The following is a 144,179-nucleotide window of genomic DNA, read 5'->3' as shown; positions in this document are numbered from 1 at the left end:
TGGCCTGGCCTGGCCCTGGCCTAATTCCTGGCCTTTAATTTTAATTTTATTCTGGCCTGGCCTTTAATGGCCTAATTCCTGGCCTGGCCCTGGCCTGGCCTATAATTTTAATGGCCTGGCCTGACCCCTGGCCCTGGCCTAATTTTTTTAATTTTAAATTTTAATTTGGCCTGAATTTTTGTAATTTTAATTTTGGCCTTAATTGGCCTGGGCCCTTTAAATTTTAATGGCCTGGCCTGGCCTAACCCTTAATTTTAATTTTAATTTTAAATTTTAATTTTAATTTGGCCCCTGGCCCTAATTTTTAACCCTTAATTTTTAATTTTAATTTTAACCCTAATTTTAAATTTTAAACCCTAACCCTAACCCTAACCCAACCCTAACCCTAACCCTAACCCTAACCCTAACCCTCACCTAAAGCCCATTCTGGTGGGAAGCTCCTATAGACCATAAGGTGCTAACAGTCAGTATCTGGATAATATGTGTGAAATGCATGATAATATACACTACCGTTCAAAAGTTCTGGGTCACTTAGACATTTCCTTGTTTTTGAAAGAAAAGCAAATTTTTGGTCCATTAAAATAACATCAAATTGATCAGAAATCCAGTGTAGACATTGTTAATGTTGTAAATGACTATTGTAGCTGGAAACGGCAGATTTTATTATGGAATATCTACATAGGCGTACAGAGGTGCATTATCAGCAACCATCACTCCTGTGTTCCAATGGCACGTTGTGTTAGCTAATCCAAGTTTATTATTTTAAAAGGCTAAGTGATCATTAGAAATTATGTTAGCAAAACTGAAAACTGTTGTGCTGATTAAAGAAGCAATAAAACTGGCCTTTAGACTGAATGCACCAATTTGTAAGTCGCTCTGGATAAGAGCGTCTGCTAAATGACTTAAATGTAAATGTAATGTAAATGTAGTTGAGTATCTGGAGCATCAGCATTTGTGGGTTCGATTACATCTCAAAATGTCCAGAAACAAAGTACTTTCTTCTGAAACTCCTTAGTCTATTCTTGTTCTGAGAAATGAAGGCTATTCCATGCGAGAAATTGCCAAGAAACTGAAGATCTTGTACAACGCTGTGTACTACTCCCTTCACAGAACAGTAGTAGGTCCTCCAGGAGGGGTTCAGTAAGGCCTGGGCCACTTCGCTTCCGCAGCAGCAACCAGTATCTAAGAATCTATCCCCCCCGCTCCAAGATCATTAGCCCCTCCGCTGTTCATCCTCTGTTGCCCCTTCCCACCTTTTCTGTGTCGAGTCAAAACCATTTCTGCCTGCCCCTTGTCTTCTGTTTCTAGGCCCATCCCTCCCCCCGTGTCATCGATGGCCAGCCAGTGTACATGGTGAGATTCCTCATGGTTCGACCACTGGGGAGGGGTTTCCAGTACCTGGTTGACAGGGAGGGTTATGGCCCGGTGGAGAGGAGCTGGGTTCTCGCTAAAGACATCCTGGACACGGCCCACATCGCTAACTTTCATTGCTGGCACCCCAGTCAACCAGGTATCCGCCCAGGTGGACATCCCTAAAAGGGTTAGGTTAGGTGGACATCCCTAAAAATCAGCTCCTGATTTTTCCAGTTTCTCTTTTCTCATCCTCCTGGGTTTTGAACGTTGCCTGTCCTGACCCTGTACCTGACCACTCTGCCGGTCCCTGACCCTGTACCTGACCACTCTGCCGGTCCCTGACCCTGTACCTGACCACTCTGCCTGTCCTGACCCTGTACCTGACCACTCTGCCTGTCCCTGACCCTGTACCTGACCACTCTGCCGGTCCCTGACCCTGTACCTGACCACTCTGCCTGTCCCTGACCCTGTACCTGACCACTCTGCCGGTCCCTGACCCTGTACCTGACCACTTGCCGTCCCTGACCCTGTACCTGACCACTCTGCCCGCCCTGACCCTGTACCCGACCACTCTGCCGGTCCCTGACCCTGTACCTGACCACTCTGCCGGTCCCTGACCCTGTACCTGACCACTCTGCCGGTCCCTGACCTTGTACCTGACCACTCTGCCGTCCTGACCCTGTATTTGACCACTCTGCCGGCCCCTGACCCTGTACCTGACCACTCTGCCGGCCCCTGACCCTGTACCTGACCACTCTGCCGGTCCCTGACCCTGTACCTGACCACTCTGCCGGTCCCTGGCCCTGTACCTGACCACTCTGCCGGTCCTGACCTGTGCCTGACCACTCTGCCGGTCCCTGACCCTGTACCTGACCACTCTGCTGGTCCCCTGACCCTGTACCTGACCACTCTGCCGGTCCTGACCTGAGCCTACCTGACCACTCTGCCGGTCCCTGACCTGTACCTGACCACTCTGCCGGTCCTGACCCTGTACCTGACCACTTGCTGCCCTGACCTGTACCTGACCACTCTGCCGGTCCTGACGCTGTACCTGACCACTCTGCCGGTCCCTGACCCTGTACCTGACCACTCTGCCGGTCCCTGACCCTGTACCTGACCACTCTGCCGGTCCTGACCCTGTACCTGACCACTTGCCGTCCCTGACCCTGTACCTGACCACTCTGCCGGGTCCCTGACCCTGTACCTGACCACTCTGCCGGTCCCTGACCCTGTACCTGACCACTCTGCCGGCCCCTGACCCTGTACCTGACCACTCTGCCGGTCCCTGACCCTGTACCTGACCACTCTGCCGGTCCCTGACCCTGTACCTGACCACTCTGCCGGTCCCTGACCCTGTACCTGACCACTCTGCCTGTCCCTGACCCTGTACCTGACCACTCTGCCGGTCCCTGACCCTGTACCTGACCACTCTGCTGGCTCCCTGACCCTGTACCTGACCACTCTGCCGGTCCCTGACCCTGTACCTGACCACTCTGCCGGTCCTGACCTGAGCCTACCTGACCACTCTGCCGGTCCCTGACCCTGTACCTGACCACTCTGCCGGCCCCTGACCACTCTGCCTGTCCCTGACCCTGTACCTGACCACTCTGCCGGTCCCTGACCCTGTACCTGACCACTCTGCCTGTCCATGACCCTGTACCTGACCACTCTGCCTGTCCCTGACCCTGTACCTGACCCTGTACCTGACCACTCTGCCTGTCCCTGACCCTGTACCTGACCACTCTGCCGGCCCCTGACCCTGTACCTGACCACTCTGCCGGTCCCTGACCCTGTACCTGACCACTCTGCCGGTCCCTGACCCTGTACCTGACCACTCTGCCGGCCCCTGACCCTGTACCTGACCACTCTGCCGGTCCCTGACGCTGTACCTGACCACTCTGCCGGTCCCTGACCCTGTACCTGACCACTCTGCCGGTCCCTGACCCTGTACCTGACCACTCTGCCGGTCCCTGACCCTGTACCTGACCACTCTGCCGGTCCCTGACCCTGTACCTGACCACTCTGCCGGTCCCTGACCCTGTACCTGACCACTCTGCCGGTCCCTGACCCTGTACCTGACCACTCTGCCGGCCCCTGACCCTGTACCTGACCACTCTGCCGGTCCCTGACCCTGTACCTGACCACTCTGCCGGTCCCTGACCCTGTACCTGACCACTCTGCCGTTCCCTGACCCTGTACCTGACCACTCTGCCTGTCCCTGACCCTGTACCTGACCACTCTGCCGGTCCCTGACCCTGTACCTGACCACTCTGCCGGCCCCTGACCCTGTACCTGACCACTCTGCCGGTCCCTGACCCTGTACCTGACCACTCTGCCGGTCCCTGACCCTGAGCCTACCTGACCACTCTGCCAGTCCCTGACCCTGTACCTGACCACTCTGCCGGCCCCTGACCACTCTGCCTGTCCCTGACCCTGTACCTGACCACTCTGCCGGTCCCTGACCCTGTACCTGACCACTCTGCCTGTCCATGACCCTGTACCTGACCACTCTGCCTGTCCCTGACCCTGTACCTGACCCTGTACCTGACCACTCTGCCTGTCCCTGACCCTGTACCTGACCACTCTGCCGGCCTCTGACCCTGTACCTGACCACTCTGCCTGTCCATGACCCTGTACCTGACCACTCTGCCTGTCCCTGACCCTGTACCTGACCACTCTGCCGGTCCCTGACCCTGTACCTGACCACTCTGCCTGTCCATGACCCTGTACCTGACCACTCTGCCGGCCCCTGACCCTGTACCTGACCACTCTGCCTGTCCCTGACCCTGTACCTGACCACTCTGCCGGTCCCTGACCCTGTACCTGACCACTCTGCCGGTCCCTGACCCTGTACCTGACCACTCTGCCGGTCCCTGACCCTGTACCTGACCACTCTGCCGGTCCCTGACCCTGTACCTGACCACTCTGCCGGTCCCTGACCCTGTACCTGACCACTCTGCCGGTCCCTGACCCTGTACCTGACCACTCTGCCGGTCCCTGACCCTGTACCTGACCACTCTGCCGGCCCCTGACCCTGTACCTGACCACTCTGCCGGTCCCTGACCCTGTACCTGACCACTCTGCCGGTCCCTGACCCTGTACCTGACCACTCTGCCGGTCCCTGACCCTGTACCTGACCACTCTGCCTGTCCCTGACCCTGTACCTGACCACTCTGCCGGTCCCTGACCCTGTACCTGACCACTCTGCCGGCCCCTGACCCTGTACCTGACCACTCTGCCGGTCCCTGACCCTGTACCTGACCACTCTGCCGGTCCCTGACCCTGAGCCTACCTGACCACTCTGCCGGTCCCTGACCCTGTACCTGACCACTCTGCCGGCCCTGACCCTGTACCTGACCACTCTGCCGGCCCCTGACCACTCTGCCTGTCCATGACCCTGTACCTGACCACTCTGCCTGTCCCTGACCCTGTACCTGACCACTCTGCCGGTCCCTGACCCTGTACCTGACCACTCTGCCTGTCCATGACCCTGTACCTGACCACTCTGCCGGGCCCTGACCCTGTACCTGACCACTCTGCCTGTCCCTGACCCTGTACCTGACCACTCTGCCGGTCCCTGACCCTGTACCTGACCACTCTGCCGGTCCCTGACCCTGTACCTGACCACTCTGCCGGTCCCTGACCCTGTACCTGACCACTCTGCCGGTCCCTGACCCTGTACCTGACCACTCTGCCGGTCCCTGACCCTGTACCTGACCACTCTGCCGGTCCCTGACCCTGTACCTGACCACTCTGCCGGTCCCTGACCCTGTACCTGACCACTCTGCCGGCCCCTGACCCTGTACCTGACCACTCTGCCGGTCCCTGACCCTGTACCTGACCACTCTGCCGGTCCCTGACCCTGTACCTGACCACTCTGCCGGTCCCTGACCCTGTACCTGACCACTCTGCCTGTCCCTGACCCTGTACCTGACCACTCTGCCGGTCCCTGACCCTGTACCTGACCACTCTGCCGGCCCCTGACCCTGTACCTGACCACTCTGCCGGTCCCTGACCCTGTACCTGACCACTCTGCCGGTCCCTGACCCTGAGCCTACCTGACCACTCTGCCGGCCCCTGACCACTCTGCCTGTCCCTGACCCTGTACCTGACCACTCTGCCTGTCCCTGACCCTGTACCTGACCCTGTACCTGACCACTCTGCCGGTCCCTGACCCTGTACCTGACCACTCTGCCTGTCCATGACCCTGTACCTGACCACTCTGCCTGTCCCTGACCCTGTACCTGACCCTGTACCTGACCACTCTGCCGGTCTCTGACCCTGAGCCTACCTGACTACTCTGCCTGTCCCTGACCCTGTACCTGACCACTCTGCCGGTCCCTGACCCTGAGCCTACCTGACCACTCTGCCGGTCCCTGACCCTGTACCTGACCACTCTGCCTGTCCTGACCCTGTACCTGACCACTCTGCCTGTCCATGACCCTGTACCTGACCACTCTGCCTGTCCCTGACCCTGTACCTGACCACTCTGCCGGTCCCTGACCCTGTACCTGACCACTCTGCCGGCCCCTGACCCTGTACCTGACCACTCTGCCGGTCCCTGACCCTGTACCTGACCACTCTGCCGGTCCCTGACCCTGTACCTGACCACTCTGCCGGTCCCTGACCCTGTACCTGACCACTCTGCCTGTCCCTGACCCTGTACCTGACCACTCTGCCGGTCCCTGACCCTGTACCTGACCACTCTGCCGGCCCCTGACCCTGTACCTGACCACTCTGCCTGTCCTGACCCTGTACCTGACCACTCTGCCGGTCCCTGACCCTGAGCCTACCTGACCACTCTGCCGGCCCCTGACCACTCTGCCTGTCCCCTGACCCTGTACCTGACCACTCTGCCTGTCCCTGACCCTGTACCTGACCCTGTACCTGACCACTCTGCCGGTCCCTGACCCTGTACCTGACCACTCTGCCTGTCCATGACCCTGTACCTGACCACTCTGCCTGTCCCTGACCCTGTACCTGACCCTGTACCTGACCACTCTGCCGGTCTCTGACCCTGAGCCTACCTGACTACTCTGCCTGTCCCTGACCCTGTACCTGACCACTCTGCCGGTCCCTGACCCTGAACCTACCTGACCACTCTGCCGGTCCCTGACCCTGTACCTGACCACTCTGCCTGTCCCTGACCCTGTACCTGACCACTCTGCCTGTCCATGACCCTGTACCTGACTACTCTGCCTGTCCCTGACCCTGTACCTGACCACTCTGCCTGTCCCTGACCCTGTACCTGACCCTGTACCTGACCACTCTGCCTGTCCATGACCCTGTACCTGACTACTCTGCCTGTCCCTGACCCTGTACCTGACCACTCTGCCTGTCCATGACCCTGTACCTGACCACTCTGCCGGCCCCTGACCCTGTACCTGACCACTCTGCCTGTCCCTGACCCTGTACCTGACCACTCTGCCTGTCCCTGACCCTGAGCCTACCTGACCACTCTGCCGGTCCCTGACCCTGTACCTGACCACTCTGCCTGTCCCTGACCCTGTACCTGACCACTCTGCCGGTCCCTGACCCTGTACCTGACCACTCTGCCGGTCCCTGACCCTGTACCTGACCACTCTGCCGGTCCCTGACCCTGTACCTGACCACTCTGCCGGTCCCTGACCCTGTACCTGACCACTCTGCCGGTCCCTGACCCTGTACCTGACCACTCTGCCGGTCCCTGACCCTGTATCTGACCACTCTGCCTGTCCCTGACCCTGTACCTGACCACTCTGCCGGTCCATGACCCTGTACCTGACCACTCTGCCTGTCCATGACCCTGTACCTGACCACTCTGCCGGTCCCTGACCCTGTACCTGACTACTCTGCCTGTCCTGACCCTGTACCTGACCACTCTGCCGGTCCCTGACCCTGTACCTGACCACTCTGCCGGTCCCTGACCCTGGGCCTACCTGACCACTCTGCCGGCCCCTGACCCTGTACCTGACTACTCTGCCTGTCCCTGACCCTGTACCTGACCACTCTGCCGGTCCCTGACCCTGTACCTGACCACTCTGCCGGCCCCTGACCACTCTGCCTGTCCATGACCCTGTACCTGACCACTCTGCCTGTCCCTGACCCTGTACCTGACCACTCTGCCGGTCCCTGACCCTGTACCTGACCACTCTGCCGGCCCCTGACCACTCTGCCTGTCCATGACCCTGTACCTGACCACTCTGCCTGTCCATGACCCTGTACCTGACCACTCTGCCGGTCCCTGACCCTGTACCTGACCACTCTGCCGGTCCCTGAGCCTACCTGACCACTCTGCCGGCCCCTGACCCTGTACCTGACCACTCTGCCTGTCCCTGACCCTGAGCCTACCTGACCACTCTGCCGGCCCCTGACCCTGTACCTGACCACTCTGCCGGTCCCTGACCCTGTACCTGACCACTCTGCCGGCCCCTGACCACTCTGCCTGTCCATGACCCTGTACCTGACCACTCTGCCTGTCCATGACCCTGTACCTGACCACTCTGCCGGTCCCTGACCCTGTACCTGACCACTCTGCCTGTCCATGACCCTGTACCTGACCACTCTGCCGGCCCCTGACCACTCTGCCTGTCCATGACCCTGTACCTGACCACTCTGCCTGTCCATGACCCTGTACCTGACCACTCTGCCGGCCCCTGACAACTCTGCCTGTCCATGACCCTGTACCTGACCACTCTGCCTGTCCATGACCCTGTACCTGACCACTCTGCCGGCCCCTGACCACTCTGCCTGTCCATGACCCTGTACCTGACCACTCTGCCTGTCCATGACCCTGTACCTGACCACTCTGCCGGTCCCTGACCCTGTACCTGACCACTCTGCCTGTCCATGACCCTGTACCTGACCACTCTGCCGGTCCCTGACCCTGTACTTGACCACTCTGCCGGTCCCTGACCCTGTACCTGACCACTCTGCCGGTCCCTGACCCTGTACCTGACTACTCTGCCGGTCCCTGACCCTGTACCTGACCACTCTGCCGGTCCCTGACCCTGTACCTGACCACTCTGCCGGTCCCTGACCCTGAGCCTACCTGACTACTCTGCCTGTCCCTGACCCTGTACCTGACCACTCTGCCGGTCCCTGACCCTGTACCTGACCACTCTGCCTGTCCATGACTCTGTACCTGACTACTCTGCCGGCCCCTGACCACTCTGCCTGTCCATGACCCTGTACCTGACCACTCTGCCGACCCCTGACCACTCTGCCTGTCCATGACCCTGTACCTGACCACTCTGCCTGTCCATGACCCTGTACCTGACCACTCTGCCGGTCCCTGACCCTGTACCTGACCACTCTGCCTGTCCATGACCCTGTACCTGACCACTCTGCCGGTCCCTGACCCTGTACCTGACCACTCTGCCGGTCCCTGACCCTGTACCTGACCACTCTGCCGGTCCCTGACCCTGTACCTGACTACTCTGCCGGTCCCTGACCCTGTACCTGACCACTCTGCCGGTCCCTGACCCTGTACCTGACCACTCTGCCGGTCCCTGACCCTGTACCTGACTACTCTGCCGGTCCCTGACCCTGTACCTGACCACTCTGCCTGTCCCTGACCCTGTACCTGACCACTCTGCCGGTCCCTGACCCTGTACCTGACCACTCTGCCGGCCCCTGACCCTGTACCTGACCACTCTGCCGGCCCCTGACCCTGTACCTGACCACTCTGCCTGTCCTGACCCTGTACCTGACCACTCTGCCGGCCCCTGACCACTCTGCCGGTCCCTGACCCTGTACCTGACCACTCTGCCTGTCCTGACCACTCTGCCTGTCCTGACCACTCTGCCGGTCCCTGACCCTGTACCTGACCACTCTGCCTGTCCCTGACCCTGTACCTGACCACTCTGCCTGTCCATGACCCTGTACCTGACCAATCTGCCTGTCCCTGACCCTGTACCTGACTACTCTGCCTGTCCCTGACCCTGTACCTGACCACTCTGCCTGTCCTGACCACTCTGCCTGTCCATGACCCTGTACCTGACCACTCTGCCTGTCCTGACCACTCTGCCTGTCCTGACCCTGTACCTGACCACTCTGCCGACCCCTGACCACTCTGCCTGTCCATGACCCTGTACCTGACCACTCTGCCTGTCCATGACCCTGTACCTGACCACTCTGCCGGTCCCTGACCCTGCACCTGACCACTCTGCCTGTCCATGACCCTGTACCTGACCACTCTGCCGGTCCCTGACCCTGTACCTGACCACTCTGCCGGTCCCTGACCCTGTACCTGACCACTCTGCCGGTCCCTGACCCTGTACCTGACTACTCTGCCGGTCCCTGACCCTGTACCTGACCACTCTGCCGGTCCCTGACCCTGTACCTGACCACTCTGCCGGTCCCTGACCCTGTACCTGACTACTCTGCCGGTCCCTGACCCTGTACCTGACCACTCTGCCTGTCCCTGACCCTGTACCTGACCACTCTGCCGGTCCCTGACCCTGTACCTGACCACTCTGCCGGTCCCTGACCCTGAGCCTACCTGACCACTCTGCCGGTCCCTGACCCTGTACCTGACCACTCTGCCGGTCCCTGACCCTGTACCTGACCACTCTGCCGGCCCCTGACCCTGTACCTGACCACTCTGCCTGTCCTGACCCTGTACCTGACCACTCTGCCGGCCCCTGACCACTCTGCCGGTCCCTGACCCTGTACCTGACCACTCTGCCTGTCCTGACCACTCTGCCTGTCCTGACCACTCTGCCGGTCCCTGACCCTGTACCTGACCACTCTGCCTGTCCCTGACCCTGTACCTGACCACTCTGCCTGTCCATGACCCTGTACCTGACCAATCTGCCTGTCCCTGACCCTGTACCTGACTACTCTGCCTGTCCTGACCACTCTGCCTGTCCCTGACCCTGTACCTGACCACTCTGCCTGTCCATGACCCTGTACCTGACCAATCTGCCTGTCCCTGACCCTGTACCTGACCACTCTGCCTGTCCATGACTCTGTACCTGACTACTCTGCCGGCCCCTGACCACTCTGCCGACCCCTGACCACTCTGCCTGTCCATGATCCTGTACCTGACCACTCTGCCTGTCCATGACCCTGTACCTGACCACTCTGCCGGTCCCTGACCCTGTACCTGACCACTCTGCCTGTCCATGACCCTGTACCTGACCACTCTGCCGGTCCCTGACCCTGTACCTGACCACTCTGCCGGTCCCTGACCCTGTACCTGACCACTCTGCCGGTCCCTGACCCTGTACCTGACTACTCTGCCGGTCCCTGACCCTGTACCTGACCACTCTGCCGGTCCCTGACCCTGTACCTGACCACTCTGCCGGTCCCTGACCCTGTACCTGACCACTCTGCCGGTCCCTGACCCTGTACCTGACCACTCTGCCGGTCCCTGACCCTGAGCCTACCTGACCACTCTGCCGGTCCCTGACCCTGTACCTGACCACTCTGCCGGCCCCTGACCCTGTACCTGACCACTCTGCCTGTCCATGACCCTGTACCTGACCACTCTGCCGGTCCCTGACCCTGTACCTGACCACTCTGCCGGTCCCTGACCCTGTACCTGACCACTCTGCCGGTCCCTGACCCTGTACCTGACTACTCTGCCGGTCCCTGACCCTGTACCTGACCACTCTGCCGGTCCCTGACCCTGTACCTGACCACTCTGCCGGTCCCTGACCCTGTACCTGACTACTCTGCCGGTCCCTAACCCTGTACCTGACCACTCTGCCTGTCCCTGACCCTGTACCTGACCACTCTGCCGGTCCCTGACCCTGTACCTGACCACTCTGCCGGTCCCTGACCCTGAGCATACCTGACCACTCTGCCGGTCCCTGACCCTGTACCTGACCACTCTGCCGGCCCCTGACCCTGTACCTGACAACTCTGCCGGCCCCTGACCCTGTACCTGACCACTCTGCCTGTCCTGACCCTGTACCTGACCACTCTGCCGGCCCCTGACCACTCTGCCGGTCCCTGACCCTGTACCTGACCACTCTGCCTGTCCTGACCACTCTGCCTGTCCTGACCACTCTGCCGGTCCCTGACCCTGTACCTGACCACTCTGCCTGTCCCTGACCCTGTGTACCTGACCACTCTGCCTGTCCATGACCCTGTACCTGACCAATCTGCCTGTCCCTGACCCTGTACCTGACTACTCTGCCTGTCCTGACCACTCTGCCTGTCCATGACCCTGTACCTGACCACTCTGCCTGTCCATGACTCTGTGCCTGACTACTCTGCCGGCTCCTGACCACTCTGCCTGTCCATGACCCTGTACCTGACCACTCTGCCGACCCCTGACCACTCTGCCTGTCCATGACCCTGTACCTGACCACTCTGCCTGTCCATGACCCTGTACCTGACCACTCTGCCGGTCCCTGACCCTGTACCTGACCACTCTACCTGTCCATGACCCTGTACCTGACCACTCTGCCGGTCCCTGACCCTGTACCTGACCACTCTGCCGGTCCCTGACCCTGTACCTGACCACTCTGCCGGTCCCTGACCCTGTACCTGACTACTCTGCCGGTCCCTGACCCTGTACCTGACCACTCTGCCGGTCCCTGACCCTGTACCTGACCACTCTGCCGGTCCCTGACCCTGTACCTGACTACTCTGCCGGTCCCTGACCCTGTACCTGACCACTCTGCCTGTCCCTGACCCTGTACCTGACCACTCTGCCGGTCCCTGACCCTGTACCTGACCACTCTGCCGGTCCCTGACCCTGAGCCTACCTGACCACTCTGCCTGTCCCTGACCCTGTACCTGACCACTCTGCCGGCCCCTGACCCTGTACCTGACCACTCTGCCGGCCCCTGACCCTGTACCTGACCACTCTGCCTGTCCTGACCCTGTACCTGACCACTCTGCCGGCCCCTGACCACTCTGCCGGTCCCTGACCCTGTACCTGACCACTCTGCCTGTCCTGACCACTCTGCCTGTCCTGACCACTCTGCCGGTCCCTGACCCTGTACCTGACCACTCTGCCTGTCCCTGACCCTGTACCTGACCACTCTGCCTGTCCATGACCCTGTACCTGACCAATCTGCCTGTCCCTGCCCCTGTACCTGACTACTCTGCCTGTCCTGACCACTCTGCCTGTCCATGACCCTGTACCACTCTGCCGGTCCCTGACCCTGTACCTGACTACTCTGCCTGTCCTGACCCTGTACCTGACCACTCTGCCTGTCCTGACCACTCTGCCTGTCCATGACCCTGTACCTGACTACTCTGCCTGTCCTGACCACTCTGCCTGTCCATGACCCTGTACCTGACCACTCTGCCTGTCCTGACCACTCTGCCTGTCCTGACCCTGTACCTGACCACTCTGCCCCTGACCCCCTGTCCATGACCCTCTGCCTGTCCATGACCCTGTACCTGACCACTCTGCCTGTCCCTGACCCTGTACCTGACCACTCTGCCTGTCCATGACCCTGTACCTGACCACTCTGCCGGTCCCTGACCCTGTACCTGACCACTCTGCCGGTCCCTGACCCTGTACCTGACCACTCTGCCGGTCCCTGACCCTGTACCTGACTACTCTGCCGGTCCCTGACCCTGTACCTGACCACTCTGCCGGTCCCTGACCCTGTACCTGACCACTCTGCCGGTCCCTGACCCTGTACCTGACTACTCTGCCGGTCCCTGACCCTGTACCTGACCACTCTGCCTGTCCCTGACCCTGTACCTGACCACTCTGCCGGTCCCTGACCCTGTACCTGACCACTCTGCCGGTCCCTGACCCTGAGCCTACCTGACCACTCTGCCGGTCCCTGACCCTGTACCTGACCACTCTGCCGGCCCCTGACCCTGTACCTGACCACTCTGCCGGCCCCTGACCCTGTACCTGACCACTCTGCCTGTCCTGACCCTGTACCTGACCACTCTGCCGGCCCCTGACCACTCTGCCGGTCCCTGACCCTGTACCTGACCACTCTGCCTGTCCTGACCACTCTGCCTGTCCTGACCACTCTGCCGGTCCCTGACCCTGTACCTGACCACTCTGCCTGTCCCTGACCCTGTACCTGACCACTCTGCCTGTCCATGACCCTGTACCTGACCACTCTGCCTGTCCCTGACCCTGTACCTGACTACTCTGCCTGTCCTGACCACTCTGCCTGTCCCTGACCCTGTACCTGACCACTCTGCCTGTCCATGACCCTGTACCTGACCACTCTGCCTGTCCCTGACCCTGTACCTGACCACTCTGCCTGTCCATGACTCTGTACCTGACTACTCTGCCGGCCCCTGACCACTCTGCCGACCCCTGACCACTCTGCCTGTCCATGATCCTGTACCTGACCACTCTGCCTGTCCATGACCCTGTACCTGACCACTCTGCCTGTCCATGACCCTGTACCTGACCACTCTGCCGGTCCCTGACCCTGTACCTGACCACTCTGCCGGTCCCTGACCCTGTACCTGACCACTCTGCCTGTCCATGACCCTGTACCTGACCACTCTGCCGGTCCCTGACCCTGTACTTGACCACTCTGCCGGTCCCTGACCCTGTACCTGACCACTCTGCCGGTCCCTGACCCTGTACCTGACTACTCTGCCGGTCCCTGACCCTGTACCTGACCACTCTGCCGGTCCCTGACCCTGTACCTGACCACTCTGCCGGTCCCTGACCCTGAGCCTACCTGACTACTCTGCCTGTCCCTGACCCTGTACCTGACCACTCTGCCGGTCCCTGACCCTGTACCTGACCACTCTGCCTGTCCATGACTCTGTACCTGACTACTCTGCCGGCCCCTGACCACTCTGCCTGTCCATGACCCTGTACCTGACCACTCTGCCGACCCCTGACCACTCTGCCTGTCCATGACCCTGTACCTGACCACTCTGCCTGTCCATGACCCTGTACCTGACCACTCTGCCGGTCCCTGACCCTGTACCTGACCACTCTGCCTGTCCATGACCCTGTACCTGACCACTCTGCCGGTCCCTGACCCTGTACCTGACCACTCTGCCGGTCCCTGACCCTGTACCTGACCACTCTGCCGGTCCCTGACCCTGTACCTGACCACTCTGCCGGTCCCTGACCCTGTACCTGACCACTCTGCCGGTCCCTGACCCTGTACCTGACTACTCTGCCGGTCCCTGACCCTGTACCTGACCACTCTGCCGGTCCCTGACCCTGTACCTGACCACTCTGCCGGTCCCTGACCCTGTACCTGACTACTCTGCCGGTCCCTGACCCTGTACCTGACCACTCTGCCTGTCCCTGACCCTGTACCTGACCACTCTGCCGGTCCCTGACCCTGTACCTGACCACTCTGCCGGTCCCTGACCCTGAGCCTACCTGACCACTCTGCCTGTCCTGACCCTGTACCTGACCACTCTGCCGGCCCCTGACCCTGTACCTGACCACTCTGCCGGCCCCTGACCCTGTACCTGACCACTCTGCCTGTCCTGACCCTGTACCTGACCCCTCTGCCGGCCCCTGACCACTCTGCCGGTCCCTGACCCTGTACCTGACCACTCTGCCTGTCCTTACCACTCTGCCTGTCCTGACCACTCTGCCGGTCCCTGACCCTGTACCTGACCACTCTGCCTGTCCCTGACCCTGTACCTGACCACTCTGCCTGTCCATGACCCTGTACCTGACCAATCTGCCTGTCCCTGACCCTGTACCTGACTACTCTGCCTGTCCTGACCACTCTGCCTGTCCATGACCCTGTACCACTCTGCCGGTCCCTGACCCTGTACCTGACTACTCTGCCTGTCCCTGACCCTGTACCTGACCACTCTGCCTGTCCTGACCACTCTGCCTGTCCATGACCCTGTACCTGACTACTCTGCCTGTCCTGACCACTCTGCCTGTCCATGACCCTGTACCTGACCACTCTGCCTGTCCTGACCACTCTGCCTGTCCTGACCCTGTACCTGACCACTCTGCCGACCCCTGACCACTCTGCCTGTCCATGACCCTGTACCTGACCACTCTGCCTGTCCATGACCCTGTACCTGACCACTCTGCCGGTCCCTGACCCTGTACCTGACCACTCTGCCTGTCCATGACCCTGTACCTGACCACTCTGCCGGTCCCTGACCCTGTACCTGACCACTCTGCCGGTCCCTGACCCTGTACCTGACCACTCTGCCGGTCCCTGACCCTGTACCTGACTACTCTGCCGGTCCCTGACCCTGTACCTGACCACTCTGCCGGTCCCTGACCCTGTACCTGACCACTCTGCCGGTCCCTGACCCTGTACCTGACTACTCTGCCGGTCCCTGACCCTGTACCTGACCACTCTGCCTGTCCCTGACCCTGTACCTGACCACTCTGCCGGTCCCTGACCCTGTACCTGACCACTCTGCCGGTCCCTGACCCTGAGCCTACCTGACCACTCTGCCGGTCCCTGACCCTGTACCTGACCACTCTGCCGGCCCCTGACCCTGTACCTGACCACTCTGCCGGCCCCTGACCCTGTACCTGACCACTCTGCCTGTCCTGACCCTGTACCTGACCACTCTGCCGGCCCCTGACCACTCTGCCGGTCCCTGACCCTGTACCTGACCACTCTGCCTGTCCTGACCACTCTGCCTGTCCTGACCACTCTGCCGGTCCCTGACCCTGTACCTGACCACTCTGCCTGTCCCTGACCCTGTACCTGACCACTCTGCCTGTCCATGACCCTGTACCTGACCAATCTGCCTGTCCCTGACCCTGTACCTGACTACTCTGCCTGTCCTGACCACTCTGCCTGTCCCTGACCCTGTACCTGACCACTCTGCCTGTCCATGACCCTGTACCTGACCAATCTGCCTGTCCCTGACCCTGTACCTGACCCCTCTGCCTGTCCATGACCCTGTACCTGACTACTCTGCCGGCCCCTGACCACTCTGCCGACCCTGACCACTCTGCCTGTCCATGATCCTGTTCCTGACCACTCTGCCCCATGACCCTGTACCTGACCACTCTGCCTGTCCATGACCCTGTACCTCACCACACAGCCAGTCCCTGACCCTGTACCTGACCACTCTGCCGGTCCCTGACCCTGTACCTGACCACTCTGCCTGTCCATGACCCTGTACCTGACCACTCTGCCGGTCCCTGACCCTGTACTTGACCACTCTGCCGGTCCCTGACCCTGTACCTGACCACTCTGCCGGTCCCTGACCCTGTACCTGACTACTCTGCCGGTCCCTGACCCTGTACCTGACCACTCTGCCGGTCCCTGACCCTGTACCTGACCACTCTGCCGGTCCCTGACCCTGAGCCTACCTGACTACTCTGCCTGTCCCTGACCCTGTACCTGACCACTCTGCCGGTCCCTGACCCTGTACCTGACCACTCTGCCTGTCCATGACTCTGTACCTGACTACTCTGCCGGCCCCTGACCACTCTGCCTGTCCATGACCCTGTACCTGACCACTCTGCCGACCCCTGACCACTCTGCCTGTCCATGACCCTGTACCTGACCACTCTGCCTGTCCATGACCCTGTACCTGACCACTCTGCCGGTCCCTGACCCTGTACCTGACCACTCTGCCTGTCCATGACCCTGTACCTGACCACTCTGCCGGTCCCTGACCCTGTACCTGACCACTCTGCCGGTCCCTGACCCTGTACCTGACCACTCTGCCGGTCCCTGACCCTGTACCTGACTACTCTGCCGGTCCCTGACCCTGTACCTGACCACTCTGCCGGTCCCTGACCCTGTACCTGACCACTCTGCCGGTCCCTGACCCTGTACCTGACCACTCTGCCGGTCCCTGACCCTGTACCTGACCACTCTGCCGGTCCCTGACCCTGTACCTGACTACTCTGCCGGTCCCTGACCCTGTACCTGACCACTCTGCCTGTCCCTGACCCTGTACCTGACCACTCTGCCGGTCCCTGACCCTGTACCTGACCACTCTGCCGGCCCCTGACCCTGTACCTGACCACTCTGCCGGCCCCTGACCCTGTACCTGACCACTCTGCCTGTCCTGACCCTGTACCTGACCACTCTGCCGGCCCCTGACCACTCTGCCGGTCCCTGACCCTGTACCTGACCACTCTGCCTGTCCTGACCACTCTGCCTGTCCTGACCACTCTGCCGGTCCTGACCCTGTACCTGACCACTCTGCCTGTCCCTGACCCTGTACCTGACCACTCTGCCTGTCCATGACCCTGTACCTGACCAATCTGCCTGTCCCTGACCCTGTACCTGACTACTCTGCCTGTCCCTGACCCTGTACCTGACCACTCTGCCTGTCCTGACCACTCTGCCTGTCCATGACCCTGTACCTGACCACTCTGCCTGTCCTGACCACTCTGCCTGTCCTGACCCTGTGCCTGACCACTCTGCCGACCCCTGACCGCTCTGCCTGTCCATGACCCTGTACCTGACCACTCTGCCTGTCCATGACCCTGTACCTGACCACTCTGCCGGTCCCTGACCCTGCACCTGACCACTCTGCCTGTCCATGACCCTGTACCTGACCACTCTGCCGTCCCTGACCCTGTACCTGACCACTCTGCCGGTCCCTGACCCTGTACCTGACCACTCTGCCGGTCCCTGACCCTGTACCTGACTACTCTGCCGGTCCCTGACCCTGTACCTGACCACTCTGCCGGTCCCTGACCCTGTACCTGACCACTCTGCCGGTCCCTGACCCTGTACCTGACTACTCTGCCGGTCCCTGACCCTGTACCTGACCACTCTGCCTGTCCCTGACCCTGTACCTGACCACTCTGCCGGTCCCTGACCCTGTACCTGACCACTCTGCCGGTCCCTGACCCTGAGCCTACCTGACCACTCTGCCGGTCCCTGACCCTGTACCTGACCACTCTGCCGGCCCCTGACCCTGTACCTGACCACTCTGCCGGCCCTGACCCTGTACCTGACCACTCTGCCTGTCCTGACCCTGTACCTGACCACTCTGCCGGCCCCTGACCACTCTGCCGGTCCCTGACCCTGTACCTGACCACTCTGCCTGTCCTGACCACTCTGCCTGTCCTGACCACTCTGCCGGTCCCTGACCCTGTACCTGACCACTCTGCCTGTCCCTGACCCTGTACCTGACCACTCTGCCTGTCCATGACCCTGTACCTGACCAATCTGCCTGTCCTGACCCTGTACCTGACTACTCTGCCTGTCCTGACCACTCTGCCTGTCCCTGACCCTGTACCTGACCACTCTGCCTGTCCATGACCCTGTACCTGACCAATCTGCCTGTCCCTGACCCTGTACCTGACCACTCTGCCTGTCCATGACTCTGTACCTGACTACTCTGCCGGCCCCTGACCACTCTGCCGACCCTGACCACTCTGCCTGTCCATGATCCTGTACCTGACCACTCTGCCTGTCCATGACCCTGTACCTGACCACTCTGCCGGTCCCTGACCCTGTACCTGACCACTCTGCCTGTCCATGACCCTGTACCTGACCACTCTGCCGGTCCCTGACCCTGTACCTGACCACTCTGCCGGTCCCTGACCCTGTACCTGACCACTCTGCCGGTCCCTGACCCTGTACCTGACTACTCTGCCGGTCCCTGACCCTGTACCTGACCACTCTGCCGGTCCCTGACCCTGCACCTGACCACTCTGCCTGTCCATGACCCTGTACCTGACCACTCTGCCGGTCCCTGACCCTGTACCTGACCACTCTGCCGGTCCCTGACCCTGTACCTGACCACTCTGCCGGTCCCTGACCCTGTACCTGACTACTCTGCCGGTCCCTGACCCTGTACCTGACCACTCTGCCGGTCCCTGACCCTGTACCTGACCACTCTGCCGGTCCCTGACCCTGTACCTGACTACTCTGCCGGTCCCTGACCCTGTACCTGACCACTCTGCCTGTCCCTGACCCTGTACCTGACCACTCTGCCGGTCCCTGACCCTGTACCTGACCACTCTGCCGGTCCCTGACCCTGAGCCTACCTGACCACTCTGCCGGTCCCTGACCCTGTACCTGACCACTCTGCCGGCCCCTGACCCTGTACCTGACCACTCTGCCGGCCCCTGACCCTGTACCTGACCACTCTGCCTGTCCTGACCCTGTACCTGACCACTCTGCCGGCCCCTGACCACTCTGCCGGTCCCTGACCCTGTACCTGACCACTCTGCCTGTCCTGACCACTCTGCCTGTCCTGACCACTCTGCCGGTCCCTGACCCTGTACCTGACCACTCTGCCTGTCCCTGACCCTGTACCTGACCACTCTGCCTGTCCATGACCCTGTACCTGACCAATCTGCCTGTCCCTGACCCTGTACCTGACTACTCTGCCTGTCCTGACCACTCTGCCTGTCCCTGACCCTGTACCTGACCACTCTGCCTGTCCATGACCCTGTACCTGACCAATCTGCCTGTCCCTGACCCTGTACCTGACCACTCTGCCTGTCCATGACTCTGTACCTGACTACTCTGCCGGCCCCTGACCACTCTGCCGACCGCTGACCACTCTGCCTGTCCATGATCCTGTACCTGACCACTCTGCCGGTCCCTGACCCTGTACCTGACTACTCTGCCGGTCCCTGACCCTGTACCTGACCACTCTGCCGGTCCCTGACCCTGTACCTGACCACTCTGCCGGTCCCTGACCCTGTACCTGACTACTCTGCCGGTCCCTAACCCTGTACCTGACCACTCTGCCTGTCCCTGACCCTGTACCTGACCACTCTGCCGGTCCCTGACCCTGTACCTGACCACTCTGCCGGTCCCTGACCCTGAGCATACCTGACCACTCTGCCGGTCCCTGACCCTGTACCTGACCACTCTGCCGGCCCTGACCCTGTACCTGACAACTCTGCCGGCCCCTGACCCTGTACCTGACCACTCTGCCTGTCCTGACCCTGTACCTGACCACTCTGCCGGCCCCTGACCACTCTGCCGGTCCCTGACCCTGTACCTGACCACTCTGCCTGTCCTGACCACTCTGCCTGTCCTGACCACTCTGCCGGTCCCTGACCCTGTACCTGACCACTCTGCCTGTCCCTGACCCTGTACCTGACCACTCTGCCTGTCCATGACCCTGTACCTGACCAATCTGCCTGTCCCTGACCCTGTACCTGACTACTCTGCCTGTCCTGACCACTCTGCCTGTCCATGACCCTGTACCTGACCACTCTGCCTGTCCATGACTCTGTACCTGACTACTCTGCCGGCCCCTGACCACTCTGCCTGTCCATGACCCTGTACCTGACCACTCTGCCGACCCCTGACCACTCTGCCTGTCCATGACCCTGTACCTGACCACTCTGCCTGTCCATGACCCTGTACCTGACCACTCTGCCGGTCCCTGACCCTGTACCTGACCACTCTACCTGTCCATGACCCTGTACCTGACCACTCTGCCGGTCCCTGACCCTGTACCTGACCACTCTGCCGGTCCCTGACCCTGTACCTGACCACTCTGCCGGTCCCTGACCCTGTACCTGACTACTCTGCCGGTCCCTGACCCTGTACCTGACCACTCTGCCGGTCCCTGACCCTGTACCTGACCACTCTGCCGGTCCCTGACCCTGTACCTGACTACTCTGCCGGTCCCTGACCCTGTACCTGACCACTCTGCCTGTCCCTGACCCTGTACCTGACCACTCTGCCGGTCCCTGACCCTGTACCTGACCACTCTGCCGGTCCCTGACCCTGAGCCTACCTGACCACTCTGCCTGTCCCTGACCCTGTACCTGACCACTCTGCCGGCCCCTGACCCTGTACCTGACCACTCTGCCGGCCCCTGACCCTGTACCTGACCACTCTGCCTGTCCTGACCCTGTACCTGACCACTCTGCCGGCCCCTGACCACTCTGCCGGTCCCTGACCCTGTACCTGACCACTCTGCCTGTCCTGACCACTCTGCCTGTCCTGACCACTCTGCCGGTCCCTGACCCTGTACCTGACCACTCTGCCTGTCCCTGACCCTGTACCTGACCACTCTGCCTGTCCATGACCCTGTACCTGACCAATCTGCCTGTCCCTGACCCTGTACCTGACTACTCTGCCTGTCCTGACCACTCTGCCTGTCCATGACCCTGTACCACTCTGCCGGTCCCTGACCCTGTACCTGACTACTCTGCCTGTCCCTGACCCTGTACCTGACCACTCTGCCTGTCCTGACCACTCTGCCTGTCCATGACCCTGTACCTGACTACTCTGCCTGTCCTGACCACTCTGCCTGTCCATGACCCTGTACCTGACCACTCTGCCGGCCCCTGACCACTCTGCCTGTCCATGACCCTGTACCTGACCACTCTGCCGACCCCTGACCACTCTGCCTGTCCATGACCCTGTACCTGACCACTCTGCCTGTCCATGACCCTGTACCTGACCACTCTGCCGGTCCCTGACCCTGTACCTGACCACTCTGCCTGTCCATGACCCTGTACCTGACCACTCTGCCGGTCCCTGACCCTGTACCTGACCACTCTGCCGGTCCCTGACCCTGTACCTGACCACTCTGCCGGTCCCTGACCCTGTACCTGACTACTCTGCCGGTCCCTGACCCTGTACCTGACCACTCTGCCGGTCCCTGACCCTGTACCTGACCACTCTGCCGGTCCCTGACCCTGTACCTGACTACTCTGCCGGTCCCTGACCCTGTACCTGACCACTCTGCCTGTCCCTGACCCTGTACCTGACCACTCTGCCGGTCCCTGACCCTGTACCTGACCACTCTGCCGGTCCCTGACCCTGAGCCTACCTGACCACTCTGCCGGTCCCTGACCCTGTACCTGACCACTCTGCCGGCCCCTGACCCTGTACCTGACCACTCTGCCGGCCCCTGACCCTGTACCTGACCACTCTGCCTGTCCTGACCCTCTACCTGACCACTCTGCCGGCCCCTGACCACTCTGCCTGTCCATGACCCTGTACCTGACCACTCTGCCTGTCCATGACCCTGTACCTGACCACTCTGTCGGTCCCTGACCCTGTACCTGACCACTCTGCCTGTCCATGACCCTGTACCTGACCACTCTGCCGGTCCCTGACCCTGTACCTGACCACTCTGCCGGTCCCTGACCCTGTACCTGACTACTCTGCCGGTCCCTGACCCTGTACCTGACCACTCTGCCGGTCCCTGACCCTGTACCTGACCACTCTGCCGGTCCCTGACCCTGTACCTGACTACTCTGCCGGTCCCTGACCCTGTACCTGACCACTCTGCCTATCCCTGACCCTGTACCTGACCACTCTGCCGGTCCCTGACCCTGTACCTGACCACTCTGCCGGTCCCTGACCCTGAGCCTACCTGACCACTCTGCCGGTCCCTGACCCTGTACCTGACCACTCTGCCGGCCCCTGACCCTGTACCTGACAACTCTGCCGGCCCCTGACCCTGTACCTGACCACTCTGCCTGTCCTGACCCTGTACCTGACCACTCTGCCGGCCCCTGACCACTCTGCCGGTCCCTGACCCTGTACCTGACCACTCTGCCTGTCCTGACCACTCTGCCGGTCCCTGACCCTGTACCTGACCACTCTGCCTGTCCCTGACCCTGTACCTGACCACTCTGCCTGTCCATGACCCTGTACCTGACCAATCTGCCTGTCCCTGACCCTGTACCTGACTACTCTGCCTGTCCTGACCACTCTGCCTGTCCATGACCCTGTACCTGACCACTCTGCCTGTCCATGACTCTGTACCTGACTACTCTGCCGGCCCCTGACCACTCTGCCTGTCCATGACCCTGTACCTGACCACTCTGCCTGTCCATGACCCTGTACCTGACCACTCTGCCGGTCCCTGACCCTGTACCTGACCACTCTGCCTGTCCATGACCCTGTACCTGACCACTCTGCCGGTCCCTGACCCTGTACCTGACCACTCTGCCGGTCCCTGACCCTGTACCTGACCACTCTGCCGGTCCCTGACCCTGTACCTGACTACTCTGCCGGTCCCTGACCCTGTACCTGACCACTCTGCCGGTCCCTGACCCTGTACCTGACCACTCTGCCGGTCCCTGACCCTGTACCTGACTACTCTGCCGGTCCCTGACCCTGTACCTGACCACTCTGCCTGTCCCTGACCCTGTACCTGACCACTCTGCTGGTCCCTGACCCTGTACCTGACCACTCTGCCGGTCCCTGACCCTGAGCCTACCTGACCACTCTGCCTGTCCCTGACCCTGTACCTGACCACTCTGCCGGCCCCTGACCCTGTACCTGACCACTCTGCCGGCCCCTGACCCTGTACCTGACCACTCTGCCTGTCCTGACCCTGTACCTGACCACTCTGCCGGCCCCTGACCACTCTGCCGGTCCCTGACCCTGTACCTGACCACTCTGCCTGTCCCTGACCCTGTACCTGACCACTCTGCCTGTCCATGACCCTGTACCTGACCAATCTGCCTGTCCCTGACCCTGTACCTGACTACTCTGCCTGTCCTGACCACTCTGCCTGTCCATGACCCTGTACCACTCTGCCGGTCCCTGACCCTGTACCTGACTACTCTGCCTGTCCCTGACCCTGTACCTGACCACTCTGCCTGTCCTGACCACTCTGCCTGTCCATGACCCTGTACCTGAGTACTCTGCCTGTCCTGACCACTCTGCCTGTCCATGACCCTGTACCTGACCACTCTGCCTGTCCTGACCCTGTACCTGACCACTCTGCCTGTCCCTGACCCTGTACCTGACCACTCTGCCTGTCCCTGACCCTGTACCTGACTACTATGCCTGTCCTGACCCTGTACCTGACCACTCTGCCGGCCCCTGACCACTCTGCCGGTCCCTGACCCTGTACCTGACCACTCTGCCTGTCCTGACCACTCTGCCTGTCCTGACCACTCTGCCGGTCCCTGACCCTGTACCTGACCACTCTGCCTGTCCTGACCCTGTACCTGACCACTCTGCCTGTCCATGACCCTGTACCTGACCAATCTGCCTGTCCCTGACCCTGTACCTGACTACTCTGCCTGTCCTGACCACTCTGCCTGTCCATGACCCTGTACCTGACCACTCTGCCTGTCCATGACTCTGTACCTGACTACTCTGCCGGCCCCTGACCACTCTGCCTGTCCATGACCCTGTACCTGACCACTCTGCCGACCCCTGACCACTCTGCCTGTCCATGACCCTGTACCTGACCACTCTGCCTGTCCATGACCCTGTACCTGACCACTCTGCCGGTCCCTGACCCTGTACCTGACCACTCTGCCTGTCCATGACCCTGTACCTGACCACTCTGCCGGTCCCTGACCCTGTACCTGACCACTCTGCCGGTCCCTGACCCTGTACCTGACCACTCTGCCGGTCCCTGACCCTGTACCTGACTACTCTGCCGGTCCCTGACCCTGTACCTGACCACTCTGCCGGTCCCTGACCCTGTACCTGACCACTCTGCCGGTCCCTGACCCTGTACCTGACTACTCTGCCGGTCCCTGACCCTGTACCTGACCACTCTGCCTGTCCCTGACCCTGTACCTGACCACTCTGCCGGTCCCTGACCCTGTACCTGACCACTCTGCCGGTCCCTGACCCTGAGCCTACCTGACCACTCTGCCGGTCCCTGACCCTGTACCTGACCACTCTGCCGGCCCCTGACCCTGTACCTGACCACTCTGCCGGCCCCTGACCCTGTACCTGACCACTCTGCCTGTCCTGACCCTCTACCTGACCACTCTGCCGGCCCCTGACCACTCTGCCTGTCCATGACCCTGTACCTGACCACTCTGCCTGTCCATGACCCTGTACCTGACCACTCTGTCGGTCCCTGACCCTGTACCTGACCACTCTGCCTGTCCATGACCCTGTACCTGACCACTCTGCCGGTCCCTGACCCTGTACCTGACCACTCTGCCGGTCCCTGACCCTGTACCTGACTACTCTGCCGGTCCCTGACCCTGTACCTGACCACTCTGCCGGTCCCTGACCCTGTACCTGACCACTCTGCCGGTCCCTGACCCTGTACCTGACTACTCTGCCGGTCCCTGACCCTGTACCTGACCACTCTGCCTATCCCTGACCCTGTACCTGACCACTCTGCCGGTCCCTGACCCTGTACCTGACCACTCTGCCGGTCCCTGACCCTGAGCCTACCTGACCACTCTGCCGGTCCCTGACCCTGTACCTGACCACTCTGCCGGCCCCTGACCCTGTACCTGACAACTCTGCCGGCCCCTGACCCTGTACCTGACCACTCTGCCTGTCCTGACCCTGTACCTGACCACTCTGCCGGCCCCTGACCACTCTGCCGGTCCCTGACCCTGTACCTGACCACTCTGCCTGTCCTGACCACTCTGCCGGTCCCTGACCCTGTACCTGACCACTCTGCCTGTCCCTGACCCTGTACCTGACCACTCTGCCTGTCCATGACCCTGTACCTGACCAATCTGCCTGTCCCTGACCCTGTACCTGACTACTCTGCCTGTCCTGACCACTCTGCCTGTCCATGACCCTGTACCTGACCACTCTGCCTGTCCATGACTCTGTACCTGACTACTCTGCCGGCCCCTGACCACTCTGCCTGTCCATGACCCTGTACCTGACCACTCTGCCGACCCCTGACCACTCTGCCTGTCCATGACCCTGTACCTGACCACTCTGCCTGTCCATGACCCTGTACCTGACCACTCTGCCGGTCCCTGACCCTGTACCTGACCACTCTGCCTGTCCATGACCCTGTACCTGACCACTCTGCCGGTCCCTGACCCTGTACCTGACCACTCTGCCGGTCCCTGACCCTGTACCTGACCACTCTGCCGGTCCCTGACCCTGTACCTGACTACTCTGCCGGTCCCTGACCCTGTACCTGACCACTCTGCCGGTCCCTGACCCTGTACCTGACCACTCTGCCGGTCCCTGACCCTGTACCTGACTACTCTGCCGGTCCCTGACCCTGTACCTGACCACTCTGCCTGTCCCTGACCCTGTACCTGACCACTCTGCTGGTCCCTGACCCTGTACCTGACCACTCTGCCGGTCCCTGACCCTGAGCCTACCTGACCACTCTGCCTGTCCCTGACCCTGTACCTGACCACTCTGCCGGCCCTGACCCTGTACCTGACCACTCTGCCGGCCCCTGACCCTGTACCTGACCACTCTGCCTGTCCTGACCCTGTACCTGACCACTCTGCCGGCCCCTGACCACTCTGCCGGTCCCTGACCCTGTACCTGACCACTCTGCCTGTCCTGACCACTCTGCCTGTCCTGACCACTCTGCCGGTCCCTGACCCTGTACCTGACCACTCTGCCTGTCCCTGACCCTGTACCTGACCACTCTGCCTGTCCATGACCCTGTACCTGACCAATCTGCCTGTCCCTGACCCTGTACCTGACTACTCTGCCTGTCCTGACCACTCTGCCTGTCCATGACCCTGTACCACTCTGCCGGTCCCTGACCCTGTACCTGACTACTCTGCCTGTCCCTGACCCTGTACCTGACCACTCTGCCTGTCCTGACCACTCTGCCTGTCCATGACCCTGTACCTGAGTACTCTGCCTGTCCTGACCACTCTGCCTGTCCATGACCCTGTACCTGACCACTCTGCCTGTCCTGACCCTGTACCTGACCACTCTGCCTGTCCCTGACCCTGTACCTGACCACTCTGCCTGTCCCTGACCCTGTACCTGACTACTATGCCTGTCCTGACCCTGTACCTGACCACTCTGCCGGCCCCTGACCACTCTGCCGGTCCCTGACCCTGTACCTGACCACTCTGCCTGTCCTGACCACTCTGCCTGTCCTGACCACTCTGCCGGTCCCTGACCCTGTACCTGACCACTCTGCCTGTCCTTGACCCTGTACCTGACCACTCTGCCTGTCCATGACCCTGTACCTGACCAATCTGCCTGTCCCTGACCCTGTACCTGACTACTCTGCCTGTCCTGACCACTCTGCCTGTCCATGACCCTGTACCTGACCACTCTGCCTGTCCATGACTCTGTACCTGACTACTCTGCCGGCCCCTGACCACTCTGCCTGTCCATGACCCTGTATCTGACCACTCTGCCGACCCCTGACCACTCTGCCTGTCCATGACCCTGTACCTGACCACTCTGCCTGTCCATGACCCTGTACCTGACCACTCTGCCGGTCCCTGACCCTGTACCTGACCACTCTGCCTGTCCATGACCCTGTACCTGACCACTCTGCCGGTCCCTGACCCTGTACCTGACCACTCTGCCGGTCCCTGACCCTGTACCTGACCACTCTGCCGGTCCCTGACCCTGTACCTGACTACTCTGCCGGTCCCTGACCCTGTACCTGACCACTCTGCCGGTCCCTGACCCTGTACCTGACCACTCTGCCGGTCCCTGACCCTGTACCTGACTACTCTGCCGGTCCCTGACCCTGTACCTGACCACTCTGCCTGTCCCTGACCCTGTACCTGACCACTCTGCCGGTCCCTGACCCTGTACCTGACCACTCTGCCGGTCCCTGACCCTGAGCCTACCTGACCACTCTGCCGGTCCCTGACCCTGTACCTGACCACTCTGCCGGCCCCTGACCCTGTACCTGACCACTCTGCCGGCCCCTGACCCTGTACCTGACCACTCTGCCTGTCCTGACCCTCTACCTGACCACTCTGCCGGCCCCTGACCACTCTGCCTGTCCATGACCCTGTACCTGACCACTCTGCCTGTCCATGACCCTGTACCTGACCACTCTGTCGGTCCCTGACCACTCTGCCTGTCCATGACCCTGTACCTGACCACTCTGCCTGTCCATGACCCTGTACCTGACCACTCTGCCGGTCCCTGACCCTGTACCTGACCACTCTGCCTGTCCATGACCCTGTACCTGACCACTCTGCCGGTCCCTGACCCTGTACCTGACCACTCTGCCGGTCCCTGACCCTGTACCTGACCACTCTGCCGGTCCCTGACCCTGTACCTGACTACTCTGCCGGTCCCTGACCCTGTACCTGACCACTCTGCCGGTCCCTGACCCTGTACCTGACCACTCTGCCGGTCCCTGACCCTGTACCTGACTACTCTGCCGGTCCCTGACCCTGTACCTGACCACTCTGCCTGTCCCTGACCCTGTACCTGACCACTCTGCCGGTCCCTGACCCTGTACCTGACTACTCTGCCGGTCCCTGACCCTGTACCTGACCACTCTGCCGGTCCCTGACCCTGTACCTGACCACTCTGCCGGTCCCTGACCCTGTACCTGACTACTCTGCCGGTCCCTGACCCTGTACCTGACCACTCTGCCGGTCCCTGACCCTGTACCTGACCACTCTGCCGGTCCCTGACCCTGAGCCTACCTGACCACTCTGCCGGTCCCTGACCCTGTACCTGACCACTCTGCCGGCCCCTGACCCTGTACCTGACAACTCTGCCGGCCCCTGACCCTGTACCTGACCACTCTGCCTGTCCTGACCCTGTACCTGACCACTCTGCCGGCCCCTGACCACTCTGCCGGTCCCTGACCCTGTACCTGACCACTCTGACTGTCCTGACCACTCTGCCTGTCCTGACCACTCTGCCGGTCCCTGACCCTGTACCTGACCACTCTGCCTGTCCCTGACCCTGTACCTGACCACTCTGCCTGTCCATGACCCTGTACCTGACCAATCTGCCTGTCCATGACCCTGTACCTGACTACTCTGCCTGTCCTGACCACTCTGCCTGTCCATGACCCTGTACCTGACCACTCTGCCTGTCCATGACTCTGTACCTGACTACTCTGCCGGCCCCTGACCACTCTGCCTGTCCATGACCCTGTACCTGACCACTCTGCCGACCCCTGACCACTCTGCCTGTCCATGACCCTGTACCTGACCACTCTGCCTGTCCATGACCCTGTACCTGACCACTCTGCCGACCCCTGACCACTCTGCCTGTCCATGACCCTGTACCTGACCACTCTGCCTGTCCATGACCCTGTACCTGACCACTCTGCCGGTCCCTGACCCTGTACCTGACCACTCTGCCTGTCCATGACCCTGTACCTGACCACTCTGCCGGTCCCTGACCCTGTACCTGACCACTCTGCCGGTCCCTGACCCTGTACCTGACCACTCTGCCGGTCCCTGACCCTGTACCTGACTACTCTGCCGGTCCCTGACCCTGTACCTGACCACTCTGCCGGTCCCTGACCCTGTACCTGACCACTCTGCCGGTCCCTGACCCTGTACCTGACTACTCTGCCGGTCCCTGACCCTGTACCTGACCACTCTGCCTGTCCCTGACCCTGTACCTGACCACTCTGCCGGTCCCTGATCCTGTACCTGACCACTCTGCCGGTCCCTGACCCTGAGCCTACCTGACCACTCTGCCGGTCCCTGACCCTGTACCTGACCACTCTGCCGGCCCCTGACCCTGTACCTGACCACTCTGCCGGCCCCTGACCCGGTACCTGACCACTCTGCCTGTCCTGACCCTGTACCTGACCACTCTGCCGGCCCCTGACCACTCTGCCGGTCCCTGACCCTGTACCTGACCACTCTGCCTGTCCCTGACCCTGTACCTGACCACTCTGCCTGTCCATGACCCTGTACCTGACCAATCTGCCTGTCCCTGACCCTGTACCTGACTACTCTGCCTGTCCTGACCACTCTGCCTGTCCATGACCCTGTACCACTCTGCCGGTCCATGACCCTGTACCTGACTACTCTGCCTGTCCCTGACCCTGTACCTGACCACTCTGCCTGTCCTGACCACTCTGCCTGTCCATGACCCTGTATCTGACTACTCAGCCTGTCCTGACCACTCTGCCTGTCCATGACCCTGTACCTGACCACTCTGCCTGTCCTGACCCTGTACCTGACCACTCTGCCTGTCCCTGACCCTGTACCTGACCACTCTGCCGGTCCCTGACCACTCTGCCGGTCCCTGACCACTCTGCCTGTCCCTGACCCTGTACCTGACCACTCTGCCGGTCCCTGACCCTGTACCTGACCACTCTGCCTGTCCCTGACCCTGTACCTGACCACTCTGCCGGTCCCTGACCACTCTGCCTGTCCCTGACCCTGTACCTGACCACTCTGCCGGTCCCTGACCCTGTACCTGACCACTCTGCCTGTCCCTGACCCTGTACCTGACCACTCTGCCGGCCCCTGACCACTCTGCCTGTCCCTGACCCTGTACCTGACTACTCTGCCGGTCCCTGACCCTGTACCTGACCACTCTGCCGGTCCCTGACCCTGTACCTGACCACTCTGCCTGTCCCTGACCCTGTACCTGACTACTCTGCCGGTCCATGACCCTGTACCTGACCACTCTGCCTGTCCCTGACCCTGTACCTGACCACTCTGCCTGTCCCTGACCCTGTACCTGACTACTCTGCCTGTCCCTGACCCTGTACCTGACCACTCTGCCGGTCCCTGACCCTGTACCTGACCACTCTGCCTGTCCTGACCCTGTACCTGACCACTCTGCCTGTACTGACCCTGTACCTGACCACTCTGCCGGTCCCTGACCCTGTACCTGACTACTCTGCCGGTCCCTGACCCTGTACCTGACTACTCTGCCTGTCCCTGACCCTGTACCTGACCACTCTGCCTGTACTGACCCTGTACCTGACCACCCTGCCGGCCCCTGACCCTGTACCTGACTACTCTGCCTGTCCCTGACCCTGTACCTGACCACTCTGCCTGTACTGACCCTGTACCTGACCACTCTGCCGGTCCCTGACCCCTGTACCTGACCACTCTGCCGGTCCATGACCCTGTACCTGACCAATCTGCCTGTCCCTGACACTGTACCTGACTACTCTGCCTGTCCTGACCACTCTGCCTGTCCATGACCCTGTACCTGACCACTCTGCCTGTACTGACCCTGTACCTGACTACTCTGCCTGTCCCTGACCCTGTACCTGACCACTCTGCCTGTACTGACCCTGTACCTGACCACTCTGCCGGTCCCTGACCCTGTACCTGACCACTCTGCCGGTCCCTGACCCTGTACCTGACCACTCTGCCGGCCCCTGACCCTGTACCTGACCACTCTGCCGGCCCCTGACCCGGTACCTGACCACTCTGCCTGTCCTGACCCTGTACCTGACCACTCTGCCGGCCCATGACCCTGTACCTGACCAATCTGCCTGTCCCTGACCCTGTACCTGACTACTCTGCCTGTCCTGACCACTCTGCCTGTCCATGACCCTGTACCACTCTGCCGGTCCATGACCCTGTACCTGACTACTCTGCCTGTCACTGACCCTGTACCTGACCACTCTGCCTGTCCTGACCACTCTGCCTGTCCATGACCCTGTACCTGACTACTCTGCCTGTCCTGACCACTCTGCCTGTCCATGACCCTGTACCTGACCACTCTGCCTGTCCTGACCCTGTACCTGACCACTCTGCCTGTCCCTGACCCTGTACCTGACCACTCTGCCTGTCCCTGACCCTGTACCTGACCACTCTGCCGGTCCCTGACCACTCTGCCTGTCCTGACCCCGTACCTGACCACTCTGCCGGCCCCTGACCACTCTGCCTGTCCCTGACCCTGTACCTGACCACTCTGCCGGTCCCTGACCCTGTACCTGACCACTCTGCCTGTCCCTGACCCTGTACCTGACTACTCTGCCGGTCCATGACCCTGTACCTGACCACTCTGCCTGTCCCTGACCCTGTACCTGACCACTCTGCCTGTCCCTGACCCTGTACCTGACTACTCTGCCTGTCCCTGACCCTGTACCTGACCACTCTGCCGGTCCCTGACCCTGTACCTGACCACTCTGCCTGTCCTGACCCTGTACCTGACCACTCTGCCTGTACTGACCCTGTACCTGACCACTCTGCCGGTCCCTGACCCTGTACCTGACCACTCTGCCGGTCCCTGACCCTGTACCTGACTACTCTGCCTGTCCCTGACCCTGTACCTGACCACTCTGCCTGTACTGACCCTGTACCTGACCACCCTGCCGGCCCCTGACCCTGTACCTGACTACTCTGCCTGTCCCTGACCCTGTACCTGACCACTCTGCCTGTACTGACCCTGTACCTGACCACTCTGCCGGTCCCTGACCCCTGTACCTGACCACTCTGCCGGTCCATGACCCTGTACCTGACCAATCTGCCTGTCCCTGACACTGTACCTGACTACTCTGCCTGTCCTGACCACTCTGCCTGTCCATGACCCTGTACCTGACCACTCTGCCTGTACTGACCCTGTACCTGACTACTCTGCCTGTCCCTGACCCTGTACCTGACCACTCTGCCTGTACTGACCCTGTACCTGACCACTCTGCCGGTCCCTGACCCTGTACCTGACCACTCTGCCGGTCCCTGACCCTGTACCTGACCACTCTGCCGGTCCCTGACCCTGTACCTGACCACTCTGCCGGTCCCTGACCCTGTACCTGACTACTCTGCCTGTCCCTGACCCTGTACCTGACCACTCTGCCGGTCCCTGACCCTGTACCTGACTACTCTGCCTGTCCCTGACCCTGTACCTGACCACTCTGCCGGTCCATTACCCTGTACCTGACCACTCTGCCGGCCCCTGACCCTGAGCCTACCTGACCACTCTGCCGGTCCCTGACCCTGTACCTGACCACTCTGCCGGCCCCTGACCCTGTACCTGACCACTCTGCCGGCCCCTGACCCTGGACCTGACTACTCTGCCGGTCCCTGACCCTGTACCTAACCACTCTGCCGGTCCCTGACCCTGTACCTGACCACTCTGCCGGTCCCTGACCCTGTACCTGACCACTCTGCCGGCCCCTGACCCTGTACCTGACCACTCTGCCTGTCCCTGACCCTGTACCTGACCACTCTGCCTGTCCCTGACCCTGTACCTGACTACTCTGCCTGTCCTGACCCTGTACCTGACCACTCTGCCGGTCCCTGACCCTGTACCTGACCACTCTGCCTGTCCCTGACCCTGTACCTGACCACTCTGCCTGTCCCTGACCCTGTACCTGACTACTCTGCCTGTCCCTGACCCTGTACCTGACCACTCTGCCGGTCCCTGACCCTGTACCTGACCACTCTGCCTGTCCATGACCCTGTACCTGACCACTCTGCCTGTTCTGACCCTGTACCTGACCACTCTGCCTGTACTGACCCTGTACCTGACTACTCTGCCTGTCCCTGACCCTGTACCTGACCACTCTGCCTGTACTGACCCTGTACCTGACCACTCTGCCGGTCCCTGACCCTGTACCTGACCACTCTGCCGGTCCCTGACCCTGTACCTGACCACTCTGCCGGTCCCTGACCCTGTACCTGACCACTCTGCCGGTCCCTGACCCTGTACCTGACCACTCTGCCGGTCCCTGACCCTGTACCTGACTACTCTGCCTGTCCCTGACCCTGTACCTGACCACTCTGCCGGTCCATGACCCTGTACCTGACCACTCTGCCGGCCCCTGACCCTGAGCCTACCTGACCACTCTGCCGGTCCCTGACCCTGTACCTGACCACTCTGCCTGTCCTGACCCTGTACCTGACCACTCTGCCGGCCCCTGACCCTGTACCTGACCACTCTGCCGGCCCCTGACCCTGTACCTGACCACTCTGCCGGCCCCTGACCCTGTACCTGACTACTCTGCCGGTCCCTGACCCTGTACCTAACCACTCTGCCGGTCCCTGACCCTGTACCTGACCACTCTGCCGGTCCCTGACCCTGAGCCTACCTGACTACTCTGCCTGTCCCTGACCCTGTACCTGACCACTCTGCCGGTCCCTGACCCTGTACCTGACCACTCTGCCGGCCCCTGACCCTGTACCTGACCACTCTGCCGGCCCCTGACCCTGTACCTGACCACTCTGCCGGCCCCTGACCCTGTACCTGACTACTCTGCCGGTCCCTGACCCTGTACCTGACCACTCTGCCGGTCCCTGACCCTGTACCTGACCACTCTGCCTGTACTGACCCTGTACCTGACCACTCTGCCTGTCCCTGACCCTGAGCCTACCTGACCACTCTGCCGGCCCCTGACCCTGTACCTGACCACTCTGCCTGTCCCTGACCCTGAGCCTACATGACCACTCTGCCGGCCCCTGACCCTGTACCTGACCACTCTGCCTGTCCTGATCCTGTACCTGACCACTCTGCCGGTCCCTGACCCTGTACCTGACTACTCTGCCTGTCCCTGACCCTGTACCTGACCACTCTGCCGGTCCCTGACCCTGTACCTGACTACTCTGCCTGTCCCTGACCCTGTACCTGACCACTCTGCCGGTCCATGACCCTGTACCTGACCACTCTGCCGGCCCCTGACCCTGTACCTGACCACTCTGCCTGTCCCTGACCCTGTACCTGACCACTCTGCCGGTCCCTGACCCTGAGCCTGACCACTCTGCCGGTCCCTGACCCTGAGCCTACCTGACCACTCTGCCGGTCCCTGACCCTGTACCTGACCACTCTGCCGGTCCCTGACCCTGTACCTGACCACTCTGCCTGTCCTGACCCTGTACCTGACCACTCTGCCGGCCCCTGACCCTGTACCTGACCACTCTGCCGGCCCCTGACCCTGTACCTGACCACTCTGCCGGCCCCTGACCCTGTACCTGACTACTCTGCCGGCCCCTGACCCTGTACCTGACCACTCTGCCGGCCCCTGACCCTGTACCTGACCACTCTGCCTGTCCTGACCCTGTACCTGACCACTCTGCCGGCCCCTGACCCTGTACCTGACCACTCTGCCGGCCCCTGACCCTGTACCTGACCACTCTGCCGGCCCCTGACCCTGTACCTGACTACTCTGCCGGTCCCTGACCCTGTACCTGACCACTCTGCCGGTCCCTGACCCTGTACCTGACCACTCTGCCTGTACTGACCCTGTACCTGACCACTCTGCCTGTCCCTGACCCTGAGCCTACCTGACCACTCTGCCGGCCCCTGACCCTGTACCTGACCACTCTGCCTGTCCCTGACCCTGAGCCTACCTGACCACTCTGCCGGCCCCTGACCCTGTACCTGACTACTCTGCCGGTCCCTGACCCTGTACCTGACCACTCTGCCGGTCCCTGACCCTGTACCTGACCACTCTGCCGGTCCCTGACCCTGTACCTGACCACTCTGCCGGTCCCTGACCCTGTACCTGACTACTCTGCCGGTCCCTGACCCTGTACCTGACCACTCTGCCGGTCCCTGACCCTGTACCTGACCACTCTGCCGGTCCCTGACCCTGTACTTGACTACTCTGCCGGTCCCTGACCCTGTACCTGACCACTCTGCCGGCCCCTGACCCTGTACCTGACCACTCTGCCTGTCCCTGACCCTGACCCTGTACCTGACCACTCTGCCTGTCCCTGACCCTGAGCCTACCTGACCACTCTGCCGGCCCCTGACCCTGTACCTGACTACTCTGCCGGTCCCTGACCCTGTACCTGACCACTCTGCCTGTCCCTGACCCTGAGCCTACCTGACCACTCTGCCGGTCCCTGACCCTGTACCTGACCACTCTGCCGGTCCCTGACCCTGTACCTGACCACTCTGCCGGTCCCTGACCCTGCCTGCCTGACCACTGCCTGTCCCTGAGCCTGCCTGCCTGACCACTGCCTGTCCCTGACCCTGCCTCCCTGACCACTGCCTGTCCCTGACCCTGACCCTGCCTGCCTGACCACTCTGCCTGTCCCTGACCCTGCCTGCCTGACCACTGCCTGTCCCTGAGCCTGCCTGCCTTACCACTGCCTGTCCCTGACCCTGCCTCCCTGACCACTGCCTGTCCCTGACCCTGACCCTGACCCTGCCTGCCTGACCACTCTGCCTGTCCCTGACCCTGCCTGCCTGACCACTCTGCCTGTCCCTGACCCTGACCCTGCCTGCTGTCCTGTACCTTTGCTCCACCTCTGGATTACCAACCTCTGCCTGACCTGAGCCTGCCTGCCGTCCTCCCCAACTAATAGAAACTAATAGCAACCCATAGAAACTCATATAAACCCATAGAAACTAATAGCAACCCATAGCAACCCATAGCAACACACCCATAGAAACTCATAGCAACCCATAGCAACCCATAGCAACACACCCATAGAAACTCATAGCAACTCATATCAACCTATAGAAACTCATATCAAACCATAGAAACTCATAGCAACCCATAGCAACCCATAGCAACCCATAGCAACTCATAGCAACACACCCATAGAAACTCATAGCAACCCATAGCAACCCATAGCAACACACCCATAGAAACTCATAGCAACACACCCATAGAAACTCATAGCAACTCATATCAACCTATAGAAACTCATATCAAACCATAGAAACTCATAGCAACCCATAGCAACCCATAGAAACCCATAGCAACCCATAGCAACTCATAGAAACACACCCATAGAAACTCATAGAAACCCATAGCAACCCATAGCAACCCATAGCAACCCATAGCAACCCATAGCAACCCATAGAAACCCATAGCAACCCATAGCAACTCATAGCAACCCATAGCAACCCATAGAAACTCCTAAAAAGTCATAGCACCTCTCTTTTTTTCCTCTCTCTGTATATGTGTTTCCCCTATGAGATTTAATTAGCATAATTAAAACATCCCCATAAAAATCTGTCAGTTTAGGCTAAAGATCTCTCTCTCTGTGTGTGTGTGTGTGTGTGTGTGTGTGTGTGTGTGTGTGTGTGTGTGTGTGTGTGTGTGTGTGTGTGTGTGTGTGTGTGTGTGTGTGTGTGTGTGTGTGTGTGTGTGTGTGTGTGTGTGTGTGTGTGTGTGTGTGTGTGTGTGTGTGTGTGTGTGTGTGTGTGTGTGTGTGCATAAGCAGGTCTTCTTTCAAATCTAATCCAAGTAAATAGTCAAATGACAATCAAACACTGACGTCATGCACACAGTTCATATCGGTCTATTGATAGTCAAGTTGTGTGCTTTAAGGCAGTTAAATGCCATCATGATCTCTGTGTGTTTTACATGACTGTAAAGCACTTCTCTAGAGAACACTAAAACACTAGAACACTAACCCCCGAGGAAATTGAATTAGCATAATAAAATATACCCATAAAAATCCATCAGTTTAAGCTAGAGATATCTACTTACAAACAGGTCTCACAAGACTCGTCTGAGACTCTGTTTTTTGCCAAAAATAAATGAATAAATGTTTAAAAAAAAAAACATTTGCAAAGGTTTCCTGATAATGATTAAATCCCTCAGATATAAGTCAGACACACGGGGAGGGGGGACTATCAGTTGTTCCACGTAACCAATCTGTTATTACATTTTCTTTTGTTGCTAATAGCAGTAAGGCTACTATTTTTATCAAAATATTTTTTCTATATATTTTTTGGATACTTCAAGGGCTAAATTCAAATTCAAATCGCTAAATTAACCTTTTTAAAGCCCCATCTTAGACAGAGCTTAGACTCGTTTTAAAGCCTCAGGGACCGGCAGAGTGGTCATCTTAGACAGAGCTTAGACTCGTTTTAAAGCCTCAGGGACCGGCAGAGTGGTCATCTTAGACAGAGCTTAGACTCGTTTTAAAGCCTCAGGGACCGGCAGAGTGGTCATCTTAGACAGAGCTTAGACTCATTTTAAAGCCTCAGGGACCGGCAGAGTGGTCATCTTAGACAGAGCTTAGACTCGTTTTAAAGCCTCAGGGACCGGCAGAGTGGTCATCTTAGACAGAGCTTAGACTCGTTTTAAAGCCTCAGGGACCGGCAGAGTGGTCATCTTAGACAGAGCTTAGACTCGTTTTAAAGCCTCAGGGACCGGCAGAGTGGTCATCTTAGACAGAGCTTAGACTCGTTTTAAAGCCTCAGGGACCGGCAGAGTGGTCATCTTAGACAGAGCTTAGACTCGTTTTAAAGCCCCAGGGACCGGCAGAGTGGTCATCTTAGACAGAGCTTAGACTCGTTTTAAAGCCTCAGGGACCGGCAGAGTGGTCATCTTAGACAGAGCTTAGACTCGTTTTAAAGCCCCAGGGACCGGCAGAGTGGTCATCTTAGACAGAGCTTAGACTCGTTTTAAAGCCTCAGGGACCGGCAGAGTGGTAATCTTAGACAGAGCTTAGACTCGTTTTAAAGCCTCAGGGACCGGCAGAGTGGTCATCTTAGACAGAGCTTAGACTCGTATTAGTTCAAGGATACTGACTCTCTTCCTGTAGCTTTCCCACTCATCTTTTCTGATGCAAATAGCCTTTGGTGTGTGTGTGTGTGTGTGTGTGTGTGTGTGTGTGTGTGTGTGTGTGTGTGTGTGTGTGTGTGTGTGTGTGTGTGTGTGTGTGTGTGTGTGTGTGTGTGTGTGTGTGTGTCTTGCTCTCTGTAGGCTTAAGGTTCGTGTTTGTGTCTGTGTGGTCCTTTGTTAGAAAAAGGAGGATGAGTGCTGACGAGTTACATAATCACACTGAAGACACACACACACGGTTGTAGGTAAGATTGTTATGAGTAAAGTCCAGTATACTTGTCTGTCTTTAGGTGAAGGTGTGGTCTTATACAGATCTGTAGAACAAACACACACGGTTGTAGGTAAGATTGCTATGAGTAAAGTCCAGTATACTTGTCTGTCTTTAGGTGAAGGTGTGGTCTTATACAGATCTGTAGAACACACACACACACACACACACACACACACACACACACACACACACACACACACACACACACACACACACACACACACACACACACACACACACACACACAGGCCTTTAGAACAAACAGTGACTCAGTCACACTGAATGACTCTGTACAGTTCAGCATTATTAAATACATCAAATATGTTCCTGACTGTACCTGGTCTTTGCCTTTTTCAGCTCACTAACAGTAGTATAGGTAACCCTATCACTAACAGTAGTATAGGTAACCCTATCACTAACAGTAGTATAGGTAACCCTATCACTAACAGTAGTATAGGTAACCCTATCACTAACAGTAGTATAGGTAACCCTATCACTAACAGTAGTATAGGTAACCCTATCACTAACAGTAGTATAGGTAACCCTATCACTAACAGTAGTATAGGTAACCCTATCACTAACAGTAGTATAGGTAACCCTATCCCTAACAGTAGGACAGGTAACCCTATCCCTAACAGTAGTATAGGTAACCCTATCCCTAACAGTAGGACAGGTAACCCTATCCCTAACAGTAGGACAGGTAACCCTATCCCTAACAGTAGGACAGGTAACCCTATCCCTAACAGTAGTATAGGTAACCCTATCCCTAACAGTAGTATAGGTAACCCTATCCCTAACAGTAGTATAGGTAACCCTATCCCTAACAGTAGGACAGGTAACCCTATCCCTAACAGTAGTATAGGTAACCCTATCCCTAACAGTAGGACAGGTAACCCTATCCCTAACAGTAGGACAGGTAACCCTATCCCTAACAGTAGGACAGGTAACCCTATCCCTAACAGTAGGACAGGTAACCCTATCCCTAACAGTAGGACAGGTAACCCTATCCCTAACCGTAGGACAGGTAACCCTATCCCTAACAGTAGGACAGGTAACCCTATCCCTAACAGTAGGACAGGTAACCCTATCCCTAACAGTAGGACAGGCTGCATGCAGGGCACAACTGGAGAAGTAGAAAGATGAAGTATATTAGACAAACTGAATGCCCTTATATCTCTCTGTTGAGTGTTCCTGTCTATATTCACCTGACCTCGTTAATCAAACTACAGCTATTAGAAGTGAACTGCCTTCATAACTATATATGGACAAGATCCAAAACATTACCACCCTCTCTCCCTCTGTCCCTCTCTCTCTCCCAGGTAGTTAGTTAGGTCATGTGATCTTGCAGGGTAAAGGTGGACTATAATTCCGTTCCAGCCACTCAGCGAAGTGCCTCAGACGCTTTACCCGACTAAATTTCCTCCCAGCGGGCCTCAACTTGACTGGGACCCCAGCTGCCATGTCCATCATCCGGAAGAACTGGTCGGCTCTGTCCCGGTAAGAGCTGGTTTACACCTGATGTTCACCAGATGTATATGCGTGTTGTTTTTGCCGGTTGTCTGGCCCACATTTTCCGTACTTTAAATATATGTGCTTTACTTTGTAACCAGCTGAAAGCTAGCTAGTTGGAGTCAATGTGTATCACCGCCTGGTAAAGAAATGTGAAAATATTGAACGCATGCAGTACACAGAACGCACCGCAGTACACAGAACGCACCGCAGTACACAGAACGCACCGCAGCCCAGTGCCCCCAATGTAGCGTGTTGGACTGCTCTATTGACAATGAATGACCACCAGAACGCAAAGAGTTTTATGTGTCTGGTGGGCATGAGGCTTTAGTTTGTGGTGACTTTCTGTCAGGATTGTAACGATAACCGATAGCCTACAATTCATTTATAGTAGAGCTGCGCTGCGCACTAATAGACACCTGTTTTCGCTGTGAATCATACATCAATGATGATTTAGATGGTTAGAACAGAATGTTGTTTTTGTAAATAGTGAATGGTCTTCCGAGGTTTGTGACTGCTGTCGTTGATCATGATATTGATAAGGAAAGTGAAAGCTGATCAGATGACGGATCGGATTGAGGTGGATCCTGTGATGTTGCTGTTGTTAACCCCCTAAAGTCAGTCGAAGCTGAAGATAAACAAACACTGTACATGGTGGTTGTTTTGCTCTAAGACGCCCACAGCCCCCACAAGACTTTAATTTATCTTTATTTAACCAGGCAAGTCAGTTAAGAACAAATTCTTATTTTCAATGACAGCCTAGGAACAGTGGGTTAACTGCCTGTTCAGGGGAAGGTACCTTGTCAGATCAGGGATTCAAACTTGCAACTTTCCGATTACTAGTCCAACGCTCTAACCACTAGGCTACCCTGCCGCCCCAGGGTAGCCTGTCTGAAGGTCCCCCAGTAGCAGTTGGAAAAATGAGTGGACGTACAGTATATATGGTGATTCGACATGTAAAAACAATTATAGTCTTGATGTGTCTTATATCTCTTAGATATAGGACAGACACTTCAGAACAATATTCCCTTCCATTGTACGACCCTGCCTCACACAGGAAGCGGTCGCAGGTCCTAATCCAGGCACTTGTCATCTCCCGTCTGGATTACTGCAACTCGCTGTTGGCTGGGCTCCCTGCCTGTGCCATTAAACCCCTACAACTCATCCAGAACGCTGCAGCCCGTCTGGTGTTCAACCTTCCCAAGTTCTCTCACGTCACCCCGCTCCTCCGCTCTCTCCACTGGCTTCCAGTTGAAGCTCGCATCCGCTACAAGACCATGGTGCTTGCCTACGGAGCTGTGAGGGGAACGGCACCTCAGTACCTCCAGGCTCTGATCAGGCCCTACACCCAAACAAGGGCACTGCGTTCATCCACCTCTGGCCTGCTCGCCTCCCTACCACTGAGGAAGTACAGTTCCCGCTCAGCCCAGTCAAAACTGTTCGCTGCTCTGGCCCCCAATGGTGGAACAAACTCCCTCACGACGCCAGGACAGCGGAGTCAATCACCACCTTCCGGAGACACCTGAAACCCCACCTCTTTAAGGAATACCTAGGATAGGATAAAGTAATCCTTCTCACCCCCCCCCCCTTAAAAGATTTAGATGCACTATTGTAAAGTGGCTGTTCCACTGGATGTCATAAGGTGAATGCACCAATTTGTAAGTCGCTCTGGATAAGAGCGTCTGCTAAATGACTTAAATGTAAATGTTTTGCTCTCTGATGTTCCATGTAGTGAATCTGTTATTCAATGCGTTTTGTATGGGCTAATAGTAGTAAGGCCAAATCATCAAATTGTTTTTCTTTGATACTTCAAGGGGTCTTAAAATTGTAAATCAAATAGCAAAATTATCCTTGGTATGACCTTCTTAAAACAATTCCATATAGTTTTTTTGGACCCTCCCCCACACCCCACCCCTCCCCCCCCCCACCCCCACCCCCTCCCCCACCCCACACCCCCACCCCACCCCACACCCCACCCCCCTCCCCTCACCCCACACCCCCACCCCCTCCCCTCACCCCACACCCCCACCCCTCCCCCCCACCCCACACCCCACACCCCCACCCCACACCCCCACCCCCCACCCCACCCCCCACCCCCTCCCCCCCCCCCCACACCCCCTCCCCACACCCCACACCCCCACCCCACACCCCACCCCTCCCCACACCCCACGCCCCACCCCCTCCCCACACCCCCACACCCCACCCCCTCCCCCACCCCCTCCCCCATGTATGTGTCACAGAGTACCATCTTAGACAGCATGTCACACAGAGTACCATCTCAGACAGCATGTCACAGAGTACCATCTCAGACAGCATGTCACACAGAGCACCATCTCAGACAGCATGTCACAGAGCACCATCTCAGACAGCATGTCACACAGAGAGCACCCTACAAAGAGACTTGTTGTCCCTAACCCTGTCATCAGCTGTTCATACTACTGCATCTTCATGCAGATGATTTATGAAGCATGTTGTGGTTATAAAGCCTTATTTAAATCTAATGAGAACCTCAAAAGTCCCTGCAGTAGCCTAGGTCACTAGTGTTAAACTGTGTGGGTCTGTGTAGGCTTGCCCGCCAGTGGACAGTGGAGGATGAAGAGGAAGTGGAAAGGGAGAGGAGGAGGAAGGAGAGGAGCTATAGCAGCACTGACCCCGACAATGACCTTTCACCTGGAAACGACCTTTCTCCCCGACACACCCCCGGAAACCAACCCACCAATGACAATGCTCCAAGCATCACCAGGTCAGAGATCAAACACCTGTTATCACACGCTCACACACACACACACACACACACACACACACACACACACACACACACACACACACACACACACACACACACACACACACACACACACACACACTTCAAAGTGCGTTTTTCTCTGTAAAGATACTAGGGAGAACAGCAATGAATTATTTGTGTGTATTACAGTGCGGAGATGCTCCAGCTGGACTTTGAGGAGATGCTCAGTGTTCGAGACGAGAGGAGGAGGAACAGACACATAGAGACTCTCAGACGACAGAAAGGAGAGGAGGAGGGGAGAGTGGAGCTATTGGGTGATATGGAGGAAGGGGGAGAGATGGAGGGGAGGAGGGGGGGGAGGAGGGGAGAGAGGGAGGGGAGGAGGGGAGAGTGGAGCTATTGGGTGATATGGAGGAAGGGGGGAGACAGACACCTCCAATAGACACCCCCATCAAACCTTCACCCTCAACCCCACCCTCATCCATATCTTCACCCATACCCTCAACCCCTACACCTACCAACCCCCTAGAAAGACAGGTGAGAGGGAAGGAGGGTTCTATTTTGATGTGTGTGTTTGTGTGCATGAGTGAGTGTGTCAGTAAGGACAGAGACTGTGTTTGTGTGTGTGCGTGCGTGCGCACGTGTGTTTGTGTGTGTTAGTAAGGACAGAGTGTGTGAGTGTGTGTGAGTAAGGACAGAGAGAGTGTGTGTGTGTGATGGTAAAGACAGTGTTAGTACTGTATGCAATGTATAACCTAGTGTTAACTCTAACCGTAACCCCTACCATACAGGGTGTGTACCTAGTGTTGACTCTAACCCCTACCATACAGGGTGTGTACCTAGTGTTAACCCTAACCCTAACCCCTACCATACAGGGTGTGTACCTAGTGTTGACTCTAACCCTAACCCCTACCATACAGGGTGTGTACCTAGTGTTAACCCTAACCCTAACCCCTACCATACAGGGTGTGTACCTAGTGTTAACTCTAACCCTAACCCCTACCATACAGGGTGTGTACCTAGTGTTAACTCTAACCCCTACCATACAGGGTGTGTACCTAGTGTTAACCCTAACCCCTACCATACAGGGTGTGTACCTAGTGTTAACTCTAACCCTAACCCCTACCATACAGGGTGTGTACCTAGTGTTAACCCTAACCCCTACCATACAGGGTGTGTACCTAGTGTTAACTCTAACCCCTACCATACAGGGTGTGTACCTAGTGTTAACCCTAACCCCTACCATACAGGGTGTGTACCTAGTGTTAACTCTAACCCTAACCCCTACCATACAGGGTGTGTACCTAGTGTTAACTCTAACCCTAACCCCTACCATACAGGGTGTGTACCTAGTGTTAACTCTAACCCTAACCCCTACCATACAGGGTGTGTACCTAGTGTTAACTCTAACCCCTACCATACAGGGTGTGTACCTAGTGTTAACCCTAACCCCTACCATACAGGGTGTGTACCTAGTGTTGACTCTAACCCTAACCCCTACCATACAGGGTGTGTACCTAGTGTTAACTCTAACCCTAACCCCTACCATACAGGGTGTGTACCTAGTGTTAACCCTAACCCTAACCCCTACCATACAGGGTGTGTACCTAGTGTTAACTCTAACCCTAACCCCTACCATACAGGGTGTGTACCTAGTGTTAACTCTAACCCCTACCATACAGGGTGTGTACCTAGTGTTGACTCTAACCCTAACCCCTACCATACAGGGTGTGTACCTAGTGTTAACTCTAACCCTAACCCCTACCATACAGGGTGTGTACCTAGTGTTGACTCTAACCCTATCCCCTACCATACAGGGTGTGTACCTAGTGTTGACTCTAACCCTAACCCCTACCATACAGGGTGTGTACCTAGTGTTGACTCTAACCCTAACCCCTACCATACAGGGTGTGTACCTAGTGTTAACTCTAACCCTAACCCCTACCATACAGGGTGTGTACCTAGTGTTAACTCTAACCCTAACCCCTACCATACAGGGTGTGTATCTAGTGTTGACTCTAACCCTAACCCCTACCATACAGAGTGTGTACCTAGTGTTGACCCTAACCCTAACCCCTACCATACAGGGTGTGTACCTAGTGTTAACCCTAACCCCTACCATACAGGGTGTGTACCTAGTGTTAACTCTAACCCCTACCATACAGGGTGTGTACCTAGTGTTAACCCTAACCCCTACCATACAGGGTGTGTACCTAGTGTTAACCCTAACCCTAACCCCTACCATACAGGGTGTGTACCTAGTGTTAACCCTAACTCTAACCCCTACCATACAGGGTGTGTACCTAGTGTTAACCCTAACCCCTACCATACAGGGTGTGTACCTAGTGTTAACTCTAACCCTAACCCCTACCATACAGGGTGTGTACCTAGTGTTGACTCTAACCCTAACCCCTACCATACAGGGTGTGTACCTAGTGTTAACCCTAACCCCTACCATACAGGGTGTGTACCTAGTGTTGACCCTAACCCTAACCCCTACCATACAGGGTGTGTACCTAGTGTTAACTCTAACCCCTACCATACAGGGTGTGTACCTAGTGTTAACTCTAACCCCTACCATACAGGGTGTGTACCTAGTGTTAACTCTAACCCTAACCCCTACCATACAGGGTGTGTACCTAGTGTTAACTCTAACCCTAACCCCTACCATACAGGGTGTGTACCTAGTGTTAACTCCTACCCATACAGGGTGTGTACCTAGTGTTAACTCTAACCCTAACCCCTACCATACAGGGTGTGTACCTAGTGTTAACCCTAACCCCTACCATACAGGGTGTGTACCTAGTGTTGACCCTAACCCTAACCCCTACCATACAGGGTGTGTACCTAGTGTTAACCCTAACTCTAACCCCTACCATACAGGGTGTGTACCTAGTGTTGACCCTAACCCTAACCCCTACCATACAGGGTGTGTACCTAGTGTTAACCCTAACTCTAACCCCTACCATACAGGGTGTGTACCTAGTGTTAACCCTAACCCCTACCATACAGGGTGTGTACCTAGTGTTAACCCTAACCCCTACCATACAGGGTGTGTACCTAGTGTTAACTCTAACCCCTACCATACAGGGTGTGTACCTAGTGTTAACCCTAACCCCTACCATACAGGGTGTGTACCTAGTGTTAACTCTAACCCTAACCCCTACCATACAGGGTGTGTACCTAGTGTTAACTCTAACCCTAACCCCTACCATACAGGGTGTGTACCTAGTGTTAACTCTAACCCTAACCCCTACCATACAGGGTGTGTACCTAGTGTTAACTCTAACCCCTACCATACAGGGTGTGTACCTAGTGTTAACCCTAACCCCTACCATACAGGGTGTGTACCTAGTGTTGACTCTAACCCTAACCCCTACCATACAGGGTGTGTACCTAGTGTTAACTCTAACCCTAACCCCTACCATACAGGGTGTGTACCTAGTGTTAACCCTAACCCTAACCCCTACCATACAGGGTGTGTACCTAGTGTTAACTCTAACCCTAACCCCTACCATACAGGGTGTGTACCTAGTGTTAACTCTAACCCTAACCCCTACCATACAGGGTGTGTACCTAGTGTTGACTCTAACCCTAACCCCTACCATACAGGGTGTGTACCTAGTGTTAACTCTAACCCTAACCCCTACCATACAGGGTGTGTACCTAGTGTTAACTCTAACCCCTACCATACAGGGTGTGTACCTAGTGTTGACTCTAACCCTAACCCCTACCATACAGGGTGTGTATCTAGTGTTGACTCTAACCCTAACCCCTACCATACAGAGTGTGTACCTAGTGTTGACCCTAACCCTAACCCCTACCATATAGGGTGTGTACCTAGTGTTAACCCTAACCCCTACCATACAGGGTGTGTACCTAGTGTTAACCCTAACCCCTACCATACAGGGTGTGTACCTAGTGTTAACTCTAACCCCTACCATACAGGGTGTGTACCTAGTGTTAACCCTAACCCCTACCATACAGGGTGTGTACCTAGTGTTAACCCTAACCCTAACCCCTACCATACAGGGTGTGTACCTAGTGTTAACCCTAACTCTAACCCCTACCATACAGGGTGTGTACCTAGTGTTAACCCTAACCCCTACCATACAGGGTGTGTACCTAGTGTTAACTCTAACCCTAACCCCTACCATACAGGGTGTGTACCTAGTGTTGACTCTAACCCTAACCCCTACCATACAGGGTGTGTACCTAGTGTTAACCCTAACCCCTACCATACAGGGTGTGTACCTAGTGTTGACCCTAACCCTAACCCCTACCATACAGGGTGTGTACCTAGTGTTAACTCTAACCCCTACCATACAGGGTGTGTACCTAGTGTTAACTCTAACCCCTACCATACAGGGTGTGTACCTAGTGTTAACTCTAACCCTAACCCCTACCATACAGGGTGTGTACCTAGTGTTAACTCTAACCCTAACCCCTACCATACAGGGTGTGTACCTAGTGTTAACTCTAACCCCTACCATACAGGGTGTGTACCTAGTGTTAACTCTAACCCTAACCCCTACCATACAGGGTGTGTACCTAGTGTTAACCCTAACCCCTACCATACAGGGTGTGTACCTAGTGTTAACTCTAACCCTAACCCCTACCATACAGGGTGTGTACCTAGTGTTAACCCTAACCCCTACCATACAGGGTGTGTACCTAGTGTTAACTCTAACCCTAACCCCTACCATACAGGGTGTGTACCTAGTGTTAACTCTAACCCCTACCATACAGGGTGTGTACCTAGTGTTAACCCTAACCCCTACCATACAGGGTGTGTACTTAGTGTTGACTCTAACCCTAACCCCTACCATACAGGGTGTGTACCTAGTGTTAACCCTAACCCCTACCATACAGGGTGTGTACCTAGTGTTAACTCTAACCCTAACCCCTACCATACAGGGTGTGTACCTAGTGTTAACTCTAACCCTAACCCCTACCATACAGGGTGTGTACCTAGTGTTAACTCTAACTCTAACCCCTACCATACAGGGTGTGTACCTAGTGTTAACTCTAACCCTAACCCCTACCATACAGGGTGTGTACCTAGTGTTAACCCTAACCCCTACCATACAGGGTGTGTACTTAGTGTTGACTCTAACCCTAACCCCTACCATACAGGGTGTGTACCTAGTGTTAACTCTAACCCTAACCCCTACCATACAGGGTGTGTACCTAGTGTTAACTCTAACCCCTACCATACAGGGTGTGTACCTAGTGTTAACTCTAACCCTAACCCCTACCATACAGGGTGTGTACCTAGTGTTGACCCTAACCCTAACCCCTACCATACAGGGTGTGTACCTAGTGTTAACTCTAACTCTAACCCATACCATACAGGGTGTGTACCTAGTGTTGACCCTAACTCTAACCCCTACCATACAGGGTGTGTACCTAGTGTTAACCCTAACCCTAACCCCTACCATACAGGGTGTGTACCTAGTGTTGACTCTAACCCTAACCCCTACCATACAGGGTGTGTACCTAGTGTTAACTCTAACCCTAACCCCTACCATACAGGGTGTGTACCTAGTGTTGACCCTAACCCTAACCCCTACCATACAGGGTGTGTACCTAGTGTTGACCCTAACCCTAACCCCTACCATACAGGGTGTGTACCTAGTGTTAACCCTAACTCTAACCCCTACCATACAGGGTGTGTACCTAGTGTTGACCCTAACCCTAACCCCTACCATACAGGGTGTGTACCTAGTGTTAACCCTAACTCTAACCCCTACCATACAGGGTGTGTACCTAGTGTTAACCCTAACCCCTACCATACAGGGTGTGTACCTAGTGTTGACTCTAACCCTAACCCCTACCATAAAGGGTGTGTACCTAGTGTTGACTCTAACCCTAACCCCTACCATACAGGGTGTGTACCTAGTGTTAACCCTAACCCCTACCATACAGGGTGTGTACCTAGTGTTAACCCTAACCCCTACAATACAGGGTGTGTACCTAGTGTTGACTCTAACCCTAACCCCTACCATACAGGGTGTGTACCTAGTGTTGACCCTAACCCTAACCCCTACCATACAGGGTGTGTACCTAGTGTTAACCCTAACTCTAACCCCTACCATACAGGGTGTGTACCTAGTGTTAACCCTAACCCCTACCATACAGGGTGTGTACCTAGTGTTGACTCTAACCCTAACCCCTACCATACAGGGTGTGTACCTAGTGTTGACCCTAACCCTAACCCCTACCATACAGGGTGTGTACCTAGTGTTAACTCTAACCCTAACCCCTACCATACAGGGTGTGTACCTAGTGTTAACTCTAACCCTAACCCCTACCATACAGGGTGTGTACCTAGTGTTAACCCTAACCCCTACCATACAGGGTGTGTACCTAGTGTTGACTCTAACCCCTACCATACAGGGTGTGTACCTAGTGTTAACCCTAACCCCTACCATACAGGGTGTGTACCTAGTGTTGACCCTAACCCCTACCATACAGGGTGTGTACCTAGTGTTAACCCTAACCCCTACCATACAGGGTGTGTACCTAGTGTTGACTCTAACCCCTACCATACAGGGTGTGTACCTAGTGTTAACCCTAACTCTAACCCCTACCATACAGGGTGTGTACCTAGTGTTGACCCTAACCCCTACCATACAGGGTGTGTACCTAGTGTTAACTCTAACCCCTACCATACAGGGTGTGTACCTAGTGTTAACCCTAACCCCTACCATACAGGGTGTGTATCTAGTGTTAACTCTAACCCTAACCCCTACCATACAGGGTGTGTACCTAGTGTTAACCCTAACCCCTACCATACAGGGTGTGTACCTAGTGTTAACTCTAACCCTAACCCCTACCATACAGGGTGTGTACCTAGTGTTGACCCTAACCCCTACCATACAGGGTGTGTACCTAGTGTTAACTCTAACCCTAACCCCTACCATACAGGGTGTGTACCTAGTGTTGACTCTAACCCCTACCATACAGGGTGTGTACCTAGTGTTAACCCTAACCCCTACCATATAGGGTGTGTACCTAGTGTTAACCCTAACTCTAACCCCTACCATACAGGGTGTGTACCTAGTGTTAACCCTAACCCCTACCATACAGGGTGTGTACCTAGTGTTGACTCTAACCCTAACCCCTACCATAAAGGGTGTGTACCTAGTGTTGACTCTAACCCTAACCCCTACCATACAGGGTGTGTACCTAGTGTTAACCCTAACTCTAACCCCTACCATACAGGGTGTGTACCTAGTGTTAACCCTAACCCCTACCATACAGGGTGTGTACCTAGTGTTGACTCTAACCCTAACCCCTACCATAAAGGGTGTGTACCTAGTGTTGACTCTAACCCTAACCCCTACCATACAGGGTGTGTACCTAGTGTTAACCCTAACCCTAACCCCTACCATACAGGGTGTGTACCTAGTGTTAACCCTAACCCCTACAATACAGGGTGTGTACCTAGTGTTGACCCTCTAACCCTAACCCCCTACCATACAGGGTGTGTACCTAGTGTTGACCCTAACCCTAACCCCTACCATACAGGGTGTGTACCTAGTGTTAACCCTAACTCTAACCCCTACCATACAGGGTGTGTACCTAGTGTTAACCCTAACCCCTACCATACAGGGTGTGTACCTAGTGTTGACTCTAACCCTAACCCCTACCATACAGGGTGTGTACCTAGTGTTGACCCTAACCCTAACCCCTACCATACAGGGTGTGTACCTAGTGTTAACTCTAACCCTAACCCCTACCATACAGGGTGTGTACCTAGTGTTAACTCTAACCCTAACCCCTACCATACAGGGTGTGTACCTAGTGTTAACCCTAACCCCTACCATACAGGGTGTGTACCTAGTGTTGACTCTAACCCCTACCATACAGGGTGTGTACCTAGTGTTAACCCTAACCCCTACCATACAGGGTGTGTACCTAGTGTTGACCCTAACCCCTACCATACAGGGTGTGTACCTAGTGTTAACCCTAACCCCTACCATACAGGGTGTGTACCTAGTGTTGACTCTAACCCCTACCATACAGGGTGTGTACCTAGTGTTAACCCTAACTCTAACCCCTACCATACAGGGTGTGTACCTAGTGTTGACCCTAACCCCTACCATACAGGGTGTGTACCTAGTGTTAACCCTAACCCCTACCATACAGGGTGTGTATCTAGTGTTAACTCTAACCCTAACCCCTACCATACAGGGTGTGTACCTAGTGTTAACCCTAACCCCTACCATACAGGGTGTGTACCTAGTGTTAACTCTAACCCTAACCCCTACCATACAGGGTGTGTACCTAGTGTTGACCCTAACCCCTACCATACAGGGTGTGTACCTAGTGTTAACTCTAACCCTAACCCCTACCATACAGGGTGTGTACCTAGTGTTGACTCTAACCCCTACCATACAGGGTGTGTACCTAGTGTTAACCCTAACCCCTACCATATAGGGTGTGTACCTAGTGTTGACTCTAACTCTAACCCATACCATACAGGGTGTGTACCTAGTGTTGACTCTAACTCTAACCCCTACCATACAGGGTGTGTACCTAGTGTTGACCCTAACCCCTACCATACAGGGTGTGTACCTAGTGTTGACCCTAACCCCTACCATACAGGGTGTGTACCTAGTGTTAACCCTAACCCCTACCATATAGGGTGTGTACCTAGTGTTAACCCTAACCCTAAACCCTACCATACAGGGTGTGTACCTAGTGTTAACTCTAACCCTAACCCCTACCATACAGGGTGTGTACCTAGTGTTAACCCTAACCCTAACCCCTACCATACAGGGTGTGTACCTAGTGTTAACTCTAACCCTAACCCCTACCATACAGGGTGTGTACCTAGTGTTAACCCTAACTCTAACCCCTACCATACAGGGTGTGTACCTAGTGTTAACTCTAACCCTAACCCCTACCATACAGGGTGTGTACCTAGTGTTAACTCTAACCCCTACCATACAGGGTGTGTACCTAGTGTTAACCCTAACCCCTACCATACAGGGTGTGTACCTAGTGTTAACCCTAACCCTAACCCCTACCATACAGGGTGTGTACCTAGTGTTAACCCTAACCCCTACCATACAGGGTGTGTACCTAGTGTTAACTCTAACCCTAACCCCTACCATACAGGGTGTGTACCTAGTGTTAACCCTAACCCCTACCATACAGGGTGTGTACCTAGTGTTAACTCTAACCCTAACCCCTACCATACAGGGTGTGTACCTAGTTTTAACCCTAACCCCTACCATACAGGGTGTGTACCTAGTGTTGACTCTAACCCCTACCATACAGAGTGTGTACCTAGTGTTAACCCTAACCCCTACCATACAGGGTGTGTACCTAGTGTTGACTCTAACCCCTACCATACAGGGTGTGTACCTAGTGTTAACCCTAACCCCTACCATACAGGGTGTGTACCTAGTGTTAACCCTAACCCTAACCCCTACCATACAGGGTGTGTACCTAGTGTTGACTCTAACCCTAACCCCTACCATACAGGGTGTGTACCTAGTGTTGACTCTAACCCTAACCCCTACCATACAGGGTGTGTACCTAGTGTTAACTCTAACCCCTACCATTTGTTAATAATCTACTCCATTAACAGACGGGACCTTTCTCCTTACCCCCTGGGGAACATTTTCAGCCTCGCACACGCCTACAGATTGACCAATGTACACACACACACACACACACACACACACACACACACACACACACACACACACACACACACACACACACACACACACACACACACACACACACACACACACACACACACACACACACACACACACACACACACACACACACCTGAGAGGGTAGAACTCTGCGAGGTCTCATTGTGCCAGACTACCTGGCTGTGGTTTGATTTGATCCTGTTGGTTGAGAACTCAGAGTGCTCTCTTCTTTAACCCTCTGTTCAGCATAACCTCACCCTCTGTTCAGCATAATGAACTTATCCTCAAAGAGCTGTTACTTTGTTTGTATTGTGTTGCTTGATAATGCCTTCATAATGGCTGTTCTGTCGGAATACAGCAGTTACTAACTACAACAGGCCTGGAATACAGCTACTGTAAGTTACTAACTAGAACAGGCCTGGAATACAGCTACTGTAAGTTACTAACTAGAACAGGCCTGGAATACAGCTACTGTAAGTTACTAACTAGAACAGGCCTGGAATACAGCTACTGTAAGTTACTAACTAGAACAGGCCTGGAATACAGCTACTGTAAGTTACTAACTACAACAGGCCTGGAATACAGCTACTGTAAGTTACTAACTACAACAGGCCTGGAATACAGCTACTGTAAGTTACTAACTAGAACAGGCCTGGAATACAGCTACTGTAAGTTACTAACTACAACAGGCCTGGAATACAGCTACTGTAAGTTACTAACGAGAACAGGCCTGGAATACAGCTACTGTAAGTTACTAACTACAACAGGCCTGGAATACAGCTACTGTAAGTTACTAACTAGAACAGGCCTGGAATACAGCTACTGTAAGTTACTAACTAGAACAGGCCTGGAATACAGCTACTGTAAGTTACTAACTACAACAGGCCTGGAATACAGCTACTGTAAGTTACTAACTAGAACAGGCCTGGAATACAGCTACTGTAAGTTACTAACTAGAACAGGCCTGGAATACAGCTACTGTAAGTTACTAACTAGAACAGGCCTGGAATACAGCTACTGTAAGTTACTAACTACAACAGGCCTGGAATACAGCTACTGTAAGTTACTAACTACAACAGGCCTGGAATACAGCTACTGTAAGTTACTAACTACAACAGGCCTGGAATACAGCTACTGTAAGTTACTAACTAGAACAGGCCTGGAATACAGCTACTGTAAGTTACTAACGAGAACAGGCCTGGAATACAGCTACTGTAAGTTACTAACTACAACAGGCCTGGAATACAGCTACTGTAAGTTACTAACTAGAACAGGCCTGGAATACAGCTACTGTAAGTTACTAACTAGAACAGGCCTGGAATACAGCTACTGTAAGTTACTAACTAGATAGGCCTGGAATACAGCTACTGTAAGTTACTAACTAGAACAGGCCTGGAATACAGCTACTGTAAGTTACTAACTACAACAGGCCTGGAATACAGCTACTGTAAGTTACTAACTAGAACAGGCCTGGAATACAGCTACTGTAAGTTACTAACTACAACAGGCCTGGAATGCAGCTACTGTAAGTTACTAACTAGAACAGGCCTGGAATACAGCTACTGTAAGTTACTAACTAGAACAGGCCTGGAATACAGCTACTGTAAGTTACTAACTAGAACAGGCCTGGAATACAGCTACTGTAAGTTACTAACTACAACAGGCCTGGAATACAGTTACTGTAAGTTACTAACTAGAACAGGCCTGGAATACAGCTACTGTAAGTTACTAACCAGAACAGGCCTGGAATACAGCTACTGTAAGTTACTAACTAGAACAGGCCTGGAATGCAGCTACTGTAAGTTACTAACTAGAACAGGCCTGGAATACAGCTACTGTAAGTTACTAACTAGAACAGGCCTGGAATACAGCTACTGTAAGTTACTAACTAGAACAGGCCTGGAATACAGCTACTGTAAGTTACTAACTACAACAGGCCTGGAATGCAGCTACTGTAAGTTACTAACTAGAACAGGCCTGGAATACAGCTACTGTAAGTTACTAACTAGAACAGGCCTGGAATACAGCTACTGTAAGTTACTAACTACAACAGGCCTGGAATACAGCTACTGTAAGTTACTAACTAGAACAGGCCTGGAATACAGCTACTGTAAGTTACTAACTAGAACAGGCCTGGAATACAGCTACTGTAAGTTACTAACTAGAACAGGCCTGGAATACAGCTACTGTAAGTTACTAACTAGAACAGGCCTGGAATACAGCTACTGTAAGTTACTAACTAGAACAGGCCTGGAATACAGCTACTGTAAGTTACTAACTAGAACAGGCCTGGAATACAGTTACTGTAAGTTACGAACTAGAACAGGCCTGGAATACAGCTACTGTAAGTTACTAACTAGAACAGGCCTGGAATACAGCTACTGTAAGTTACTAACTAGAACAGGCCTGGAATACAGCTACTGTAAGTTACTAACTAGAACAGGCCTGGAATACAGCTACTGTAAGTTACTAACTAGAACAGGCCTGGAATACAGTTACTGTAAGTTACGAACTAGAACAGGCCTGGAATACAGCTACTGTAAGTTACTAACTAGAACAGGCCTGGAATACAGCTACTGTAAGTTACTAACTAGAACAGGCCTGGAATACAGTTACTGTAAGTTACTAACTAGAACAGGCCTGGGCAATTATTTTCCATGGAGGGCCATATTAGAATATATTTTTTGCCATCACGGGCCAGAATCATATTACAGGATTATACATCATGTGTATGACTGTGTTGACAGATATATCTACTGTAAATCACATCCAGATATGCAACTTACTTTAGTGTTTCAACATGCACAGAAATAAACCACATCCAAGTTCTCCTTTTGGTAGGTCTTTTCATTATGAAGATCTAGGTAAAAGTACACTGCGCATTCAGCACCACGGACAGAACTCTGATTCCAGCCATCCCGGTTCCGGGATCGTGAATACAGCCTCTAGCTCATTACCATTTAGGAAGCTCATTACCATAACTCTTGTTCACGGTAATGCACAAAAACACAAGGAGAGAGCTCAATATCACATTTAAACTACTCAATCAGTGTGAGGAGTGAAGTCTCTGATGGGCATTGACTAGAACAGTAAAGTCAGGTATAGTTTCTGATGTCGCTATGTGCAGGATTACTGAGAGGTGAGAGTCAGTAAGAGATGATCTGTGCCTTGACTTGTTATGTTTCATCACTGAAAATGTCTGTTCACATACATGGGTTGACCCAAACAGTACAAACATCTTCTGAGCATGACTCCTAATCTTTGGAAAGCTTTGTTCATAGAGAGACGCATAGAAGCTCTTCAGTGACATTGTTTTGAATAGTTCTCCAATCACTGCATCAGACTGAAGATGGATCAGCTCAAGTTGCAGGTCAGTGGGAGCGTTATCCACATTGAAGGTGAAAGGAGAGGAAACCAACAGCATGTCATTTTCCAACACTTTGAAATCCTCAAAACGACGAGAAAACAAACCATTCAAAGCACACAGCAGAGATGTATACTTCTCTAGTAGTGTCGGAAGGTGGGTGAGATTGTTGTCATCTGATAGGGAACAGACTAGTAGTGTCATTTGATAGGGAACAGACTAGTAGTGTCGGAAGGTGGGGGAGATTGTTGTCATCTGATAGGGAACAGACTAGTAGTGTCATCTGATAGGGAACAGACTAGTAGTGTCAGAAGGTCATCTGATAGTGAACAGACTAGTAGTGTCGGAAGGTCATCTGATAGGGAACAGACTAGTAGTGTCGGAAGGTCATCTGATAGGGAACAGACTAGTAGTGTCATCTGATAGGGAACAGACTAGTAGTGTCAGAAGGTCATCTGATAGTGAACAGACTAGTAGTGTCGGAAGGTCATCTGATAGGGAACAGACTAGTAGTGTCATCTGATAGGGAACAGACTAGTAGTGTCATCTGATAGGGAACAGACTAGTAGTGTCGGAAGGTGGGGGAGATTGTTGTCATCTGATAGGGAACAGACTAGTAGTGTCATCTGATAGGGAACAGACTAGTAGTGTCATCTGATAGGGAACAGACTAGTAGTGTCATCTGATAGGGAACAGACTAGTAGTGTCGGAAGGTGGGGGAGATTGTTGTCATCTGATAGTGAACAGACTAGTAGTGTCGGAAGGTCATCTGATGGGGAACAGACTAGTAGTGTCATCTGATAGGGAACAGACTAGTAGTGTCGGAAGGTGGGGGAGATTGTTGTCATCTGATAGGGAACAGACTAGTAGTGTCATCTGATAGGGAACAGACTAGTAGTGTCTTCTGATAGGGAACAGACTAGTAGTGTCGGAAGGTGGGGGAGATTGTTGTCATCTGATAGGGAACAGACTAGTAGTGTCAGAAGGTGGCGGAGATTGTTGTCATCTGATAGTGAACAGACTAGTAGTGTCGGAAGGTGGGGGAGATTGTTGTCATCTGATAGGGAACAGACTAGTAGTGTCGGAAGGTGGGGGAGATTGTTGTCATCTGATAGGGAACAGACTAGTAGTGTCGGAAGGTGGGGGAGATTGTTGTCATCTGATAGGGAACAGACTAGTAGTGTCGGAAGGTGGCGGAGATTGTTGTCATCTGATAGTGAACAGACTAGTAGTGTCGGAAGGTCATCTGATAGTGAACAGACTAGTAGTGTCGGAAGGTCATCTGATAGTGAACAGACTAGTAGTGTCGGAAGGTCATCTGATAGGGAACAGACTAGTAGTGTCGGAAGGTGGGGGAGATTGTTGTCTTCTGATAGGGAACAGACTAGTGGTGTCATCTGATAGGGAACAGACTAGTAGTGTCGGAAGGTGGGTGAGATTGTTGTCATCTGATAGGGAACAGACTAGTAGTGTCATCTGATAGGGAACAGACTAGTAGTGTCATCTGATAGGGAACAGACTAGTAGTGTCATCTGATAGGGAACAGACTAGTAGTGTCATCTGATAGGGAACAGACTAGTAGTGTCATCTGATAGGGAACAGACTAGTAGTGTCGGAAGGTGGGTGAGATTGTTGTCATCTGATAGGGAACAGACTAGTAGTGTCATCTGATAGGGAACAGACTAGTAGTGTCGGAAGGTGGGGGAGATTGTTGTCTTCTGATAGGGAACAGACTAGTAGTGTCATCTGATAGGGAACAGACTAGTAGTGTCGGAAGGTGGGGGAGATTGTTGTCATCTGATAGGGAACAGACTAGTAGTGTCATCTGATAGGGAACAGACTAGTAGTGTCTTCTGATAGGGAACAGACTAGTAGTGTCATCTGATAGGGAACAGACTAGTAGTGTCGGAAGATGGGGGACAGACTAGTAGTGTCGGAAGGAGATTGTTGTCATCTGATAGGGAACAGACTAGTAGTGTCATCTGATAGGGAACAGACTAGTAGTGTCTTCTGATAGGGAACAGACTAGTAGTGTCATCTGATAGGGAACAGACTAGTAGTGTCGGAAGATGGGGGACAGACTAGTAGTGTCGGAAGGAGATTGTTGTCATCTGATAGGGAACAGACTAGTAGTGTCATCTGATAGGGAACAGACTAGTAGTGTCGGAAGGAGATTGTTGTCATCTGATAGGGAACAGACTAGTAGTGTCATCTGATAGGGAACAGACTAGTAGTGTCGGAAGGTGGGGGAGATTGTTGTCATCTGATAGGGAACAGACTAGTAGTGTCATCTGATAGGGAACAGACTAGTAGTGTCATCTGATAGGGAACAGACTAGTAGTGTCATCTGATAGGGAACAGACTAGTAGTGTCATCTGATAGAGAACAGACTAGTAGTGTCGGAAGGTGGGGGAGATTGTTGTCATCTGATAGGGAACAGACTAGTAGTGTCATCTGATAGGGAACAGACTAATAGTGTCGGAAGATGGGGGAGATTGTTGTCATCTGATAGGGAACAGACTAGTAGTGTCGGAAGGTGGGGGAGATTGTTGTCATCTGATAGGGAACAGACTAATAGTGTCGGAAGGTGGGGGAGATTGTTGTCATCTGATAGGGAACAGACTAATAGTGTCGGAAGATGGGGGAGATTGTTGTCATCTGATAGGGAACAGACTAATAGTGTCGGAAGGTGGGGGAGATTGTTGTCATCTGATAGGGAACAGACTAATAGTGTCGGAAGATGGGGGAGATTGTTGTCATCTGATAGGGAACAGACTAGTAGTGTCGGAAGGTGGGGGAGATTGTTGTCATCTGATAGGGAACAGACTAGTAGTGTCATCTGATAGGGAACAGACTAGTAGTGTCTTCTGATAGGGAACAGACTAGTAGTGTCTTCTGATAGGGAACAGACTAGTAGTGTCATCTGATAGGGAACAGACTAGTAGTGTCATCTGATAGGGAACAGACTAGTAGTGTCATCTGATAGGGAACAGACTAGTAGTGTCGGAAGGTGGGGGAGATTGTTGTCTTCTGATAGGGAACAGACTAGTAGTGTCGGAAGGTGGGGGAGATTGTTGTCATCTGATAGGGAACAGACTAGTAGTGTCATCTGATAGGGAACAGACTAGTAGTGTCATCTGATAGGGAACAGACTAGTAGTGTTGGAAGGTGGGTGAGATTGTTGTCATCTGATAGGGAACAGACTAGTAGTGTCATCTGATAGGGAACAGACTAGTAGTGTCGGAAGATGGGGGAGATTGTTGTCATCTGATAGGGAACAGACTAGTAGTGTCGGAAGATGGGGGAGATTGTTGTCATCTGATAGGGAACAGACTAGTAGTGTTGGAAGGTGGGGGAGATTGTTGTCATCTGATAGGGAACAGACTAGTAGTGTCATCTGATAGGGAACAGACTAGTAGTGTCTTCTGATAGGGAACAGACTAGTAGTGTCGGAAGGTGGGGGAGATTGTTGTCATCTGATAGGGAACAGACTAGTAGTGTCGGAAGGTGGCGGAGATTGTTGTCATCTGATAGTGAACAGACTAGTAGTGTCGGAAGGTGGGGGAGATTGTTGTCATCTGATAGGGAACAGACTAGTAGTGTCGGAAGGTGGGGGAGATTGTTGTCATCTGATAGGGAACAGACTAGTAGTGTCGGAAGGTGGGGGAGATTGTTGTCATCTGATAGGGAACAGACAAGTAGTGTCGGAAGGTGGCGGAGATTGTTGTCATCTGATAGTGAACAGACTAGTAGTGTCGGAAGGTCATCTGATAGTGAACAGACTAGTAGTGTCGGAAGGTCATCTGATAGTGAACAGACTAGTAGTGTCGGAAGGTCATCTGATAGGGAACAGACTAGTAGTGTCGGAAGGTGGGGGAGATTGTTGTCTTCTGATAGGGAACAGACTAGTAGTGTCATCTGATAGGGAACAGACTAGTAGTGTCGGAAGGTGGGTGAGATTGTTGTCATCTGATAGGGAACAGACTAGTAGTGTCATCTGATAGGGAACAGACTAGTAGTGTCGGAAGGTGGGGGAGATTGTTGTCATCTGATAGGGAACAGACTAGTAGTGTCGGAAGGAGATTGTTGTCATCTGATGGGGAACAGACTAGTAGTGTCATCTGATAGGGAACAGACTAGTAGTGTCGGAAGGTGGGGGAGATTGTTGTCATCTGATAGGGAACAGACTAGTAGTGTCGGAAGGAGATTGTTGTCATCTGATAGGGAACAGACTAGTAGTGTCATCTGATAGGGAACAGACTAGTAGTGTCGGAAGATGGGGGACAGACTAGTAGTGTCGGAAGGAGATTGTTGTCATCTGATAGGGAACAGACTAGTAGTGTCATCTGATAGGGAACAGACTAGTAGTGTCATCTGATAGGGAACAGACTAGTAGTGTCGGAAGGAGATTGTTGTCATCTGATAGGGAACAGACTAGTAGTGTCATCTGATAGGGAACAGACTAGTAGTGTCGGAAGGTGGGGGAGATTGTTGTCATCTGATAGGGAACAGACTAGTAGTGTCATCTGATAGGGAACAGACTAGTAGTGTCTTCTGATAGGGAACAGACTAGTAGTGTCGGAAGGTGGGGGAGATTGTTGTCATCTGATAGGGAACAGACTAGTAGTGTCGGAAGGTGGCGGAGATTGTTGTCATCTGATAGTGAACAGACTAGTAGTGTCATCTGATAGGGAACAGACTAGTAGTGTCGGAAGGTCATCTGATAGGGAACAGACTAGTAGTGTCGGAAGGTGGGGGAGATTGTTGTCATCTGATAGGGAACAGACAAGTAGTGTCGGAAGGTGGCGGAGATTGTTGTCATCTGATAGTGAACAGACTAGTAGTGTCGGAAGGTCATCTGATAGTGAACAGACTAGTAGTGTCATCTGGAAGGTCATCTGATAGTGAACAGACTAGTAGTGTCGGAAGGTCATCTGATAGGGAACAGACTAGTAGTGTCGGAAGGTGGGGGAGATTGTTGTCTTCTGATAGGGAACAGACTAGTAGTGTCATCTGATAGGGAACAGACTAGTAGTGTCGGAAGGTGGGTGAGATTGTTGTCATCTGATAGGGAACAGACTAGTAGTGTCATCTGATAGGGAACAGACTAGTAGTGTCGGAAGGTGGGGGAGATTGTTGTCTTCTGATAGGGAACAGACTAGTAGTGTCATCTGATAGGGAACAGACTAGTAGTGTCGGAAGGTGGGGGAGATTGTTGTCATCTGATAGGGAACAGACTAGTAGTGTCGGAAGGAGATTGTTGTCATCTGATGGGGAACAGACTAGTAGTGTCATCTGATAGGGAACAGACTAGTAGTGTCGGAAGGTGGGGAGATTGTTGTCATCTGATAGGGAACAGACTAGTAGTGTCTGATAGGGAACAGAAGGAGATTGTTGTCATCTGATAGGGAACAGACTAGTAGTGTCATCTGATAGGGAACAGACTAGTAGTGTCGGAAGATGGGGGACAGACTAGTAGTGTCGGAAGGAGATTGTTGTCATCTGATAGGGAACAGACTAGTAGTGTCATCTGATAGGGAACAGACTAGTAGTGTCATCTGATAGGGAACAGACTAGTAGTGTCGGAAGGAGATTGTTGTCATCTGATAGGGAACAGACTAGTAGTGTCATCTGATAGGGAACAGACTAGTAGTGTCGGAAGGTGGGGGAGATTGTTGTCATCTGATAGGGAACAGACTAGTAGTGTCGGAAGGTGGCGGAGATTGTTGTCATCTGATAGTGAACAGACTAGTAGTGTCGGAAGGTGGGGGAGATTGTTGTCATCTGATAGGGAACAGACTAGTAGTGTCATCTGATAGGGAACAGACTAGTAGTGTCGGAAGGTGGGGGAGATTGTTGTCATCTGATAGGGAACAGACTAGTAGTGTCGGAAGGTGGGGGAGATTGTTGTCATCTGATAGGGAACAGACTAGTAGTGTCGGAAGGTGGCGGAGATTGTTGTCATCTGATAGTGAACAGACTAGTAGTGTCGGAAGGTCATCTGATAGTGAACAGACTAGTAGTGTCGGAAGGTCATCTGATAGTGAACAGACTAGTAGTGTCGGAAGGTCATCTGATAGGGAACAGACTAGTAGTGTCGGAAGGTGGGGGAGATTGTTGTCTTCTGATAGGGAACAGACTAGTAGTGTCATCTGATAGGGAACAGACTAGTAGTGTCGGAAGGTGGGTGAGATTGTTGTCATCTGATAGGGAACAGACTAGTAGTGTCATCTGATAGGGAACAGACTAGTAGTGTCGGAAGGTGGGGGAGATTGTTGTCTTCTGATAGGGAACAGACTAGTAGTGTCATCTGATAGGGAACAGACTAGTAGTGTTGGAAGGTGGGGGAGATTGTTGTCTTCTGATAGGGAACAGACTAGTAGTGTCATCTGATAGGGAACAGACTAGTAGTGTCGGAAGGTGGGGGAGATTGTTGTCATCTGATAGGGAACAGACTAGTAGTGTCGGAAGGTCATCTGATAGGGAACAGACTAGTAGTGTCGGAAGGTGGGGGAGATTGTTGTCTTCTGATAGGGAACAGACTAGTAGTGTCATCTGATAGGGAACAGACTAGTAGTGTCGGAAGGTGGGTGAGATTGTTGTCATCTGATAGGGAACAGACTAGTAGTGTCATCTGATAGGGAACAGACTAGTAGTGTCGGAAGGTGGGGGAGATTGTTGTCTTCTGATAGGGAACAGACTAGTAGTGTCATCTGATAGGGAACAGACTAGTAGTGTTGGAAGGTGGGGGAGATTGTTGTCTTCTGATAGGGAACAGACTAGTAGTGTCATCTGATAGGGAACAGACTAGTAGTGTCGGAAGGTGGGGGAGATTGTTGTCATCTGATAGGGAACAGACTAGTAGTGTCGGAAGGAGATTGTTGTCATCTGATAGGGAACAGACTAGTAGTGTCATCTGATAGGGAACAGACTAGTAGTGTCATCTGATAGGGAACAGACTAGTAGTGTCGGAAGGAGATTGTTGTCATCTGATAGGGAACAGACTAGTAGTGTCATCTGATAGGGAACAGACTAGTAGTGTCGGAAGGTGGGGGAGATTGTTGTCATCTGATAGGGAACAGACTAGTAGTGTCATCTGATAGGGAACAGACTAGTAGTGTCATCTGATAGGGAACAGACTAGTAGTGTCATCTGATAGGGAACAGACTAGTAGTGTCATCTGATAGAGAACAGACTAGTAGTGTCGGAAGATGGGGGAGATTGTTGTCATCTGATAGGGAACAGACTAGTAGTGTCGGAAGGTGGGGGAGATTGTTGTCATCTGATAGGGAACAGACTAGTAGTGTCATCTGATAGGGAACAGACTAATAGTGTCGGAAGATGGGGGAGATTGTTGTCATCTGATAGGGAACAGACTAGTAGTGTCGGAAGGTGGGGGAGATTGTTGTCATCTGATAGGGAACAGACTAATAGTGTCGGAAGGTGGGGGAGATTGTTGTCATCTGATAGGGAACAGACTAATAGTGTCGGAAGATGGGGGAGATTGTTGTCATCTGATAGGGAACAGACTAATAGTGTCGGAAGGTGGGGGAGATTGTTGTCATCTGATAGGGAACAGACTAATAGTGTCGGAAGATGGGGGAGATTGTTGTCATCTGATAGGGAACAGACTAATAGTGTCGGAAGGTGGGGGAGATTGTTGTCATCTGATAGGGAACAGACTAATAGTGTCGGAAGATGGGGAGATTGTTGTCATCTGATAGGGAACAGACTAGTAGTGTCGGAAGGTGGGGGGTGGGGAGATTGTTGTCATCTGATAGGGAACAGACTAGTAGTGTCATCTGATAGGGAACAGACTAGTAGTGTCATCTGATAGGGAACAGACTAGTAGTGTCATCTGATAGGGAACAGACTAGTAGTGTCATCTGATAGAGAACAGACTAGTAGTGTCGGAAGATGGGGGAGATTGTTGTCATCTGATAGGGAACAGACTAGTAGTGTCGGAAGGTGGGGGAGATTGTTGTCATCTGATAGGGAACAGACTAGTAGTGTCATCTGATAGGGAACAGACTAATAGTGTCGGAAGATGGGGGAGATTGTTGTCATCTGATAGGGAACAGACTAGTAGTGTCGGAAGGTGGGGGAGATTGTTGTCATCTGATAGGGAACAGACTAATAGTGTCGGAAGGTGGGATAGGGAGACTAGTAGTGTTGTCATCTGATAGGGAACAGACTAATAGTGTCGGAAGATGGGGGAGATTGTTGTCATCTGATAGGGAACAGACTAATAGTGTCGGAAGGTGGGGGAAGGTGGGGGAGATTGTTGTCATCTGATAGGGAACAGACTAATAGTGTCGGAAGATGGGGAGATTGTTGTCATCTGATAGGGAACAGACTAGTAGTGTCGGAAGGTGGGGGAGATTGTTGTCATCTGATAGGGAACAGACTAGTAGTGTCATCTGATAGGGAACAGACTAGTAGTGTCTTCTGATAGGGAACAGACTAGTAGTGTCATCTGATAGGGAACAGACTAGTAGTGTCATCTGATAGGGAACAGACTAGTAGTGTCGGAAGGTGGGGGAGATTGTTGTCTTCTGATAGGGAACAGACTAGTAGTGTCGGAAGGTGGGGGAGATTGTTGTCATCTGATAGGGAACAGACTAGTAGTGTCATCTGATAGGGAACAGACTAGTAGTGTCATCTGATAGGGAACAGACTAGTAGTGTTGGAAGGTGGGTGAGATTGTTGTCATCTGATAGGGAACAGACTAGTAGTGTCATCTGATAGGGAACAGACTAGTAGTGTCAGAAGGTGGGGGAGATTGTTGTCATCTGATAGGGAACAGACTAGTAGTGTCATCTGATAGGGAACAGACTAGTAGTGTCATCTGATAGGGAACAGACTAGTAGTGTTGGAAGGTGGGTGAGATTGTTGTCATCTGATAGGGAACAGACTAGTAGTGTCATCTGATAGGGAACAGACTAGTAGTGTCGGAAGATGGGGGAGATTGTTGTCATCTGATAGGGAACAGACTAGTAGTGTCGGAAGATGGGGGAGATTGTTGTCATCTGATAGGGAACAGACTAGTAGTGTTGGAAGGTGGGGGAGATTGTTGCCTTCTACTTGGCAGGTCAGATTGTTGTCTTCTACTTGGCAGATCTCTCGTAATTCCGTTGTTTGCTAAATGCAGTTTTGTGCATTCTTTCAATGCACTTGTCCTCTGCTCAGAATTCATATGACTATATTTCTCTGCATGCTTCGTCTGGAAGTGTCGGGACAAGTTGTAATCTTTCAAGACAGCGATGCTCTCTTTGTACACTAAACACACAGCTTTCCCTGATACCTCAATAAATAAATATTTCGATGTCCAATCTTGGTGGAACACCATACATTCATTGTCTACTTTCATTTTCTTTGAAATCTTTGAAAAATACATTTTAGCTCAATTTCTAGCTAGCTACTATTTGTAACTGTGACGTGTGTGTCAGCCTGTCAGGCTCTTTGCTGTTGGTGTGTTTTATACATCTGATGCGTAGGACGTTAATTTACTGTACATTCCTCCCACTCTTTTGCTAGTTTAATCACTACAGTCTTTTCTAGACCCAAGCTCACTACTTTTTTGCATGTTGTCCAGCCCAACTTTGAATTCTGCATGACAAGCCAGGGGTTATATGTTTTTTTTAAATGTATTTGAAATATAACCTTTATTTAACCAGGTAGGGCAGTTGAGAACACCTTTATTTAACCAGGTAGGGCAGTTGAGAACAAGTTCTTTGTTTACAACTGTGACCTGGCCAAGATAAAGCAAAACAGTGCGACAAAAACAACAACACAGTTACACATAAACAAATGTACAGTCAACAACACAATAGAAAAATCTATGTACAGTGCGTGCAAATGTAGACGAGTAGGGAGGGAGGTAATAAATAGGCCATGGAGGCGAAATAATTACAATTTAGCATTAACACTGGAGTGATATATGTGCAGCTGTTGATGTGCAAGTAGAGATACTGGGGTGCAAAAGAGCAAGAGAATAAGTAACAATATGGGGATTAGAGGTCGACCGATTATGATTTGAAATAATGACAATTAGAACAATACTGAATGAACACTTATTTTGACTTAATAGAATACATCAATAAAATCAATTTAGCCTCAAATAAATGAAACATGTTCAATTTGGTTTAAATAATGCAAAAACAAAGTGTTGGAAAAGAAAGTGAAAGTGCAATATGTGCCATGTAAGAAAGCTGGTGCTTAAGTTCCTTGCTCAGAACATGAGAACATATGAAAGCTGGTGGTTCCTTTTAACATGAGTCTTCAGGTAAGAAGTTTTAGGTTGTCGGTATTATAGGAATTATAGGACTATTTCTCTCTATACCATTTGTATTTCATATACCTTTGACAACAGCCACCCTCGAAGCAGCGTTACCCATGCAGAGCAAGGGGAACAACCACTCCAAGTCTCAGAGCGAGTGACATTTGAAACGCTATTAGCGTGCACCCCACTAACTAGCTAGCCATTTCACATCACATCGTTACACCAGCCTAATCTCGGGAGTTGATAGGCTTGAAGTCATAAACAGCAGAGCTGCTGGCAAAACGCACAAAAGTGCTGTTTGAATGAATGCTTATGAGCCTGCTGGTGCCCATCATCGCTCAGTCAGACTGCTCTATCAAATCATAGACTTAATTATAACATAGTAACACACAGAAATACGAGCCTTAGGTCATTAATATGGTCAAATCTGGAAACTATAATCTCGAAAACAAAACGTTTATTCTTTCAGTGAAATACGGAACCGTTCCGTATTTATCTAACGGGTGGCATCCATCAGTCTAAATACTCCTGTTACATTACACAAACTTCAATGTTATGTCATAATTATGTAAAATTCTGGCAAATTAATTCGCAATGAGCCAGACGGCCCAAACTGTTGCATATACCCTGACTGTGTGCAATGAGCGCAAGAGAAATGACAGTTTTACCTGGTTAATATTGCCTGCTAACCTGGATTTATTTTAGCTAAATATGCAGGTTTAAAAATATATACTTGTGTATTGATTTTAAGAAAGGCATTGATGTTTATGGTTAGGAACACGTTGGAGCAACGACAGTCCTTTTTCGCGAATGCGCACCGCATTGATTATATGCAACGCAGGACACGCTAGATAAACTAGTAATATCATCAACCATGTGTAGTTATAACTAATGATTATGATTAAGTTTAATGCTAGCTAGCAACTTACCTTGGCTCCTCGTGAGGCAGGTGGTTAGAGCGTTGGACTAGTTAACCGTAAGGTTGCAAAATTGAATCTCTGAGCTGACAAGGTAAAAATCTGTTGTTCTGCCCCTGAACAAGGCAGTTAACCCACCGTTCCCCTGAACCAGGCAGTTAACCCACCGTTCCCCTGAACCAGGCAGTTAACCCACCGTTCCCCTGAACAAGGCAGTTAACCCACCGTTCCCCTGAACAAGGCAGTTAACCCACCATTCCCCTGAACCAGGCAGTTAACCCACCGTTCCCCTGAACAAGGCAGTTAACCCACTGTTCCCCTGAACAAGGCAGTTAACCCACCGTTCCCCTGAACCAGGCAGTTAACCCACCGTTCCCCTGAACAAGGCAGTTAACCCACCGTTCCCCTGAACAAGGCAGTTAACCCACCGTTCCCCTGAACCAGGCAGTTAACCCACCGTTCCCAGGCCGTCATTGAAACCAATAATGTGTTCTTAACAGACTTGCCTAGTTAAATAAAGATTAAATAAAGGTGTAAAAAAAATAAAACATCTGCAAAATCGGCGTACAAAATTAACGATTTCCGATTGTTATGAAAAAATGAAATCGGCCCTAATTATTCGGCCATTCCGATTAATTGGTCGACTTCTAATGGGGATGACATAGTTGGGTGTGCTATTTACAGTTTGGCTGTGTACAGGTACAGTGATTGGTAAGCTACTCTGACAGCTGATGCTTAAAGTTAGAGAGGGAGATATAAGACTCTAGCTTCAGAGATTTTTGCAATTCATTCCAGTCATTGGCAGCAGAGAACTGTAAAGAAAGGCAGCCAAAGGAAGTGTTAGCTTTGGGGATGACCAGTGAAATATACCTATTGGAGCGCGTGCTATGGGTGGGTGTTGCTATGGTGACCAGTGAGCTGAGATAAGGCGGGGCTTTACCTATCATAGACTTATAAGATGACCTGGAGCCAGTGAGTTTGGCGACGAATATGAAGCGAGGGCCAGCCAACAAGAGCATATAGGTCGCAGTGGTGGGTAGTATATTGGGCTTTGGTGACAAAACAGATGGCACTGTGATAGACTACATCCAGTTTGCTGAGTAAAGTGTTGGAGGCTACTTTGTAAATGACATCGCCGAAGTCAAGGATTGGTAGGATAGTCAGTTTTACAAGGGTATGTTTGGCAGCATGAGTGAAGGATGCTTTGTTGCAAAATAGGAAGACGATTCCAGATTTCATTTTGGATTGGAGATGCTTAATGTGAGTCTGGAAGGAGAGTTTACAGTCTACCTGCAGTCAGGTCTGGGGTGAACCAAGGGCTATATCTGTTCTTAGTTCTACATTTTTTGAATGGGGCATGCTTATTTAAGATGGTGAGGAAATTGCTTCTAAAGAACGACCAGGCATCCTCTGCTGACTTTTCTTTCCCGCGATTCAAATTCAGTAGGGAGATGACTAGCCTAGGCTATGTGACGTGATTAAGTAGGGACCTCTTCACTAGCTGACCAAGATCTGTGTCAAGACCAGATACTTACCCCACCGGCCCTCTCCATAACATCTATGTACAAATAAGAGAGCAGGTCTGGAATCAGTGTGGCAGGATAGGGCAGGATAGGATGACTACACAGAATGATCACTGTGCTTTTACATGATGGTCTTTCTGGAGGGTGGGAGAAATAAGGAGCAGGCAACTTGATCTAACGCAGATCACGTTTATTAGAATGTCTACAATGCAAACAGTGGAAATAGGTGCCGGAAGAAACGGCTCAAATTGATATTACCTTGACTAAGCCTTACCCTCACACACTTGGTACCGGTACCCCCTGTATATAGCCTCGTTATTGTTATTTTATTGTTGCTCTTTTATTTTTGACTTTAGTTTATTTAATAAATATTTTTTTGAACTGCATTGTTGGTTAAGAGCTTGTAAAGTAAGCATTTCATGGTAAGTTGTTGTTTTTGGCATCCCGACAAATTACATTTGATTTAGAAGTTGTGCTACTGCACTGTATGGTAATGCTGTTTAATACAGCTACAGTATCCATAGCTAACTGTGTGTTGTAACAGCAGCAGAATAGTTCCCATGGTAACTGTCTATCTATTATGTGTTGTAACAGCAGCAGAATGGTTCCCAGGACCTAGGCCCAGACTCCAAACCCCCCTTCAAGTTTGTCAGGTAAGAAAACGGCCCCTAGATAAATTAGTCTGCCAAGTGTCTGTCCAACCTCTTCCTGTAGTTCTCTAACTTCCTGTTATCTCTTCCTGTGGTACTATAGCATCCTGTTATAGCTTCCTGTAGTTCTCAAACTTCCATCTATCTCTTCCAGTAGTTCTCGAACTTACTGTTATCTCTTCCAGTAGTTTTCGAACTCCCTCTAGGTTTCTAACTTCCTGTTATCCCTTCCTTTAGTTCTCTGTCCATCTCCTTTGATAAGAGTCCCTCCCCCAGTGGGCATACAAGTCCCATGAGCCCCCATTCTCCCACAACACCGCTGTCCCCCGCTAGAGGAGCTCACAGCCCCACCCACTACGGACACACAGAGGTAATACACAATTGGACTTTTGCCACGACTCATAGACATACAGTCTCTGTAACTGTACAAGAGCACCCTCTAGTGTTAAAACCAATAAGACTTTACACTGTATTCTAAAAGACAGCTTTATACTCTGTGTTGATGGTTTTTGTGTGTGTGTGTGTGTGTGTGTGTGTGTGTGTGTGTGTGTGTGTGTGTGTGTGTGTGTGTGTGTGTGTGTGTGTGTGTGTGTGTGTGTGTGTGTGTGTGTTTAGGGCAGTGTGAATGGATCCTCTGTTAGTTTGGAGCAGACAGCCAGACCAGCCTTCGCCAGACAGAGCTCTAGGACTGTCTCCTTCAGGGTAACTAACACATGCTCTAAACACCTGTGGCTTAAAAATAGGGTTTTTCAACACTGGTATGTTGTTCTGTTGGTCAGAATTTGACTGTAAACTGTAGAGTTAGAGTGAATTAAGAACTGTAGAGTTGGAGTGAATTAAGAACTGTAGAGTTGGAGTGAATTAAGAACTGTAGAGTTGGAGTGAATTAAGAACTGTAGAGTTGGAGTGAATTAAGAACTGTAGAGTTGGAGTGAATTAAGAACTGTAGAGTTAGAGTGAATTAAGAACTGTAGAGTTAGAGTGAATTAAGAACTGTAGAGTTGGAGTGAATTAAGAACTGTAGAGTTGGAGTGAATTAAGAACTGTAGAGTTGGAGTGAATTAAGAACTGTAAAGTAGAGTTAGTGGGGGTTTAGAACTGTAGAGTTGGAGTGAATTAAGAACTGTAGAGTTGGATTGAATTAAGAACTTTAGTTGGAGTGAATTAAGAACTGTAAAGTAGAGTTAGTGGGGGTTTAGAACTGTAGAGTTGTTATACGGGGCGGAGCAGGTAAACCCAAGTGCAGACTCGGACGAGGAGAAAAGGAGAAGGTGACTAAGGTATTTATTGAACAACGGTGGGAAGATGGGGTGCAGGGGAGGCTCGGGCGGGTAGCAGGCAACCGGGGACTGAGGCTGAGGCAAGGGGAGCAAGGGCAGGGTAAGCAGGTCTGGAGCGGATTCCAAGGAAGCCATAGAGCAGGGGTCCAGGCCACGGAAGCAGGACTGACAAGACGAGGAACTGTGGACAGGGACCAGAGGCAGAGCGGGCGGAACTGTAGGGGAGGGAAAAGCAGCGTCAGGCTAGCGAAAACAGGCACACCAGGATAACAAGTTCTATGCAGGAACAAACGGCTTGAAACGTAGACTGACTGAGCAGAGATTACGCAGCGTGGAAGTGGCAGGGCTGAGTATTTGTAGAGATCTATCTTGATTTTGGAACAGGTTGCAGCTGGTGGGGATCTGCTCTGCCTCAGCACACCTATCTACACTCATACAATCCAAAGCACCCACACAGAGAGGAAGAGAGCACCGGGGGAGTGGCGGCAGGTTAGGGAGACACAGGATGAGAAGTAGGGTGTGTCAGGGGCATATGTAACACGAGTTGAGTTAGAGTTTAGAACTGTCGAGGAACTGTCGAGGAAGAGCTGTCGAGGAAGAGGGAGTTTAGAACTGTCGAGGTAGAGGGAGTTTGGAACTGTCGAGGTAGAGGGAGTTTGGAACTTTCGAGGTAGAAGGAGTTTGGAGCTGTCGAGGTAGAGGGAGTTTAGAACTGTCGAGGTAGAGGGAGTTTAGAACTGTCGAGGTAGAGGGAGTTTAGAACTGTCGAGGTAGAGGGAGTTTGGAACTGTCGAGGTAGAGGGAGTTTAGAACTGTCGAGGTAGAGGGAGTTTAGAACTGTCGAGGTAGAGGGAGTTTGGAACTGTCGAGGTAGAGGGAGTTTGGAACTTTCGAGGTAGAAGGAGTTTGGAGCTGTCGAGGTAGAGGGAGTTTAGAACTGTCGAGGTAGAGGGAGTTTAGAACTGTCGAGGTAGAGGGAGTTTAGAACTGTCGAGGTAGAGGGAGTTTGGAACTGTCGAGGTAGAGGGAGTTTAGAACTGTCGAGGTAGAGGGAGTTTAGAACTGTCGAGGTAGAGGGAGTTTGGAACTGTCGAGGTAGAGGGAGTTTGGAACTGTCGAGGTAGAGGGAGTTTGGAACTGTCGAGGTAGAGGGAGTTTAGAACTGTCAAGGTAGAGGGAGTTTGGAACTGTCGAGGTAGAGGGAGTTTGGAACTGTCGAGGTAGAGGGAGTTTGGACTTGTCGAGGGAGTTTGGACCTGTCGAGGGAGCTTAGAACTGTCAAGGGAGTTTAGACTAGACAAGCGGGTTTAGAACTGTCAAGGTAGAGGGAGTTTAGAACTGTCGAGGGAGTTTAGAACTGTCAAAGGGGGGTTTATACCTGTCGAGGGAGTTTAGAACTGTCGAGGTAGAGGGAGTTTAGACCTGTCGAGTTAGTCAGTCTAGAAATGTAGATTTAGTCAGTCTAGAACTGTAGAGTAGAGTTAGAGGGAGTTTAAAATCAAATCAAATAAATAAATGCGCCAAATACAACAGGTGTATAGACCTTACCATGAAATATTGACTTACAAGCCCTTAACCAACAATGCAGTTCAATAAATAGAGTTAAGAAAATATTTACTGAATAAGTTAACCTGTTGCCACAAGCCATCCCAGATCCGGGATCGTGAATAAAGCCTCAAGCTCATTACCATAACGCAACGTTAACTATTCATGAAAATCGCAAATGAAATGAAATCAATATGCTTGCTCTCAAGCTTAGCCTTTTGTTAACAACACTGTCATCTCAGATTTTCAAAATATGCTTCTCAACCATAGCAAAACAAGCATTTGTGTAACAGTATTGATAGTTAGCATAGCATTTAGCGTTAGCATTCAGCAGGCAATATTTTCACAAAAACCAGAAAAGCATTCAAATAAAATCATTTACCTTTGAAGAACTTCGGATGTTTTCAATGAGGAGACTCTCAGTTAGATAGCAAATGTTCAGTTTTTCCTGAAAGATTCTTTGTTTAGGAGAAATCGCTCCGTTTTGTTCATCATGTTTATCTACGAAAAAAACCTGTATCCAGGAGTGTAATCCTATTCGCAAGCTCATTAGCATAGCACAACGTTAACTATTCATGAAAATCGCAAATGAAATTAAACCAATATGCTAGCTCTCAAGCTTAGCCTTTTGTTAACAACACTGTCATCTCAGATTTTCAAACTATGCTTCTCAACCATAGCAAAACAAGTATTTGTGTAACAGTATTGATATCTATTGATAGCTAGCGTAGCATTTAGCGTTAGCATTCAGCAGGCAACATTTTCACAAAAAACAGAAAAGCATTCAAATAAAATAATTTACCTTTGAAGAACTTCGGATGTTTTCAATGAGGAGACTCTCAGTTAGATAGCAAATGTTCAGTTTGTCCAAAAAGATTCTTTGTATAGGAGAAATCGCTCCGTTTGGTACATCACGTTTGGCTACCAAAAAACCCTGAAAAGTCATCAAAACGCCAAACTTTTTTCCAAATTAACTCCATAATATTGACTGAAACATGGCAAACGTTGTTTAGAATCAATCCTCAAGGTGTTTTTCACATATCTCTTCGATGATATATTGTTCGTGGAAGTGTGCTTTCCCCTCTGAATCCCATGGGAAAATGCCTGCAGCTGAAGATTACGCACCAATTTAGACAAAGGACACCGGGCGAACACCTGGTAAATGTAGTCTCTTTTGGCCAATCTTCCAATGATATGTCTACAAACACGTCACAATGCTGCAGACATCTTGGGGAAACGACAGAATGGGCAGGCTCATTCCTGGCGCATTCACAGCCATATAAGGAGACAATGGAAAACAGAGCCTCAAAAATTCTGCTAATTTCCTGTTTGAAGTTTCATCTTGGTTTCGCCTGTAGCATCAGTTCTGTGGCACTCACAGATAATATCTTTGCAGTTTTGGAAACGTCAGAGTGTTTTCTTTCCAAAGCTGTCAATTATATGCATAGTCGAGCATCTTTTTGTGACAAAATATTGCGCTTAAAACGGGCACGTTTTTTTAAATCCAACAATGAAATAGCGCCTCCATAGGTTGAAGAGGTTAAAGTTTTTTCAAAAAGTAACTAAAGAAAATGACATAACAATAACGAGGCTATATACAGGGGATACCAGTACCAAGTCAATCTGCGAAGGACAGATTATCTTACATATAATTCACTGTATCACAATTCCAGTTGGTCAGAGGTTTACATACACTAAATTGACTGTGCCTTTAAACAGCTTGGAAATTCCAGAAAATTATGTTATGGCTTTAGAAGCTTCTGATAGGCTAATGGACATCATTTGAGTCAATTGGAGGTGTACCTGTGGATATATTTCAAGGTCTACCTTCAAACTCAGTGCCTCTGTGCTTGACATCATGGAAAAATCTAAAGAAATTAGCCAAGACCTCAGAAAAAAAATTGTAAACCTCCACAAGTCTGGTTCATCCTTGGGAGCAATTTCCAAATGCCTAAAGGTACCACGTTCATCTGTACAAACAACACCGCTCAGGAATGAGACTTTTTCTGTCTTATAGAGATGAACGTACTTTGGTGCAAAAAGTGCAAATCAATCCCAGAACAACAGCAAAGGACCTTGTGAAGATGCTGGAGGAAACAGGTACAAATGTATCTATATCCACAGTAAAACAAGTCCTATATATCGACATAACCTGAATGGCAGCTCAGCAAGGAAGAAACCACTGCTCCAAAACCGCCATTAAAAAGCCAGACTACGGTTTGCAACTGCACATGGGGACGAAGATCATACTTTTTGGAGAAATGTCCTCTGGTCTGATGAAACAAAACTAAAACTGTTTGGCCATAATGACCATAGTTATGTTTGGAGGAAAAAGGGGGAGGCTTGCAAGCCGTGAAGCATGGGGGTGGCAGCATCATGTTGTGGGGGTGCTTTGCTGCAGGAGGGACTAGTGCATGTTGTAGTTTCTGGGATCTACATCTGTTTATATTAGTTACTGTGCTGTTACAAAGCAGTAATGCATTACGGCAGTGTTACGTTACTACACCTAATAGGAAATGCACATGCGCACTGGAATGCCGGGAACTGTAGAGCCCGAGGGGTTTTTGACTAAACGACAACTAACTGTACTCCCGTCTCCTGCCTGGTCATTTCTCCACAACACAAATATTACACACGTAACAAAACAGATGGGATCATGAGGGAGGAAAATTATGTGGATATATTGAAGCAACATCTCAAGACATCAGTCAGGAAGTTAAAGCTTGGTCACAAATGGGTCTTCCAAATAGACAATGACTCCAAGCATACTTCCAAAGTTGTGGCAAAATGTTGTGGCAAAATGGACAACAAAGTCAGTGTATTGGAGTGGCCGTGACTTCAAGCCTATAGAAAATGTGTGGGCAGAACTGAAAAAGCGGCCTACAAACCTGACTCAAATCAAATAAAAGTTTATTTGTCACGTGCGCTGAATACAACAGGTGTTGATCTTACAGTGAAATGCTTACTTACAGGCTCTAACCAATAGTGCAAAAAAGGTATTAGGTGAACAACAGGTAAGTAAAGAAATAAAACAACAGTAAAAAGACAGGATATATACAGTAGTGTGGCTATATACAGTGGTGAGGCTATATACAGTAGTGAGGCTATGTATAGACACTACATAACCTACATAGCCTAGCATATACTACATAGCCTACATAGCCTAGCATATAGTCAGGCTGATTGAGGTAGTATGTAGATATGGTTAAAGTGACTATGCATATATGATGAACAGAGAGTAGCAGTAGCGTAAGAGAGGGGTTGGCGGGTGGTGGGTGGTACACAATGCAGATAGCCAGGTTAGCCAATGTGCGGGAGCACTCAATTGGGTCAGCCCAATTGAGGTAATATGTACATGAATGTATAGTTAAAGTCACTATGCATATATGATAAACAAAGAGTAGCAGCAGCATAAAAAAAGAGGAGTTGGGGGGGCAAACAATGAAAATAGTCCGGGTAGCCATTTGATTACCTGTTCAGGAGTCTTATGGCTTGGGGGTAAAAACTGTTGAGAAGCCTTTTTGTCCTAGACTTGGGACTCCGGTACCGCTTGCCATGCGGTAGGAGAGAGAACAGTCTATGACTGGGGTGGCTGGGGTCTTTAACCATTTTTAGGGCCTTCCTCTGACACCGCCTGGTGTAGAGGTCCTGGATGGCAGGCAGCTTTGCCCCAGTGATGTACTGGTCCGTACGCAGTACCCCAGTAGTGCCTTGCGGTCAGAGGCCGAGCAATTGTCGTACCAGGCAGTGATGCAACCAGGATGCTCTTGATGTTGCAGCTGTAGAACCTTTTGAGGATCTCAGGACCCATGCCAAATCTTTTTAGTTTCCTGAGGGGGAATAGGCTTTGTCGTGCCCTCTTTAAGAATTTCAGGATGCTCTCTATGGTGCAGCTGTAGAACCTTTTGAGGATCTCAGGACCCTAGACAAATCTTTTCAGTTTCCTGAGGGGGAATAGGCTTTGTTGTGCCCTCTTTAAGAATTTCAGGATGCTCTCTATGGTGCAGCTGTAGAACCTTTTGAGGATCTCAGGACCCATGCCAAATCTTTTTAGTTTCCTGAGGGGGAATAGGCTTTGTTGTGCCCTCTTTAAGAATTTCTTGGTGTGTTTGGACCATTCTAGTTTGTTGTTGATGTGGACACCAAGGAACTTGAAGCTCTCAACCTGCTCCACTACAGCTCAGTCGATGAGAATGGGGCGTGCTCGGTCCTCCTTTTACTGTAGTCCACAATCATCTCCTTAGTCTTGGTTACGTTGAGGAACAGGTTGTTATTCTGGCACCAACCGGCCAGGTCTCTGACCTCCCTATATGCTGTCTAGTCGTTGTCGGTGATCAGGCCTACCACTGTTGTGTCGTCTGCAAACTTAATGATGGTGTTGGAGTCGTGCCTGTACAGGAGGGGACTGAGCAGGCACCGCTGGGGAGCACCAGTGTTGAGGATCAGTGTGGCAGATGTGTTGCTTCCTACCCTCACCACCTGGGGGTGGCCCGTCAGGAAGTCCAGGATCCAATTTCAGAGGGAGGTGTTTAGTCCCAGGATTCTTAGCTTAGTGATGAGCTTTGAGGGTGTTGAACGCTGAGCTATAGTCAATGAATAGCATTCTCACATAAGTGTTCCTTTTGTCCAGGTGGGAAAGGGCAGTGTGGAGTGGATTAGAGATGTGATCATCTGAGGATCTGTTGGGGCGGTCTGCAAATTGGAGTGGGTCTAGGGTTTCTGGGATAATGGTGTTGATGGGAGCCATGACCAGCCTTTCAAAGCACTTCATGGTTACAGACGTGACTGCTACGGAGCGGTAAGCAGGTTACCTTCGCTTCCTTGGGCACAGGGACTATGGTGGTCTGCTTGAAACATGTAGGTATATAATATAATAATAATATATGCCATTTAGCAGACGCTTTTATCCAAAGCGACTTACAGTCATGTGTGCATACATTCTACGTATGGGTGGTCCCGGGAATCAAACCCACTACCCTGGCGTTACAAGCGCCATGCTCTACCAACTGAGCTACAGAAGGTATTACAGACTTGGTCAGGGAGAGGTTGAACATGTCAGTGAAGACACTTGCCAGTTGGTACGTGCACCTTCAGTACATGTCCTGGTAATCCATGGCCCCGCGGCTTTGTGAATGTTGATCTTTTTAAAGGTCTTCCTCACATCGAGAGTGGGATTACCGCTAGTGCTCTCATGCATGCTTCAGTTTTGCTTGCCTCGAAGCAAGCATAAAAGGCATTTATCTCATCTGGTTGGCTCGTGTCACTGGGCACCTCGCGGCTGGGTTTCCCTTTATAGTTCGTAATATTTTTCAAGCCCTGCCATGTCTGACGAGCATCAGAGCCAGTGCAGTAGGATTCACACACACACACACACACACACACACACACACACACACACACACACACACACACACACACACACACACACACACACACACACACACACACACACACACACACACACACACACACACACACACACACACACACACACACACACACACACACACACACACACACACACACACACTCTCTGTCCTCACTGACACACACTCACTCTGTCCTCACTGACACACACATGCTCTCTCTGTCCACAGATGCTGAGGAAGAAAGAGGAGGAAAGCATGCCTTTACAGAGGAGGTAACACACACACACATTAGATAAGCCCTACCCATGCCCATGACATTTACCATTGCCCGATTGTCTCTGTCAAATGTAAGGCCATGGGTTTCTCACTATCACAGGTGAAGGATTTTTTTTAACAAACAAAAAGAGTTGAACAAGAAGTTGTTACAACAACAAGAAAATAGCTTCAAGTGTTTTGTCCAACTACTGGTGGACTCAACTAATAAAATACTGGACGACCTGACCAGAGAGGTCCAGGACCTGAAGAACAGTTTGCAGTTCTCCCAGCGTCAGCTCAATGAGTTTAAACAGGAAAACGGCAAGATGACAGCAATCTGTAAGTCAGTGAGATAGGACATCAGTTCTGTATGTGAATATATGATGAGAATGACGGAGAAATCAGATTATCTCAAGGGACAATCAAGGCGGAATTGCAGAATATCCTCATGAGACCTGAATGGAGTCTGAGGACAAAGTAAGGGAAATGATCTCTGACCACAGTAAGACTGAAGTGGAACATGCCCACAGGACTGGAAAACCCAATACTGGCCCAGGTGACAGGCCCAGGCCAATAATGGTCAAGTTCCTGAGGTTCAAGGACAAGGTAGCTGTTCTGGAAAGAGCCAAGACCTTGAGAGGAACATAAATCTTCCTCAACGAGGACTATCCTGAAACTGTGCCCCAGAAGAGGAAAGAACTTATCCCAGCCATGAAAGCTGCCAGAGCGCGTGGGGACAATGCTTACATCCACTATGACAGGCGCATTGTCCGTCCACCCTCCCAAAAGCCTGATTAATAGATTAATGGACATGATATTTTATCTTGCTTTGTTTGCTCTTTTCCCTATTATGTCTATCTCTGATCAGCTACCCAGGAAAGGGCTGACAATTGCCCATATTAATACATGTAGCCTTAGAAATAAGGTTCATGAAATCAATAATTTGCTTACATCAGATTACACCCATATATTAGCCATTTCTGAGACTATACAACAGTAGCAATACAAGGATACAGCATCTATAGTATAGACTGGAGTGCTTATGTGTGTTGCTATATTTTTATATTTATATATATATATATATATTGTGGTAAACCGTGGGGTGTTGGGTTGAGCGTGCAGAAATTGACACAGAGACAGGGAGTTTTTAGTCCACAAAAACAACTTTACTAATGTAAGGTACTGGGTGTCGTGAGGGTGAAATCAGGCGCAGGAAAGCAGAGAGTTCAATAAAGTGCTCCTTTAATGGACACCCGGTGAACCACGGCCACCCCACTACGGGGGCTCAAACCAAATGCCCCAGACACGGTGAACTACGGTCCCCCCCTACGGGTGCTCAAACCAAATGCCCCAGACACGGTGAACTACGGTCCCCCCACTACGGGGGCTCAAACCAAATGCCCCAGACACGGTGAACTACGGTCCCCCCACTACGGGGGCTCAAACCAAATGCCCCAGACACGGTGAACTACGGTCCCCCCCACTACGGGGGCTCAAACCAAATGCCCCAGACACGGTGAACTACGGTCCCCCCCTACGGGGGCTCAAACCAAATGCCCCAGACACGGTGAACCACGGCCACCCCACTTTTGGGTGCTCAAACCAAATGTCCCAGACACGGTGAACTACGGTCCCCCCCTACGGGTGCTCAAACCAAATGTCCCAGACACGGTGAACTACGGTCCCCCCCTACGGGTGCTCAAACCAAATGTCCCAGACACGGTGAACTACGGTCCCCCCCTACGGGGGCTCAAACCAAATGCCCCAGACACGGTGAACTACGGTCCCCCCACTACGGGGGCTCAAACCAAATGCCCCAGACACGGTGAACTACGGTCCCCCTCTACGGGTGCTCAAACCAAATGTCCCAGACACGGTGAACTACGGTCCCCCCTACGGGGCTCAAACCAAATGCCCCAGACACGGTGAACTACGGTCCCCCTACGGGGCTCAAACCAAATGCCCCAGACACGGTGAACTACGGTCCCCCCTACGGGGCTCAAACCAAATGCCCCAGACACGGTGAACTACGGTCCCCCACTACGGGGCTCAAACCAAATGCCCCAGACACGGTGAACTACGGTCCCCCCACTACGGGGGCTCAAACCAAATGCCCCAGACACGGTGAACTACGGTCCCCCCACTACGGGTGCTCAAACCAAATGTCCCAGACACGGTGAACTACGGTCCCCCCACTACGGGGGCTCAAACCAAATGCCCCAGACACGGTGAACTACGGTCCCCCCACTACGGGGGCTCAAACCAAATGCCCCAGACACGGTGAACTACGGTCCCCCCACTACGGGGGCTCAAACCAAATGTCCCAGACACGGTGAACTACGGTCCCCCCACTACGGGTGCTCAAACCAAATGTCCCAGACACGGTGAACTACGGTCCCCCCCTACGGGGGCTCAAACCAAATGCCCCAGACACGGTGAACTACGGTCCCCCCACTACGGGTGCTCAAACCAAATGCCCCAGACACGGTGAACTACGGTCCCCCCACTACGGGTGCTCAAACCAAATGTCCCAGACACGGTGAACTACGGTCCCCCCACTACGGGGGCTCAAACCAAATGTCCCAGACACGGTGAACTACGGGCCCCCCCACTACGGGTGCTCAAATACGTTCCCCCCACTACAGGTGCTCAAACCAAATGTCCCAGACACGGGGAATGAAAACAGTCTAGCACTAAATACACGAACACATCCAATGCAAACACCAGGGTTACAATAATCAATCCCGCACAAAGAAACGGGCGGGCCGGCTGACAATTAAGCCCAACTAATACAACCAACTCAAAACAGGTGTAATCAATAAACACATAAGGAGGGGGAGAAAATAATCAGTGGCAGCTAGTAGGCCGGCGACGACGACCGCCGAGCGCCACCCGAACGGGAAGGGGAGCCACCTTCGGTTGGAGTTGTGACAACTAAGACAGAAAATAAACATAACAAAGAAAATCACTGAGGTTTGGCTCGGTGCTTCTTCTCTCCTTTCGCCTGGTGTCGGTCTCTCCCCATTCTTCTCTCCTTTCGCTTGGTGTCGGTCTCTCCCCATTCTTCTCTCCTTTCGCCTGGTGTCGGTCTCTCCCCATTCTTCTCTCCTTTCGCTTGGTGTCGGTCTCTCCCCATTCTTCTCTCCTTTCGCCTGGTGTCGGTCTCTCCCCATTCTTCTCTCCTTTCGCCTGGTGTCGGTCTCTCCCCATTCTTCTCTCCTTTCGCTTGGTGTCGGTCTCTCCCCATTCTTCTCTCCTTTCGCTTGGTGTCGGTCTCTCCCCATTCTTCTCTCCTTTCGCCTGGTGTCGGTTTCTCCCCATTCTTCTCTCCTTTCGCCTGGTGTCGGTCTCTCCCCATTCTTCTCTCCTTTCGCCTGGTGTCGGTCTCTCCCCATTCTTCTCTCCTTTCGCTTGGTGTCGGTCTCTCCCCATTCTTCTCTCCTTTCGCCTGGTGTCGGTCTCTCCCCATTCTTCTCTCCTTTCGCCTGGTGTCGGTCTCTCCCCATTCTTCTCTCCTTTCGCCTGGTGTCGGTCTCTCCCCATTCTTCTCTCCTTTCGCCTGGTGTCGGTCTCTCCCCATTCTTCTCTCCTTTCGCCTGGTGTCGGTCTCTCCCCATTCTTCTCTCCTTTCGCCTGGTGTCGGTCTCTCCCCATTCTTCTCTCCTTTCGCCTGGTGTCGGTCTCTCCCCATTCTTCTCTCCTTTCGCTTGGTGTCGGTCTCTCCCCATTCTTCTCTCCTTTCGCCTGGTGTCGGTCTCTCCCCATTCTTCTCTCCTTTCGCCTGGTGTCGGTCTCTCCCCATTCTTCTCTCCTTTCGCTTGGTGTCGGTCTCTCCCCATTCTTCTCTCCTTTCGCTTGGTGTCGGTCTCTCCCCATTCTTCTCTCCTTTCGCCTGGTGTCGGTTTCTCCCCATTCTTCTCTCCTTTCGCCTGGTGTCGGTCTCTCCCCATTCTTCTCTCCTTTCGCCTGGTGTCGGTCTCTCCCCATTCTTCTCTCCTTTCGCTTGGTGTCGGTCTCTCCCCATTCTTCTCTCCTTTCGCCTGGTGTCGGTCTCTCCCCATTCTTCTCTCCTTTCGCCTGGTGTCGGTCTCTCCCCATTCTTCTCTCCTTTCGCCTGGTGTCGGTCTCTCCCCATTCTTCTCTCCTTTCGCCTGGTGTCGGTCTCTCCCCATTCTTCTCTCCTTTCGCCTGGTGTCGGTCTCTCCCCATTCTTCTCTCCTTTCGCCTGGTGTCGGTCTCTCCCCATTCTTCTCTCCTTTCGCCTGGTGTCGGTCTCTCCCCATTCTTCTCTCCTTTCGCTTGGTGTCGGTCTCTCCCCATTCTTTATTCTAAACATCCAATGCAAACATGCAAATCTGAGGTTAGTAGTTTTTGAACTCAGCCCCTATCGAATACACAGTGGGTATATTGGTTATGTTGCACTTCCCAAGGCTTCCACTGGATGTCAACCGTCTTTAGAACGTTGTTTGATGCTTCTACTATGAAGGGGGGCTGAATGAGAGGGGAATGAGTCAGAGGTCTGCCAGCAGCCTCAAGCTCAGTCACACGCATTCACATGAGAGGTAACTCTCGTTCCATTGCTTTTCTACATACAATGGAATTCTCCGGTTGGAACATTATTCAACATTTATGATAACATCCTAAAGATTGATTCTATACATAGTTTGATATGTTTCTACGACCAGTAATATAACTTTTTGGAATTTTTGTCCGACCTTTCCGCTGGAAGTTGCACGCGCGTTTGGATTTGTTTACCAAACGCCCTAACAAAAGGAGGTATATGGACATAAATGATGAACTTTATCGAACAAATCAAAAATGTATTGTGGGACGCGGATTCCTGGGAGTGCATTCTGATGAAGGTCATCAAAGGTAAGTGAATATTTATAATTCTATTTCTGACTAATGTTGACTGCGCAACATGGCGGATATTTCTTTTGGCTTGTTTGGGCTCTGAGCTCCGTACTCAGATATTTGCATGGTATGCATTTTTATAATGAGTATTTCTGTGAATTGATGTGGACCTCTGCAAAATCACTGCATGTTTTGGGACAACTGAACATAACACACCAATGTAAAATTAGATTTTTGGATATAAATATGCACTTTATTGAACAAAACATACATGTATTGTGTAACATGAAGTCTTATGAGTGTCATCTGATGAAGATCATCAAAGGTTATTGATTAATTTTATTTCTATTTGTGCTTTTTGTGACACCTCTCTTTGGTTGGAAAAACTGCTGTGTTTTTCTGTGACTTGGTGGTGACCTAACATAATCGTTTGTGGAGCTTTCGCTGTAAAGCATTTTTGAAATCAGACACTGTGGCTGGATTACCGATAATTTTGTCTTTAAAATGGTGCCTAATACTTGTATGTTTGAGAAATTTGATTTATGAGATTTCTGTTGATTTGTATTTGGCGCCCTGCAATTTCATTGGCTGTTGGAGAGATGTTCCGCTAGGAACAAGGCTGCAGGGCCATATGCAGTACCAGGATGCGCTGACCAACTGGCAAATTTCTTCACTGATATTTTCAACCAGTCCCCGGGCTGTTACCAGACAAGTTAAAGAAGCAATAAAACTGGCAATAAAGCAATAAAACCTTATAATAATATATGCCATTTAGCAGACGCTTTTATCCAAAGCGACTTACAGTCATGTGTGCATACATTCTACGTATGGGTGGTCCCGGGAATCGAACCCACTACCCTGGCGTCACAAGCGCCATGCTCTACCAACTGAGCTACAGAAGGACCACCTTCTTTAAACTAGTTGAGTATCTGGAGCATCAGACTTTGTGGGTTCGATTACAGGTTCGAAATGGCCAGAAACAAAGCATTTTCTTCTGAAACTCATCAATCTATTCTTGTACTGAGAAATGAAGGCAATTCCTTGTGAGAAATTGCCAAAACTGAAGATCTCGTGCAATGCTGTGTAGTACTCCCTTCACAGAACAGCGCAAACTGGCTCTAACCAGAATAGAAAGAGAAGTGGGAAGCCCCAGTGCACAACTAAGCAAGAGGACAGACGCCTCACAAGTCCTCAACTGGCAGCTTCATGAAATAGTACCTGCAAAACGCCAGTCTCAACGTCAACAGTCTGGGATACTGGCCTTCTAGGCAGAGTTCCTCTGTCCAGTGTCTGTGTTATTTTTTCCCATCTTAATATTTAATATTTTTTGGGCCAGTATGAGATATGGCTTTTTTTTAAGCAGAGCTAGTTTGCTCTGTTCTGTGCTGTCTAGAAGGCCAGCAACCTGGAGTCGCCTCTTCATTGTTGACATTGAGACTGGTGTTTCTTCTTTAATATTGTCCATTGAAGTGCTGCAAAGACCTAGTTGACCTAATGGCGCCAAAGTAGATGGCTGAAGTTTTATGATCAAGTAACCAATCTATTGTGTATGTTTTTTCACGTTATTTGTAACTTATTTTGTACATAATGTTTCTGCCACTGTGTCTTATGACCGAAAAGAGCTTCTAAATATCAAGACAGCGATTACTCACCCCGTACCGGAGGAATAATTTTTCTTCAACGAGTCTTAGAAGGAAGGGAATGATTTACTTCAGACACCCGACAAGGCCTTCATCCCAATCATTCGCAGCAGAAAGACGGGGACGAAGGTCCTGGTGCCTTGTAAGGATCCGTAATCTACCTTTACCCTAGGTCCTATTAGCCAATGTACAATCAATCGATAATAAACTACGATCACTACCAACGGGACATTAAAAACTGTAATATCTTATGTATCACCGAGTCGTGGCTGAATGACGACATGAATACCATACAGCTGGCGGGTGTTAAGCTTTTTCGGAAGAACAGAGCAGTGGCCTCTGGTAAGACAAGGGATGGCGATCTATGTACACTGCTCAAAAAAATAAAGGGAACACTTAAACAACACAATGTAACTCCAAGTCAATCACACTTCTGTGAAATCAAACTGTCCACTTAGGAAGCAACACTGATTGACAATAAATTTCACATGATGTTGTGCAAATGGAATAGACAACAGGTGGAAATTATAGGCAATTAGCAAGACACCCCCATTAAAGGAGTGCTTCTGCAGGTGGTGACCACAGACCACTTCTCAGTTCCTATGCTTCCTGGCTGATGTTTTGGTCACTTTTGAATGCTGGCGGTGCTTACCACTAGTGGTAGAATGAGACGGAGTCTACAACCCACACAAGTGGCTCAGGTAGTGCAGCTCATCCAGGATGGCACATCAATGCGAGCTGTGGCAAGAAGGTTTGCTGTGTCTGTCAGCGTAGTGTCCAGAGCATTGAGGCGCTACCAGGAGACCAGTACATCAGGAGATGTGGAGGAGGCCGTAGGAGGGCAACAACCCAGCAGCAGGACCACTACCTCCACCTTTGTGCAAGGAGGAGCAGGAGGGGAGCACTGCCAGAGCCCTGCAAAATGACCTCCAGCAGGCCACAAATGTGCATGTGTCTGCTCAAACGGTCAGAAACAGACTCCATGAGGATGGTATGAGGGCCCGACGTCCACAGGTGGGGGTTGTGCTTACAGCCCAACACCGTGCAGGACATTTGAAATTTGCCAGAGAACACCAAAATTGGCAAATTCGCCACTGGCGCCCTGTGCTCTTCACAGATGAAAGCAGGTTCACACTGAGCACATGTGACAGACGTCGCATAGTCTGGAGACGCCGTGGAGAACGTTCTGCTGCCTGCACCATCCTACATCATGACTAGTGTGGCGGTGGGTCAGTCATGGTGTGGGGTGGCATTCCTTTGGGGGGCCGCACAACCCTCCATGTGCTCGCCGGAGGTAGCCTGACTGCAATTAGGTACCGAGATGAGATCCTCAGACCCCTTGTGAGACCATATGCTGGTGCGGTTGGCCCTGGGTTCCTCCTAATGCAAGACAGTGCTAGACCTCATGTGGCTGGAGTGTGTCAGCAGTTGCTGCAAGAGGAAGGCATTGATGCTATGGACTGGCCCGCCCGTTCCCCAGACCTGAATCCGATTGAGCACATCTGGGACATCATGTCTCACTCCATCCACCAGCGCCACGTTGCACCACAGACTGTCCAGGAGTTGGCGGATGCTTTAGTCCAGGTCTGGGAGGAGATCCCTCAGGAGACCATCCGCCACCTCATCAGGAGCATGCCCAGGCGTTGTAGGGAGGTCATACAGGCACGTGGAGGCCACACACACTACTGAGCCTCATTTTGACTTGTTTTAAGGACATTACATCAAAGTTGGATCAGGCTGTAGTGTGGTTTTCCACTTTAATTTTGAGTGTGACTCCAAATCCAGACCTCCATGGGTTGATACATTTGATTTCCATTGATCATCTTTGTGAGATTTTGTTGTCAACACATTCAACTATGTAAAGAAAAAAGTATTTAATAAGAATATTTCATTCATTCAGATCTAGGATGTGTTATTTTAGTGTTCCATTTATTTTTTTGAGCAGTGTATATTTGTAAACAACAGCTGGTGCATGAAATCTAAGGAAGTCTTGAGATTTTGCTCACCTGAGGTTGAGTATCTCTTGATAAGCTGTAGACCACAATATTTACCGAGAGAGTTTTCATCTGTATTTTTTGTAGCTGTCTATATACCAGCACAAACCGATGCTGGCACTAAGACCGCCCTCAATGAGCTGTACACGGCCATAAGCAAACAGGAAAGCGCTCATCCAGAGGCAGCACTCCTAGTGGCCAGGGAGTTGAACTTGTTTGGGGGCATTATGTTGATGTCTGGATGAAAAGCGTGCACTGTGACTCGGTGCCTTAGACTGCTGCACCACTTGGGAGCCCAGAGGCGGCGCTCGTTGTGGCCTGGGACTTTAATGTAGGGAAACTCGTTTTTACCAAATTTCTACTAGCATGTTAAATGTGCAACCAGATGGAAAAAAATTCTAGACCTCTTTTATTCAACATACAGAGATGCGTACAAATCTCAACCAATCGCCCTCCATTTGGCAAATCTGACTAATTATATCTTTGCAGTTTTGGAAATGTCAGAGTGTTTTCTTTCCAAAGCTGCCAATTAGATGCATAGTCGAGCATCTTTTCGTGACAAAATATTGCGCTTAAAACGGGCACGTTTTTTAATCCAATAATGACATAGCGCCCCCATAGGTTGAAGAGGTTAACTCTAGCTACATGTAAATATTAGCTCAATGACTTCGACTAACCAGTGCCCCCGCACATTGACTCTGTACCGGTACCCCCTGTAAATACAGTTGAAGTCGGAAGTTTACATGCACATTCAGTTGAACTGCAGCTAGCCTAAAACAGAGCAGCGTGTCTTACTCTTCATTGTTACTGGTCTTTTCACAGTCCCCAAATCCCAAAACCAGAACATATTCAAGAAAGTGTACAGTTTATATAGAGCCATTATTACATGAATCTTTCTTCCATCTCATATTGCTCAAATGAACAGGAAACCTGGTTTAAAAAACAGATTAAACAACACCTCACGGCACAACGCCTCTCCCCTATTGGACCTAGATACTGTAGTTGGTGTGTATTGATATGTAGTCTATGTGTGTCGTTTTTACGTTGATGTAATTCTGTCCTTGAGCTGTTCTTGTTTATTAGAGTTCTATATTATGTCATGTTCCATGTTATGGATGACCAGATCAGGTCTTGATAATATGTGCTGATACAGGTTCAGGAGTAATGCTGGAAAAGGTACTTTCTTACGATGAAACTGCAATGATGAGATAGATGTTCTTCTTTGTTTTTATGTTTTATAATCTCTCTGTGTTGGATCTTGCCTAGCATCTTGTCTCAAGAGGACCACCATGGAAATAAGTCCCAGACTTTGTGTGTTATCCTCATGATTGTACTCATGTGTCTTTTTCAAGTTCCATGTGTGCTTGTTTTTAAAATGGTCGAATGAATAAACCAAACCAGATATTGATGAAAAACAGGCCCTACCCTGCGCTAAACAGATGTATAATCTCGGGTTCTGGTCGGGTAGCAGAGCTCTAACATACTGACTGTGATCCTTGCTACATCATGGCTGTTTATGTTTTATTCTGTTCGGCTGTTATGTTTTATTCTGTTCGGCTGTTATGTTTTATGATCAATTATCTTTTGTTTTATCCAACTTTGTCTTTCAATCTCCCTCTCCTATCCTCTCTCTCTCTCTCCCTCTCCTTTCAATCTCTCTCTCTCTCCTCTCCTTTCAATCTCTCTCTCTCTCCTCTCTATCTCTCTCTCTCTCTCTCTCTCCTTTCAATCTCTCTCTCTCTCTCTCTCTCCACTCAATCTCTCTCTATCACTCTCCTCTCAATCTCTCTCTCTCCTTTCAATCTCTCTCTCATCTCTATCTCTCTCTCCTCTCTATCTCTCTCTCCTCTCTATCTCTCTCTCCTCTCAATCTCTCTCTATCTCTCTCCCTCTCCTTTCAATCTCTCTCTCCTCTCTATCTCTCTCCCTCTCCTTTCAATCTCTCTCTCTCTCTCAATCTCTCTATCTCTTTCCTCTCAATCTCTCTCTCTCTCCTCTCAATCTCTCTCTATATCTCTCCTCTCTATCTCTCTCCTTTCAATCTCTCTCTCCTCTCTATCTCTCTCCCTCTCCTTTCAATCTCTCTATCTCTCTCCTCTCAATCTCTCTCTATCTCTCCTCTCAATCTCTCTCTATCTCTCTCTCTCTATCTCTCTCCTCTCAATCTCTCTATCTCTCTCCTCTCAATCTCTCTCTATCTCTCTCTCTCTCTCTCCTCTCAATCTCTCTCTATCTCTCTCCTCTCAATCTCTCTCTATCTCTCTCCTCTCAACCTCTCTCTATCTCTCTCTCTCTCTTTCCTCTCAAACTCTCTCTATCTCTCTCCTCTCAATCTCTCTCTATCTCTCTCTCTCTCTCCTCTCAATCTCTCTCTATCTCTCTCCTCTCAATCTCTCTCTCTCTCTCTCTCTCTCTCTCTCTCTCTCTCTCTCTCTCTCTCTCTCTCTCTCTCTCTCTCAATCTCTCTCTCTCTCTCTCTCTCTCTCTCTCCTCTCAATCTCTATCTCTCTCTCTCTCTCCTCTCAATCTCTCTCTATCTCTCTCTCTCTCTCCTCTCAATCTCTATCTCTCTCTCTCTCTCCTCTCAATCTCTATCTCTCTCTCTCTCCTCTCAATCGCTCTCTCTCCTCTCAATCTCTCTCTCTCTCTCTCTCTCTCTCTCTCTCTCTCTCTCTCTCTCTCTCTCTCTCTCTCTCTCTCTCTCTCTCTCAATCTCTCTCTATCACTCTCCTCTCAATCTCTCTCTCCTCTCAATCTCTCTCTCCTCTCTATCTCTCTCTCCTCTCTATCTCTCTCTCCTCTCTATCTCTCTCTCCTCTCAATCTCTCTCTATCTCTCTCCTATCTCTCTCCTCTCTATCGCTCTCCCTCTCCTTTCAATCTCTCTCTCCTCTCTATCTCTCTCCCTCTCCTTTCAATCTCTCTCTCTCTCTCTCTCAATCTCTCTATCTCTTTCCTCTCAATCTCTCTCTATCTCTATCTCCTCTCAATCTCTCTCTATCTCTCTCCTCTCAATCTCTCTCTATCTCTCTCTCTCTCTCCTCTCAATCTCTCTCTATCTCTCTCCTCTCAATCTCTCTCTCTCTCTCTCCTCTCAATCTCTCTCTATCTCTCTCCTCTCAATCTCTCTCTATCTCTCTCTCTCTCCTCTCGATCTCTCTCTATATCTCTCTCTCTCTCTCTCTCAATCTCTCTCTATCTCTCTCCTCTCAATCTCTCTCTATCTCTCTCTCTCTCTCCTCTCAATCTCTCTCTCTCTCTCTCCTCTCAATCTCTCTCTCTCCTCTCAATCTCTCTCTCTCTCTCTCTCTCCTCTCAATCTCTCTCTCTCTCTCTCTCTCTCTCTCTCTCTCTCTCTCTCTCTCTCTCTCTCTCTCTCTCTCTCTCTCTCTCTCTCTCTCTCCTCTCAATCTCTCTCCTCTCAATCTCTCAATCTCTCTCTATCTCTCTCCTCTCTCTCTATCTCTCTCTCTCTCTCTCTCTCTCTCTCTCTCTCTCTCTCTCTCTCTCTCTCTCTCTCTCTCTCTCTCTCAATCTCTCTCTCTCTCCTCTCAATCTCTCTCTCTCTCTCTCTCAATCTCTCTCTATCTCTCTCTCTCAATCTCAATCTCTATCTCTCTCTCTCTCTCCTCTCGATCTCTCTCTATCTCTCTCTCCTCTCAATCTCTCTCTATCTCTCTCCTCTCAATCTCTCTCTCTCTCTCTCTCTCTCTCTCTCTCTCTCTCCTCTCCAATCTCTCTCTCTATCTCTCTCTCCTCTCTCAATCTCTCTCTCTCCTCTCACCTCTCTCTCTCTCTCTCTCTCTCTCTCTCTCTCTCTCTCTCTCTCTCCTCTCAATCTCTCTCTCTCTCAATCTCTCTCTCTCTCTCTCTCTCTCTCTCTCTCTCTCTCTCTCTCTCTCTCTCTCTCTCTCTCTCTCCACTCTCTCTCTCTCTCTCTCCACAATCTCTCTCTCCCACTCAATCTCTCTCTCCTCTCTATCTCTCTCTCCTCTCAATCTCTCTCTCCTCTCTATCTCTCTCTCCTCTCTATCTCTCTCTCCTCTCTATCTCTCTCTCCTCTCAATCTCTCTCTATCTCTCTCCTATCTCTCTCCTCTCTATCGCTCTCCCTCTCCTTTCAATCTCTCTCTCCTCTCTATCTCTCTCCCTCTCCTTTCAATCTCTCTCTCTCTCTCTCTCAATCTCTCTATCTCTTTCCTCTCAATCTCTCTCTATCTCTATCCTCTCAATCTCTCTCTATCTCTCTCCTCTCTATCTCTCTCCTTTCAATCTCTCTCTCCTCTCTATCTCTCTCCCTCTCCTTTCAATCTCTCTATCTCTCTCCTCTCAATCTCTCTCTATCTCTCTCCTCTCAATCTCTCTCTATCTCTCTCCTCTATCTCTCTCTATCTCTCTCTCTCCTCTCAATCTCTCTCCATCTCTCTCTCTCTTTCCTCTCAATCTCTCTCTATCTCTCTCTCCTCTCAATCTCTCTCTATCTCTCTCCTCTCAATCTCTCTCTATCTCTCTCTCTCTCTCCTCTCAATCTCTCTCTATCTCTCTCCTCTCAATCTCTCTCTCTCTCTCTCCTCTCAATCTCTCTCTATCTCTCTCCTCTCAATCTCTCTCTACCTCTCTCTCTCTCCTCTCGATCTCTCTCTATATCTCTCTCTCTCTCTCTCAATCTCTCTCTATCTCTCTCCTCTCAATCTCTCTATCTCTCTCTCTCTCCTCTCAATCTCTCTCTCTCCTCTCTCCTCTCAATCTCTCTCTCCTCTCAATCTCTATCTCTCTCTCTCTCTCCTCTCAATCTCTCTCTCTCTCCTCTCAATCTCTCTCTCTCTCTCTCGCTCTCTCTCTCTCTCTCTCTCTCTCTCTCTCTCCTCTCAATCTCTCTCTATCTCTCTCCTCTCAATCTCTCTCTATCTCTCTCCTCTCAATCTCTCTCTCTCTATCTCTCTCTCTCTCTCTCTCTCTCTCTCTCTCTCTCCTCTCTCAATCTCTCTCTATCTCTCTCCTCTCAATCTCTCTCTCTCTCCTCTCAATCTCTCTCTCTCTCCCTCTCCTAATCTCTCTCTATCTCTCTCTCTCAATCTCTCTCTATCTCTATCTATCTCTCCTCTCAATCTCTCTCTCTCTCTCTCTCCTCTCTCAATCTCTCTCAATCTCTCTCTCTCCTCTCAATCTCTCTCTCTCTCCTCTCAATCTCTCTCTCTCTCTCTCTCTCTCCTCTCAATCTCTCTCTCTCTCAATCTCTCTCTCTCTCTCTCTCTCTCTCTCTCTCTCTCTCTCTCTCTCTATCTCTCTGTCTCTCTCCTCTCAATCTCTCTCTATCTCTCTCCTCTCAATCTCAATCTCTCTCTCTCTCAATCTCTATCTCTCTCCTCTCAATCTCTCTCTCTATCTCTCTCTCCTCTCGATCTCTCTCTATCTCTCTCTCTCTCTCTCTCAATCTCTCTCTCTCTCTCTCCCTCTCAATCTCTCTCTATCTCTCTCTCCTCTCTATCTCTCTCTCTCTCTCTCTCTCTCTCAAATCTCTCTCTCTCCTCTCAATCTCTCTCTCTCTCTCTCTCTCTCTCTCTCTCTCTCTCTCTCTCTCTCTCTCTCTCTCTCTCTCTCTCTCCTCTCAATCTCAATCTCTCTCTCCACTCAATCTCTCTCCATCACTCTCCTCTCAATCTCTCTCTCTCCTCTCCATCTCTCCTCTCAATCTCTCCTCTCAATCTCTATCTCTCTCCTCTCTCTCTTCTCTCAATCTCTCTCCTATCTCTCTATCTCTCGCCTCTCTCACCTCTCAATCTCTCTCTGTGTCTCTCTCTCTCAGTGCCAGCGTCCGGATGGCCTCCAAGACATTTGAACCCAGTAGCTCTGTGAGTTAAAGTTTGGGTTAAAGGTCAGGGGTTTATGATATAAAAATTATGATTTTTCTATCGCTTTGGTTTATGTGGTGTTTTTTTTTTTTACTATTCGTACAAAACACCTACCTGGTAACACCTGAAATGTCTCATATTGTGCACTAATTTTGTTTGAATTTAAAAATATATATATTTAACCTTTATTTAACTAGGCAAAAGGCCTCGTTTTTTGTTGCCTTGAAAACATATTTCACCATTAATCCAAAATATACATTTACTGTGAAATACCATTAGACATTGATTTACAGTTTTTCTCAGTCACTTTGGTGCATTTTTCACATCATCCCTAACATGTGCAAAATAATACGTGCATTTCTCAGAACAATTTGTACAAACTGCAATATACAATAGATATGTTTCCAAAGCTAGTCAGTCACTAAAAATCCTTAGTACATCTCTCAAAAGTAAATATTAATGCCAATGATCATGTCAGTGTCATCAGAATGATAAGTCATTGAGTCATTGTTCACGAACAAGGTCGTCAAAATGTTTAGGCATGTTGTCAATGTAACTGTGTACTTTGACAGTATTACCTGATGTAAACTTAGGCTACAGTTTGGATGACAGTTACTGTATTGAAAATGCACAAGGCTGCACTTCTATGGCATATATCAATTTCAACAGTACTATTTACATATTATTGTATGTGGGTTATTGATTGAAAGAGACTGGACAACCCAAGGGGCACAAAGGAAAAAAAACTAAATTAGAAAGAAACACAGGAAACCACCCCTAAGGCACAACTTTGCCCGCAGCACTGTTGTGCTGTCTCTACACATCCAGACGTTCCTGTCTGTCGGCCCACATATTCTCATTCACATCACACAGGATATTCTCCCTTCCAATGCAACGTGGAAAGAATCTTTTGGAATGCCTTATCCATCCTCTGCAGGCGTCTACTGTGATGTCCTCACATGCTGCATCCATTGCAGCCAGCAGGGTCATCTGTGTGTGTGGCTGACGATCGTACACCTTCCACCTCCATGCTGAAAATAACTCCTCAATTGGGTTAAGGAATGGTGAATAAGGTGGGAGGAATTCCATGAGCATCCTCGGGTGGGTCACAAACCATTGCCTTAGGATGTTTGATCGATGGAAACTCACATTATCACAAATGACCACATACTTTGGCAAATCCTCTCTAAACAGACCCCTTTCATCATCAGGGATGAGAGCCCTGTAGAGAGTCTCTAAAAGGTTGACAGATGCTGGGTGTTGTATGGCCCTATAAGGGGGATATGGGTTAGGACACCATGCACCCAAATAGCAGCACACATGGTGATATTTCCTCCCCGTTGGCCTGGCAAATCCACAGTAGCTCTGTGACCGATGATATTCCGACCCCCCTCTGCATTTGGTCAGGTTGAAGCCAGCCTCATCCACATATACAAAGTTGTGAGAGGGTCCACTTGATTCCAACTCCATTATACGCTATATCCCAGAACACACAGTTGAATTTGTTTTGGAAAGGAAGAGTGACATCAAATGCACCCTGTCGATGGTTGAGATGCTAACCATGATGGCAGTCAAATCCCATGTGACTGTTTAGTCACTGTAATTAGGCTTCTCCATGCTCTGATGCTGCTGATGGTCATTAGTAGGCTACCAAACCTGCTTACTGCCTGGTACTCAGCACTCGGTTGTTCCACTGAGATGCCTTAGACCGCTGTGCCACTCGGGAGGATGAGCAGATATTGTTTTTCTACCCTTACTACCCGGGGGCATCAGGAAGTCCAGGAACCAGTTGCAGAGGGAGGTGTTTAGTCCCAGGGTCCTTAGCTTAGTGATGAGCTTTGAGGGTACTATGGTGTTGAACGCTGAGCTGTTGTCAATGAACAGCATTCTCACATAGGTGTTCCTTTTGTCCAGGTGGGAAAAGGCAGTGTGGAGTGCAATAGGGATTGCATCATCTGTTGATCTGTTGGGGCGGTCTGCAAATTGGAGTGGGTCTATGGTGTCCGGGAGGATGCTGTTGATATGAGCCATGACCAGCCTTTCAAAGCACTTCATGGCTAAAGACATTAAGTGCTAGTCATTTAAGATGGTTACCTTCACTTTCTTGGGCACATGGACTATTGTGTCGTCCCGGTAATCCGTCTGGCCCCGCTCAGTTTTCTCACGCAATTGCATAGCATATTTGCACATTCATCTTCTGCACATCTACCATTCCAGTATTTAATTGCTATATTGTAATTACTTCAGCACCATGGCCTATTTATAGCCTTACCTCTCTTATCTTACTTCATTTGCACTCACTGTATATATACTTTTTTACTGCATTATTGACTGTGTTTGTTTATTCCATGTGTAACTCTGTTGTTGTTTGTGTCACCCTGCTTTGCTTTATCTTGGCCAGGTCACAGTTGTAATTGAGAAGTTGTTCTCAACTGGCCTACCTGGTTAAATAAAGGTGTTCTCAACTAGCCTACCTGGTTAAATAAAGGTGTTCTCAACTGGCCTACCTGGTTAAATAAAGGTGTTCTCAACTAGCCTACCTGGTTAAATAAAGGTGTTCTCAACTAGCCTACCTGGTTAAATAAAGGTGTTCTCAACTAGCCTACCTGGTTAAATAAAGGTGTTCTCAACTGGCCTACCTTGTTAAATAAAGGTGTTCTCAACTAGCCTACCTGGTTAAATAAAGGTGTTCTCAACTAGCCTACCTGGTTAAATAAAGGTGTTCTCAACTGGCCTACCTGGTTAAATAAAGGTGTTCTCAACTAGCCTACCTGGTTAAATAAAGGTGTTCTCAACTAGCCTACCTGGTTAAATAAAGGTGTTCTCAACTAGGTAGGCCTGGTTGAGAACACCTGTTCTTAACCAGGTAGGCTAGTTGAGAACACCTTTATTTAACCAGGTAGGCTAGTTGAGAACACCTTTATTTAACCAGGTAGGCCAGTTGAGAACAACTTCTCAATTACAACTGTGACCTGGCCAAGATAAAGCAAAGCAGGGTGACACAAACAACAACAGAGTTACACATGGAATAAACAAACACAGTCAATAATGCAGTAAAAAAGTATATATACAGTGAGTGCAAATGAAGTAAGATAAGAGAGGTAAGGCTATAAATAGGCCATGGTGCTGAAGTAATTACAATATAGCAATTATTTAACCAGGTAGGCTAGTTGAGAACACCTTTATTTAACCAGGTAGGCTAGTTGAGAACACCTTCATTTAACCAGGTAGGCTAGTTGAGAACACCTTTATTTAACCAGGTAGGCTAGTTGAGAACACCTTTATTTAACCAGGTAGGCTAGTTGAGAACACCTTTATTTAACCAGGTAGGCTAGTTGAGAACACCTTTATTTAACCAGGTAGGCTAGTTGAGAACACCTTTATTTAACCAGGTAGGCTAGTTGAGAACACCTTTATTTAACCAGGTAGGCTAGTTGAGAACACCTTTATTTAACCAGGTAGGCTAGTTGAGAACACATTTATTTAACCAGGTAGGCTAGTTGAGAACACCTTTATTTAACCAGGTAGGCTAGTTGAGAACACCTTTATTTAACCAGGTAGGCTAGTTGAGAACACCTTTATTTAACCAGGTAGGCTAGTTGAGAACACCTTTATTTAACCAGGTAGGCTAGTTGAGAACACCTTTATTTAACCAGGTAGGCTAGTTGAGAAAACCTTTATTTAACCAGGTAGGCTAGTTGAGAACACCTTTATTTAACCAGGTAGGCTAGTTGAGAACACCTTTATTTAACCAGGTAGGCTAGTTGAGAACACCTTTATTTAACCAGGTAGGCTAGTTGAGAACACCTTTATTTAACCAGGTAGGCTAGTTGAGAACAGGTTCTCATTTACAACTGTGACCTGGCCAAGATAAAGCATAGCAACACTTGGCCAACTTTCATCCAGGTTAGGGTTTAGCTGGGGTAGGCCGTCATTGTAAAAAATAATTTGTTCTTAATTAACTGACTTGTCTCACTGGTCACCATAGCAGCACCCACCCGTAGCACGCGCTCCAGCAGGTATTTTTCACTGGTCACCCCCAAAGCCAATTCCTCCTTTGGCCACCTTTCCTTCCAGTTCTCTGCTGCCAATGACTGTAACGCACTGCAAAAATCACTGAAGCTGGACACTCATATCTCCCTCACTAGCTTTAAGCACCAGCTGTCAGAGCAGCTCACAGATTACTGCACCTGTACATAGCCCATATGTAAATAGCCCATCCAACTATTAATCCACGACTGCGTGGCCAAGCACGACTCCAACACTCTCATTAAGTTTGCTGACGACACAACAGTGGTAGGCCTGAACACCGACAACAATGAGACAGCCTATAGGGAGGAGGTCAGAGACCTGGCAGTGTGGTGCCAAGACAACAACCTCTCCTTCAATGTGAACTAGAACTGACCGTGGACTACAAGAAAAGGAGGGTCGAACAGGCCCCCATTAATATTGACGGTGGTTCAGATCAAAAGTTCAAAGTTCCTTGATGTCCACATCACCAACAAACTATCATGGTGCAAACATATCAAGACAATTATCTATAGTCACTTTACATTTTTTTGTAACAAATGTAGGTAGGGGTAAAGTAACAAATGTAGGTAGGGGTAAGGTAACAAATGTAGGTAGTGGTAAAGTAACAAATGTAGTTATGGGTAAAGTAACAAATATAAAATGTCAGTCTCAGGAAATGAAAAGTAAGAGTCCCCAGATCCTCAAAAAGTTATACAGCTGCACCATCAAGAGCATCCTGACCAGTTGCATCACCGCCTGGCATTGCAACTGCTCGGCATCCGACTGTAAGTTCCTGCAGAGGGTAGTACGTACGGCCCAGTACATCATGGGGCCAAGCTTCCTGCCATCCAGGAACTCTATACTCTACGTCTATAGGAAGGCCCCAAGAATTGTCAAAGACTCCCAAGTCATAAACTGTTCTCTCTGCTGTACCGGAGTGCCAAGTCTAGGTCCAACAGGCTCCTTAACAGCTTCTACCTCCAAGCCCAACAGGCTCCTTAACAGCTTCTACCTCCAAGTCCAACAGGCTCCTTAACAGCTTCTACCTCCAAGCCCAACAGGCTCCTTAACAGCTTCTACCTCCAAGTCCAACAGGCTCCTTAACAGCTTCTACCTCCAAGTCCAACAGGCTCCTTAACAGCTTCTACCTCCAAGCCCAACAGGCTCCTTAACAGCTTCTACCTCCAAGCCCAACAGGCTCCTTAACAGCTTCTACCTCCAAGTCCAACAGGCTCCTTAACAGCTTCTACCTCCAAGTCCAACAGGCTCCTTAACAGCTTCTACCTCCAAGCCCAACAGGCTCCTTAACAGCTTCTACCTCCAAGCCCAACAGGCTCCTTAACAGCTTCTACCTCCAAGCCCAACAGGCTCCTTAACAGCTTCTACCTCCAAGCCCAACAGGCTCCTTAACAGCTTCTACCTCCAAGTCCAACAGGCTCCTTAACAGCTTCTACCTCCAAGTCCAACAGGCTCCTTAACAGCTTCTACCTCCAAGTCCAACAGGCTCCTTAACAGCTTCTACCTCCAAGTCCAACAGGCTCCTTAACAGCTTCTACCTCCAAGTCCAACAGGCTCCTTAACAGCTTCTACCTCCAAGCCCAACAGGCTCCTTAACAGCTTCTACCTCCAAGCCCAACAGGCTCCTTAACAGCTTCTACCTCCAAGTCCAACAGGCTCCTTAACAGCTTCTACCTCCAAGTCCAACAGGCTCCTTAACAGCTTCTACCTCCAAGCCCAACAGGCTCCTTAACAGCTTCTACCTCCAAGCCCAACAGGCTCCTTAACAGCTTCTACCTCCAAGCCCAACAGGCTCCTTAACAGCTTCTACCTCCAAGCCCAACAGGCTCCTTAACAGCTTCTACCTCCAAGTCCAACAGGCTCCTTAACAGCTTCTACCTCCAAGTCCAACAGGCTCCTTAACAGCTTCTACCTCCAAGCCCAACAGGCTCCTTAACAGCTTCTACCTCCAAGCCCAACAGGCTCCTTAACAGCTTCTACCTCCAAGCCCAACAGGCTCCTTAACAGCTTCTACCTCCAAGCCCAACAGGCTCCTTAACAGCTTCTACCTCCAAGCCCAACAGGCTCCTTAACAGCTTCTACCTCCAAGCCCAACAGGCTCCTTAACAGCTTCTACCTCCAAGTCCAACAGGCTCCTTAACAGCTTCTACCTCCAAGTCCAACAGGCTCCTTAACAGCTTCTACCTCCAAGCCCAACAGGCTCCTTAACAGCTTCTACCTCCAAGCCCAACAGGCTCCTTAACAGCTTCTACCTCCAAGCCCAACAGGCTCCTTAACAGCTTCTACCTCCAAGTCCAACAGGCTCCTTAACAGCTTCTACCTCCAAGCCCAACAGGCTCCTTAACAGCTTCTACCTCCAAGCCCAACAGGCTCCTTAACAGCTTCTACCTCCAAGCCCAACAGGCTCCTTAACAGCTTCTACCTCCAAGCCCAACAGGCTCCTTAACAGCTTCTACCTCCAAGCCCAACAGGCTCCTTAACAGCTTCTACCTCCAAGCCCAACAGGCTCCTTAACAGCTTCTACCTCCAAGTCCAACAGGCTCCTTAACAGCTTCTACCTCCAAGTCCAACAGGCTCCTTAACAGCTTCTACCTCCAAGCCCAACAGGCTCCTTAACAGCTTCTACCTCCAAGCCCAACAGGCTCCTTAACAGCTTCTACCTCCAAGCCCAACAGGCTCCTTAACAGCTTCTACCTCCAAGCCCAACAGGCTCCTTAACAGCTTCTACCTCCAAGCCCAACAGGCTCCTTAACAGCTTCTACCTCCAAGCCCAACAGGCTCCTTAACAGCTTCTACCTCCAAGCCTTAAGACTTCTGATCAAATGGCCACCTGGACTATTTGCATTTTTTAATTTTTTAATTTATTTTTTTACCTTTATTTTACTAGGCAAGTCAGTTAAGAACAAATTATTATTTTCAATGATGGCCTAGGAACAGTGGGTTAACTGCCTGTTCAGGGGCAGAATGACAGATTTGTACCTTGTCAGCTCTGGGATTTGAACGGTTACTAGTCCACCGCTCTAACCACTAGGCTACCCTGCCCCCCCACCCTTTGTTTTTACACTACTGCTGCTACTCACTGCTTATTATCTATGCATAGTCACTTTACCCGTACCTACAAGTACAAATTACCTCGACTAACCGGTACATTGACGCGGTACCCGTATATAGCCTCGATATTGTTATTTTATTGTGTTCATTTTTTTTACTTTAGTTTAATTAATTAATATTTTCTTAGCTGTATTTTATTAAAACTGCATTGTTGGTTAAGGGCTTGTAATTTCACTGTATTGTTTTATTCGACGCAGGTGACAAATAAAATTGTATTTGTTGCTGTAACACTTCAGGTGTCGTAGGTGTGTGGAGTCAAACGCAGGAGACAGTGAGTGCAAAGCTGTGCGTCTTTAATAGCGCCAACGCACCACAGGGTGCTCACAATAGTAACGGCCCCAAACACAGGGAATGAGAATGTACAACGGAAAAAGTAACGACCAGGCACTAACACGTACCTCTACAACAGAGCCGAAGGTTACACTGAAATAATCCCGCACAACAACCAGGCGGGCCGGCTGTCTAATAAAGACAAACTAATTAACTGATTAACCATGAACAGGTGCTACCACTAAACATACAAGGAGGGAGAGGAAAAACAATCAGTGGCAGCTAATAGGCCGGTGACGACGACCGCCGAGCGCCAACCGCCCGGGAAGGGGAAACACCCTCGGTCGGACTCGTGACAGTACCCCCTCCTGACGCGCGCGGCTCCCGCAGCGCCGACACCGGCCTCGAGGTCGCCCGGAGGACGAGGTGCAGGGCGATCCGGATGGAGGCGATGGAAATCCTCAACATGGATGGATCCAAGATGTCCCTCACCGGTACCCAGCACCTCTCCTCCGGACCGTACCCTCCCAGTCCACGAGGTACTGCAGGCCCCTCACCCGGCGTCTTGAGTCCAGAATGGCCCGGATCGTGTACGCCGGGGTCCCCTCGATGTCCAGAGGGGGGAGGGACCTCCGGTACCTCACTGTCCTGCAGGGGACCAGCTACCACCGGCCTGAGGAGAGACACATGAAACGAGGGGTTAATTCGATAATAGGAAGGAGTTGTAATCGATAACACACCTCGTTTATTCTCCTCAGGACTTTAAAGGGCCCTACACACTGCGGACCCAGCTTCCGGCAGGGCAAGCGGAGAGGTAGGTTTCGGGTCGAGAGCCAGACCCTGTCCCCGGTACAAACACGGGGGCCTCACTGCGGTGGCGGTCAGCACTCCTCTTCTGCCGTCCACTCGCTTGTCGTAGAGATTCCTGGACGGCCCTCCAGGTCTCCTTGGAGCGCTGTACCCATTCCTCCACCGCAGGAGCCTCGGTCTGGCTCGGATGCCATGGTGCCAGGACCGGCTGGTATCCCAACACACACTGAAAAGGGGACACGTTAGTAGAGGAGTGGCGTAGTGAGTTCTGAGCCATTTCAGCCCAGGGAATGTATCGTGCCCACTCCCCTGGCCGATCCTGGCAATACGACCGCAGAAACCTACCCACCTCCTGGTTCAATCTCTCCACCTGCCCATTACTCTCGGGGTGATAACCGGAGGTCAGGCTGACAGAGACCCCCAAGCGTTCCATGAACGCTCTCCATACCCGAGACGTGAATTGGGGGCCCCGATCAGAAACGATGTCCTCCGGCACCCCGTAGTGCCGAAAGACATGGGTAAATAATGCCTCCGCAGTCTGCAGGGCTGTAGGGATACCGGGCAACGGGAGGAGACGGCAGGACTTAGAAAACCGATCCACAATCACTAGAACCGCGGTGTTCCCCTGAGACGGCGGAAGATCGGTCAGGAAATCTATGGACAGATGTGACCATGGCCGCTGTGGAACGGGGAGGGGTTGTAGCTTCCCTCTAGGAAGGTGCCTAGGAGCCTTACTCTGAGCGCACACTGAGCAAGAGGAGACATAACCCTTAACGTCCTTAACCAACGTAGGCCACCAATACCTCCCCTGAAGGCTCCCCACTGTCCTCGTCACCCCAGGGTGACCCGAGGAGGGTAGGACGTGAGCCCACCGAATCAGCTTGTCCCGAACATCAAGCGGCACGTACCTTCGCCCCGCTGGACACTGAGGAGGCGCGGGTTCAGCCCGTAACGCCCGCTCGATGTCCGAGTCCACCTCCCATACCACTGGGGCTACCAGCTTAGAGGCGGGAAGGATGGGAGTAGGTTCGGTGGACCCATCCTCGGTGTCGTAAAGGCGGGACAGTGCGTCAGCCTTCACGTTCTGGGAGCCCGGTCTATAAGACAAAGTAAACCGGAACCGGGTGAAGAATATGGCCCACCTTGCCTGACGTGGGTTAAGTCTCCTTGCAGCCCGAATATACTCCAGATTCTGGTGGTCGGTCCAGATGAGAAAAGGGTGCTTAGCCCCCTCAAGCCAGTGTCTCCACACCTTCAGAGCTCTAACCACCGCTAGCAACTCCCGGTCCCCCACATCATAGTTACGCTCCGCTGGGCTGAGCTTCCTTGAGAAGAAAGCGCAGGGGCGGAGTTTTGTGGCGTACCCGAGCGCTGTGATAGCACGGCACCCACCCCAGCCTCGGACGCGTCCACCTCCACTATGAATGCTAGAGAGGGATCCGGATGCGCCAACACGGGCGCATCAGTGAACAGCGCCTTCAACTTGTTGAATGCCCTGTCCGCCTGTGCTGACCACTGCAATCGCACCGGGCCCCCCAGCAGTGAGGTAATGGGAGCCGCTATCTGGCCAAAACCCCGGATAAACCTCCGGTAGTAGTTGGCAAAACCCAAAACCGCTGCACCTCCTTTACCGTGGTTGGAGTCGGCCAATTACGCACGGCCCTAATGCGGTCACCCTCCATCACCACCCCGAGGTGGAAATGCGATATCCCAGAAAAGAGACGGCTCGTTTAGAGAACACGCATTTCTCAGCCTTGACGTATAGGTCATGCTCCAGCAGTCTTCCAAGCACTTTGCGCACCAGAGACACATGCGCGGTGTGAGTGGCCGAGTAGATCAGAATGTCATCGATATAAACAACCACCCCTGACCGCACAGGTCCCTGAGAATCTCGTCTACAAAGGATTGGAAAACGGCTGGAGCATTCTTTAACCCATACGGCATGACGAGGTACTCATAGTGGCCGGATGTAGTACTAAATGCGGTTTTCCACTCGTCTCCCTTCCGAATACGCACCAGACTATACGCGCTCCTGAGATCCAGTTTTGTGAAGAACTGCGCTCCGTGGAACGATTCCACCGCCGTAGCGATGAGAGGTAGAGGGTAACTATACCCCACTGTGATGGCGTTTAGACCTCTATAATCGATACACGGACGCAAACCTCCCTCCTTTTTCCTCACAAAAAGAAACTCGAGGAGACGGGTGAAATGGAGGGCCGAATGTACCCCTGTCCCAGCGACTCCGTGACATATGTCTCCATTGCCAACGTCTCCTCCTGGGACAGCGGGTACACATGACTCTTGGGAAGCGCAGCGTCTACCTGGAGATCTATCGTACAATCCCTTCCCGGTCGATAAGGTGGTAATTTAGTCGCTTTCACTTTACTGAAAGCGATTGCCAAATCGGCATACTCGGGGGAATGCACACCGTGGAACCCTGGTCTGGACTCTCCACCGACGTGGCACCGATGGAAACTCCCAAACACCTTCCAGAACACTCCTCTGACCACCCCTGGAGAACCCCTTGTCTCCACGAAATTTTAGGATTGTGCCGGGCCAGCCAGGAGTCCCCAGCACCACTGGAAACGCAGGCGAATCAATAATAAAAAAACTGATACGCTCCCTATGATTCCCCTGCGTCACCATGTCCAGTGGGACCGTGGTCTCCCGACCATCCCTGACCCTAATGGCCGGCTATCTAGGGAGTGCACGGGGAAAGGAGAATCTATCGGCACCAGCGGAACCCCTAACTTAAGGGCGAGTCCGCGATCCATAAAGTTCCCAGCTGCGCCTGAATCGACTAGCGCCCTATGCTGGGAAGAGGGAAAAAAGTGAAGGAAAGAGATTAAGACAAACATATGGCCAACAAGGGATTCTGGGTGAGTCTGATGCTGACTCACCTGGGGTGACCGAGAAGCGTTCCGCCTGCCATCTCTACTCCCAGACGGACCCCCCCAGCACCGATCAGACGTGTGTCCTCTCCGACCACAGTTGGTGCAGGGAAGGCCTCCTCCTCCGGTACCCCTCGGCGCAGCCCCTCCCAACTCCATCGGAATGGGAGCGGAGGGGCTGGGTGGTGGAACGCACAGGACCCTCTCTGAACGCCCGCGGGCAGCCAGCAGATTGTCCAGTCGAATGGACATGTCAATCAGCTGATCCAGTGACAGAGTGGTGTCCCGACACGCTAACTCCCGGCGGACGCCCTCTCGGAGACCACACCTGTAGTGGTCCATAAGGGCCCTGTCGTTCCACCCAGATCCGGCTGCCAAGGTCCGGAACTCCAGCGCGTAATCCTGGGCGCTCCTCCTCTCCTGCCTGAGATGAAAAGTCGTTCTCCCACCGCTCGGCCGTCTATAGGGTGATCAAACACGGCACGGAAGCGGCAGGAAAACTCTGGGTAGTGCTCCCGCGCTGAGTCTGGGCCATTCCAGACTGCGTTCGCCCACTCCAGAGCACGACCCGTGAGGCAGGAGATGAGGACACTCACCCTCTCCGCTCCTGAGGGAGTGGGTCTAACGGTGGCCAGGTATAGCTCCAGCTGAAGCAGAAACCCCTGGCAACCCGCCGCCGCTCCATCATAAGCCCTCGGTAGCGTCAGACGAAGGGTGCTGGAGTCGAGTGATGGGGAGTCCGGAGTCGGGGGTGCCGAAGGTGGAGAGAGGAGACCACTCCTCTCCCATCGGTCCATTCTCTCCATCACTTGATCCATCGCGGATCCGATCCGATGGAGAATGGTGGTGTGGTGGAGAACCCGTTCCTCCATCGATGGGAGAGGGTTGGCTGCTGCTCCTGCTGACTCCATTCGATTTGATTTTGGTGCGGGATTCTGTAACACTTCAGGTGTCGTAGGTGTGTGGAGTCAAACGCAGGAGACAGTGAGTGCAAAGCTGTGCGTCTTTAATAGCGCCAACGCACCACAGGGTGCTCACAATAGTAACGGCCCCAAACACAGGGAATGAGAATGTACAACGGAAAAAGTAACGACCAGGCACTAACACGTACCTCTACAACAGAGCCGAAGGTTACACTGAAATAATCCCGCACAACAACCAGGCGGGCCGGCTGTCTAATAAAGACAAACTAATTAACTGATTAACCATGAACAGGTGCTACCACTAAACATACAAGGAGGGAGAGGAAAAACAATCAGTGGCAGCTAATAGGCCGGTGACGACGACCGCCGAGCGCCAACCGCCCGGGAAGGGGAAACACCCTCGGTCGGACTCGTGACAGTTGCGGTATTCACTTGTAGTTTCAAAACGAGGATATAGCTTGCTGCTTTATCCACACTGATTGGTGAAGTAATTTAATGTAAAAAAACATCATATTCAGAGGGTTAAAAAGGAACAGAAAGGAACGATATAAACCGGTACCAATTCAAAACTTTATTTTGCTGAACATTGGATGGAATTAAAGAAATTCTGTTCAGAACGAAATGATTGGAAAATAATTTAGGTTTCAACCTCTGCTTTGAATAAGTCTGCTAAATAACCCTTCGCTGCAGTCACCCTAGGATGCATTTGTTACGTACAGTACATCTCTGATCTTGTCAATCAGCTTTTTGTTTTACTTACTGTGAAGGAAAATCAGAATAGGCATCATAATAGTACATTACAGTTTAAATCAACATTTACATTTACATTTAAGTCATTTAGCAGACGCTCTTATCCAGAGCGACTTACAAATTGGTGCATTCACCTTATGACATCCAGTGGAACAGCCACTTTACAATAGTGCATCTAAATCTTTTAAGGGGGGTGAGAAGGATTACTTATCCTATCCTAGGTATTCCTTAAAGAGGTGGGGTTTCAGGTGTCTCTGGAAGGTGGTGATTGACTCCGCTGTCCTGGCGTCGTGAGGGAGTTTGTTCCACCATTGGGGGGCCAGAGCAGCGAACAGTTTTGACTGGGCTGAGCGGGAACTGTACTTCCTCAGTGGTAGGGAGGCGAGCAGGCCAGAGGTGGATGAACGCAGTGCCATTGTTTGGGTGTAGGGCCTGATCAGAGCCTGGAGGTACTGAGGTGCCGTTCCCCTCACAGCTCCGTAGGCAAGCACCATGGTCTTGTAGCGGATGCGAGCTTCAACTGGAAGCCAGTGGAGAGAGCGGAGGAGCGGGGTGACGTGAGAGAACTTGGGAAGGTTGAACACCAGACGGGCTGCGGCGTTCTGGATGAGTTGTAGGGGTTTAATGGCACAGGCAGGGAGTCCAGCCAACAGTGAGTTGCAGTAATCCAGACGGGAGATGACAAGCGCCTGGATTAGGACCTGCGCCGCTTCCTGTGTGAGGCAGGGTCGTACTCTGCGGATGTTGTAGAGCATGAACCTACAGGAACGGGCCACCGCCTTGATGTTAGTTGAGAACGACAGGGTGTTGTCCAGGATCACGCCAAAGTTCTTAGCGCTCTGGGAGGAGGACACAATGGAGTTGTCAACCGTGATGGCGAGATCATGGAACGGGCAGTCCTTCCCCGGGAGGAAGAGCAGCTCCGTCTTGCAGAGGTTCAGCTTGAGGTGGTGATCCGTCATCCACACTGATATGTCTGCCAGACATGCAGAGATGTGATTCGCCACCTGGTCATCAGAAGGGGGAAAGGAGAAGATTAATTGTGTGTCGTCTGCATAGCAATGATAGGAGAGACCATGTGAGGTTATGACAGAGCCAAGTGACTTGGTGTATAGCGAGAATAGGAGAGGGCCTAGAACAGAGCCCTGGGGGACACCAGTGGTGAGAGCGCGTGGTGAGGAGACAGATTCTCGCCACGCCACCTGGTAGGAGCGACCTGTCAGGTAGGACGCAATCCAATCGTGGGCCGCGCCGGAGATGCCCAACTCGGAGAGGGTGGAGAGGAGGATCTGATGGTTCACAGTATCGAAGGCAGCCGATAGGTCTAGAAGGATGAGAGCAGAGGAGAGAGAGTTAGCTTTAGCAGTGCGGAGCGCCTCCGTGATACAGAGAAGAGCAGTCTCAGTTGAATGACTAGTCTTGAAACCTGACTGATTTGGATCAAGAAGGTCATTCTGAGAGAGATAGCGGGAGAGCTGGCCAAGGACGGCACGTTCAAGAGTTTTGGAGAGAAAAGAAAGAAGGGATACTGGTCTGTAGTTGTTGACATCGGAGGGATCGAGTGTAGGTTTTTTCAGAAGGGGTGCAACTCTCGCTCTCTTGAAGACGGAAGGGACGTAGCCAGTGGTCAGGGATGAGTTGATGAGCGAGGTGAGGTAAGGGAGAAGGTCTCCGGAAATGGTCTGGAGAAGAGAGGAGGGGATAGGGTCAAGCGGGCAGGTTGTTGGGCGGCCGGCCGTCACAAGACGCGAGATTTCATCTGGAGAGAGAGGGGAGAAAGAGGTCAGAGCACAGGGTAGGGCAGTGTGAGCAGAACCAGCGGTGTCGTTTGACTTAGCAAACGAGGATCGGATGTCGTCGACCTTCTTTTCAAAATGGTTGACGAAGTCATCTGCAGAGAGGGGGGGGGGGGTTAGAGGCAGATGCTTGGAATTTAGAGTGGTAGAAAGTGGCTTTAGCAGCAGAGACAGAGGAGGAAAATGTAGAGAGGAGGGAGTGAAAGGATGCCAGGTCTGCAGGGAGGTGAGTTTTCCTCCATTTCCGCTCGGCTGCCCGGAGCCCTGTTCTGTGAGCTCGCAATGAGTCGTCGAGCCACGGAGCGGGAGGGGAGGACCGAGCCGGCCTGGAGGATAGGGGACATAGAGAGTCAAAGGATGCAGAAAGGGAGGAGAGGAGGGTTGAGGAGGCAGAATCAGGAGATAGGTTGGAGAAGGTTTGAGCAGAGGGAAGAGATGATAGGATGGAAGAGGAGAGAGTAGCGGGGGAGAGAGAGGGAAGGTTGGGACGGAGCGATACCATCCGAGTAGGGGCAGTGTGGGAAGTGTTGGATGAAAGCGAGAGGGAAAAGGATACAAGGTAGTGGTCGGAGACTTGGAGGGGAATTGCAATGAGGTTAGTGGAAGAACAGCATCTAGTAAAGATGAGGTCGAGCGTATTGCCTGCCTTGTGAGTAAGGGGGGAAGGTGAGAGGGTGAGGTCAAAAGAGGAGAGGAGTGGAAAGAAGGAGGCAGAGAGGAATGAGTCAAAGGTAGACGTGGGGAGGTTAAAGTCGCCCAGAACTGTGAGAGGTGAGCCGTCCTCAGAAAAGGAGCTTATCAAGGCATCAAGCTCATTGATGAACTCTCCGAGGGAACCTGGAGGGCGATAAATGATAAGGATGTTAAGCTTGAAAGGGCTGGTAACTGTGACAGCATGGAATTCAAAGGAGGCGATAGACAGATGGGTAAGGGGAGAAAGAGAGAATGACCAATTGGGAGAGATGAGGATCCCGGTGCCACCACCCCGCTGACCAGAAGCTCTCGGGGTGTGCGAGAACACGTGGGCGGACGAAGAGAGAGCAGTAGGAGTAGCAGTGTTATCTGTGGTGATCCATGTTTCCGTCAGTGCCAAGAAGTCGAGGGACTGGATGGAGGCATAGGCTGAGATGAACTCTGCCTTGTTGGCCGCAGATCGGCAGTTCCAGAGGCTACCGGAGACCTGGAACTCCACGTGGGTCGTGCGCGCTGGGACCACCAGATTAGGGTGGCCGCGGCCACGCGGTGTGGAGCGTTTGTATGGTCTGTGCAGAGAGGAGAGAACAGGGATAGACAGACACATAGTTGACAGGCTACAGAAGAGGCTACGCTAATGCAAGGAGATTGGAATGACAAGTGGACTACACGTCTCGAATGTTCAGAAAGTTAAGCTTACGTAGCAAGAATCTTATTGACTAAAATGATTAAAATGATACAGTACTGCTGAAGTAGGCTAGCTGGCAGTGGCTGTGTTGTTGACTTTGTAGGCTAGCTGGCAGTGGCTGTGTTGTTGACACTACACTAATCAAGTCGTTCCGTTGAGTGTAATAGTTTCTACAGTGCTGCTATTCGGGGGCTAGCTGGCTAGCTGTGTTGATTACGTTACGTTGCGTTAAAAGAACGACAATAGCTGGCTAGCTAACCTAGAAAATCGCTCTAGACTACACAATTATCTTTGATACAAAGACGGCTATGTAGCTGGCTATGTAGCTAGCTACGATCAAACAAATCAAACCGTTGTGCTGTAATGAAATGAAATGAAAATGTGATACTACCTGTGGAGCGAAGCGGAATGCGAAATCAAATGTTATATTTCTTCTTCACAGACATTTTCATTATTGTTTTTGTTTTTTTATCTGTAGAGCAGTCAGATTAAGTAATAGTAAAATATATTTTAACAAATGAGAAGAGAATCATACCAAAAGTCATGTGAGCATTGTATTGTGAAAAGGAATTACTTTATATAAACATGTATCACAGGGCTTGGACCTAAACCTAACCCTTTATATTAACATGTATTGTGAAACTTATTTCTAGATGAAACACTGATTAAGTGAAAGTGACTGTATGATTTTGTGTGGTTCTTAGTGAAAATGAGCTTTGAAACGACTGCCTTTTTGATGATCTGTTTTGAGTTTTGTGAAAAAGCCCTAACCTCTAACCCTAACCCTAACCCTAACCCTAACCCTAACCCTTTATCCCCAAAGCTTTTGAAACAAACTGTACATTCTAGTTATATAACAGTATCTGTCTTTTCTAGGACCAAACTGAGGAGCAGGACAAAGCATCACCTTTCCAAAGGAAGTGAGTCTGGTGATCATTTAACATGTTTTATACTGACACTATAAGAATATAAGAATATAATAATAATGCCTGTCCGTAACCCCTTACCCTAAAATGTAACCCTAACCCCTAACCCTAACCCTAAAATGTAACCCTAACCCCTAACCCTAACCCTAACCCTAACCCTAAAATGTAACCCTAACCTCTAACCCTAACCCTAACCCTAAAATGTAACCCTAACCCTAACCCTAACCCTAACCCTAAAATGTAACCCTAACCTCTAACCCTAACCCTAACCCTAAAATGTAACCCTAACCTCTAACCCTAACCCTAACCCTAAAATGTAACCCTAACCTCTAACCCTAACCCTAACCCTAAAATGTAACCCTAACCTCTAACCCTAACCCTAAACCTAAAATGTAACCCTAACCCCTAACCCTAACCTCTAACCCTAACCCTAACCCTAACCCTAAAATGTAACCCTAACCTCTAACCCTAACCCTAAAATGTAACCCTAACCTCTAACCCTAACCCTAACCCTAAAATGTAACCCTAACCCCTAACCCTAACCCTAAAATGTAACCCTTATCTCTAACCCTAACCCTAAAATGTAACCCTAACCCCTAACCCTAACCCTAACCCTAAAATGTAACCCTTATCTCTAACCCTAACCCTAAAATGTAACCCTTATCGCTAACCCTAACACTAACCCTAAAATGTAACCCTTATCTCTAACCCTAACCCTTACCCTAAAATGTAACCCCTTATCTCTAACCCTAACCCTTACCCTAAAATGTAACCCTTATCTCTAACCCTAACCCCTAACCCTAACCCTTACCCTTACCCTAAAATGAAACCCTTATCTCTAACCTTACCATTACCCTAAAATGTAACCCTTATCTCTAACCTTACCCTTCCCTTAAAATGTAACCCTTATCTCTAACCCTAACCCTAAATGTAACCCTAACCCCTAACCCTAACCCTAACCCTAAAATGTAACCCTAATCACTAATCTCTAACCCTAACCCTAACCCTAAAATGTAACCCTAATCACTAATCTCTAACCCTAACCCTAACCCTAAAATGTAACCCTAATCTCTAATCTCTAACCCTAACCCTAAAATATAACCCTAATCTCTAACCCTAACCCTAAAATATAACCCTAATCTCTAACCCTAACCCTAAAATATAACCCTAATCTCTAACCCTAACCCTAACCCTAAAATGTAACCCTAATCTCTAATCTCTAACCCTTAACCCATAACCATAACCCATAACCCTAACCCTAAAATGTAACCCTAATCTCTAACCCTAACCCTAACCCTAAAATGTAACCCTAATCTCTAATCTCTAAACCTTAACCCATAACCATAATCCTGTCCCCATTTAGTTCCAAACAGAGGGTGTCATCCCGTTCCATCCAGGAGAAGATGGAGAAACTGGCCCATGCAGCTCAGGTAGAACATCACATTACATTACACATCACATAACATTATACATAACATCACACATAACATTATACATAATATTACACATAACATTATACATAACATCACACATAACATTATACATAACATCACATATAACATTATGCATAACATCACATAACATCACATAACATCACATAACATTACATAACATCACACAACATCACATAACATCACATAACATCACACAACATCACATAACATTACATAACATCACACAACATCACATAACATCACATAACATCACACAACATCACACAACATCACATAACATCACACAACATCACATAACATTACATAACATCACACAACATCACACAACATCACATAACATCACATAACATTACATAACATCACACAACATCACATAACATCACACAACATCACACAACATCACATAACATCACATAACATTACATAACATCACACAACATCACACAACATCACATAACATCACATAACATCACATAACATTACATAACATCACATAACATCACACAACATCACATAACATCACATAACATTACATAACATCACATAACATCACACAACATCACATAACATCACATAACATCACATAACATCACACAACATCACACATAACATTATACATAATATTACACATAACATTATACATAATATTACACATAACATTATACACAATATTACACATAACATTATACACAATATTACACATAACATCACACATAATATTACACATAACATCACATATAACATTATACATAACATCACATATAACATTATACATAACATTATACATAATATTACACATAACATCACATAACATTACACATCACATATAACATTATACATAACATTATACATAATATTACACATAACATCACACATAATATTACACATAACATCACATATAACATTATACATAATATTACACATCACATATAACATTATACATAACATTATTCATAATATTACACATAACATCACACATAATATTACACATAACATCACACATAACATTATACATAACATTACATAACATTACATAACATTATACATCACATAACATTACACACAACATTATACATAACATTACATAACATTACACACAACATTATACATAACATCACATAACATTATACATAACATTACATAACATTACATAACATTATACATCACATAACATTACACACAACATTATACATAACATTACATACCATTACATAACATTACACATAACATCACACAACATTACACATAACATTACATAACATTACATAACATTACACATAACATTACACACAACATTACATAACATCACATAACATTACATAACATTACATAACATTATACATAACATTATACATCACATTACACATAACATTACACACAACATCACACAACATTACATAACATTATACATAACATTACACACAACATCACACATAACATTACACATAACATTACATAACATTATACATAACATTATACATAACATCACATAACATTACATAACATTATACATAACATTACACAACTTTACACATAACATTACACACAACATTACACATCACACATAACATTATACATAACATTACACAACATTACACATAACATTACACAACATTATACATAACATTACATATAACATTACACATAACATTACACAACATTATACATAACATTACATATAACATCACACATAACATTACACAACATTACACATAACATTACATAACATTACACACAACATTACACATAACATTACATAACATTACATAACATTACATAACATTATACATAACATTACACAACATTACACATCACATTATACATAACATTATACATAACATTACATAACATTATACATAACATTACACAACATTACACATCACATTACACAACTTTATACATAACATTACATAACATCACATATAACATCACAACATAACATCATAACGTCATATATGTGACCGACCGGCTCAAATCGGTCATATGTATAAAAATGTGAAATGGTGTTTTTTACATTGGATAAAAGTAGAGATTCAGAGCTAAATGGTTTATCGTACACTACAGTTGAGGAACATTGGGAAAGTAATTTTCCTTTGGAAGTTGATGAACTTGTAAAACTCACTTTCGAGACAATGGCCTTTGGATGTTTTTGTACTAATATTGGAGAGCTCTTCTTTGTGTTCACACCCTCTTAAGCTTTAGCTCCACCCATCTCTTTAAGCCTAGATCCAAGTGTACTTTTTTAAATGTATTTTTAATTAGATGTATTTCGCCTTTATTTAACCAGGTAGGCCAGTTGAGAACAAGTTCTCATTTACAACTGCGACCTGATCAAGCAAGGCAGTGCGACACAGAGTTAGTTACACATGAAATAAACAAACGTACAGTCAATAATACAAGAGAAAAAATCTATACACAGTGTGTGCAAATGAGGTAAGATTAGGGAGGTAAAGCAATAAATACGCCGTAGTGGCGAAGTAATTACAATTGAGTGATAGATGTGCAGAAGATGAATATGCAAGTAGAAATACTGGGGTGCAAAGGAGAAAATAAATAAATAACAGTATGTGGATGAGGTAGTTGAATGGGCTATTTACAGATATGCAATGATCTGTGAGCTGCTCCGACAGCTGATGCTTAAAGTTTGTGAGGGAGATAGGAGTCTCCAGCTTCAGTGATTTTTGCAATTCGTTCCAGTCATTGGCAGCAGAGAACTGGAAGGAAAGGCGGCCAAAGGAGAAATTGGCTTTGGGGGTGACCAGTGAAATATACCTGCTGTTGAGCTGAGATAAGGCTGGGCTTTACCTAGCAAAGACTTAGAGATGACCTGGAGCCAGTGGGTCTGGCGACGAATATGTAGCGAGGGCCAGCTGACAAGAGCATACAGGTCCCAGTGGTGGGTGGTATATGGGGCTTTGGTGACAAAATGGATGGCACTGTGATAGACTGCATCCAGTTTGCTAAGTAGAGTGTTGGAGGCTATTTTGTAAATTACATAGCCGAAGTCGAGGATCGGTAGGACGGTCAGTTTTACAAGGGTATGTTTGGCAGGATGAGTGAAGGAGGCTTTGTTGTGAAATAGAATGCCGATTCTAGATTTAATTTTGGATTGGAGATGTTTAATATGAGTCTGGAAGGAGAGTTTATAGTCTAGCCAGAGACCTAGGCATTTACAGATCACTGCATCTGTACATAGCCCATCTGTACATAGCCCATCCAACTACCTCATCCCCATACTGTATTTATTATTATTATTTTGCTCCTTTGCACCCCAGTATCTCTACTTGCATACTCATCCTCTGCACATCTATCACTCCAGTGTTTAATTGCTATATTTTAATTATTTCACCATTACGGCCTGTTTATTTCCTTACCTCCCTAATCTCACCTCATTTACACACACTGTATATAGACTTTTTCTATTGTATTATTGACTGTATGTTTGTTTACTCCATGTGTAACTGTGTTGTTTGTGTCTCACTGCTTTGCTTTATCTTGGCCAGGTCGCAGTTGTAAATGAGAACTTGTTCTCAACTGGCCTACCTGGTTAAATAAAGGTGTTCTCAACTGGCCTACCTGGTTAAATAAAGGTGTTCTCAACTGGCCTACCTGGTTAAATAAAGGTGTTCTCAACTGGCCTACCTGGTTAAATAAAGTTGTTCTCAACTGGCCTACCTGGTTAAATAAAGGTGTTCTCAACTAGCCTACCTGGTATAAATAAAGGTGTTCTCAACTGGCCTACCTGGTTAAATAAAGGTGTTCTCAACTAGCCTACCTGGTTAAATAAAGGTGTTCTCAACTGGCCTACCTGGTTAAATAAAGGTGTTCTCAACTAGCCTACCTGGTTAAATAAAGGTGTTCTCAACTGGCCTACCTGGTTAAATAAAGGTGTTCTCAACTAGCCTACCTGGTTAAATAAAGGTGTTCTCAACTGGCCTACCTGGTTAAATAAAGGTGTTCTCAACTAGCCTACCTGGTTAAATAAAGGTGTTCTCAACTGGCCTACCTGGTTAAATAAAGGTGTTCTCAACTAGCCTACCTGGTTAAATAAAGGTGTTCTCAACTGGCCTACCTGGTTAAATAAAGGTGTTCTCAACTGGCCTACCTGGTTAAATAAAGGTGTTCTCAACTAGCCTACCTGGTTAAATAAAGGTGTTCTCAACTGGCCTACCTGGTTAAATAAAGGTGTTCTCAACTGGCCTACCTGGTTAAATAAAGGTGTTCTCAACTGGCCTACCTGGTTAAATAAAGGTGTTCTCAACTGGCCTACCTGGTTAAATAAAGGTGTTCTCAACTGGCCTACCTGGTTAAATAAAGGTGTTCTCAACTGGCCTACCTGGTTAAATAAAGGTGTTCTCAACTAGCCTACCTGGTTAAATAAAGGTGTTCTCAACTGGCCTACCTGGTTAAATAAAGGTGTTCTCAACTAGCCTACCTGGTTAAATAAAGGTGTTCTCAACTGGCCTACCTGGTTAAATAAAGGTGTTCTCAACTAGCCTACCTGGTTAAATAAAGGTGTTCTCAACTGGCCTACCTGGTTAAATAAAGGGGAAATAAAATGTTTAAAAGTTGTGGGTGTGTCCAGGCTTGGCCCTCACTGGCCAGTGAGGATGTGCTCCAAGGTGAAACATGATGGTTGCTTCAAGTTGTGTATTTCCACTCTTGTATGTATTGCCTTGGAATCAATTCCAAATCCAATGTTAGTCCATTATAGTTTGTTTATTGGTTTACAGAAGCAAAATGTAGATCTATCTTTCCTTAATATGTTGACTTGAACCTGTTTTCAGTCCACATTGTTCTATGTAATCATGTCTTCAATGTGGAAATATATACATAGAATTTGCACTGATATAGAGGCTAGGCCCACTGTAAATTGCATTATGGCTCAAATGCAAAATGTTGTCAATAAGCAAAAAGAGAGCGAGTAATTTGAATCAAATTCTTAACCAAACTAAACAACTAGTTTTAAACACACTTACAGGCACCATAATTTCTCCGCCTGGCTTTATAATATTAAATCAACTGTGAAGGGTTTTACGCACATCCAAACTTGCCACCATAGCTGGACATAGAGATGGTTTTAAAACAGGACCTGCCTGTTAGCCTGCCGGCTAAAATAATGTGGGCCTGCCTGTTAGCCTGCCGGCTAAAATAATGTGGGCCTGCCTACAAATCAAATCAAATCAATGCATAGATAAAAAGGGAAATCACTTTTATATTTGAATGGTGATGAAGATTTATTTATATTTGTCTCAGGAGACAAACCCTTTATCAACAGTCTTGACTACTTTGCAATTGCTTTGGGCAGACAAAAAGGCCTTCATTGAGAAGACGGGAGTCTATGCTTGAGTTTAAATCAAAATGGTAAAAAACATGATTTAAAAAAAATGTTTCTAAATACGAAGTATACATGCACCAAAAGCACATTAGTCTTGTTCCATCTTCATATGTACATTGTGCATCACAGCTGAATAGGATGTTTTAATTTATTTTCTAATTGTTTTAATTTATTTTCTAATTGTTTTAATTTAACCTTTATTTAACTAGGCAACTCAGTTAAGAACAAATTCTCATTTACAATGACGGCCTACCCCGGCCTAACCCGGCCTAACCCGGCCAGACCCGGACGACGCTGGGCCAATTGTGCGCCCTATGGGACTCCCAATCACGGTCGGCTGTGATTCTGCCTGGATCCGTTTCCGCTGTCAAAATTTATGACATAACCAACTGTTGCCACGAGAACCAGCTTTTGGTTGGTTTTAAAAAGCCCTGTAGCACTCCTTCTGTAGCACAGTTGGTAGAGCATGGCGCTTGTAACGCCAGGGTAGTGGGTTCGATTCCCGGGACCACCCATACGTAGAATGTATGCACACATGACTGTAAGTCGCTTTGGATAAAAGCGTCTGCTAAATGGCATATATTATTATTATATTAATATATTTAAGCGCTGCCTGAAATTAGCACTTTGGATCATGTTTTTAAGGACACATCTCAAATATGTCCACCCCTCCCATCTGAGCGCAGGTCAAGCTGATATAAGACAGGCATATTGCTGAACCTGGGCTGGAAAATGCCAGTGCGAATGTATTTACATGCCCAAATTGCAAACTAAAGTGTGTTTGACAATATCACTGGAAACACCAGCCGAAAATAGAGCCCTATGTCTGATATTTGTCTCAAATGTTGTTACTCCTGATGCTGTCTTGGTTGGTCTCTCTTGAAAAATCTCAATAACACTAACCTGGATAAATAAATAATACACTTTTAATTAAAATAAAAACGGTCTCTAACCCTCTCTGTCTCTAACCCTCTCTGTCTGTCTCTAACCCTCTCTGTCTCTAACCCTCTCTGTCCCTAACCCTCTCTGTCTCTAACCCTCTCTGTCTCTAACCCTCTCTGTCTCTAACCCTCTCTGTCCCTAACCCTCTCTGTCTCTAACCCTCTCTGTCCCTAACCCTCTCTGTCTCTAACCCTCTCTGTCTCTAACCCTCTCTGTCTCTAACCCTCTCTGTCTAACCCTCTCTGTCTCTAACCCTCTCTGTCTCTAACCCTGTCTGTCTCTAACCCTCTCTGACCCTAACCCTCTCTGTCTCTAACCCTCTCTGTCTTACCCTAACCCTCTCTGTCTCTAACCCTCTCTGTCTTACCCTAACCCTCTCTGACTCTAACCCTCTCTGTCTTACCCTCTCTGTCTCTAACCCTCTCTGTCTCTAACCCTCTCTGTCTCTAACCCTCTCTGTCTTACCCTCTCTGTCTCTAACCCTCTCTGTCTCTAACCCTCTCTGTCTCTAACCCTCTCTGTCTTACCCTCTCTGTCTCTAACCCTCTCTGTCTCTAACCCTCTCTGTCTCTAACCCTCTCTGTCTTACCCTAACCCTCTCTGTCTCTAACCCTCTCTGTCTCTAACCCTCTCTGTCTCTAACCCTCTCTGTCTAACCCTCTCTGTCTCTAACCCTCTCTGTCTTACCCTAACCCTCTCTGTCTCTAACCCTCTCTGTCTAACCCTCTCTGTCTCTAACCCTCTCTGTCTCTAACCCTCTCTGTCTTACCCTAACCCTCTCTGTCTCTAACCCTCTCTGTCTCTAACGCTCTCTGTCTAACCCTCTCTGTCTCTAACCCTCTCTGTCTTACCCTAACCCTCTCTGTCTCTAACCCTCTCTGTCTTACCCTAACCCTCTCTGTCTCTAACCCTCTCTGTCTTACCCTAGCCCTCTCTGTCTTACCCTAACCCTCTCTGTCTCTAACCCTCTCTGGCTTACCCTAACCCTCGCTGTCTCTAACCCTCTCTGTCTCTAACCCTCTCTGTCTCTAACCCTGTCTGTCTTACCCTAACCCTCTCTGTCCCTAACCCTCTCTGTCTCTAACCCTCTCTGACTCTAACCCTCTCTGTCTCTAACCCTCTCTGTCTAACCCTCTCTGTCTCTAACCCTCTCTGTCTAACCCTCTCTGTCTCTAACCCTCTCTGTCTTACCCTAACCCTCTCTGTCTCTAACCCTCTCTGTCTAAAACCCTCTCTGTCTCTAACCCTCTCTGTCATGCCCTAACCCTCTCTGTCTCTAACCCTCTCTGTCCCTAACCCTCTCTGTCTCTAACCCTCTCTGTCTCTAACCCTCTCTGTCTCTAACCCTCTCTCTGTCTAACCCTCTCTGTCTCTAACCCTCTCTGTCTCTAACCCTCTCTGTCTGTCTCTAACCCTCTCTGACTCTAACCCTCTCTTTCTCTAACCCTCTCTGTCTCTAACCCTCTCTTTCTCTAACCCTCTCTGTCTCTAACCCTCTCTGTCTCTAACCCTCTCTGTCTGTCTCTAACCCTCTCTGACTCTAACCCTCTCTGTCTCTAACCCTCTCTTTCTCTAACCCTCTCTGTCTCTAACCCTCTCTGTCTTTCCCTAACCCTCTCTGTCTGTCTCTAACCCGCTCTGTCTCTAACCCTCTCTGTCTCTAACCCTCTCTGTCTTACCCTAACCCTCTCTGTCTCTAACCCTAACCCTCTCTGTCTCTAACCCTCTCTGTCTCTAACCCTCTCTGACTCTAACCCTCTCTGACTCTAACCCTCTCTGTCTCTAACCCTCTCTGTCTTACCCTCTCTGTCTCTAACCCTCTCTGTCTCTAACCCTCTCTGCCTTACCCTAACCCTCTCTGTCTCTAACCCTCTCTGTCTTACCCTAACCCTCTCTGTCTCTAACCCTCTCTGTCTTACCCTAACCCTCTCTGTCTAACCCTCTCTGTCTCTAACCCTCTCTGTCTTACCCTAACCCTCTCTGTCCCTAACCCTCTGTCTCTAACCCTCTCTGTCTCTAACCCTCTCTGTCTTACCCTAACCCTCTCTGTCTCTAACCCTCTCTGTCTTAAACCCTCTCTGTCTCTAACCCTCTCTGTCTTGCCCTAACCCTCTCTGTCTCTAACCCTCTCTGTCTCTAACCCTCTCTGTCTTGCCCTAACCCTCTCTGTCTTACCCTAACCCTCTCTGTCTCTAACCCTCTCTGTCTTACCCTAACCCTCTCTGTCTCTAACCCTCTCTGTCTCTAACCCTCTCTGTCTTACCCTAACCCTCTCTGTCTCTAACCCTCTCTGTCTTACCCTAACCCTCTCTGTCTCTAACCCTCTCTGTCTTACCCTAACCCTCTCTGTCTTACCCTAACCCTCTCTGTCTCTAACCCTCTCTGGCTTACCCTAACCCTCGCTGTCTCTAACCCTCTGTCTCTAACCCTCTCTGTCTCTAACCCTCTCTGTCTCTAACCCTCTCTGTCTTACCCTAACCCTCTCTGTCCCTAACCCTCTCTGTCTCTAACCCTCTCTAACTCTAACCCTCTCTGTCTCTAACCATCTCTGTCCAACCCTCTTTGTCTCTAACCCTCTCTGTCTTACCCTAACCCTCTCTGTCTCTAACCCTCTGTCTCTAACCCTCTCTGTCTCTAACCCTCTCTGTCTTACCCTAACCCTCTCTGTCTCTAACCCTCTCTGTCTAAAACCCTCTCTGTCTTTAACCCTCTCTGTCTTGCCCTAACCCTCTCTGTCTCTAACCCTCTCTGTCTCTAACCCTCTCTGTCTTGCCCTAACCCTCTCTGTCTTACCCTAACCCTCTCTGTCTCTAACCCTCTCTGTCTTACCCTAACCCTCTCTGTCTCTAACCCTCTCTGTCTCTAACCCTCTCTGTCTTACCCTAACCCTCTCTGTCTCTAACCCTCTCTGTCTTACCCTAACCCTCTCTGTCTTACCCTAACCCTCTCTGTCACTAACCCTCTCTGGCTTACCCTAACCCTCGCTGTCTCTAACCCTCTCTGTCTCTAACCCTCTCTGTCTTACCCTAACCCTCTCTGTCCCTAACCCTCTCTGTCTCTAACCCTCTCTGACTCTAACCCTCTCTGTCTTACCCTAGCCCTCTCTGTCTTACCCTAACCCTCTCTGTCTCTAACCCTCTCTGTCTTACCCTAACCCTCTCTGTCTCTAACCCTCTCTGTCTTACCGTAACCCTCTCTGTCTCTAACCCTCTCTGTCTTACCCTAACCCTCTCTGTCTTACCCTAACCCTCTCTGTCTCTAACCCTCTCAGTCTCTAACCCTCTCTGTCTTACCCTAACCCTCTCTGTCTCTGACCCTCTCTGTCTCTAACCCTCTCTGTCTTACCCTAACCCTCTCTATCTCTAACCCTCTCTGTCTTACCCTAACCCTCTCTGTCTCTAACCCTCTCTGTCTTACCCTAACCCTCTCTGTCTTACCCTAACCCTCTCTGTCTCTAACCCTCTCTGTCTTACCCTAACCCTCTCTGTCTCTAACCCTCTCTGACTCTAACCCACTCTGTCTTACCCTAACCCTCTCTGTCCCTAACCCTCTCTGTCTCTAACCCTCTCTGACTCTAACCCTCTCTGTCTTACCCTAGCCCTCTCTGTCTTACCCTAACCCTCTCTGTCTCTAACCCTCTCTGTCTTACCCTAACCCTCTCTGTCTCTAACCCTCTCTGTCTTACCCTAACCCTCTCTGTCTCTAACCCTCTCTGTCTCTAACCCTCTCTGTCTTACCCTAACCCTCTCTGTCTTACCCTAACCCTCTCTGTCTCTAACCCTCTCTGTCTCTAACCCTCTCTGTCTTACCCTAACCCTCTCTGTCTCTAACCCTCTCTGTCTTACCCTAACCCTCTCTGTCTCTAACCCTCTCTGTCTCTAACCCTCTCTGTCTTACCCTAACCCTCTCTGTCTCTAACCCTCTCTGTCTCTAACCCTCTCTGTCTTACCCTAACCCTCTCTATCTCTAACCCTCTCTGTCTTACCCTAACCCTCTCTGTCTTACCCTAACCCTCTCTGTCTTACCCTAACCCTCTCTGTCTTACCCTAACCCTCTCTGTCTCTAACCCTCTCTGTCTTACCCTAACCCTCTCTGTCTCTAACCCTCTCTGACTCTAACCCTCTCTGTCTTACCCTAACCCTCTCTGTCTCTAACCCTCTCTGTCTTACCCTAACCCTCTCTGTCTTACCCTAACCCTCTCTGTCTCTAACCCTCTCTGTCTTACCCTAACCCTCTCTGTCTCTAACCCTCTCTGACTCTAACCCACTCTGTCTTACCCTAACCCTCTCTGTCCCTAACCCTCTCTGTCTCTAACCCTCTCTGACTCTAACCCTCTCTGTCTTACCCTAGCCCTCTCTGTCTTACCCTAACCCTCTCTGTCTCTAACCCTCTCTGTCTTACCCTAACCCTCTCTGTCTCTAACCCTCTCTGTCTTACCCTAACCCTCTCTGTCTCGAACCCTCTCTGTCTCTAACCCTCTCTGTCTTACCCTAACCCTCTCTGTCTTACCCTAACCCTCTCTGTCTCTAACCCTCTCTGTCTCTAACCCTCTCTGTCTTACCCTAACCCTCTCTGTCTCTAACCCTCTCTGTCTTACCCTAACCCTCTCTGTCTCTAACCCTCTCTGTCTCTAACCCTCTCTGTCTTACCCTAACCCTCTCTGTCTCTAACCCTCTCTGTCTCTAACCCTCTCTGTCTTACCCTAACCCTCTCTATCTCTAACCCTCTCTGTCTTACCCTAACCCTCTCTGTCTTACCCTAACCCTCTCTGTCTTACCCTAACCCTCTCTGTCTTACCCTAACCCTCTCTGTCTCTAACCCTCTCTGTCTTACCCTAACCCTCTCTGTCTCTAACCCTCTCTGACTCTAACCCTCTCTGTCTTACCCTAACCCTCTCTGTCCCTAACCCTCTCTGTCTCTAACCCTCTCTGACTCTAACCCTCTCTGTCTTACCCTAGCCCTCTCTGTCTTACCCTAACCCTCTCTGTCTCTAACCCTCTCTGTCTTACCCTAACCCTCTCTGTCTCTAACCCTCTCTGTCTTACCCTAACCCTCTCTGTCTCGAACCCTCTCTGTCTCTAACCCTCTCTGTCTTACCCTAACCCTCTCTGTCTTACCCTAACCCTCTCTGTCTCTAACCCTCTCTGTCTCTAACCCTCTCTGTCTAACCCTCTCTGTCTCTAACCCTCTCTGTCTAACCCTCTCTGTCTCTAACCCTCTCTGTCTAACCCTCTCTGTCTCTAACCCTCTCTGTCTCTAACCCTCTCTGTCTCTAACCCTCTCTGTCTCTAACCCTCTCTGTCTAACCCTCTCTGTCTCTAACCCTCTCTGTCTCTAACCCTCTCTGTCTCTAACCCTCTCTGTCTAACCCTCTCTGTCTCTAACCCTCTCTGTCTCTAACCCTCTCTGTCTCTAACCCTCTCTGTCTTACCCTAACCCTCTCTGTCTCTAACCCTCTCTGTCTTACCCTAACCCTCTCTGTCTAACCCTCTCTGTCTCTAACCCTCTCTGTCTAACCCTCTCTGTCTCTAACCCTCTCTGTCTTACCCTAACCCTCTCTGTCTCTAACCCTCTCTGTCTCTAACCCTCTCTGTCTAACCCTCTCTGTCTCTAACCCTCTCTGTCTCTAACCCTCTCTTTCTCTAACCCTCTCTGTCTTACCCTAACCCTCTCTGTCTCTAACCCTCTCTGTCTAACCCTCTCTGTCTAACCCTCTCTGTCTCTAACCCTCTCTGTCTCTAACCCTCTCTGTCTCTAACCCGCTCTGTCTCTAATCCTGTAGAAGTCTGAGTCTCTGCGTCCCCCCGACATTGCCCAGAGGACCCTGTTCCTGCTGGATGAGGTTTCGAAGAAGAGATGCCTATTTGAAAAGGATCAGGCAGCCGCTCCGTGCAGCTCTGGGGTTCTCAGACAGGAACCTCGCAGATTCGCGTCTGGAATCTCCGACCGCATCAACCGCTGGGTCAGCAAGACCAACAGACCTGGTGGCTCTGCCCACAAACCCATGGTGAGTACATAGCCCCTCCTACAACTAACTCCACCCACAGACCAAATAGCCCCTCCCACTTATTCACTAGTGTTCCCATAACATTACTAGCTCCTCCTACAACCCCACAGTGTGGCAGAACACTCAGACAACCATCGTACCACGTTTCAGGAATTAGGTCAATTCAGGAAGTTAATTAAAGTTATCTGCTTTTATGGATGTGATGGATGATGGCACTAAGCCAAAAGTGGTTTAATGATAAAGGTTTATTACCAGGTCTAACCGCTAGATCACAGCTTCATCAGTGCAGCACTAAGGAGCCCTGTCTCTGCTCTGACTGTGGATACAGACAGACACACACATACACTGACTGACTGACTGACATGTGAAGTGTGTAAGCTGGTGTCTGCACTTGGCCCAACGCAGCTCTATCCTCTTTATGGTGTCTGTACTTCGCCCAACACAGCTCTATCCTCTATGGTGTCTGCACTTGGCCCAACACAGCTCTATCCTCTATGGTGTCTGCACTTGGCCCAACACAGCTCTATCCTCTATGGTGTCTGCACTTGGCCCAACACAGCTCTATCCTCTATGGTGTCTGCACTTGGCCCAACACAGCTCTATCCTCTATGGTGTCTGCACTTGGCCCAACACAGCTCTATCCTCTATGGTGTCTGCACTTGGCCCAACACAGCTCTATCCTCTATGGTGTCTTCACTTGGCCCAACACAGCTCTATCCTCTATGGTGTCTTCACTTGGCCCAACACAGCTCTATCCTCTATGGTGTCTGTACTTGGCCCAACACAGCTCTATCCTCTATGGTGTCTTCACTTGGCCCAACACAGCTCTATCCTCTATGGTGTCTGTACTTGGCCCAACACAGCTCTATCCTCTATGGTGTCTTCACTTGGCCCAACACAGCTCTATCCTCTATGGTGTCTGTACTTGGCCCAACACAGCTCCATCCCCTTGGATGAATGTGTGCTGAGTGGACAGAATCACAATCTCTCTCTCTCTCTCTCTCTCTCTCTCTCTCTCTCTCTCTCTCTCTCTCTCTCTCTCTCTCTCTCTCTCTCTCTCCCTCTGTCTCTCTCCCTCTGTCTCTCTCTCTCTGTCTCTCTCTCTCTCTCTCTCTCTCTCTCTCTCTCTCTCTCTCTCTCTCTCTCTCTCTCTCTCTCTCTCTCTCTCTCTCTCTCTCTCTCTCTCTCTCTCTCTCTCTCTCTCTCTCTCTCTAGGATCTGCATCATGTTAATATACCCTGTAAGCGGAGTGCGTTTGAGAGTGCAGGGGAGGACAGCTCTCCTAACCCAAACCACCACACCAAGATCGATAAGTGAAGAAGGACTCAATGTAAACCTTCATTTTACAGTTCAAAAGTACATACAGCTTGAGGTAGGGAGAAAGAAAGATGTGGAGGAGGGGAGGAAAGGAGAGGTTAGAGGCAGGTGATTATTTCAACACTTTTAAAGGTGACTGACCCTAGCCTGATTCAGGGAATTTTGGGATTGTAATTTTAATAAGGTGAATCTTTCTGTACTGCCATAAAATGACTCTAATAGCTATGCCAATGCTCTCTTAATCTGTCTCAAACCTAACCCTAATCGTACCATATTAAATCCCATACCCCCTAACCCCTAAACATAACTCCTAAGAATGTGTCTAACCTTTAACCCTAAATAAAACATTTAATATCAACACTTTATATCCTCCTGGTCTTTATATTTATTTATTTAACCTTTATTTAACTAGGCAAGTCAGTAAAGAAAACATTTAAAATGAAGGCCTACCAAAAAGGCTAAAGGCCTCCTGCTTGGGCTGGGGATTAAAATGAATTAAATAAAAAATAGGACACAACACACAGCGCAACAAGAGTGACAACACAACACTACATAAAGAGAGACCTAAGACAACACAACACTACATAAAGAGAGACCTAAGACAACATAGCATGGCAGCAACACAACACTACATAAAGAGAGACCTAAGACAACATAGCATAGCAGCAACACAACACTACATAAAGAGAGACCTAAGACAACATAGCATAGCAGCAACACAACATGACAACACAACACTACATAAAGAGAGACCTAAGACAACATAGCATGGCAGCAACACAACACTACATAAAGAGAGACCTAAGACAACATAGCATGGCAGCAACACAACATGACAACACAACACTACATAAAGAGAGACCTAAGACAACATAGCATGGCAGCAACACAACACTACATAAAGAGAGACCTAAGACAACATAGCATGGCAACAACACAACACTACATAAAGAGAGACCTAAGACAACATAGCATAGCAGCAACACAACATAACACAGCATGGTAGCAGCACAACAGGTCAACAACATGGTAGCAAAACAAAATGGCATCAGCACAACATGGTAGCAGCACAAAACAGGGTACAAACATTATTGGGCACAGACAACAGCACAAAGGGCAAGAAGGTAGAGACAACAATGCATCACGCAAAGCATCCACAACTGTCAGTAAGACTGTCCATGATTGAGTCTTTGAATGAAGAGATTGAGATAAAACTGTCTAGTTTGACTGTTTGTTGCAGCTCGTTCCAGTCGCTAGCTGCAGTGAACTGAAAAGAGGAGCGACCCAGGGATGTGTGTGCTTTGGGGATCTTTAACAGAATGTGACTGGCAGAACGGGTGTTGTATGTGGAGGATGAGGGCTGCAGTAGATATCTCAGATAGGGGGGAGTGAGGCCTAAGAAGGTTTAATAAATAAGCATCAACCAGTAGGTCTTGCGACGGGTATACAGAGATGACCAGTTTACAGAGGAGTATAGAGTGCAGTGATGTGTCCTATAAGGAGCATTGGTGGCAAATCTGATGGCCGAAAGTTAAGAATATCTAGCCACTCGAGCACCCTAACCTGCCGATCTATAAATTATGTCTCCGTAATCGAGCACGTTTAACGGATGTGAAACGGCTAGCTTAGTTAGCGGTGGTGCGCGCTAAATAGCGTTTCAATCGGTGACGTCACTTGCTCTGAGACCTTGAAGTAGTGGTTCCCCTTGCTCTGCAAGGGCCATGGCTTTTGTGGAGCGATGGGTAACGATGCTTCGTGGGTGACTGTTGTTGATGTGTGCAGAGGGTCCCTGGTTCGCGCCCGGGTATGGGCGAGGGGACGGTCTAAAGTTATACTGTTACACACGGGTAGGATGGTCATCTGAATCAGGGTTAGTTTGGCAGCTGGGGTGAAAGAGGAGCGATTTACGATAGAGGAATCCAAGTCTAGATTTAACTTTAGCCTGCAGCTTTAATATGTGCTGAGAGAAGGACAGTGTACCGTCTAGCTATACTCCCAAGTGCTTGTATGAGGTGAGTACTTCAAGCTCTAAACAGTTAGAGGTAGTAATCACACCTGTGGGGAGAGGGGCATTCTTCCTACTAAACCACATGACCTTTGTTTTGGAGGTGTTCAGAACAAGGTTAAGGGCAGATAAAGCTTGTTGGACACTAAGAAAGCTTTGTTGTAGAGCGTTTAACACAAAATCTGGGGAGGGGCCAGCTGAGTATAAGACTAGCCTGAGCTATGTTGATGTAAATTGAGAGGAGTGTGGGGCCTAGGATTGAGCCTTGGGGTACTCCCTTGGTGACAGGCAGTGGCTGAGACAGCAGATGTTCTGACTGCACTCTTTGAGAGAGGTAGTTAGCAAACCAGGCCAAAGAGCCCTCAGAGACACCAATACTCCTTAGCCGGCCCACAAGAATGGAATGGTCTAACGTATCAAAATCTGCGGCCAAGTCAATAAAAATAGCAGCACAACATTGCTTAGAATCAAGGACAATGGTGACATCATTTAGGACCTTTAAGGTTGCAGTGACACATCCATAACCTGAGTGGAAACCAGATTGCATACCAGAGAGAATACTATAGACATCAAGAAACCAGATGGCATACCAGAGAGAATACTATAGACATCAAGAAACCAGATTGCAGACCAGAGAGAATACTATAGACATCAAGAAAGACAGTCAGTTGATTATTGACACGTTTTCCCAAAACTATTTGATAAACAGGACAAAATAGAAATAGGCCTTAAACAGTTAGGATCAGCTTGATCTCCCCCTTTAAATAAAGGATGAACTGTGGCTGCCTTCCAAGCAATGGGAACCTCCCCAGAAAGGAGAGACAGGTTAAAAAGGTCAGAGACAGGCTTGGTGATGATAGGGGCAGCAACCTTAAAGAAGAAAGGAGAGACAGGTTATAAAGGTCAGAGATAGGCTTGGTGATGATAGGGGCAGCAACCTTAAAGAAGAAAGGAGAGACAGGTTATAAAGGTCAGAGATAGGCTTGGTGATGATAGGGGCAGCAACCTTAAAGAAGAAAGGAGAGACAGGTTATAAAGGTCAGAGATAGGCTTGGTGATGATAGGGGCAGCAACCTTAAAGGAGAGACAGGTTATAAAGGTCAGAGAGAGGCTTGGTGATGATAGGGGCAGCAACCTTAAAGGAGAGACAGGTTATAAAGGTCAGAGATAGGCTTGGTGATGATAGGGGCAGCAACCTTAAAGAAGAAAGGAGAGACAGGTTATAAAGGTCAGAGAGAGGCTTGGTGATGATAGGGGCAGCAACCTTAAAGGAGAGACAGGTTAAAAGGTCAGAGATAGGCTTGGTGATGATAGGGGCAGCAACCTTAAAGGAGAGACAGGTTAAAAAGGTCAGAGAGAGGCTTGGTGATGATAGGGGCAGCAACCTTAAAGGAGAGACAGGTTAAAAAGGTCAGAGAGAGGCTTGGTGATGATAGGGGCAGCAACCTTAAATGAGAGACAGGTTATAAAGGTCAGAGATAGGCTTGGTGATGATAGGGGCAGCAACCTTAAAGGAGAGACAGGTTATAAAGGTCAGAGATGGGCTTGGTGATGATAGGGGCAGCAACCTTAAAGAAGAAAGGAGAGACAGGTTATAAAGGTCAGAGATAGGCTTGGTGATGATAGGGGCAGCAACCTTAAAGAAGAAAGGAGAGACAGGTTAAAAGGTCAGAGATCGGCTTGGTGATGATAGGGGCAGCAACCTTAAAGGAGAGACAGGTTAAAAGGTCAGAGATAGGCTTGGTGATGATAGGGGCAGCAACCTTAAAGGAGAGACAGGTTATAAAGGTCAGAGATAGGGCTTGGTGATGATAGGGGCAGCAACCTTAAAGGAGAGACAGGTTATAAAGGTCAGAGATAGGCTTGGTGATGATAGGGGCAGTAACCTTAAAGAAGAAAGGAGAGATAGGTTATAAAGGTCAGAGATGGGCTTGGTGATGATAGGGGCAGCAACCTTAAAGGAGAGACAGGTTAAAAGGTCAGAGATAGGCTTGGTGATGATAGGGGCAGCAACCTTAAAGAAGAGAGGAGAGACAGGTTAAAAAGGTCAGAGATAGGGCTTGGTGATGATAGGGGCAGCAACCTTAAAGGAGAGACAGGTTATAAAGGTCAGAGATAGGCTTGGTGATGATAGGGGCAGCAACCTTAAAGAAGAAAGGAGAGACAGGTTATAAAGGTCAGAGATAGGCTTGGTGATGATAGGGGCAGCAACCTTAAAGAAGAAAGGAGAGACAGGTTATAAAGGTCAGAGATAGGCTTGGTGATGATAGGGGCAGCAACCTCAAAGAAGAAAGGGTCTAAACCATCTGACCCAGATGTTGTTTTGGGGTCAAGTTTCAGGAGCTCCTTTAGCACCTCGGACTCAGTGACTGCCTGTAGGGAGAAACGTTGTAGCGGGGCAGGGGGAAAGAGGGAGGAGCAACGGGGCTAGTCGCATTAGAAGGGGTGGGAGATGAGGAAATATTGGACGGGCAAGGAGGCATGGCTGAGCCGAATAGGAATCCTGACTTAACGAAGTGGTGATTAAAGAGCTCAGCCATGTGCTTCTTGTCAGTAACAACCACATCATCAACTTTAAGGGTCTGCTTTACTGAACAAAACCTATATCGCTAATTAAACCCAACAGAGACAAAATCTAAACCACTAACTAAGCCCAACAGAGACCAAATCTAAACCGCTAACTAAACCCAACTGAAACTCCTAAATAAATACAACAGAGTGCAAACCTAAACCCCTAAACTGAAAACAATAGAGATGGTATACATGACATATGTAATTCTATGACTAGAGATAACTACAGAGATGATTTACATTAGATCCCCATTAGTTGTTTGCGAAAGCAGCAACACTTCCTGGGGTCCACACAAAACATGAAACATGACATAATACAGAACATTAATAGACAAGAACAGCTCAGACAGAATTACAAAAATATAGAAACGGCACACATAGCCTACATCAATACACACAAACTATCTGCGTCCAATAGGGGAGAGGCGTTGTGCCGGGAGGTGTTGATTTATCTGTTTCTGAAACCAGGTTTGCTGTTAATCTGACCAATATGAGATGGAAGGAAGTTCCATGCAATAAGGGCTCTATATAATACTGTATGCTTTCTTGAATATGTTCTGGATTTGGGGACTGTGAAAAGACAAACCATGTGCATGCACACCATCTAGTGGTTGATCAATTGTATTGCAAGAAAATATTGAAAATCAATTTGTATTTTGCATAGAAGTTTGGACTGAAGGCAGCATTTTTAAATGTTCAATAGACAATCAATGTTTAGAACTTGCTATAGGCGGCATTTTATTTCAAGTCACTGAAAAAATTCAAACATTCTGCCCACACCTCTAGAGACATGCGATCAAATTTGCCATTGTGCTTTCTTTTATACTCAAATTTTATACTCAAATATATATATTTATCAATGAAAGCATGCATATATGTTGCATGCAAAAGTTTAAAAAATCCCCCACAAAATTTGCTAAGCAAATTCTAGAATCTCCACGCAAGCCAGAACTGAGTTAGAAAGGTACGCATGGTTGATAAGAGAACCCTAAAACCTAGCCAACACCTGGAAACAAGCTGGTTCTACCCAATACCTGGAAGTTAGCAGGTTCTACCCAACACCACAGACCTAGCTGGTTCTACCCAACACCACAAACCTAGCAGGTTCTACCCAACACCACAAACCTAGCAGGTTCTACCCAACACCACAAACCTAGCAGGTTCTACCCAACACCACAAACCTAGCTGGTTCTACCCAACACCACAAACCTAGCAGGTTCTACCCAACACCACAAACCTAGCTGGTTCTACCCAACACCACAAACCTAGCAGGTTCTACCCAACACCACAAACCTAGCTGGTTCTACCCAACACCTGGAAACTAGCTAGTTCTATCCAACATCTTGAACCTAGCTCGTTCTACTGAAGGATTGGAACATAGCTGGTTCTACTCAAAGAATGGAACTTAGCAGGTTGTACTGAAGGACTGGAACCCAGTTGGTTCCAATGAAGGACTGGAAGCTATCTGTTTTACCCAACACCTGGAAACTAGCTGGTTCTAACCAACACCTAGAACATAGCTGGCTCTAGCCAACACCCGGAACCTAGCTGGTTCTACAAAACACCAACAACCTAGCTTGTTCCACCCAACATAGGGAACCCATCTGGTTCTATCCAACATTTGGAAACTAGCTGGTTCTACCCAACTTATAGAAACTAGCTGGTTCTACCCAACTTATAGAAACTAGCTGGTTCTACCCAACTTATAGAAACTAGCTGGTTCTCCTGAAAATGTGGAAACTAGCCGTTTCTCCCGAAGGATTGTAACCTAGTTGGTTCTACTGAAGGACTGGAACCTAGCTGGTTCTACCCAAGACTGGAACCTAGCTGGTTATACCCAACATTTAAAACCTAGCCGGATCTACCCAACAGCTGGAACCTAGCTGACACTACACAACACCAATAAAATATATGTTTCTAACACCAGGAACCTACTTGGTTCTATCCAACATCTGAAACCTAGCTGGTTCTCCTGAAAGACTGTAACCTAGCTGGTTCTACTGAAGGGCTGGAACCTAGATTGTTCTACTGAAGGGCTGGAATGTAGTTGGTTCTACTGGAGGACTGGAAACTAGCTGGTTCTCCTGCAGGACTGGAACCTAGCTGGATCTCCTGGAGGACTGAAACCAAGCTGGTTCTACTGACGGACTAGAACCTAGCTGGTTTTCGAGGAGGACTGGAGCCTAGATGGTTCTCCTGGAAGACTGGAACCTAACTGCTTCTCCTGGAGGACTGGATCCTAGATGGTTAAATGTAAATACTGCAACCTAGCTGGATCTCTTGGATGACTGGAATCTAGATGCTTCTCCTGAAGTACAGGAACATAGCTGGTTCTCTTGGATGACTGGAACCTAGCTGGTTCTCCTGGAGGCTTGGAACCTAGCTGGGTCTCTTGGATGTATGGAACCTAGCTGGGTCTCTTGGATGTATGGAACCTAGCTGGGTCTCTTGGATGTATGGAACCTAGCTGGTCCTACTGTAGGACTGGAAACTAGCTGGTTCCACTGAATGACTGGAACCTAGCTTTGCCTCTTGGACGACTGGTAACTAGCTGGTTCATTTGGACGACTGGTAACTAGCTGGTTCTCCTGGAGGACTGGAACCTAGCTGGTTCTCCCAGAGTACTGGATCCTATGTTGTTCTCCTTGAGTACTGGAACCTAGTTGGTTCTACTGAAGGACTGGTGGCTAGCTGGTTCTACTGAATCACTGAAACCTAGCTGGTTCTATTGAAGGTGTGGAACCTAGCTGGTTCTACTGTTGGACTGGAACATAGATGGTTTTACTTGAGGATTTGAACCTAGCTGGGACTCTTGGATGACTATAAACTAGCTGGTAATCTTGAATGACAGGAACCTAACTGGTTCTCCTGGAGAACTGGAACCTAGATGGTTCTCTTGGAGGACTGGAAGTTAGCTGGTTCTCCTGGAGTACTGGAACCTCGCTGGTTTTAATTAAGGACTGGAACCTAGTTGGTTCTACTGGATTACTGGATTCTAGCTGGTTCTAATTAAGGACTGGAACCTATATGGTTCTACTGGAGGACTGGAATCTAGCTGGTTCTCCTGAAGGATCCGCCACAAATTCAAGAATTTCCACGCGAGCCAAGATTCCTTTTGAAAGTTATTCATGATTGATACAAGGCCCTTGATACCAACACCTGCACCTTCCTAGTTGTCCTGGAGGACTGGATTGTAGCTGGTTCTACTGTAGTCCTGGAACCTAGGTGGTTTTCCTGGTTGTAACTGAACCAAGCTGGTTCTCCTGGAGGACTGAAAGTTATGTGGTTCTAATTAAGGACTGGAAGCTAGCTGGTTAAAATAAAGGACTGGAACCTACATGGTTCTCCGGGAGGACTGTAACCCAGCTGGTTCTAATTAAGGACTGAAATCTAGCTGGTTCTCCTGAAGGACCCGCCACAAATGCAAGAATTTCCACGCAAGCCAGGATTTAGTTTGAAAGTTATTCATTATTGATACAAGGCCCTTTATACCAACACCTGGAAACTTGCTGGATCTACCCAACACCTGAACCTACCTAGTTGTCCTGGAGGACTGGATTGTAGCTGGTTCTACTGTAGGACTGGAACATAGATGGTTTTCCTGGTAGTAATGGAACCAAGATGGTTTTCCTGGAGGACTGTAACCCAGCTGGTTCTACTGGAGGACTGGAAGCTAGCTGGTTCTAATTAAGGACCCGGAACATAGCTGGTTATACTGGATGATGGGAACCTAGCTGGGTCTCTTGGTGACTGGAACCTAGCTGGATCTCTTGGATGACTGGAAACTAGCTGGAACTCTTGAATGACTGGAACCTAACTGGTTCTCCTTGAGTACTGGAACCTAATTGGTTCTACTGAAGGACTGGATCTCTTGGAAGACTGGAAACTAGCTGCTTCCCTTGGAGTACTGGAACCTAGCTGGGTCTCTTGGATGACTGAAACCTAGCTGGTACTCTTGAATGACTGTAACCAAGCTGGTACTCTTGAATGACTGGTATCTAGCTGGTTCTCCTGGAGGTCTGTAAACTAGCTGGTTCTCTTGGACAACTTGTAGCTAGCTGGTTCTCCTGGAAGACTGGAGCGCAGCTGGTTCTCTTGGATGACTGGAACCTAGCTGGGTCTCTTGGACGACTGGTAAGTAGCTGTTTCTCTTGGAGGACTGGAACCTAGCTGGTTCTTCTAGAGTAATGGAACCTAGATGGTTCTAGTGAGGTCCACGGCCCGGAGCTTCCTGTGCCGGTGCCATGGCCGGAGCCTTCCACTGCGCCGATGCCCAGACAGGGCACGGCGTTCAGCCCGGCTCCATGGCCGGATCCGCGGTCTGAGCGGGTTCTACGTCCCCATCTAGTTTCAGGTTTTGCGGTTGGCGTCCGCACCTTGGGGGGGTACTGTACTTATAGGTCAGGGCGTGACTAGGAGTGTTTCTAGGTATTATATTTCTATGTTGGTGTGTGTGTATGGTTCCCAACTGGATTCAGCTGATAATCGTTACCTCTAATTGGGGATCATACTTAGTGTGTTCTTTTTCCCACCTGCTAGGGGGGGATATTGTTTTGTATGAGTGCCTATGAGCGCTACGTATTTCACGATCGTTATATCTTTGTTGTTTTGGAAGTTTCACTATCATTAAAATGTGGAACTCTACTCACGCTGCACCTTGGTCCAATTATTCATACGACGGTCATAACAGGAGGTGACCCTATCAATTTGCTGGCCTTCTATAGTTAAAATCTGCAAGTGACTCCATCTGTTTACATTGAGGGAAGAGAAAACAATACATTTTGTTTTCCTTGCATTAAGCACAAGTTTCAATTAGAAAAGATGAAGAAGATCTGCATGGTGTCAGTGGTCAATCATGGATGGACTAATATTTTTCTCTAGGGTGATATAACTCCCCATGTTGTGAGTAACAGTCTCATTGAGTGTTTATGCTACAAATGGTGCCCATAATTTATCTTTTGAGTTTACAGATGACATCATTATTGTACTAGATTAAGCAGGATTATAGTCCAAACATATCATTCTGTATTATGGTTATAATATAAATATATTATAATATAGTGGGGATAAACATATATATGTTATCTTAAGTTTTTACTCAAACAACAGCAAAAGTGGGTCAATATTGGCCACAACGGGGCCATGCGTGACGGGTACAACCCAAAGTGTTGGGGCCATGCGTGACGGGTACAACCCAAAGTGTTGGGGCCATGCGTGACGAGTACAACCCAAAGTGTCGGGGCCATGCGTGACGGGTACAACCCAAAGTGTTGGGGCCATGCGTGACGGGTACAACCCAAAGTGTCGGGGCCATGCGTGATGGGTACAACCCAAAGTGTCGGGGCCATGCGTGACGGGTACAACCCAAAGTGTTGGGGCCATGCGTGACGGGTACAACCCAAAGTGTCGGGGCCATGCGTGACGGGTACAACCCAAAGTGTCGGGGCCATGCGTGACGGGTACAACCCAAAGTGTTGGGGCCATGCGTGACGGGTACAACCCAAAGTGTTGGGGCCATGCGTGACGGGTACAACCCAAAGTGTTGGGGCCATGCGTGACGGGTACAACCCAAAGTGTCGGGGCCATGCGTGACGGGTACAACCCAAAGTGTCGGGGCCATGCGTGACGGGTACAACCCAAAGTGTTGGGGCCATGCGTGACGGGTACAACCCAAAGTGTCGGGGCCATGCGTGACGGGTACAACCCAAAGTGTTGGGGCCATGCGTGACGGGTACAACCCAAAGTGTTGGGGCCATGCGTGACGGGTACAACCCAAAGTGTTGGGGCCATGCGTGACGGGTACAACCCAAAGTGTTGGGGCCATGCGTGACGGGTACAACCCAAAGTGTCGGGGCCATGCGTGACGGGTACAACCCAAAGTGTTGGGGCCATGCGTGATGGGTACAACCCAAAGTGTTGGGGCCATGCGTGACGGGTACAACCCAAAGTGTTGGGGCCATGCGTGACGGGTACAACCCAAAGTGTTGGGGCCATGCGTGACGGGTACAACCCAAAGTGTTGGGGCCATGCGTGACGGGTACAACCCAAAGTGTTGGGGCCATGCGTGACGGGTACAACCCAAAGTGTTGGGGCCATGCGTGACGGGTACAACCCAAAGTGTCGGGGCCATGCGTGACGGGTACAACCCAAAGTGTTGGGGCCATGCGTGACGGGTACAACCCAAAGTGTTGGGGCCATGCGTGACGGGTACAACCCAAAGTGTTGGGGCCATGCGTGACGGGTACAACCCAAAGTGTTGGGGCCATGCGTGACGGGTACAACCCAAAGTGTTGGGGCCATGCGTGACGGGTACAACCCAAAGTGTTGGGGCCATGCGTGACGGGTACAACCCAAAGTGTCGGGGCCATGCGTGACGGGTACAACCCAAAGTGTTGGGGCCATGCGTGACGGGTACAACCCAAAGTGTCGGGGCCATGCGTGACGGGTACAACCCAAAGTGTTGGTCATCTTATTTTATTTTATCATTATTATGACCTACCTCCTTTTTGTGTTTGACCTCAGTTTACATTCCTGTCTTTTCGAATTAGATGGTTAATATATCAGTCTACACGAGAAAGGTAATCTCTTCTCTTTGCGAGAATAATAATCAGCCTGTCTTTATGTTCAATGTTTTTGGTTGATCTATGCCATCTCTATGATATATATGGCACACTGTTAATTCACACATCAACTACTTTCTGATCTCACACTCTCTCATAGATAAAGTGGGTGCAACGTGGGCACAATAGCTATGACAGGTTTCACACCCATTGATCTGAATGTAGGAGAAGAAAGAGAAACATGTAAACGTTGGTGAATGAACACCAGCTTCTTACAAGACAAGGCTTTTGTGAATTCCTTAAAACATTATGATATTCTTGAGGAAAACAATAGCGCAAACCGGGTACATGTCTGGGAAGCTTTAAAGCTTCCATACGCGGAGTGACGATCAGCTACTATTAACAAATTAGATAAACAGAAAATTGATAAACTTGAACATTGGTCCAACAACATTTCTCTGGAAAATCTGACAAAAACCAAATATGAGCTGAATACTTTATTCAGTAAAAAAGCTGAATATTCCCTGTACAGGCTGAAGCAGAGATGGTACGAATCAGATGAAAAGGTAGGAAAACTTCCAGTCAATTGAAATCTAGAGAAACAAATCGGCAAGTAAGTGGAATCAGAAATAAGACAGGCAAGCTGATTACCAACCATAAAGAATAGAACAATATACTTTGAGACATCTATCAGGAACTTTATCCTTCAGATGGTCCTTTAGATATGCAGAAAGCAGAGGAATTCTTTCAGAATCTGAACCTTCCTAAACTAACAGAGGAATTCTTTCAGAATCTGAACCTTCCTAAACTAACAGAGGAATTATTTCAGAATCTGAACCTTCCTAAACTAACAGAGGAATTCTTTCAGAATCTGAACCTTCCTAAACTAACAGAGGAATTCTTTCAGAATCTGAACCTTCCTAAACTAACAGAGGAATTCTTTCAGAATCTGAACCTTCCTAAACTAACAGAGGAATTCTTTCAGAATCTGAACCTTCCTAAACCAACCGAGGAAGACAGGAATTGGCTTGACCGCCCTATTACTTTGGAGGAATTGACAGAAACTATAAGACAAGCACCCAGTGTTAAAACTCCAGGGTTGGATGGGATACCCAGTGATTTCTATAAAAAATTGCAGAGCAGCTTAGCCCTGAGATATTGAAATCATTTAACACATCGATCGACACAGGTGAGCTCCCACCTATGAGTGATGCAGTAATCACCATAATCCTCAGAAAGGGAGTAATGTTTACAAAACTTCTGGCCATGTGGGTGAATCAAACCATTAAGAAAATCATTCTATCCAGATCAGGTGGGATTTGTGGAAGGCAGAACTTCATCTGATAATCTTAGACTCCTGCATGTCATCTGGAAGGCTACAGGGTTGGATACGTCATTGGCAGCCTTCTCCCTAGACGCAGAGAAAGCCTTTGATAGGGTGGGCTGGGACTATCTGCATTATATTTTAAATACATTTGGATTTGGACAGGGCTTTCAGAATATTATTAAACTTATGTACAACGACCCCAAATCCGTAGTAGTGACTAATGGACCACGATCATCTCCATTTTCAGTAGTACGAGGCACGAACCAAGGTCTTTTGCCCCTCCTATTTATTATAGCATTAGCACCATTAGCCGAAGCCATTAGGCTACATCAGTCAATCAAAGGAGTTAATTCCCCGAGGTAGGGAGATTGAAATACTGCTTTATGCAGATAACATATACTCATATCAGACTCCCTTTCCTTTCCTTACCACCTTTACTGGACCTTGGAAATACATTCTCAGAGATAAAATATAAAAATAAATCACCTTTTTTTAACCAGGTAGGCCAGTTGAGAACAAGTTCTTATTTACAACTGCGACCCGGCAAAGATAAAGCAAAGCAGTGCGACAGAAACAACAACACAGAGTTACACATGGAGTAAACAAGCGTACAATAGAAAAACAGTTTTTATACAGTGTGTGCAAATGGCATGAGGAGGTGAGGCAATAAATAGGCCATAGGAGCGAATAATTACAATTTAGCAGATTAACACTGGAGTGAAAGAAGAGCAGATGATGATGTGTAAGTAGTGATACAGGTGTCCAAAAGAGCAGCAAAGTAAATAAAAACAATATGGGGATGAGGTATGGGGATGAGGTATGGGGATGAGGTAGGTAGATTGGGTGGGCTATTTACAGATGGACTATGTACAGCTGCAGTGATCGGTATCAGATATCGGGCTGTAAAGTTAACTGGACCAAATCTGAAGTAGTGCCCCTGTCAAAACATTGTCTGAGAAATGACCTCAGCTGGCGGTTTTCAATGGGTCCCTAAAAACTCGAGGTATTTGGGGATCACTTTAAATCCTGGTCTAGAGAACATGATTTCTGAAAACCTTGACCCACTATTGAACTAAATTCAACTCCAGTTTAAGAGCTGGGATAAACTACAAATCTCATTATAGGATACAGGTTATAAAGATGGTCCTAAACTGAATTACGTCATCAGCATATTACCACTTTTAATTCCATAGACAAAATTATTACTGAGTTTGTTTAGGCCGGTAAAAGGGGAAGGAGGAAACTAGCGCGATTACAGGCAAGGACTAAGAAGGGAGGATTAAAGCTCCCGAACATGCAATTATGTCAGGAAGCCTTTGTAGCTGCCCAAATAGGCTCTCTACTGAGAACTCTAATAGACCAATTTGGGTGGAGGAACTTAATGCCCCATTTGGAGCGTCAGATTATTTGAGTCAACAAAAGGTGGGACATCCAATAATGTCCCATACTAAAAATATATGGAGCCAGATTCATAAGAGAGAGAGAGATCTTCACCTTTCTTGGCAACCTCTGCTTCGTTATGGAACCACCATATATTGAAAAGAGGGGGACACATGGTTTTCTCGAAAGATTGGTATAGAAATGGAATTAATAAAATTGGTTGTCTGTATCAAGAAAACACTTTAACCTCATTTGAAGAACTAAGGTCCAAGTATAATTTACAGAATTCTCCAGTTTAGAGATTGTATGTTAAGGTAGGACAAAACAACAACCAATTGTCAGTACATTCTGATATATATATAAGGGTTAGGGTTATATATAAGTGTCACGATAGAAATCCTATGTGAATTACCACATACCGTAGGGCTTATACAGTTGGAAGCTTACATACAGTCGTGGCCAAAAGTTTTGAGAATGACACAAATATTCATTTTCACAATGTTTGCTGCTTCAGTGTCTTTACATATTTTTGTCCGATGTTACTATGGAATACTGAAGTATAATTACACACATTTCATAAGTGTCAAAGGCTTTTATTGACAATTACATGAAGTTTATGCAGAGTCAATATTTGCAGTGTTGACCCTTCTTTTTCAAGACCTCTGCAATCCGCCCTGGCATGCTGTCAATTAACTTCTGGGCCACATCCTGACTGGTGGCATGCTGTCAATTAACTTCTGGGCCACATCCTGACTGATGGCATGCTGTTAATTAACTTCTGGGCCACATCCTGACTGGTGGCATGCTGTTAATTAACTTCTGGGCCACATCCTGACTGGTGGCATGCTGTTAATTAACTTCTGGGCCACATCCTGACTGGTGGCATGCTGTTAATTAACTTCTGGGCCACATCCTGACTGATGGCATGATGTTAATTAACTTCTGGGCCACATCCTGACTGATGGCATGATGTTAATTAACTTCTGGGCCACATCCTGACTGATGGCAGCCCATTCTTGCATAATCAATGCTTGGAGTTTGTCAGAATTAGTGGGTTTTTGTTTGTCCACCTGCCTTTTGAGGATTGACCAGAAGTTCTCAATGGGATTAAGGTCTGGGGAGTTTCCTGAACATGGACCCGAGCCTGGCAAGGTGGCAAGGTGGCAAGGTGCTCCGTCATGATGGAAAAGATGGCATAGCAATCAGACGTATTTTGTCTTAGTCTTGTTTGTCCCGTGTACATATCTTGTTATATATTTTATTATCTTTATATATATTTTTTCTTTGCATATATTTTTTAAATATTTTTCTTAATCCCAACTTCAACATACTCTCCTGCAACCCGCCTCACCCAATGTGGTATGGATCTGCTTTTTCTTTACCTCAGAACCGGAACCCCCAGCTAACAAACTACTAGCTAGTAGTCAGCTAGCCACTGCTAGCGGTCATCAGCTAACCTTTAGCCAGGACAACTCCTGCCAGTCTGTACAGCGTGTTTCAACCCAGATCTTATCCGACTCCTTTTTCTCCATATCTCCGGATTCCTAACGAATGATCTGAACCTCTTCACCTGGATCACCACTAGTTAGTTGCTATCCGATTGGCTTCTACACGGACACCTGCTGATCCATCACGACTGGTCTGCCGACGTAACCGCATGAGGGGGCTACAACAGATTTCTTCCGTCGCAACGTCCCTCTAAGGTCCTTCTCCTAGCCTGCTATCCCTGGCCCGCTAGCTGTCTGAATCGCCGTGTCTCCAGCCTGTCCAGCGACTCATTGGACCCTATGATCACTTGGCTACGCATGCCTCTCCCTCATGTCAATATGCCTTGTCCATTGCTGTTTTGGTTAGTGATTATTGTCTTATTTCACTGTAGAGCCTCCAGCCCTGCTCAATATGCCTTAGCTCACCACACATGTGGTGACCTCACCTGGTATGATTGTCTCTAGAGACAATGCCTCTCTCATCGTCACTCAATGCCTAGGTTTACCTCCACTGTATTTACATCCTACCATACCTTTGTCTGTACATTATGCATTGAATCTATTCTACAGTGCCCAGAAACCTGCCCCTTTTACTCTGCCCCGAACGTACTACAAGACCAGTTCTTATAGCCCTTATCCTACTCCTCCTCTTCTCCTCTGGTGATTTAATCCAGGCCCTGTAGTGCCTAGCTCCACTCCCATTCCCCAGGCCCTCTCATTTGTTGACTTCTGTAATCGTAACAGCCTTGGTTTCATGCATGTTATTAGAAGCCTCCTCCCTAAGTTTGTTTTATTCACTGCTTTAGCACACTCTGCCAACCCGGATGTCCTAGCCGTGTCTGAATCCTAGCTTAGGAAGGCCACCAAAAATCCAGAAATGTCCATCCCTAACTATAACATTTTCCGACAAGATAGAACTACCAAAGGGGGCGGAGTTGCAATCTACTCCAGAGTGTTCTGTCTTATTATCCAGGTCTGTGCCCAAACCATTTGAACCAGAAATCCACCTTTCCAGAAACAAGTCTCTCACCGTTGCTGCTTGCTATAGACCCCCCTCTGCCCCCAGCTGTGCCTTGGACACAGGCACCCTCATAGATATCATCCTAACCAACCTGCACTCCAAATACACCTGCACTCGAATCACAGCGATCACTGCCTCATTGCTTGTGACTTTTCAGGGAAGTTAGGAAAGCAAAGGCTAGCTTTTTCAAACAGAAATTTGCATCCTGCAGCACAAACTACAAAAAGTTCTGGGACACAGTAAAATCTATGGAGAATAAGAGCACCACCCTACTAGCTGCACTGAGGCTAGAAAACACTGTCACCACCGATAAATCCACTATAATTGAGAATTTCAATAAGCATTGTTCTACGGCTGGCCATGCTTTCCACCTGGCTAACACTACCCTGGTCAACTACCCCTACCCTGGTCAACTACCCCTACCCTGGTCAACTACCCCTACCCTGGTCAACTACCCCTACCCTGGTCAACTACCCCTACCCTGGTCAACTACCCCTACCCTGGTCAACCACCCCTACCCTGGTCAACCACCCCTACCCTGGTCAACTACCCCTACCCTGGTCAACTACCCCTACCCTGGTCAACTACCCCTACCCTGGTCAACTACCCCTACCCTGGTCAACTACCCCTACCCCGGTCAACTACCCCTACCCTGGTCAACTACCCCTACCCTGGTCAACTACCCCTACCCCGGTCAACTACCCCTACCCTGGTCAACTACCCATACCCTGGTCAACTACCCCTACCCTGGTCAACTACCCCTACCCTGGTCAACTACCCCTACCCCGGTCAACTACCCCTACCCTGGTCAACTACCCCTACCCTGGTCAACTACCCCTACCCTGGTCAACTACCCCTACCCTGGTCAACTACCCCTACCCTGGTCAACTACCCCTACCCTGGTCAACTACCCCTACCCTGGTCAACTACCTCTACCCCGGTCAACTACCCCTACCCTGGTCAACACCATTTCTCCTTCACCCAAATCCAGATAGCTAATGTTCTGAAAGAGCTGCAAAATCTGGACCCCTACAAATCAGCAGGGCTTGACAATCTGAACCCTCTCTTTCGAAATTGTTGTAACCCCTTTTACTAGCTTGTTCCATCTCTCGTATCGTCTGAGATCCCCAAAGATTGGAAAGCTGCTGCGGTCATCCTCTTCAAAGGGGGAAACACTCTAGACCCAAACTGCTACATACCTATATCTATCCTATCCTGCCTTTCTAAGGTCTTCGAACGCAAAGTTAACAAACCCACCGTACCTTCTCCGCTATGCAATCTGGTTTCTGAGCTGGTATTGGGTGCACCTCAGCCACGCTCAAGGTCCTAAACGATATCATAACCGCCATCAATCAGAGACAATACTGTGCAGCTGTATTCATCGACCTGGCCAAGGCTTTCGACTCTGTCAATCACCACATTCTTATCGGCAGACTCAACAACCTTAGTTTCTCAAATGACTGCCTTACCTGGTTCACCAACTACTTCTCAGACAGAGTTCGGTGTGTCAAATCGGAGGGCCTGTTGTCCGGACTTCTGACAGTCTCTATGGGGGTGACACAGGGTTCAATTCTCAGGCCGACTCTTCTCTGTATACATCAATGATGTCGCTCTTGCTGCAGGTGATTCTCTGATCCACCTCTATGCAGACGACACCATTCTGTATACTTCTGGCCTTTCTGGCCTTTCTTTGGACACTGTGTTAACAAACCTCCAGAAGAGCTTCAATGCCATTCAACTCTCCTTCCATGGCCTCCAACTGCTCTTAAATGCAAGTAAATGAATGCTCTTCAACCGATCGCTGCCCGCACCTTCTCGCCCGTCCAGCATCACTACTCTGGACGGTTCTGACTTAGAATATGTGGATAAGTACAAATACCTAGGTGTCTGGTTAGACTGTAAACTCTCCTTCCAGACTCACATTAAGCATCTCCAATCCAAAATCAAATATATAATCAGCTTCCTATTTTGGAACAAAGCATCCTTCACTCATGCTGCCAAACATACCCTCGTAAAACTGACTATCCTGCCGATCCTTGACTTCGGCGATGTCATTTACAAAATAGTCTCAGCAAATTGGATGCAGTCTATCACAGTGCCATCTGTTTTGTCATCAAAGCCCCATATACTACCCACCACTGCGACCTGTATACTCTCATTGGCTGGACCCCACTTCATACTTGTCGTCAAACCCACTGGCTCCAGGTCATCTATAAGTCTTAGCTAGGTAAAGCCTCGCCTTATCTCAGCTCACTGGTCACCAGAGCAGCACCCACCCGTAGCATGTGCTCCAGCAGGTATATTTCACTGGTCACCACCAAAACCAATTCCTCCTTTGGCCGCCTTTCCTTCAAGTTCTCTGCTGCCAATGACTGGAACGAATTGCAAAAATCACTGAAGCTGGAGACCCATCTCCCTCACTAACTTTAAGCACCAGCTGTCAGAGCAGCTCACATATCACTGCACCTGTACATAACCCATCTGTAAATAGCACATCCAACTACATCATCCCCATACTGTTATTTATTATGTATTGATTTTTTGCTCCTTTGCACCCCAGTATCTCTACTTGCATATTTATCTTTTGCACATCTCTCACTCCAGTAATTGCTAAATTGTTATTTTGCCACTATGGCCTATTTATTGCCTCCCTCCCTTATCTTACCTAACTTGCACACACTGTATACTTTTTCTCTTTTGTGTTATTAACTCTATGTTTTTATTTCATTTATGATTTATTTCCCCTTTATTTAACCAAGTAGGCTAGTTGAGAACAAGTTCTCATTTACAACTGCGACCTGGTAAAGATATAGCAAAGCAGTTTGACACATACAACAACACATGGAATAAACAAACATACAGTAGAAAAAAAAGTATATATACAGTGTGTGCAAATGAATATTTAAATACAGTCTGGGGATGAGGTAGTTGGATGGTTTTTCCTTTTGTTGTAATAGTTGTTATGGGGAGGGGGGGTTTGTGGGTGAACAATAAAAAGTTTGTTTCTTTCTTCTTCTTTTTTTTTAACCTCTTTTTCTCCCCAATTTCGTGGTATCCAATTGGTAGTTGCAGTCTTGTCTCATCGCTGCAACTCCCATATGGACTCAGGAGAGGCGAAGGTCGAGAGCAATGCGTCCTCCGAAACACGACCCAACCAAGCCGCACTGCTTCTTGACACAATGCCTGCTTAACCCGTAAGCCAGCCGCACCAATGTTTCAGAGGAAACACCGTACACCTGGCGACCATGTCAGCGTGCATGCGCCCGGGCCCGCCACAGGGGTCACTAGAGCACGATGGGTGCTTCCTGGGTGCACTGTATATTCATGTCTGTCAAGTTTATGTTTAATGCTAAATATAATTCCATTGAATTGTTGTTATATCGTGAAAGGAAACTATAAAAACTATAATTACAACAAAGAAAAAGCCAACTGTAAGTCCTGAAAAGCCTTCTCTATATTGCTCTACAATAAATAAATGTGTCATCAGCATAGAGATGGAGATTTCTTACCCATTATCATTTATAACCTGTGTAAAAAGGATGTAACCTAAAATGTATCCATTTGTACGCCTTCTAAACACAGATTCATACCCTCCTGTGATACACACTGTGTTCTGTCAGAAAGGTCATTTTGAAACGAATCCAATGCACCAACACTTAAACCAACCTTTTTTAGTCAAAACAACAGCAGGGCATGGTCAACAGTGTTGAAAAACTTCAAGTCGATAAAAAGTGAAACACTGATGTTTTCTTGTTCTGAGCATGTAGAATATCACCTACAACGTTACAGCAGTAATTGTACTATGCTTGGCTCTAAAACCTGACTGGAATTGAGATAAAACTGAGTTATTATAAAGAAAGTCTTTGAACTGTGCGTTCACCAGGTTTTCCAAAACATTTACCAGTGCAGAGTTTAGAAATGGGCCGATAGT

General features: G+C 49.7%; 1 protein-coding gene and 1 long non-coding RNA gene across 4 annotated transcripts; one reads left to right on the top strand and one right to left on the bottom strand.

Moving 5' to 3' along the window:
- Positions 1 to 43,105: 43,105 nt before the first annotated feature.
- lad1 (ladinin) lies at positions 43,106 to 124,262 on the top strand. Of its 2 annotated transcripts, none has more exons than XM_052506721.1 (10): positions 43,106 to 43,286; positions 69,113 to 69,168; positions 69,403 to 69,535; positions 69,781 to 69,867; positions 77,588 to 77,631; positions 91,907 to 91,952; positions 108,790 to 108,833; positions 110,203 to 110,269; positions 122,356 to 122,580; positions 123,796 to 124,262. In XM_052506721.1, the coding sequence occupies exons 1-10, from the start codon at positions 43,158 to 43,160 to the stop codon at positions 123,895 to 123,897; spliced, it is 933 nt and encodes a 310-aa protein (XP_052362681.1). In that variant the 5' UTR covers positions 43,106 to 43,157; the 3' UTR covers positions 123,898 to 124,262. The 2 variants fall into 2 exon arrangements, with proteins under 2 accessions (XP_052362681.1, XP_052362679.1); XM_052506719.1 differs by having other exon boundaries at positions 43,107 to 43,286; positions 69,110 to 69,168.
- Positions 45,315 to 47,758, bottom strand: LOC127922848 (uncharacterized). 2 transcript variants are annotated; one of them, XR_008112594.1, is made up of 3 exons: positions 47,721 to 47,758; positions 47,088 to 47,126; positions 45,315 to 45,388 (listed from the first exon to the last, which is right to left on the bottom strand). It is a non-coding gene; the product is annotated as an uncharacterized LOC127922848 (long non-coding RNA). The 2 variants fall into 2 exon arrangements; XR_008112593.1 differs by lacking the exon at positions 47,088 to 47,126 and adding an exon at positions 47,049 to 47,087.
- Positions 124,263 to 144,179: the final 19,917 nt, after the last annotated feature.

Source organism: Oncorhynchus keta, unplaced genomic scaffold (assembly GCF_023373465.1).
Source record: "Oncorhynchus keta strain PuntledgeMale-10-30-2019 unplaced genomic scaffold, Oket_V2 Un_contig_2736_pilon_pilon, whole genome shotgun sequence".
Lineage (NCBI taxonomy): Eukaryota > Metazoa > Chordata > Actinopteri > Salmoniformes > Salmonidae > Oncorhynchus > Oncorhynchus keta.
This window is presented reverse-complemented; position numbering and strand designations above follow the sequence as displayed.

Excerpts from the sequence above, each read along its gene's own strand:
- lad1 (XM_052506719.1), top strand. The coding sequence starts at position 43,158 with ATGGAGGAAGGGGGGAGACAGACACCTCCAATAGACACCCCCATCAAA. Across the intron at positions 43,287-69,109 it reads CCAACCCCCTAGAAAGACAG|CAGCAGAATGGTTCCCAGGA; the intron begins GTGAGAGGGAAG and ends GTGTTGTAACAG. Across the intron at positions 91,953-108,789 it reads CATTTGAACCCAGTAGCTCT|GACCAAACTGAGGAGCAGGA; the intron begins GTGAGTTAAAGT and ends TGTCTTTTCTAG.